This window comes from Teleopsis dalmanni, chromosome X (assembly GCF_002237135.1).
Source record: "Teleopsis dalmanni isolate 2A chromosome X, ASM223713v2, whole genome shotgun sequence".
Lineage (NCBI taxonomy): Eukaryota > Metazoa > Arthropoda > Insecta > Diptera > Diopsidae > Teleopsis > Teleopsis dalmanni.
The window spans coordinates 48,229,824-48,374,002 of NC_051848.1; the positions used below are offsets into that span (position 1 = coordinate 48,229,824).

The 144,179-nt window shown below is 29.2% G+C and overlaps 4 protein-coding genes across 8 annotated transcripts; 2 read left to right on the plus strand and 2 right to left on the minus strand.

Moving 5' to 3' along the window:
* Window positions 1–24,461: 24,461 nt before the first annotated feature.
* LOC119689044 (DNA fragmentation factor subunit beta) lies at window positions 24,462–30,506 on the minus strand. 2 transcript variants are annotated; one of them, XM_038103777.1, is made up of 4 exons: window positions 30,112–30,506; window positions 26,972–27,095; window positions 24,876–25,877; window positions 24,462–24,817 (listed from the first exon to the last, which is right to left on the minus strand). In XM_038103777.1, exons 1-3 carry the CDS (start codon window positions 30,268–30,270, stop codon window positions 24,883–24,885), a joined length of 1,278 nt encoding a protein of 425 aa, XP_037959705.1. In that variant the 5' UTR covers window positions 30,271–30,506; the 3' UTR covers window positions 24,462–24,817; window positions 24,876–24,882. The 2 variants fall into 2 exon arrangements, with proteins under 2 accessions (XP_037959705.1, XP_037959707.1); XM_038103779.1 differs by lacking the exon at window positions 30,112–30,506 and adding an exon at window positions 28,525–28,577.
* Window positions 30,507–35,618: 5,112 nt separating this feature from the next.
* LOC119689045 (probable phospholipid-transporting ATPase IIB) lies at window positions 35,619–95,384 on the plus strand. 4 transcript variants are annotated; one of them, XM_038103781.1, is made up of 11 exons: window positions 35,619–35,710; window positions 40,286–40,957; window positions 88,565–89,073; window positions 89,137–89,279; window positions 90,640–90,825; window positions 91,420–92,014; window positions 92,089–92,271; window positions 92,380–92,754; window positions 92,828–93,812; window positions 93,882–93,955; window positions 95,194–95,384. In XM_038103781.1, exons 1-11 carry the CDS (start codon window positions 35,706–35,708, stop codon window positions 95,325–95,327), a joined length of 3,861 nt encoding a protein of 1,286 aa, XP_037959709.1. In that variant the 5' UTR covers window positions 35,619–35,705; the 3' UTR covers window positions 95,328–95,384. The 4 variants fall into 4 exon arrangements, with proteins under 4 accessions (XP_037959709.1, XP_037959708.1, XP_037959710.1 ...); XM_038103780.1 differs by lacking the exon at window positions 35,619–35,710 and having other exon boundaries at window positions 39,725–40,957; XM_038103782.1 differs by lacking the exons at window positions 35,619–35,710; window positions 40,286–40,957 and adding an exon at window positions 77,054–77,495.
* An 18,893-nt stretch (window positions 95,385–114,277) lies between these two features.
* On the minus strand, window positions 114,278–120,729 carry LOC119690053 (protein rolling stone). Its single transcript, XM_038105037.1, has 4 exons — window positions 120,110–120,729; window positions 119,674–120,037; window positions 115,753–115,933; window positions 114,278–115,058 (listed from the first exon to the last, which is right to left on the minus strand). Exons 1-4 carry the CDS (start codon window positions 120,191–120,193, stop codon window positions 114,440–114,442), a joined length of 1,248 nt encoding a protein of 415 aa, XP_037960965.1. The 5' UTR covers window positions 120,194–120,729; the 3' UTR covers window positions 114,278–114,439.
* A 17,220-nt stretch (window positions 120,730–137,949) lies between these two features.
* Window positions 137,950–139,969, plus strand: LOC119689506 (proteasome subunit alpha type-3-like). Its single transcript, XM_038104338.1, has 3 exons — window positions 137,950–138,115; window positions 138,674–139,248; window positions 139,405–139,969. Exons 1-3 carry the CDS (start codon window positions 138,059–138,061, stop codon window positions 139,916–139,918), a joined length of 1,146 nt encoding a protein of 381 aa, XP_037960266.1. The 5' UTR covers window positions 137,950–138,058; the 3' UTR covers window positions 139,919–139,969.
* The last annotated feature ends 4,210 nt before the right edge of the window (window positions 139,970–144,179 follow it).

Genomic DNA, 144,179 nt, shown 5'->3' on the forward strand with positions numbered 1-144,179 from the left:
GATACATTAAGATCTTTAAATGAAAGGATAAAAAGATAATATCATGTATAATGAAAACCGAGAAATAAATATTAAGCTCTAAAAAGATATAGCCGAAGAAATTATCGGCAATATAATAAATGAAAATTATTGAATCAATTATAATATTGTCCTGTATGTGAAGAATGAGGCTCCTTAGTAGCTTTATGTAAAAATAAAGAGGAAAAGGGGATACTTTTAGTATGAGCCGCATCATTACAAAACAATACAATTGTTAAAACTCCTACACGAAGTAAACAATAACATAATTCTAATATAACAAAATAATTGTTGAAACTCCTATATGGAGCAAACAATAATATCATTCCATTATAACTATATTATAAAAAAAAAACCAAGACAAATCATATTTCGTTTCAGTATTTGAAAAAAAAAAAACTAATAAACAAAATAAAAAAAACATTGTTTTTTCTCTTCTTTTGAAGATACTTATTTTTGCAATTTGAAATTGCTAAAATTGTAATCGTTACAATATATTTTATTATATGTTCTTTTTTTATGAATAGTTTATTATAATTATATTTGCAAAAAGGTTTCCCATCAAAAACCATAGATACCGGAAGCAGTTGCTTGGTATAATAAGTTCAAAAGAAATGTGTGTGTGAAGAGGGTGTAATAATTTTGTCAGATTCTGTATTTTTGAGATTGTTTTTTCTTGGTTTAAATACCAAAAAGGAATATAATTGGTAACTGGGCAAGCTTGAGTGCCAATAAAATTTGTTTATTATATTTTTCATAATTTATTTGTCTTTTATTTCTGAAAGACAATGCTTTATGCATTTTCAATTTTGTTTTACAATTTTCTATATTGTAAAAGATAACTATTCATTTTTCTTAAATTGAATAACTTACGAGAGTCTGATGAATTACTTTGATTCTTGTAATATTTTTTATGATTAACTGAATTTAGTATTTCTGTAGCAGTTTCTTATTTATTGTACATTTAGAAATTATTTTGATTTTAAGACTTCATTCAAGCGCAATTGTTTTGACTAAATATTATAAATGTTTATATTTATTAAAAATATACTTAAAGGATTGTTCATTCTTTATCTCTCCTTTTTCATATAAAGATGTTTTCTTCCTTTATTTCTTAAGTAGTTTACTCTTTTTTTATATATGTTTATAATTAAATGTAAATATCTACATTTTTTTCATATGCAAATAAAACATTTTTATACTAGAATGATAATTATTTTTTTATTTAAAATATTTTCTTTACTGTATTCATTATACAATTATTTTTATTTTTGTAAATATTTTTTATTTTTTCTTGTTATTTGCGGTCATTTGTCCTACAGAGCAGGAGAAAATTTAAATTTTTTATTAAAGTGTTATATATAATATAGTTCGAACTATATTAATTAAAATAAATTCAAATTAATTTTCGCGAATTCCACTGCCGCCATCAACCGAATTTTTACAATTGGCAAACTGAAATTGCAATAAAGTAAAAAAGAAATTAAAGTTGTGTATACTAATATATTGGAAGAATGCTCTACTGCCCTTTTTGAATATTAGTTGGATCGAACTTTATGAATTAATTAAATTAATTTAAAGAAATTTTTGTAAATTGCACTAAAACACATTTTATAAAAAAGAAAGATCAAAACAAAATTATAATAAAGAAACGAGCTGTCAAATTAAAAAAGCTTTTGAGCAAAGATGTGGAACTGAAACAAAGCTTAGTCCAGAAACAACTCATAACTTCCACATGAATTCGCCTTGAGGCGGGATTTTCATTGGTGCATTGCAGTGGGATTAGTTAACAAGCTTCGATCAACGGTCGTTGAACTTTAACGTAGTTACAGCTGATACCGTTGATCGTTAACGATATAAAAGTGCGTGCATCAGAAAGAAGAGCTCTCTTGGTTTTTGATTTTCTTGGACGCAGTGCGGTGAAGTGTCGAACAACATAGATAAATTTTTTTTAAAAAGGCTCGGAAGTGTGTTTTTTTTTCTTTGTGTTGATAAAAGTAAAAAGTGAAACTAATAGATACTAATAGATTTATAAATCTATTAGTATGATGCATAGTTAAATTAAAATAAAGAAGTTTGAAGCTTAGAAATTTTAATTAAAACAGTAAAATAGCTCGTGATTGTTTTTGAACGCAACGTATAGTACCCGCGACACGGCGCGAAGCGGTAAAAATATTTGTGGTGGTCTTAACAGTATAAATCGGAAAATTTATTCGAGTTACTTTGTAAAAAAAAAAAAATTTTAAAGAACAACAGTACAAAAAGAAATAATCGACGGGTTTAACAGTGGTCGATTAAAAGATTCTGTACAAGTACAAGTTCTTTACAAATTACGTACATCCTAACGAAAGTGTTGGCACCGCAGGCAACGGGCGCGGCGCGGCTTGGGTGTCCTCTCGACACGCTAATGAACACAAGGAGGTAATTGCCATCTTAAGTGCTGCTGGATTTTTTTTTTCTTTTCACCCTGAATTGGATATTACATCATTACGAATCCGAAATGTTAAGGTAATGTTCGATCTATTGAATAGTTCTTTTGCTGAAATAATATGCGTATAAAAATTGTCAAATAGAAAAACATAAAAAAAAAAAATTAATGTACAATTAAATATAATTTAATTTTGTTTTAATATTATTTTAAAATTCATAATTGTTTTGAAATTTAATTATTTATTTATTTCATATAATTAAAAAAGTGTTATACAATTTTCGATCTCTTGAATAATTCTTTTGCTGAAATAAAATGCGTATAAAAATTGTCAAATAGAAAAACATACAAAAAAAAACATTAATGTACAATTAAATGTAATTTAATTTTGGTTTAATATTATTTTAAAATTCATAATTGTTTTGAAATTTAATTATTTATTTATTTCATATAATTAAAAAAGTGTTATATAATTTTCGATCTCTTGAATAATTCTTTTGCTGAAATAAAATGCGTATAAAAATTATCAAATAGAAAAACATACAAAAAAAAAACATTAATGTACAATTAAATGTAATTTAATTTTGGTTTAATATTATTTTAAAATTCATAATTGTTTTTTTTTTTGAAATTTAATTATTTATTTATTCTCTATAATTAAAATTTACGAAAACCATACGCGTACAATATTATAATATAATTTTCTTTTGTAACATTATTTAAAAAAATTTATAATTGTTAAATTGAATTACTTATTTATTCTCTATAATTAAAATTTACGAAAACCATACGTACAATATTATAATTTAATTTTCTTTTATAACATTATTTAAAAAAATTTATAATTGTTAAATTGAATTACTTATTTATTCTCTATAATTAAAATTTACGAAAACCATACGTACAATATTATAATATAATTTTCTTTTATAACATTATTTAAAAAAAATTATAATTGTTAAAAGTGAACGGGACTGCGGTCACAACGTTAAAAGTGTTCACGGAGATTTTAACACATAAGTCGGAAGAGAAGAAATTTTTGATCCAACCGTCAGAAAATTCAGCTTCCATAAATCAACCTCTAACAACTGTATGAAACTTATTCCCACACCGCGATGTTCATAGGGCAACGTAGATATCTCCCAATCAATCAACACGAAACTAGATTGATCACTTCTTGATGAACGCAAGGCACGCCTCAAGTGTGTTGGACGTACGTTCATTCCGTGATCCAAGTAACGACTCAGACCACTATCTTGTCGCATCCAAGGCACGCATGCAGCTTAATACCGCCAACAACGTACGGTTCCGTGCACAGATAAAACTTGACGTCGATAAGCTGCGACGTTCTTATCGTTTAGAGTGAAACAGTCTAAATATTATAGCCGCCAATCAAGGAAAAAGTGAGCCGAAGCTATCAGAAATATTTTACTAATATGTGGGACAACTTTAATATTTTAAATGTAGGTGAATACTAGAATAGATAAAGGCCAATGTATAAATTATCGTAAAGACCAACTTTTACAGCATATGCATGACGAAAATATGAAAAATCCGGGAAAACTTGATGAGGGTCTATACAATGGAACAGTGCGTCGCGCCATAACGCAGAACAAACACTTATTAAGACTTTTTAGTAGAAATTTATTACATTTTGCCGCAAATATTGTAAAGTATTTCTTGCTCAGTACTATGTTCTTTCTGCAGCTTACTGTTATAATGTTATGGTCTTTCATGAGTCATAAACTGTGCTGTGTTACAAGAACGGACCTACCAGAGTGTGATTTAGGGCGATTACATTGTTTTAAATTTTAAAAATTACATAGGTATAACAATTTGAATCTTCATTTCAAGCAGAAGGGTTGGGATTCCGCTTATACAAGGATACCCAAAATTTTAAAGTAGTTTAGAGTGTCATTTGATAAGATATACAAATAAATTTGCGCTATTTAAAGCAGCAGCCGCGGTTTAAATTTCATTACCATAATAACTCAAAGCACAAAGCAAATACTGTTAGGATGTGGGATCTTAGAAACCCAATAAAAATTGTATATTTTATTATCAAATCTTCGAAATCAAGTTTTTTCTAAAATAAAGTGATAAAAAAAAAAGTGAGTCAAAACCAACGAAAAACTCAGAGATCACTTAAAACTTAAATACTGCAAGTGAATTTGATACCAACCAATAATGACCTGAAAAAGTTGGTAAACTACATAAAAAAAAGGCTGTAATATATCAAAGATAATACAAAGGACTATATTCAATACTTAAAAACATTATACGACAACATTTCCATTTTCCATTGAATTAAGTTTATAATAAAGAATTTTATATTATTTGTGTAAACAATTACTGGACAGTTATACATTGTGACCGAAAAGTTTCCTTTGCGTTTTAAATAAAACGCAAAATTCTTAATCTTCATCAATATTTATTTTATCTCCTTCAAAATATGCTCCATTAGAAGCGATACACAAATGCCAACGTTTCTTCCAATCATCAAAACATTTTTTATAGGCGCTTTCCGGTATGGCTTTGAGTTCCCTCTGCGAATTCTGTTTTACGTCTTCTATGGATTCAAAACGCGTTCCTCTGAGTGGTAATTTGAGGTTGGGAAACAGGAAAAAGTCACACGGTGCAAGATCAGGTGAATACGGTGGCTGTTCGATGGTATTTATTGAATGTTTGGCCTTAAAATCGTTGATAATGTTGAACAAATTGAGGTGAATCGGAACAAGCCGGGCGTTGACACGTCGCATACACAAATTGTCCACCAAAATCAAACGAGCCATCTCACGACCGATGCCTAGCTCTCGTGCTATCTCTCTAACACTCACATGAGGATTTTTGAACACGATTTCCTTTGCCTTTTCAATGTTTTCGTCGGTGGTAGAGGTCGAAGGTCGTCCAGAACGCGGCATGTCTTCGACGGTCGTACGACAGTCCTGAAAGGCTTTGTACCACTCATAAACTTGAGTTTTCGATAAAACTGATTCCCCATAAGCCTTTTGTAGCATTCGCAACGATTCTGCACACGAAATTTCGTTCGAAAAACAAAATTTGATGCAAACTCTTTGTTCAATATTTTTTTCCATTGTTTTTTTCGCAACGCACTACTGAGGTGAACTGGTTTCAACAGCTGCCGTAAACGAACTGTCTGACAGATCGCGCTCATTTTTGGCATAGTAATTAAGGACAGTGCTGCCAAACTACATAAACTTAAAATATCGAAAAATATACAGCGCGCGAATTTTAAATGAGAATTTCCGAAAACTTTTCGGTCACAATGTAAAATGATATAAGATTTGTTTTTGTTGTATATGTCGTTTATTTTACAACAAACTTCTGATATTCAGAGTTGTGGTAAACAAGAAAGACGGAACTTCTGGAATTTGTGGATTTTCGCACGCTAAACAGCATGGTATTAAAAGATAGTTTTTCTATGTCTTTAATAGATAATGCACTTGAGAAGTTACAAAACGCGAAATATTTTACATCGCTTGACTTAGAAAATGGATTTTTTCCTATATCAATTGATGAGAACAGTAAAAAGTATACTACTTTTGTAACGAAAGACGGTTTGTTCGAATTTAATAAAAACCGCCTTTTCGAATTTTGTAATTCGTCTACTGCATTTATGCGTTTCGCAAATAATATATTTCAAGATCTAATAAATAAAGATATTTAAGAATTGTACGTCGGCAGCTATCGGCCGTAGGCCATGATGTAGCTAAGCCATGACTAGTAAATCAAACTGCGCTGCTAGCGTCAGCCAATCACAAACCAATCGTCGTCGTCGTCAATATGTGTTATTATCTTTACCAATGCAAATTCAAATCTTAAGCGTTGATTTTTAAATTTCAAGTATTAAATTAATATTAATTATTTATTTACAATAATAATGTAAAGAAAAATGTACGTAATATTTTAGTATAAAAGTTGTAAAAATTTTATAGAATTGTTAAATGTCATTTAATTGTGAAGAAGACGATAGTAATTCTACAACATCAAGTGTTTGCAGTTATACATATTCACCGGAACATGTCGAAAAAAACATTGTTAAGAGAACCATTGATTTTGGACGATGCAACTCCGAATCATACAGGAAGCGAAAACGAGGAAGAGATCACTTGTGGACAACCTTTTCTGACGGAGACACAAGTTCTTCCGAACACACAAGAAGTGAAAACAACTATAATGAAGAAGACCAAGAAGAGGAAACGGGAAGAAGAGGAAACGGGAAGAAAAAGAAGAAAAATCCTTGAAGAAAATAAAAGTGAATGCGGAAGAGGCGATCAAGAAAGCTCAAGTCTTATCAACGAATTGCAGTCATATCTCGATTCTCTCAATGATTTTGGCGATGTGGACACCGGATTACCTACTTCATTGTGTGACAACATTGGAAATGATGATCCCTTTGGCACTGAAGGCGAAACAATACGAAGCGAAAAGAATTATTTATACATTGATGGGTTACATTCAATCAATTCAGAAAATAATGATGGGCCAAAAGAAAGAATTAGGAAAGTGCTCTTTAACGTATTTAGTACAAAGTCTCTTAGGTCTCGAATCGTCCACGACGTTTACCGAAGCGACCATAACTATAGAAACATCGGATTGGATCCTGAACAGTTATGCAGAATATTTTCAGGGACCATCTTGCTCATCTCGCACCATGGAGACCATATCCACGTTGTCCACGACTGCAGTTATTCCAACAATTCCTGCAGATGTTCATTCACCAAATATCTCGAACGACAACAAATCAATAGAAGATTTGCTGGACCAGTCTTTTTCAGTTGGAAGTTTTCGATCGAGCATTGGTTCTATCTCGCAGTCTATTTGCAAAAAGATGAAAGGGTATACTTGTACGTCAACTTCGCCGGGAGAACGTGGTTTCCAGATAGTGAAGCTGTTTCCAAGATTTGCAAGAAGCCGAAAACGGAATGGTGGAAGGAAGCCAACTACAGATCGACGTTCATTCTGCAATCTCCGTTGGATCCCAATATATGATATATTATATATATTATATATATGATATATTATATATATTATATATATCATATATCATATATATCATAATATACCCACAATTCTTTGCATTGCAATTTCAGGAAATAATATAATATATATATATAAAATAATATATAATAATATAATATATATAATATAATATATAATATTATAATAATATATAATATAATATATAATATTATAATAATATATAATATAATATATAATATTATAATAATATATAATATAATATATAATATTATAATAATATATAATATAATATATAATATTATAATAATATATAATATAATATATAATATTATAATAATATATAATATAATATATAATATTATAATAATATATAATATAATATATAATATTATAATAATATATAATATAATATATAATATTATAATAATATATAATATAATATATAATATTATAATAATATATAATATAATATATAATATTATAATAATATATAATATAATATATAATATTATAATAATATATAATATAATATATAATATTATAATAATATATAATATAATATATATATTATAATAATATATAATATAATATATAATATTATAATAATAATATAATAATTAATTATAATATATAATAATTATAATATATAATAATTATAATATATAATAATTATAATATATAATAATTATAATATATAATAATTATAATATATTATAATATAATATAATTTTCTTTAAATGCATTTTCACGACTCTTGCCATTCTGCTAACTCTTTACGCTTAATTTCTCTTCGCAATTTTCTCACGTTTTAAGAACAGCTGATTGGTGTATTTGGCAGTCAGCAAAACTAAGCATATGTTGATGGAAATATAAAAAGTGAATGATTGTGCGGTATTTATGGATATAATTGGGTATTTATCAATTATTTTTATTAGTAATTATTACGTATTTTATTTTACTGATGACGTGGTGAAATTGTAGCAAAAAATAAATTGAAATGTAAATGAGACACTGAACAAAATTTATGATTATTACACATTGCCCAATATTGTCTTAATTTAATTTAATTTTAATTTAAATTAAAATTCCAACTGAAATTTGTTTATAATTATTGTTTGTATTTTCACATTTCAATGCGAATAGACTGTATTAGCAGAATCGCATAATTACTAATTCTTCTACAATAAACGAATCGCTTATTTAACAGTTTTAGCGAAGAGAAAGCCGACTTACAAAGTTCAGGACGGTAAGCTGGAATCAAATCAAAGGCTTCGGTGGAGTTCTGTTTGATGAGGTTGAGGAGGCACTGCCGAACATTAACGAAATTCTAAAGGCTTACGCTAAATATATCATCATTGTAACTCGTCCCGTGGATAAGAAGAAATTTCTTTAATTTATATATTCGCGTAACTTTAAAAAGTTTGCGGAAGTATTCAGAAGTTGTGGCGTTCGATGAATGTAGACACAGCGGGAAAGACTTAAAAAATGATAATCACTTAAAATGGCGGAGGAACGCTGACATATGAGTTACCACACGCATCTTCTCAAATCCGGCCCTGCGCTTGGTTTCATTAACGGAATAATCATGCGATATGTAGTCGTTTTTAATATGTGCTCAAACCTTCAGATCTAGCAAACAAAACCAGAGGTTTATCACTGTCATGCTCAACAACTGGATATATAATCATGTCCTCAGTATAATGTTCAACAACAAGATACCGAAACACAATGATGGCTAGTCACCAGAAATAGCACCAACCTACACTAGCTCTAAGTCAAACTAATCACTATCGATGGCATAGCCTACCCTTACATAGCATAGTACTATAGAATAAGAATATATATAATTAATGGATGATAACATAAATTTAACCAATAACACACACAATGTACTCTGTGCGGTAATTAGCATGACCCACTTACCCAAAACACTTAAGTTTCCATCTAAATATAATTAATGACATAGAAACCCAAAACGGCATTTTTAAATATTTTACGAGTTAAGTAAATCGACTCGTCTTTTTGTCATTTCTTTATGGCAAATATTCTGAAGCATAATTTATTACTTTAATATGCGCTTGGCTATTTTGATTTCCATATTTAGAGTACATGGAAGTGAACTGTTTTCCGCAGACATATTGCATGAAATGCATATGCAATATGATCGGTCCTAAAATACATATAGTGATTAGCCAATGGAATGAGTAAGTAAAAATTAGATTATATATTATATAGCCAATAGATTTTAAGTAAATAAAAAAATATGCTTAAGAACTGTAAAAGCATACTAGTAAATAAAAAAGCGAACCTAAGCCGGGAAGACTCAGTATCAGTTGGGAGTCTTCAATTAAGACGATACTACTAATGTCAAAGAAAAATGGAGACATATGCTGCATTTCTTTTTGCAAACGTGATCGTCGTTTTGATGAAGATGTGAAATTTTTTTCTTTTCCGGCGTACGATACCGCATTGAGTCAAATTTGACAAGAAAGAAAGAATAATAAAAGACCAGCTGTTACAGAAAAAAGCAACACTGAGGTGAATAAATACATTAAATAATAACAAATTATTTGTGAATTAATATGAATAGTAAATAAAGTGTCAATTGAATATAGTATTCAATATAGACCGGGTTAAATGAAGACGACGACTATGACTTTTCACAAGCTCAAATAATTTCTAATTACAACGAAAGTGTTGAGAGGATCGAATCCTGCTGCAATTGTGCAAAAAGTAAATGCGCCGAATTTTACAGGAAGAAATTCAACAAAAGCGCTAGTGAAAATGCAAATTTAAAAAAGAAATTAAAGATATTGCAACAAAGAATTAAAAATAAATGTCCACTTGCTGATGCAATTGAAGCTAATAACAGTATTAGTGGCGAGTCGAAAACGTTGTCCAAGATGCTTGAAGGATCTCGAAATAGGGAGTACGATGACGCGTCAAAATGTAACTTAGTGACACTTTTGAAATATATATACTTTGAATAGTTATAAATTAAACTTAAAACACTAAGGAGTTGAATGTAAGTAATATTTGAATTGTTTTATAATTATAAGTGGACAGAATCGCATATTACTTTAAACATGACTAAGAATGTATATATTTTTCAATCCACTCTGATGAGTCTGGGAAGTTCCCAGACGAAACACGTCAGTGGTAACTGTTAGAGGACTGAGATTTTTAGCTCCCGAAAAGGAGTTCGTAGGTTTCAAATCCATTTTGTACGGACGTTTGTATGGACAGATAAGACTTTTAGTATTTAATATTTAATTTTTAATTTAATTCTGTTTTAATTTTATTTTAATATTTAATTTTTTAGTATGTTGTAGTATTATTATATTTGCATACTTATTTAATATAATATATATTATAGTGACTATATATATTTTTTGAGGTATGCCTAGAATATCTTAGTTACCATCAACAATTCTTAAGGTTTAGGGAATAGGGTTATTGACCTTAGCGTCACTCACGGATGTTTTGCCAGTTGGTAGAACTCCTAAGGTTGAACACTAATACCAGGATTTTATTGGTGTTAGCGTTGAGCAGGAAACAAAGCTCAGGCCAGACTATGTGCGGCTTTAGGTTTGTTTCTGAAATATGGTACTTGACCATTTTGTCGTTCACTGTGAGCGACGAAGAGGTTAATGTGCTGTATAAGCATTACAATTGTAAAACTTTAATATAAGATTTGTATATAAAATAAAAGCATTAGTCGGGGTAGAAACTGGTTTGTAGTTTTTAGCCAAAATTTAAATTTCAATAATTTTGGTTTTTGAATTTTTTTGGTAGTGTTAGCTGGCAGTTTGAATTTGAACCATTTATAATGTCTTATCTAATTTTTTGTAATACTATGTTGACTTTTGATTGTTTTAGTATACGTATATGCATGCAAAGTGTTATGTTTTGACAAATAGCAAAAATAAATACTGCAAGCAAATTACATTTTATATAAAAATAAATAATTAATATAGATTGAAAATTAAAAATGAATACAAAATTAAGAGGAATGGGAAAAATGTTGAAAATTTCAAAATAATTTCAAAACACTGAAAATGTTTTCAATGTTTCAAATTTATGAAATTTTTGAATTCTATTTGAATTTTTGTTTACATATAATTTTTGACAATTGTTTGCAATATTCGTTGGAATTTCCAATGAAGGTACACAATAGTTCTTAAATAATACACAATGGGTCTTAATTTGTATCTAAAGTCTCGCTCAGCATATTTATTCATGAGGAACAGACTTAATTTTGCGTCACCCCATGAAAACTCTATTAGAAATTGGACATCCATCAAGAATTTACAACCTAGTTTTAAAAGTGAAGGTTTACACATGGTTTCCAGAAAATGAGCATGCTTAGGCAGTTTGACCGAGAGAATGCGATACTTGTTGTTGATGAAATAAAATTAACGCCAGAGCTACGGTATAACTCGGTATTGGATCAAATTGATGGTTTCGAAGATGTGGACTTTTTCAGAACTGATAAAATTGGTAAAAGCATATGCCTGTTCATTGTGAAGGGAATGTTTTCAAATTGGTCATTTATTTTAAATTATTTTATTACTGAAAATGGCATTGATGGAGACTGCTTAAGTAATATAATATTGGAAAATTTGCGGCTCCTCATAGATGAACTTGGTACTGCTGTAAGAGTTATTTCTTACGATCAAGGTTCAGCAAATAGCAAAACATTCTCTACGTTTAAAATTGTACCAGAAAAGCCATTCTTTAATTTCGAAGATAACAAAGTATTTTGTATATATGATTTTCCGCACTTAATTAAATGCCTCCGTAATGGGCTTATGATATGATTTGAATAACAGTTTTATGAAAGCTGCTTTAAAATTGGAATGGCAAAAAATATCAGTGGAATATACTCAAAAATTAGTTATTTCAATGCGTTCAAGGTTGGAGGCAGTAATTAAACAAAAGGACTATCCCACTAAATACTAAAATTCACTTTTTTATGCCAAAAATTACTAATTTTCCAAAAGAAAAATATATTGCACGAAATAAGCTGTGAGGCCAGAATTTGGTGTATGTTTGTTTTTGTTCACTTAACTTCCTGAATATTGATATTTTTGCTAAATTGTTTTTTTGTTTTATAATAAAAACTAAACATTCTTTAAAGTTGCATATTTAAAATTTTTTATTTTGAACAAAATTTTGCATTTTCACGACTAAATCTACAAAAATATTGCTTGCACGAAACAAGCTGTGAGCCACTGTATATACTAAATAAAATTATAATTTTTTAAAAATAATAACTCACATTTAATTAAATTAATTTGCATGGCAGAGGGGAACATAATACGAACTTCGATCAACGGTCGTTGAACTCTAACGCCTGCACAGATGGCACCGTTGATCGTTGACGGTATAAAAGTGCATGTTTCAGAAGGAACTTTTTCTTCAGCTTCGACTACGTTTGGCTTTGGTTCCTGGACTTAGTGAAAATTCTCAGAGTACAACTACTGTGTTAAAGACTAACTTACAAAAATCTAAGTTTGATATCAAAGTATAAGTTAACCAGTGTTGACCATGCGTCAGCATTAATATGTAACTACGATGTCAGCGACCCACTCCATGCGCACAATTAAAATTGTCACATTAACCCACCACTGACAAAAAAATTAGCTGCTGTATTTTTATGTAGCTTCATAAAACTTTGTACTAAAATCATTCCATTGAGTTTTATTCAGTTTATGGTCAGCGGTTTTGAATAACAGGTGTTTTTTGTTTTGTTGGGTGCTTTTTGACCCCACGCGACTGTTTATGTTACAAAATATTTTTGCAAAGAAATGAATCCAATTCAAGAAACTCGTATTTTGAGATGGCTAAATGAGGACTGTGACATTGAAATAATAGACAACTCTGATAGAAGTAGCGGTAAAAAGAATTTTTATTCTAATTTTGATAAAGTGATTTGCTAGACATATATATTTTTTTTTTAGAAAGTGAAATTGAAATTGATTAGGTTGAAATTTGTGAACATAATTCCGAATCAGAACAAGAATGTGATTCTAATGCAACAGAAAATATAATACCAAGTAGTGATGATGATATTCCTCTTTCACAGTTGTATAACTCTAGAATTAAATACTACAGATCAAACAAAGTAGTAAAATAAATCATTTGTTTATAAATGAAAGAAAGATCTCCCACGTAAAGCTGTTCGAACACGTCAATGCAACATTATATCTCTTCTCCCAGGGCCTAAAGCAACATGTAATGACGCTAAAACTATCTTTGAAACATGGAATCTCATATTTTCTAATCATTGCATACACAATATTGTCAATTAAACGAATCAAAAAATTAAAATGGTCTCACATGGCTATAAGAGGAGTCGTGATGCGAATGAAACTAACACTATCGAAATGAAAGCTTTAATTGGCGTACACTATATTGCTGGACTACATAAATCTTCACACAATATAGAAAATACACAAAAATATGTGTTGGGTGCAAAAAAGCTTGGGCAGACCCAAGACACAGCGAAACAATTTGTAAAGATTGCGCAAATTAAAAACATGCAATTTCGAGCTGTAAAATTTTTTATTTAACTATCGAACATCTTACTTGTTTCTTTTAATACAGTTTTTTCACTTATTATTAATTAAAAATTCATTAAAATAAAAAAGAAAATTATTTTCGTTTTGTATTTAATGTTAAGTATACTAAAAGACTCCACAAAAACAAGAAAATTTAATACAATTTTTATGAAAAAGTTAATTTAATTACAACCCAAAAAAATATATAATTGAAGTACCCATGGAAGCTACATAAAGTTCAAGGTATGTTAACGTCATTAATATTCACGTTGTTTTATTAACTCTTCGTTTACCCCTACCCAGGCCTACATGACAACTTATGATATTAAAAATTATATAATTGAAATAAATACATGTTTTTTTATTTGTTGACGTACGAAACTAAATATTACCATCAAAAAGTATATATTTTTTTCAAAAACTTTTGTTGATAAATAAACTTTTACAATGGGGTTCTAAACAACCCCACGCGACGGACTGTGTTACTAAAACGTTACGCGCCGGACGGCGGGTTAATGCAGCAACGGTTTACGCGATAGCGAATTCCATTGCGGTGCAAAGAACCCAAAGCAAGCGCGGGTTATGTCATTGGCTCCGCCAACACTTCACAATATTCCAATTAATTGGTCTACGTGATCAAATTTGTATCAATTGCAAAATTCGACAGTACATGTCTCATAAGTGTCGCAAATAATTATCTATCCCACGGTACACTTCCCATATTACCAAATTTGTTTAATAGTGGCTTCAATCGACACTTTCCAAACATTAATTACAAAACGTAATTCTTTGTAACTATTCTAGTTGCAGAACAATTAAAGTATCGAAATAATATTTTATCCCACGATACTTTAACTTCCTCTTAATAAGCAAAACAAAATTTCCTAATTTCACTGCTCCAAATTGAAATTTCTAAACCATTAAAATATTAAAACAATATTTTAATTTATAGTAATTTCCATTACAAAATCTATTGCATTTGAGCATTTCTCAAACTGCATCAGCATTTCACATAAACAATGTAATGACCCTCATTTGTCAACAGGTTACCAAATTTTTTTATTGTTACCTCTCATCCACTTTCGCCAATTATGATTTGTAAGTAGTATATAAGATATTGATTTTGTATTTAGAATTTAGAATTTAGTCTTAAGATATCTTTAACCGAAGTTAAAGTTGATAACCAATATCTTGTAAAATAAAGATTTTTTTTTGATACAACAATAAATAAATGCTTTGTAAAATAAATATTAACCAAAGTATATAATAAGTCTTAAGATTCCACCTAAGTGAACAAATATACAATTGTTAAATAATTTTCATTTATAATAAAATTTGTTTTTTTAAACCAAATAAAGTAAAATAAAAATTTTAATAAAAATTAAGATTTGTGTGTGTTTTATTTTTTTTTATTTACCGAAGTGAATAAAAATATAAGTCGCGTGTTGACATTGTTATTGTACTTAATCAATAACTAGAAATCAAATTATAGAATAAGCAAAATAATTTGTAAAGGCAGCTGACATTACTATTATATTAAAATAATAAATAAAATTATATTAATTTAAAATTTTGTAAAATAATGAAATTACTTTGTAAGTGCAGCGCACTAGCAAATATTAATAAAGAATACAAAATACAATACAAAAAAAAAAAAAATATTTTAAGTGAATAAAAAAACTAAATAGAAATTTAGCGCGACGTGAAATGCAATAAAATAAAAAAAAATTAAAACATTAAGTAAATTTAAAACAAATAGCTAAAACTAATTAATAAAAACTAATTAACAAAAACTAATTAATAACTAAATAAGAATTTAGTGCAACATTAAGTGAAAGAAGACTGCACACACGCCGACGCCGACGCCGAGCGTAGCCATCGTGGGATCAACTTACTTACTGTGAAAAACAACAAATTAAATTGAGATGAGCAAGGCAAAAGGTTTTGGACTAATGTAAGCTTATTTGTATTTCTGATAAGTGCTAATGCTAAGAAAAATAAATTATAAAAATATGGATAGGAATCAAGTGATGAGTTTGGTAGAGGCCGCGCTAGAGATATCTAGGGAAGAGTTTTCTAGGCAGATTAGCGACCTGACAAATGCAATTCGGTCACTTCAACCCGCAGCAATAGAGCCGAGCCGCTAACGCCGGCTACAATTACAGAAGGTGTAGCAAATTCACACACAAATTTAGACTTAGTAAAGTCTTTGCAAATCTTTAAGGGTAATCCAGCAGAATATCCTGCATGGAGAGAAGCAGCACATTTCGCCATGCAATTATTACACTGAAGGATCAGAATCCTATTATGTGGCTATAGGGATTCATAGAAACAAAATCGCAGGTATGAGTTCAAACGGCAAATACGGCCCTCAGTGCCTTTAATACGATACTAAATGTCGAGGCAATAATAGCAAGACTCGATCAAACATATTCAGACAAGCGTACACTGCATGTCCTAGAAAATGAGCTGAGTGTCCTTCGACAAGGACGCATGACGATTAACGAATATTATGATGTGGTGGATAAGCAATTAACTTTAATAATAAATAATAATATAATGACAAACAATAGCAATAGTGACTTGATTAGTGAACCTAATGATCGAGCAAGAGAAAATGCACTTCGTGTCTTCATTTCGGGCCTTCAACGCCCAATTTGTGACATTTTGTTTTCGTCATACCCTCCAGACCTTCCAACAGCACTTGCAACCGCACAGGAGTTAGAACAAAGTCATCAAATGTAGGATTTTGCAATTGCGTTTGCTGTTGCGAAAAATGTTAGAGTTAGAAATTTTCGGGAAGTGGCTCAGCGTAGCCCCCACCCCAACTATCAAAAAAATTATTGGCCTAACAGACAAATTAATTCCCGATATAATGAATCTCAGGCAGCACAACAAAATACACTAAATTACCAACGTAACATACCAACACCTATGGAGGTGGACCCTGAAACTTCCTATTTTAGACGGCCAAATATGATACAACCACAGAATTACTCAGGCAATCACATACAGAAACGGCAATATTAGGGTAATAACTCAAATCGTTCACCAGTCCAAAAATTACAGAAAATTAATGCTATGGCACATCAGCAGAATTCTGCTTATGTAGATTACCACCCTTATGGTGAAATTCCAGATGATGTTAATTTTTTAGGGTAAACTCGCTCCTGCCATTTATCGCGCGACGAAATCCAGATGGCAAAGAGCTTCGCATATTGATTGACACGGAAACTTCGAAAAATTATTTTAAAAACCACAATTTCCTAGTATTAGGCTTCTTGATGTTCCGTTCCTTGTTAAATCTATCAATGGAACAAATAAGATTACTAAATTTTGCGAGATAAATATTTTTGGCAAAACTACAATTTTTTACATATTACCAGCCCTAAATCGTTTTGACGGAATCATTGGCTATGATTTTCTCAAAGCAATAAAAGGAAAAATCGACACAAAAAATGGTGTTCTTTTCCACAAAAAAGGAAAAGATATACTTAACCATTTAACGTGCGAACAAGTAAATTCAACTAAAGATACACAAAATTCCTTTCCCAATCAATTGATATCCGCATTATATGAAATAATCGCAAATAATAAAAATGCTTTTGCAGACCCTAATCGGGCTTTTCCCTATAATACAAATGTTAAAGCAACAATTAAATTGCTTACTGATGATCCTATTTATACCAGGGGTTATCCATACCCCATGTCAGTCGCTGAATTAATAAAAAAAAGGAAATTAAATCCTTATTAGAAGATGGCATAATTCAGAAGTCATGTTCTCCATATAACTCACCTAATCATGTTAGCAAAAAAGATCTCAATAATCATGGCAAGCAAAAACAAAGAATGGTGATTGAATTTAGAAAACTTAATAAAAAAAACTGTTTCGGAAAGATATCCGATATCGGACACCTAAGTTATACTCGCGAACTTAGGGAAATCAAAGATATTTACATTAGATTTAAAATCTGGCTTTTACCAGATTATCCTTGCGGAAAAAGGTAGGCAAAAGACAGCATTTAGTGTTAATAATGGCAAATATGTATTTTGTTGCTTGCCATTTGGACTAAAGAATGCTCCTAGCATATTCCAAAGAGCAATAGATGATATCCTGCGGGAAGATATAGGGAACAGGTGGCACGTCTACATGGATGACATATTAATTTATTCACCTAATGAAAAACTTCATATTGAACATTTGGACAGGATATTAAAAAAACTCAAACGAGGGGAATACCGATTTTCTTCAGAAAAATTAAAATTCTTTAATAAAACCGTAAAGTTTCTGAGTTTTGTTGTTACTGAAGAGGAGATAAAAACATGTTCAGAAAAAGTTAAGAGCATTCTTAACTATAAAATGTCTACGACATTGAGAGCGCTACGCTCGTTCTTGGGTTTGTCTGGATATTATAGAAAATTTACTAGGGACTATGCCAGACTAGCTAAACCCCTAAGAAAATACCTTCGTGGTGAAAATAGCCACATAGGTACGAGATATTTAAAACAAACTAAGATAATATAAGATTGTGAACCTAGGGATGCATTCGAAAAATTAAAAAACATTGTAGCATCCCTTCAACATCCCGATTATATAGCAATGCTTTTGAGTTAACAACTAATGCTTCTTCTGTTGCTTTGTTTTAATTAAAACAATATATTTTGTAATATTTAAATTGCTTATATTATGTATTACGCTCTCATTTTGTAGGGTTAAGTATAAAATAGAAAATGATCTGTAAGAGAAAATAATAGAGAATAATTGAAAAATTCCGCTTTCTCTCGCGTTTTAAACCTTATGGATTAAGCATAAACTAAATTAGCAGATATTGTGATAGAGAATATCTTAGACAAAATGATGGACGAAGTAGCTATGAAAACTAGACTACTTACCAAATACGTAGACGATATATTTGGTGTTATAAAAATCGACAACATAGAGAGTACATTACACACATTAAATAATTTATATATATATATCATGTTTACTAAAGAAGAAGAAGAATCTAATAAACTTGCCTATCTTGACGCAATAGTTATAAGACACAACAATAAACTTAAAATTAATTGGTATCAAAAACCTACAAATACTGGACGATATATTAATTACAACTCGCAACACCCTCACCATATAATTCGGTACACAGCTCTGAATTTGATTAGACGTATACTGACTGAATATCAGCGATCCAATTTTTCATAAAAGATCTTTCAGGTCGCAGTGCATGCTCAGTCCATTCATAATAATAAAAAATGACAAAACGGTATCAGAAACCAACAGCCTCTGGACGAATTATAATCTTCAATTTTAAACATCCCTACAATGTAATAATGAGAACTGCTTATATTATGACTACAATAGCGCTAGAGTTAAACGACACACTTTTCCATAAGGAGGTGAGGAATAACATCAAAAGGGTTTCATATGAAAATGACTTTCCTAACTCATGATCCCTAAAATCTTTGAACTCAAAAGAATTGAACAACATAGTCAGAATAACCAAATTTACAAAAGTGTTGCACACATCCCCGAAATTTCAGTACAAAATTCAAAATTGATATAATTGGCAAATATATCGTTGTTTATCAAATCAAATGTAAAGGTGATGGATCCAATATATGCAACCAAATATATGTGCGAACAACAAAAAACAAATTGAAGACACAGAATTTAAAGCAGAATTAGTTGTTGATGACACACTTATTAATAGAAGATGACGATTCTTCAAGCAAACATGCATCGAAGTAAACGGCAGATTGTCTTCTATCGCAATTAGTACTTGAGAAAAATACAAAGTTGCGGCTATCAGTGAGCAATATAGAAAAATATCCCCAGGAAACTGGCTTGAAAATATCACTGATACAGCAGCTATCTGGTTACCGCCGAACGGTTCCATTATTACAACAAACAGTGGCGCCGCATATAGTTATGTGTGGATTAAAACTTAAGACAGCAAAATAATGAGTTGCTACTTGTTGCCAAACGACCTCATAGACGAATTCCGATTAAAACTCAATAATATTGAGGGCACAGCCAAAGAGTTTCAAGGACCAGTAATTGTTGCAGGTGACTTCAACGCATACACAATAGAATGGGGTTCATCTTCGACAAACTCTCGAGGTAGACGCATTTTGGATATGGTAGCTAGATTAGGAATGACAATAGCAAACACTAGCAATACCGCAACTTTCAGAAGACCCGGATGTGAAGGCACAATTTCCGATATTACTTTAGTTTCAGACAGATTTGCAGGTGCAATCAAGAACTATAAAGTACTTGAAAATTACATCGGTATCGACCAACTATATAAGTTAACGAACAAAATATAAAAAAAATGTGTTATTTCTCTGAGAGTGAGGTTCGCTCTATCTTCTTTGCTTTGCACCTCATTTTGTAATGCAGGTGCATATGCAAAAAGTGAGTAGAGATGTTGATTGAAAAGTTAGTCTTAAGTAAGGATTGTAAGTGTTAAGTTAGTGTCAAGGGTGTTGAGTTAGTATTAAATAAATAAAGTCGAATTGAGCTCGCTTAAGTAGAGCTACAAATAAAAATATAATAAACAAAAGATATTTTATTTAATTTATATAAAATACGATTTTGAGATTAGTAATTCGCAAGTATCAAGTAATACACGACGAGGAACACAAAAATGGAAGCTTGAGCAGCTAAATATCACAAATTTGCTCACCACTCTTAACAGAAGTACCTTAGAAATTCACTTCGCACATGACGCGAGAACACGAGTAAAGCAAACTATGCAAATCATAAAACTTGCAATGCATCAATGCCAAGAATTGGAACGAGAACTCACAGAAAAGGTACCTATTGGTGGACTGAGCACATTGTTCAGTTAAGAAGAAATTGCCTTCAATGCAGGCGAATATTTTCCAGGGCCCTAAGAAGAAACTTAGCGGAAGCAAAAACGGCTGAATATAAACTTGCCAGGAAGACATTAAAGTTTGAGATAGCGAAAAGCAAGAAGTGAAAGTGGAAAGAGCTGGGGTACCAAATCGTGTTGAAAAAGCTAAGGTCTAGACAACCGCCTCCTACTTTTTGACCACATAAAATGGAAAAAATAGTTGATTCACTCTTTCCGACGCATGTTCCACTACAGAACAACGAACAATATTGTTGGACATGTACAACATATGTCAAGTTAACGGAATCTTCTCAGAACCATGGAAGAAATTGGAATACATATTTGCAACAAAATCATAAATACGAAAAGGGCGATCAAATACTTGGGGGTGAAACTAGACTCTAAGTTGACCTGTTGGGCTCAAATAAAACAAGCAGCGGCAAAAGCAAGCAAAGTTGTTGCGATGCTAGGAAGACTGATGTCTAACATGAGAGGTCCTATCCAGAGTAAAATAAAATTACTTATGGCAACTACAAATCAAATATTACTTTACGAGTGTAAATTTGGGCAAACGTCTTAAAGGTTAAATGTAGAAGGAAAGTTTACGCAGCTGTACAACGGACTGCTGCACTTCGGGTAGCTTCTGCATACCTAACTGTATCCGAGCCAACAGTTCTAGTGATTAGTGGAATCATCCCTATCGACCTCCAGGCGCATGAACGGAAAAAACGCTGGAAACAGAGATCGACAAACAATTTGTTGGACCACGGTGCTTTGGTAGATCTAGCAAGTTGAGTTTGTAAGCATTTTAACATGTGTACGAATAATGTAGAGCAAGATCAATACCAGTTTTGAGTCATTTCTTTTACTCATTTGAGCTTTCAGCTCTTGACATTCGCACTCAATTATTCGTACGCATGTTAATTTGCAACTTGAATTCTATTGTAATATAAAAAGCCTTTTTTGTTCTCTTTGAAAAGTGTGTAAAGAAAGACAGTCTGTGCGCTAAAATTAAACAGTAATGTTTTATAAATAGTTAAAAAAATAAAATATATATTATATGAATTGTTACGTGTGTAATTAAGTAAATAAATCGTAAACTACAATAATTTGAACAAAATTTGTATTAATTTTTTAAAGCAATTTATTTAAGTGAATAAATTAGCATCACCTCGTAAAAGACATTGTTAGTATTTGATAAAATATAAGTAATAATTATTGTAAAGAAAAAGACTAATACTCAAAACATCATAAAAAAGCTTATGATTAGACACAATTCAACAGGTCCTCAAGATATAAGAGAACAAACTTTTCAGATTTGGCAACAATGATGGAACTCTGATTTAAGAGGAAGATGAACGGCAAAACTCATTCCAAATACTTTACATTTGGACTGAAAGAAATTTCGGCGAGATTGACTATTATGTCACACATAATTATGTGTGACATATTATGTCTAGTCATGGATATTTTCAAAAATATCTATACAGAATGCAAAAAGCAGAGCAGCTCAACTGTATGTACTGCGGATCCGTCGAGGACAATGCTGAGCATACTTTATTCAACTGCGAAAGATGGCATGGAGAAAGAACACTACTTGCAAAATATATAGGTCACTTCACAGTCGAAAATATCGTAGAAAAAATGATAGAACGAGCAGAAAATTGGAACAAAATCACAAAATTTATCGGAAATGTTCTAAGGGAAAAGAAGAAAGATTTGGACGCAAACTAATCTAAAAGAAAGAGCAATCTGACGACATTCCAATTCGGATTAGGAGTGAGAACCAGAACACACATTTTGAGAATGAAAACAAATAGACTACAACGGTATCACACCCTGATGAAGGGAAAGGTAAATCATCTGAAATAGTACCAGAGTCACACCGATGGAAGTCTTAAAAGACTAATAGGGACCCTACCTCGAAGTAATACCAACTTAGTCCCGGAGTAGACAAAAGTCTCTCGGAATTAGGGGGAGTGGTTTAGGCAGTGCTAGTCAGGCACTCACCTTCCGGGGCTCCGGATTGTGGTCAGTGCTCCTTACCGAAAAAAAACAGAAAAAAACAGAAAAAAACATCATAATAGTTTCTAGAAGATGACTATGCAAAAGATAGTCGTAATATTAGAATATCCCTATATATTTTACTATAACTATATTACTGTATATATAAATTATAGTTTTTAATTATATAACCAATTAGCCCGTTCATTAATTATTATGTAAATAAAAAAGTTAATTTTTAAAGTGTATTATTGTTATTGTTAAATAACAAATAAAGTGACAACAATTAAAGTATTATTAAAATTAAATAAAATTTGATTTAAAAGAATGGCCAATCCACCAAGCATTATCCATCAAACCCCTGTGTTAGAACCAATTCAACAACCAACCCCATCTCAAGTCCAAAATTCGTTCGAATGAATATAGGGAAATCTTTTGATACTAATCCATTCTCAGTATTAGAAGAGAAAACTGAGAACAATTAGCAATAATTAAGTTGAAGAAATTATACACCTTCATTTAGGTGACAGAAAGAAGAAATTATTCTTCTCGAACATTTAAATAACAATACTGAATTCAGTTCTTGGCTTAAAATTGTTGAAAAAATTTCTAAAATGTATACTAACAGAGCCACACCAAAATATATTGGAATGTTACCTTTTTAATCTGACAAATCAGACTATAATATAATAATAGATAATATATATATATATATATATATATATATATATATATATATTATATATATATATATATATATATTATATATATATATATATATATATATATATATATATATATATATATATATACATCTATAATAATATATCTTAAAAATCTTAACCACAAACACATCTACAATATATATAGGATGAAATAAAATCAATCGAATATATTGGATATGGATTGACGTCAAATTTTTAAATTAAGTTCTACTTAAAAATATCATATATATCGTTAATAATTCATTATTCCATTAAAAAATATATATTTGTAATGAGGTAACTATTGGCAATTACATGCGTTGGTATGTTAGGTTATTTACTGGTATACTCTCAAAATATTTTTAAAGCAATAAAAGCAGAGTTATTACGTTTTGTAGAGTTCGTCATAGATTGACCACGGTTATCTGTCACATTGCTTACAATCTGTTCTATATGCGCTGACTTCTTTACTTTGTTCATGACCTACTTTTGACATTTTAGACAATACAGTTGACGATAGAAACAGTTCCAATAAAATTGTTGACTATATATTATGATATATATAAATATATAAGTGTGGAATTACTAAAAGAAATTAACAATTATTGCACTTCTGCATAATAATAGCAATATCAGTATCAGCATCGGTTCCAAACCGAGCTACGTTATATCAGTATCTTACAACTACTCAATAGCTATGATTATTTAACGCAAACTTCAAAATATTACAGGCATTTAATATCAATGTAACAATACTCAAATGATGATTAGTCTGTATTTAGAAAATAGTTTCAACGAAAAACATTCATTAACATATCGATATATTTAAAAGTGCTATATAAATGCTATATGTAAATGTATTCCTTATAAAAAATAGATATTGAATATAGTTTATATATTTAAATTTTGAAAGCGTATGTTCTCTTCAATTCTAGTAACTTTAAAAGTGAATAAATATATAGTGGAACCATATAACTGTTTAGGCGTTACAATTTTTCAAAATATAAAATATCTACATTAAGCAACATCGCTATAATTTTAACTATTTATAGATTCACGTTCTATTATATAAAGTTTTAGTTTTCATTATGTAATAATTCTTGATATTCCAATATCCGTAAGACTTACCGACAAATGTCGCACATTAGTGTTTGGTGGAATTATTATCATGTGTATCCATGTTTTCTCCTTTGTAGTTTAAAATAGTTTATAGTGTACAATACGAATGCAGCAATTCTGTAAATAATAAAAAAAAGACTATTAAAATTAATGCAAAGTAAATTTAAGAACTTACTTTATACTTAAAATGCATTGAGTTCCTCTTCAGAACAACGTACAGACATTAATTCCTGCACAATTTTGTACTCATGGCACTCTTCGCATATTAGTGTACCGTTAGATTTATTTGCACGTTGGCATTTTTCATGGCACACAATATGTACCAATTTAAGATTCTTCAAGGAAAATATTTCCAGAAAGTACTCCAGAACAGATATATCTACAACACGTTTTTTGTGTAGTGCGCACTTTCGCTGCGGATGCTCAACAAGTTCACGCACATTTTCAATTAATGCGGGTAGTATTGTACGTGATAGCTCGATTTGATGATCTAAGTTCCAAACCTGGAAGAGTATTAAGTTTTCGCGGGAAGCATACGGATTTATGTTGTGTTGTAAACTACAACAGTTGCCATTATCTGAGTAAGCGCCTTGACAATAAAACTCTCCTAAATCACTGCATAACGAAACCGACCATTCATCCAGTATTTGATTTTTTGCTGTGTACTCCTTTATGATCTGCTTCAGTCGTTTGTTAGGTACAATGCGACTAGCATCAGTTTCGTCCAGTCTTTGCTGTAAAAATGCATGTTTTCTGTCGCACTTACGATCGAAAATCATAGAAAAGTAATCACAACCAATAAGTAAGTAACGAAACTTTTCCATTATAGAATCAAATACATGACGCGCTTTTAAATTCTGACGATATAACTTATTACGCGTTAGTTCATCTTTTGTTTTATAGTAATATCCACGAACACGGTCTTGTGCGCGTCTGGCCATAGCCTCTTCTTTTGAATGGCAGCGTTCTTCTTGCCCTTCAAACCATTCATGATGTTCACTTTTAAGACTGAGATGTGTTTTTGTGTTATCCAGCTTTTGACGCAATCTACGATCCTCATAAGCAGTGATCATACGACGGAATTTGTCTGGATTCTGCTCGATAAATTCATAGATTATATCTGCAATTTTAAGTAATGGGGAGTGTTGGCGAAGTTTTTCAAACTCATAATCACCATCTGTAATAAAACATATATACGACTTTATTAGTTAAATCATCATATATGGTAATTTATAATAGACAAGTCTAGTTCACTTGTAAAAATGACGAAAATTATTTTTTAAAATTGTGATTTAATCTACAAAAAAAATGTAACAAATAGAGAAAAAGTTCGTGAGCAAAAATAATAAAACTATTTCGGAAAAATCAAATTTATTCACTAAGCTTATCTTGTTGATGGGTTGTATGGTGATCTCAAAGCAAAGAAGGCTCTTTCCTCATAGAGAAGGAAACTAAAGGACAACAAAATGAATATATTGGTTAGGATAGGGTGTGTGGTAATGGAAGAAGAGATGAAAAAGTAGAAAGTTTAATGTGAAACTTTAACAACAAACAAAAAGAATAAGTCGGTTTCTAGGAATATCTGGCACAACAAATTCTCAGACATTGAAATACAATACAAAATCATGTAACCAGAATTAATTAAAAATAAAATAAAATTTAGTAGTTTCAACAATGAAAAATATGTTACATAATTAAGAAAAGTAAGAAGTAACAACACAAACAACCAAATTCGTCGTTTGGTACACTATGATATACACCAGAGAATAGAATTAACAATTATCTGATAAAAGTAAACGAAGATCATTTACGGACATCATTAAATTTGAACTAAAACGTCTTTAGTGAAGTATTAATCCTTTAAATGTTGTTTCTTGAATTAAATGTGGATCTGATAATAATCTACAGTATTTACACAAAATTAAATAAGTAAACAAAAGTATTATATGATTGCCGTTAATTCCACAGATCACTTTAGACAAACTAGTTGGTCTAACTGCTATCTACACTTGCCACCAAAATTAGAATAGCTTGTATACATCAGCAGCAACACAGCAATGGTGCTCAAATATATGTATAGCCGACAAAGTTTTGTGATTTAAATATTATTAATATAACCTATTTGCAACCTTTATTAGATGCAATATAAACCGCGTTATAAAATCTCACAAAAAATAACTGCAACTTTAGTCTACAAGAATGGTCGGTTCTACAAACCGGAGAAAGTCATCGAGTTCGACAATACATAAACTATTATATAAATAATTTTACCTGTTGTAATTATTTCATCCGGACCTGCAATTATAAACAGTGTTTGTGGTTCCAATGTAGAAAAATAATCTTCGTCAACGACTTCAAAACCATCAGATGACAGATAAACGCGCAAATCTTTTATCTGGAAAAATTAATTTATTAATATAATATAAAACTATAGTAAAATTTAGACGCTTAATTGTTAAAAAGCGATTCGTGCTTGCTATACTCAGAACGCGTTTATTGAGGTTAAGATCGCTTGGTATTTAGAGCAATTAGAGTTGTACAGAGGTAAAAAAAAAGTAGATTGATTTTACTCAAAAAATTTTAAAATAAAATAACAAAAAAAAACAATAATATTGCGAAACACTAAAAATAAAACATAAAAAGTGCTGTTAAAAAGCACTATTTTAAGGCAATTGACTGCTTAGTTCATTTAAAAATGAAAAAGGGACTTTTTATATTGCACATTTACCTTGCAAATCTATAATAGTTTTGAATGCGTTCAAAATTATAGCACCAAAAAAAGAATTGCACTTAATATTAAGTTTTCGTTCCACAAATAATTAAAATTTTAGTTGCAAATAAAGTGTAAGTAATAGTTAATGTTATAAAAATGATAATATAAGAAATTTGAATTTTTTAGTTATATTAAATTAGCAGAAATGGGTAAAGGCACACATTATACGCCTGAAACACGTAAAACTATTCAGTATAACAGTAAAACCTACGCCAAAATCAAAAAAATTGTTTGATATTAAATTAAAATGATAAGGAACACAAAAATCTATAGTTCGAAAATCGAAACACGTCGCTGAAATCAGTTATAACTGGTAGAAAGATTCAGAAACTGATACGGGCTAGGAAGAACCCATAAAATATGGTGGCTCATCTATTATGATTTGGGCTTCTTTATCCATTACGGAGTAGGACCCATGTACTGGATCGAAACTATAATGAATCCGCATATTTCCGTAGCAATATTGGAGAAAATTATGCTACCATAAGCGAAACAATGGTTGGAAATTAATTTAATTAAAGTAATGGAGTGGACACCTCAATCTTCCAGATTGAAAATTTGTGGACTGAAGTTTAAAGGAATGGAGTCGAAAGCAATTAAAAAAATTGTAATGAGCTTTGAGCCGTTTGACAGCATTTTTGAAACCAAATTGGAAAAATGTCATGGAAAAATGTCAAAAACTCATTGATTCTATGCCGTCACATGAAATAAAATATAATATTTTAAATATTTTTATTGTTAATGTAGTAATTTTTTTTAAATATAAGTAACCCGATGATGCTATTACTTGGACCAAGTGAAAATATGTATGCCAAAATTTTTCTTCGCTGATATTAATTAATGCTCAATAATGAATAGAGAATAAAAAGGATGAATGGTCTGCTAAAATCACATAAAACAAATCACAATATTTTTCTAATTTTGTAAATGTGGCAATGCCAATGGAGAAATCTGCTTTGATGCTATTATTTTGAGCGCAACTGTACATATACTGCACATGCAAAATTTCGTAGAGGTCCAAATAGTTTTTGATGACATTGTCAAAACTAACCATGATTATCGAAGATTCCCCAACAACACCACTAAACAATTACATAAATTTAGTATACGAAGTAAAAAAAAAAATTTAATATAATTTTTCACAGATGCTATGAAAATATGGAGTAATCCAGTCCATACACATTAGAAAATATCCTCAAAAGACGCCATAAAATGAAATCGTTCCATTTCAAACGGAATTATTTCTTCGTTACTTCTTCGTTGCGTAGTTTTTTTTAAATAAAAAAAAAAAAAACTTGTCACAATTATTTAGCAACACTTATTTTGCTTATATTTGAAAACCACACATTTCACACAAAATATGTAATTACATACATACATATAAAAAACGGGATCACATACATATGAATATGTAGGCGCAACTTTGCATTTTACTTGCACTTTTCATTAATGTTCATAATTATGATTATAATTATAAAATACTCAGTCATTTAGAGACTAAACTGTACTTAAATTTATGTATATGTAAACGTACAAAATTATTTTTTACTTCTATTTAATTTCGAAATAAAACAAAGATTTCACAACCGATAAAGCGTCACCTCACTAATGAATTAAGAATTATACTAAGCGGCCATATTGTAAATGCGTTTAGCGTCATTTTTGGGTATTTCCCCAAAATGTGCATACATACATATATAAAACGGAATCACATATGTATATGTAGGCGCAACTTTGCATTTTACTTGCACTTTTCATTAATGTTCATAATTATGATTACAATTATAAAATACTCAGTCATTTAGAGACTAAACTGTACTCTTATATATGTATATATACAAAATTATTTTTTACTTCTATTTAATTTCGAAATAAAACAAAGACTTCACAACCGATAAAGCGTCACCACACTTATGAATTAAGCCGTAAAAGAAAAGAGTGCGTTTCACATAAACAACTCTACAGTAGAAAAACACACGGAAGAACCGTTAGAATTATACTAAGCGGCCATATTGTAAATGCGTTTAGCGTCTTTTTTGGGTATTTCCCCAAAGGAAATTAAAAATTCCTGACGTTTTCACTACACAAAAGTATTCAATTATTTACTTTTTAAATTAATTTAAAAATACTCATTGATTTCTTATCTTACTTAGTATACGCCTTATAAGAAATGCATTAGAGAAGTTTACTTTGAAGGGATTCTATATTGTATATAAATTGAGTCATTTAACCTTGCAGTTTCATTGAATGCAAGGTTATGCCAAAGTCCTGACCGACTTTTTTATTATTTTAAATCTTGAATGGTAAAAAGTTTATTGTCCTTCAACATTGGCTCAACAGGTGTATACTACATAAATATATATATATGTACAATGGAATAACCTACGCAGTGTGCATGCGCATTTCCCTGACATTGAATTTATATCAAAAAGGCGAAAACGTAATCAAAACAGTGCAACATTACGCTGTATTGCTGCCAGGGAATTTAATTGGAAATGGGGAACATTGGCCTTGATTTGTTTTTGTTTTCAATAGAATCACACAAGCTACTTTAATGCAAATAACCAACAATTTGTTTACACATATTTCTTGTTAGAAAATATATTATTTAAATTTAAATCATGTTGCTAATACTCACAGGAAACTTCAGCATAGCCTTATTCGTAAGCATTTGCAATGAGTTTGCACCAATACCGTATTTTTTGGTACGATCATTATCAGTTATTTTATAACCTTTTATAGTCATTATATTCCTGTTACTCGTGGACATTATAGAATCTTTTATATAATTTAACATACTTTTTAGTAAATGGTTATTTTATTTTGTGCTTTTGATGACTGTTCCAAACTTATTATTATGATTTGTTTGTTTTGTTATTATTTTTAATTATTTAATTTTTCAAGCACCACATAAGCACAAACAACTACGTCCATTAGCGTCAACTACAAAAAGCAAACTGAACTTCGCAACTTTTATTACACACACACATAACGGAGATTTACATTCGCTTTTGTATATTTTCTTCATTACGAAAAATTCGCGTTGCCAACCAATTAAATTTTTTTCAATTTTTTTTTTTTAAATGGCGCTTAATTTCAGACTTGAAATTTTACGATGAAATATCTATAGTAAATAGTAATAAAAATATTCTTTGAATATTAAAACATATTTAAAACTAGACATGTGATTTACCACAAGGTGGACCGAAATGGGTTAATAATCCATATAATCTACAATAAGGTTATCTTATAGTTTTAGCTACATACATGTAAATATTTTCTTATAACATTCAAAACATATATAAAAATACCTACTAACGATTGGAAACAACTTAGAAATATTATTTTTTATAATAATTTGGAAAGTGAGGAACTTAAAGAAAATGTCATTCTAACAAAATGATAACCATTAATATGTACATATGTTTATATTTTATTATGGGGTATATGTTACACAATTCATCTTAACAACAAGTAGACTTGCCTTCTATTTTGTTTAATTGAAGAAACATGAAACTTTTGCAAAATAAGAACCAAATAAATAAAAACTTATTGAGAAAATTAATTTTTAAAACACAATGTCATATAATATATTATATCAACTGAATACTGAACACAAACATTGACAAATGACTGACTTGAACTCGAAAATAAGATCGATGTTTTGAATAGTCATATAGACCGTTTAAATAAAATTGTTTGTGTATCAAACTGATAAGATACAACAGAAGATATAGCCAAGTCTTAATTTGCAGTTGGTGTGAATAGGATTTCATTTTGTGTAAACGCTAAGCATGCAAAAATGCAGCTTCTATGAAAAGTGGTGTTCACGACAAACTTAAAATGAATGCGATTGGTTTGTGTATTTAATGCAAAAATGAAAATAAGAGAGCAGAGTTTGGTTTCACTGTATGTGATGCTGTGTGGAGTGCATATCTCAGAATTTTAAAAGCAACCTTGTGTTGTTTGTTTTCTGCCTCAAATATAATTTGGATTAAAACAACATTAAATTTTTAACCCAACTTACAATAAGATAAAGCGTTTACTTAAAAAAAATCAAATAACAAATGACACCCCCACATGTTAAAAATATATTGAAAGTTGTGAAAAGATCATTAGTAAATTCGTAATAGGTACATTTACAATTTAAAACACTTTATGCATATTAATACGCAAATTTTAATTAAACCCATTTAACTTCATAATAATTAAAATACACATAACATACTAATATATATCCATGAGTATTAAGATATCTAATATATAATAACTTGTTCAGAAATAATAGTTAAGAAATATTTACACAGCAGCAATAAAAAAGTTCAAACGCGACATTAGTATGCTTTAGTTACACCTGCTTATTTTAAATTCTGTGCTTATTCTACAAAAAAGTCTTCATTTTTATAAGATTTTGTCTATTTTAGACTGTCGTACTTAACTCGTTTTAAAATTTATCTCCATAAGCGTGTACGGTTTAGTTAAATTTGTCACACAAAATCTGTGCTGAAATTTATAAGAACCACTTTCTCTGGCAATGGCAGTTGCAAGTTTTGATTAACAAAAAATAAAATAAAGGCGCAAACCAAAACAAACTTAAAAAATTGTCAAACTTGAAACTACTTTTATTGTATGCGTATAATAATAGCTATAATTTTTTCTTTCAGAGTAGCAAAAATTATTCGTAACTTTTAGGGCCATGTTATGCAAAGTGTCTCGGGTACGGTATGAGTACAATTGTTGTTATTTTCAATGCAAATTTTAAATTTAAGAATAAGAGAAAAAACAATATAGCAGTTCAAACTCCGACATGAGATCCGGCGTATAAGGCAAAACAGTGTTGTTTAGTAATAAATTTCAAAATTTGCGCCTTTTAGGAGCAAATTACTACAATTCTAATACGTTTTGGAGAAAAAATGGCAGCAAGCTTTTGCAACACAGCTTTTGTTTATAAATCGCTAATAATATAATTATTACACTTTCCGATTTTAAAGAAACGTGTATGTACTGTTAAGTATTGTTAACAATTATTGTAAGATAATGTAATAATAATTTAACATTATTACAGCCTTTATGAGTTTTTTCTCGCTAGTTATTTTTGGTGGCAAATTGAAAGTGAGCATATCTAAATTTCCTTTTAAATTAAGACACAACCAAGATATAGTAAAAATACAAAATTGGCAATACTGATGGGACACTCTTCATAACATGCATTTGCGGCATATCTCGAAAGAGCTAAATTTACAGTGCCCGAGACACTGCATAACATAGCCCTTACGAAAGAAAACATGTGAAACAACAACAATGCTCTTAAAATCTTCATAGTTAGGTTTTACTCGCAAAAAAATTTAAGCCATAAGTTTCAATGTAGTCAAATTCAAAAATCAGTTTATTGTGAATGTTCACTGGATAGATGTTATAAAATACCAGTCATACGGTTTACTAAATTCAAATACATAAATAAATAAAATGGTTTTTAGAACAGTAGTGAACTATAACAACAAAAATTCATTTCATGTTATTTTAATCAATTCATAAATAAATAAATTAATTTTAATATATAAGATAAAAATGATTACCATTGTCCTTTTGATATTCATTTTGTTTTGTTTTATTCAAATTAATTAATTTTTAGTGCTTATAATTTTCATATTGTACACAACCCAACAAAAAACATAAGTCAGAAAAAAACATTTAATATATTGTGAAAGTGATGCTAATTAAGGCCTTTTCGGTGGCTCGCAAGTACGGCAAAAAACAGCAAGTTGCTGGTCTATGCAGGCCTATACTGGCCGCAATGTACGCAAAACAACAACACTATTTTCTCTACCTCGGCCAGCATAGTTATGCTGGCCAACCACATCGGCCAGTAAAAAAAAAATGTTACCAACGCAATAAGCGAACTATTGTGAACCTTCATTGAAAATTCCAACGAATAGTGCAATCTAATGTCAAAAATTGAGGAAATAAAAATTCAAACCGAATTCAAAAATTTTAAAAATCTTGAAAAGTAATAAGATCTTAGTGTTATCTTTTATCTTAGTGTTTTATATTTAAATTTCCAATATTCTTACCATTCCTTTTAATTCCGTGTTCATTTTAATTTTATAATATTTTTATAAAAATATATTTGATTTATATGCACATATACAACATTTGCTGTTTGTCAAAACAAAACATTTGACAGATTGCAACAGTGATGCCACTGACTCGCGTGGCCGACATAGGCCGAAATGAATTTTTTGCCGCACTTGCGAGCCACCAAAAAGGCCTTTTGTTTCACCGAGACTTTATATTGTTTTTTTTACAACTCTAAAAGAAAAAACTGCGTTGATACGACAGGCTGATGACATATATGGTATTAGGTGTTTTCGTTAGCTTTTATGTTTGGCAAAGACAGTAAGTTGGTTGCCTAAATGCACGCAAAACAACATTACTTTCGCTGTCTAAGAACCAACTTGTGAAGTGGCATAATAATTTGACAACTATAGATAAATGCAATAAATGCAATGCAGTGTTACTAATGCAATAAGCGAACTATTGTGAACCTTCATTGGCAATTTCATCCAACTTTTCAGTCATATGTTAAAATAATATAAAAAAAAAATCAGGCTAATTGGAAAATTTTGGAAATTAAATAATTTAAAAATATGCAAAATTGTGAAAAATAAATGCTTTCTAGTCTGAAAATTTAACTTAGACTTATGTTATGTAAAGTATCACAGGCACGTTAAATTTGGCTCTCTCAGGCTAGTATAAACATGCATTTACGCAGAGTGTCACATCAGTTTGTGAATTTCGTGTTTTTACTATTATTTTTGCACTTTTTGTTTGTGCCTAAATTTTAAAGGAAATATATGCATACATATATACAACGAGGCTTTGTCGAATTTAGGCCGACATTTGTTTTCTTCTCTCACTCTTAGTTTTTTAATTTGCATTGAAAGCAACAACAATTTTGATTTTAAATTTCTTTTAGGCACAATAACTAACTCCTATAAGATAAACTCGAGTCTAAACATGCAGTTTTACTGAATTATTTTCTTACATCAATAGGTGTATTCTTTTGATATAAATGCTCAAATCGAACAACTTCTGGTTGCTTAATAATAACTTGGCATCAGTACCTAAACCAGTAAAGAAATGGCAAGTAAAAAAATTTTAATCAAATTTGTGGTTGCTAAAAACATGTAAATACAAAAATACTTGCAGGTAGTTTCATAGAAAAGTTATTTTAATAATGTGTTTTTATATATTTTATATCCGGCCACATGTCTTTTTTTTTAAATTAAGCGTTTGTTTAAAATTTTTAATATATTTTATGTGTCCATTTATTTTTAATCTTTATTGATTAGTTTTTATTCTGATGATGATTCCAATGGAGTTATGTTGTTGTTATGAGTTCAGTGAAATTCCATATAATCTCTTTTACGTTTTCGGAGTTCGTTAGATACTGAAAATGGAATATATATAAGTTATATGTATATTTTTATTTCGCGCAGACCATTTTTAATTCTTTTTGCTAATTTTAAACATTTGTTTTTAAATAAAATCAGCTGTAAATGTTAGTGATGCCAACTTAAAAGTTACAATTTGTCGCGCCATTCAGTGAAATTAATATTTTTTGTGATGCCATTTGCTTAAATTTTATATTATTTTTAAATACTACAAATAATTACATTACCATATGGTTTGTAAACTTGGGTAGAGGTCACGCAAAGTTGGTTACTTTTATTCAATGCATTTTGCTGTTGCATTCAAAAGCACTTAACCAAATAACCCGATATCCAGTGCCTCGTAAACACGCTTAATATAAAATGCTCACTAATAACTTGTTTGTGTCATTCATTTTATATATGTTGTTTAAAATCCTTTTACTTGTTATATCTTTACTGATTTTCGCAATGGTGCCAAGTTGTTATTAAGCAACCAGAAGTTGTACTACTGGAACATTCATATCAAAAGAATGTACTTATTGTAAATATTAACGAACAATGATTGCAAAAGTTATTCCATTGTTTATTGTGAATTATGACATGTTGTAGAAGCAGCATTGCGAACAGCTGTGAAAATTGACAGTATTTCTGGCCAAATAAAAAATACATAAAGTTATTTGACATTAGGTTTTAAACAAATTCCAAGTGAAGTAAAAAGTGCGTGAATTGAATTATATTGAATTGGTTTTAATTGATAAATAAATAGCAATATAAAGACTTGTATTTCGAAGTTAATAATATGTCGTAAGTAAATACAGCAGACACGACACTCTAAATAATAAGCGAACGTAAGAATCGCAATATTTGCATATGTAAAACTGTTCAACGTTTGTTTAAACCTTTTTCTGCATAAAACACATAAGAAAATGTTAAAAATTGTGCTATAATAAAAGTAAAGAACACATTAATATTTGTAGTTGCAAATCAGAGACAACGTGTCGAAATATGTGAAATATTTGTGCAAAATATTTTATTGTATGTGTTCTTAATGAAGATGAAAAGAAATTAAACTTTGTTTATAAATACATGCAATACAGTAAAATCTCAATAAACTTAAGTGAATTAATATTCTGTACAGCTTCACGGTAATAGTATGAACAACATGTGGGTTGCTGAAATTCTTATATATCTAACACAAAGGCAGCGGTATTGCGGTATGCTAAATTATTTCCATTATTGATACAACACACAAATGTTTGTGTGCGTATGTCACTTAACCATAAACGATATATTTGTTAAACAATCTAAATAAACATCTCATTGGCTTTCCTATTGTTTACACCCTAAACCCAATTTTACGGCTGGCAGTAAATGCATAAACCAACAACAGTTGCGAGAACTGTTCTGTGTGCTTGCTGTGAATGCCTTCATATTCTAATTGGAATTCAATGAAATTCTTACTTGAATTTGTTGTTGTGGAAACACAATTTGTTTAACATTTACTAATTAGGCTATATGCGGCGCTAGATTGCTTATCAAAATAAATTTTTATTGATATATGGTATATAAAATATGAAGTAGCTCCACAGTGGGCTTAGCATTGTAAAATTGATTTACAATACCGTAGACAATATAGGCAAATTTCCAGGCAATGTGTGAAATGAATAGCGAGTCGATTGTAGTGCTTGAGATCCTGGAGTTGAGATGTATAATTAATATACTTTCATAAATAGGTTAAGGAAAAAGTGTAGGTAATCGATTTAGTTAATACTACAAATTACTGCAGATAAATTGATCACATTCACCTATTAAGAGAGACACAGGGTAGGTTAGGTTATACCGACGATCCTAAGGATCCATTTTGGCCCATTGGCCAGTTGTGTTAGAGATACAGTTAAAGCAATAATGGACGTTCTGCTTGAGTGATACCTTAATCTGAAATGGTAGGAACTAGTAGCATACATACAGGGCAAATCTACTCCTCTAAGTACATAAATTATTCCTGTGTTGAGTGTCACTTAACATTTAATTAATTATTTTGTAATTTTCTTAGCTGTGTCTTCATTACATTACAAACAATCGGATGTAATAAAAAAAATGAACAATGAAGTCTACATTTTCATCCAAATATAACGACAATCATAAACACAAGGACGCTAAGATAGACAGTCTAGTTATAAAAGCTGATAAAAATTATACTCCAAACCACATTATGTGTAGGCAGTGTCCTGAACATCAAAGTAGTGGTCCTACAAAATCATATAAGGATTAACCAGAGTGCAGACATGAAGTAAATAAATTTCATTTTAATTTCAGTAATAATAGTAATAGTTAAAGTTTACTCCTTTTATCATTTTGCTAAACACCCAGAAATGACCTTTATTAGATTTATGAAACTATTTGCAATTTCTTTATATATGTATATAAAAAATATATTTTTTATAACAAAATAAATGTAATTTAAAATAAAAATGATTTCTTATTTGTATTTACACAATTGTTTGAAGTCAAGTTCTTATCATTTCCAAAATCTACCTTAATATCAGAACTAATAATCTTTTAAGAATGCATTGATTTAATTATTCTTTGCGATAACGATAGATTAAATATTGACTCTATTAAGTGACAACAACCTGTCTTAAATTGAAACAGACTAAGGCTCTAACACTACAAAAATTATTAATCTCTTTTATTTTTGTTATTGCCAAACGGGTCTCAGGGTTATGTGAGTGCCAATATAATTTTATACTTCATTTGTCTTTCAAAAATTATTTTACTTAATGACACATTATACAAGCAGTCAATTTTAAAAAAAAGTTCAGAATAACAATTCCACTTCATACATGTTATCCATCTGTGATATATAACATAGGTTTGTCTGGAGAATTTATGTTGTTTCTTTGAGATGAGTATATCTGTTTAAAATGATTATGAAAAATTTATCAGCTCTATTCTAAATTTCCGGGGAAAAAGTTAAGCTTGAGATTGACTACACAATCAAGTTTTGTATTAATACTTTATTCAGGTCTTAAAGCGCTTCTGATAAGTCCTAAAGCTTACATAGTTGTTTGTGCTCTCAGCATTGCAATTCAATTTCTGTTAGTATTTAGGATGTATCCAAAACTTGTATATCAATACAGAACGTGACATACTTTTGTTTACCCTATTTAGTTATTAAAACAAATTTATCCCAGTTTAATATTTTTAAACAATAAATAATTTATTTCTGCTAATTATTTTGTAGATGATATCGTAGTCAAATGTTTCTTAAAAAAGATTCACAACTATAATACCAAAAAGTTGAATGAATTCTTTCAACATTACGGGGTGTCAAACGAAACTATCTTAATTATATCTCAAAAATTTAAACAGTTTAAATCGTACATGTACCAGGTTTTACTCTATTTCTAAATTGACTCTAAATTGACGCTGAATGTTTATGTATTTGAAGGAATGCGAAAAGTAATAAGTTTTTATAGACTTTTACAATAGTTTTAGTAAAAAACTTTTTTTTAACAATTTTTTTTCCTTTTTCGTATATCAATACTTGGTTATCTTACAAAAATGTATCTTCCATCATACACCGTTTTATTTTAATTGCTCTCTTTAGCGAAATATATATATGTATATATATTTTTCTTTTTATACAAATAAAGATAACATTCTTGTAAAAAAATTTTATCAATCGAATTAATTTTAATATAAACATACAAACTTGCGCTTTGGATGAGATGTCGATAGTTAATCTAAAATAGGTTTCTAGTTATTGACATATACCTGACAACTGTAGGTTTTACAAATTGAACAAAACTGACATGACTTCATATAATGTAAATATGAATTAATGTATCATTTTAACTTTAATTAACTTTAACTTTTATGTATTATACTACGCGTAAGATATAACCCATTTACAAGTAGAAAGAAACAGAACAACTAACTCGTCTTGCTTATCCATTTATTACAACTGACAATCTGATATGGTACTATATTTTGGACAGTTAACCGGTGTAGGGTTGAATGGATTACTACTTTAGTTGTTTTTTTAAAGGCATATATCTATTACTCTATGGAAGAGCACATATATTAAACTACACGTATGACTACACTATTTATATTTAGAAAGAAACAGAGCAACTAGTTCGTCTTGCTCGCCCATTACTGTTCAGTACAATTGCAAATATTAACGTCGCACTTTATTTTAGACAGCTAGACCGATCGGTTAGAGGTTCCTTTTAACAATTACTATTATATTTGTTTATTGAAAGTATAAATTACTTTATGGTCTCCCTTAAGTGTTGCTGCGCTATTATTGGTATGGGCACTAAAGTCATTGCCTATTTCTTAGGCCGCTAAGATACAGTTACCTTCAGATACAGTTAATGTTTTTTTTTTTAAATTGCGAATGTGCTTTTAAACTGTCTTATCACATATTACTCATTTCCTTCAGCGTAACCGAGATGTACTGCCACTGATATCTACAATCTATAAATTTGCATTTCTAATCCAAAAGTTTCAGTGAATTTTAATTACCTCTATGTGGCGCATAAACCATAGATAATTTTTTGCTTGTGCCGGCATAGTTTGTTTTATTGGGTTTTACTGTATTGCACATAGAATTATAAATACTTTGTCAATTTGAATGTGAGATATACATTTTGAAATATTATTTTACAGTGCCATTTAAAAAAAAAACATTTCTATTGAAATACTTCGTCAAATTTATAGCTCTTAGTCTTCCAAATCTATATACATATATATATATATATACATATACATACATAAATATGTATACGTATAAATACACAGTAAATAAAACGTGAAAGTGTTGATTATGTATAAAAAGTCATGAAACTGCAACGAACTGTTTACGCAATTTTAAAATAAAAAACTACAAAAATAAAATTGAAAATATTTATTTATTCCGACTGAAAGCAACAAAACAGAAGCATTTAGTCAAATGTACGGAAATGTTTGGTATAAATAAGCGAAAACCGAAGCAACGTCCAAGGTAGTTCCCAATAAACTGACTCCACAGCAAACATCAACAAAAATAATCCCAACGAACCACAGACGCTAAAGAACTTAGTCACAAAAAATAAAATAGACCGAGTAAAAAGTAAAAAAAAAAAAAACAGAAAAAAATACTAAGCAGCTCTCTCGCGTGGTCTAAACAATTCGTGCCACAAACCTAGCGGCATACGGCCCAACACACCAACGGCAAATATACAAAGCAAAAAATATTTCCATTCATTGCATGCTTCCCTGGCTTTTTGCTTTTTATACCATCATTTTTTCCCGTAATTTGTTCTCTACAATAACAACACCAACAACAACAACAACGACTACAGCCATACTAACAAATAAAAAAAATTTTAGTTCTGCTGTGCGCTCATATATTTCAACTATGTTAGCCGATAATGAATTACGTTTGCGAGATTTTGAAGAAGAGACCGATGATACCGACTCTGAGACTGAATTACTCATACGCCATAGTAGTTATTTACCTCGTCAGCAAGCAGCTCACGCAACAAGAGCACCATCGTCAAATCGTCGTTACAGTCGTCTCACGAGCGAACACCATAACAGCAACAGCAACAGCAACAGCAATAATCATAATCGGCGCACAACAGCCGCACAAGCAGCTACAACCGCAACAAGCTTTTTCAGTAATCTTTTTAGCGGCAAAGCGAATAGACTTGACCGGTCTGTAACCGGACAAGTACGTCTCAGAAATGAACGTAGTCGTGAGCGTGCAAGATACAATAGTAATACGTCGACGGAAAAAAAGAACGCTAACATTAAACTGGCGCAAACAGCAAACACGTATCGGAGTACCGTGGGATCGGGTGACTATATCGGTTCAATGGATGGTGATGTAATAAGTGCAACGAGCAGTGCTGTTGCCTCCGCGAACAGTGAAAACAGTAATGTCGGGTTACAAACAATAAGCGATCCTGAAAATGGTGCAACAACAGTGTTCTATCAAAAAAATCGACGTCGCAGCAAACAGAGATCGCTGGGAAATATATGCAAATTCTGCCTATGCAGGTAAGTTTATAAAAATATTTAATAATATTGTATATAGGATACTATATATCCATTCCATATTGAAAAAATAAGTCGAAACAAATTGAATGATTGTAGTTTGGAATTGATGAGAGTGCTAAACTATTGGTTCCAGCTCAGCTGTGAGTAATTGCAAGTGTGAGAAAATCAAATATTCCATAAAGACTGTATTCTTTGTTTTGTGAAATATATTTTTAATATATTATATTATATTATTATTATATATATTATTATATTATAATATAGTATATATGGTATAATATTATAATATTATATATATGTTAGTATATTTTTGATATATTATATTATATTATTTTTATATATATTATTATATTATAATATAGTATATATGTTATTATATTATAATATTAATGGGATTCTAAACTCTTTATTTAAGTGTTATTTTTTGTATATATTTAGATTACATTAACAACTTTCAGATATTTCTTAATATTATTAATTGCCATTTAATTAACTTCATAGTCAGAACAATAGTCTAGTTAAAGTATTTACTAGAATTTTAAAGAATTTAGTCTAGAGGCGTTTAACGGATATATATATATAATTACATTAAAGTTAAAAGTAAGGAAGCATTTAAGTTATTTAATAAAACCATAGTAAAAACTTTCATGTGGATTACAAACAAGTTATAATTCTGAGTCTAGAACTTAAATTATAATTGAAACAATAGTAACGAAAAAGTATTAAAGTCCCTGACTACTATTAGTGATGTGCGTGTGGGTTCTAGAGAGGTCAATTTGTAGTTAAAGATATATTTATCATAAGAATAAAATAAAACAAATATTTAAGATATATATTAAAGACGACATGTGTTTAAAATATATATTGAAAAAAGTTCTGTAATTGGATATATAGTTTAAATTATATAGTTGCAGTAGTAGTAACAGAGAATTATTAAAATCATTGACTACTATTAATGCCTCTAGAAGATTGTAGAAACGTATCCATACAAGAAATCAATTTGTTATTAAAAATATTGTTATCACAAAAATTAATAAAGGAAAGTATTTAAGATTTATAGTGAAGTTACAGTAAGAACTATTGCGGGACTCCAAAAAAGTCATATATTTAGATATAACTTTTATATTATAGTTGCGATAATAGTAATAAAGAAGTATTAAAATTATTTAGTAATATTAACGATTTTAATATGGATTCTAAAAAAGTATAGAAAATCAATTTATTATTAAAATTATATTTATAACATGAGTATTTAAATTAAAAAATGCTAGTGAAAATATATTTTTTATTTCATTAAAAAAGTATATTTTATTATCAACAACATTTGGACTAAGGTCTATAGTTAACATCAGAGTACTGATATAATACCAAAGTCTATAGTACTGTAATACTTCAATACATACTGCAAAAAAATCGAATTATTGCTGTATTATATTATAAATATTGGTATTACCTATATCATTTCTCTGAAGATGGCTATCGACTATAGTCGAAATATTGGTAACAATAAAATATATTTTTTAAGAATAATTTAAAACGTTGTATTATTTAAACAATTGTCTAATTAGCCCGTTCTAAAATATATAAACAAAATGATTAATCCATATTAATCCGTTCTCTTTTTTCAATTATGCATATTCGTCCATCTGTTTGGTTCGGTAGTAAGTTCTGTTCTATTCCAGATGCTCGAGTTTCAATAATCTATTGGAAAACTACATGAAAAATTAAAAACTTAACAGTAACGGCAATGCTGTGTTATCTGATAACTCAACCTGAACCTGTGCTTCCTTTTGGTGATTACTGTAGTGTATTTTATACACTGAAAAAAAAAATTTAGGAGAAATATTGGAATATTTTGTTATAGTTGAGCGTTTAATTATATTATATATATATAATATTTTATCATATGTCTTAAAACAGTATAAATTTTTATGTGTAATGTTGGTACGAATGTTGATTAATCTGAAATGAACATCAGACCATGGAGATATCTCCAACAACTGCAATTTGTTAAAATAGTTAACAAAGATAACTAATTTTTTCTTTCATTCTTTGATATTCGAAAACCCTCTAAACTTTTGATAATACTAAAATGAAAATTTAATGCTTTAGTATCTGTTCTAACACTATAAGAATTTATTATGATCTCTCAAAAGATATATGGTATATGGTCCTTATTTATTTAACAATTTTGTTGTCACATAAAGAAGACAATATACGAATTTAATAATAATAAAATATTAGTTGTAGACTGTGGCCTTAACTCCTCGTTTGCCACAGCTTAAACATTCTGCATACTAAATGAAAACTTATTATTAATAATGATTGTTATCAAAAAACTACCGGTTATGGACGTGACTGAAAGTTTTTGCAGCAATATTCACCTCCTAATTTATAGCAAAATATATCATCTACTTTCAGAAAGGTGTTGTGCTCTATGACATCAGTCGAATGCATTATGTTAAAATGGTAGTGCAGGTCTAACTGACACATGAAGTAGTCTATTAATAATTTCCGCTATGTCTCACTGAAATAATCGGGGATAGTATTCTGCAATTTTTCGCCACTAATAACTTTTACGATTATTATATCTATAATTTTGTCAATTAGTCTTAAGTGTAGTGTGTTAATCCAAATGTAATTGTTTTTAAATGAATGCACTGTTTCAAATTGGAAGATTATTGTAGTAGATTAGTATCTAGTACTAAACTGAGCCCTAACTTCAGAACCGGGTAATGAACTTATTTTTAAACGTTCGTTATTTTGTTATTCTGGATTTATTCTTGTAGCTGCTCTTTTCTCTTTATTTTAATTAATTAATTATAATTTTTTATTTTATTTTGTTATAAGAAATAATAACTTTTGTATTTCTTATGGTAATTTGATGAAACCAGTCTTGCTTGTTTTATTTTAAAAATTAAAATTAATTTTTATACGAAGGTCATTAACGCATATCGCAAACACTTAAAATTCAAATTTGAAAAAAAGTTTACAGTTCAGTTATCAGATTCATTATGAAAAATAAATAAATATATAAAATTAAAAAAAAAATAAAAATAAATATTTTAATTTTGATTATACATGCACTTTTAAGATTTGGTAAACCTAATTGAAACACGTTTTATTAGGAATTTTTTTTACATTTACGGTATATTTTATTTATCAATTTTTTTTTAATCGTATAAATGTTTCATATTTTATTGTTTATAATTTTTATTAAGTCTTTTATATCTTGTAACGTAACGTATGTATGCATATATTTTGAAATATAATAATATTTCTTTAGATTCTATTTTATTGCCAGTATTTTTTAATAAGTCATCAGTCGCATTTGACCTTAGTAATCTATGGGCCTTATTATGTCTTTAGATTCTATTTTAATGTCAGTTACAACAACTAACTGGTATGATGTTGTAGTACTTTTTAATAAATCATCTATCTCATTTGATCCCATTGATCTATGGGCCTTAATAGGATCTAACATTTGTACTTTTTAGTGATACCATCATTTTCATATAACCCCATTGATCTTATGGGTCTTATCAACATCTTTGTTTTTTTTGTTTTTACTTTATTTAGTTTATTACAATCTGTCAAGTATGAATGACAATAATACTTAAAATGGAAATGTGTGTATACATACATATGTAATACATATTTAAGACGTCTTTCGTTTATCAACATCTAAAGTTTATACTTTTTAATGATACTAATAGTTTTCTATGAACCTAATGATCTCTGGATCTTATGAGCATTTAACATTTGTATTTTTTAGTGATATTAACAGTCTCATATGATAGTAACAGGCTCGTATCAGTGTCATATGAATCCTGGCTGATTTAGTTATATTAATCTTATTTGCTTTATAAGTTTTGTTACCGCTTTTGATTTTGTCAAAAATGTCACAGTTCTTTATTATCTCATCTAAAGCGATTAACATTTTTAAATTTTTCTACATTTTCAAATTTTCAAATTCCGATTAGGAGAGGCAATAGTCGTCTATGCAGACAATTGGTTCTGGAAAGTAGGTCCGGAATAGTTTTCATGGACAATAAATTGTTTTTCTGAAAGCCTTAAGTGTTATTAGCTACTTACATATATATATATATATATATATATTATATATATATTATATAAATATATTATAAATATATATATAATACATATATATAATATATATATACATATATATATATATTTATATATATAATATATTTATATATGTACTTATATATATATTTATATAAATATATAACCACTGTAATAAATATTTTAAGGATTACTGATTCACTGCCAACGACCATTTCACGCTGAATATATCAGTTATTGTCCCACTACCAAAATTAAGTAGCGTCGAAAGGGTTTAATATTGTGATAAGATAACTATTTTTATTTTATATATATAAGCTAAAAAATTTGTAGATATTAACATCATAAATGATTGAAAATTGAAAATCTGTATATTTTGTCTAATGGGTTTGGGTCAAAAAAGCTAGAACTGAAATGGGCTGCTGTAATATATTTGGTGAGGTTGAGAGTATGGTAGATGTGGTAATACATATTTAAACTGTACAAGCTTTTGGCGAGTTATTAACTTTTTTGAAGTATTTCATTATTTTGGTGAAACCTTATACTTTTTCTATTGGTTAATTCTTTGCTATTGGTGAATTCAGGAGTTTTATGTTTGAGATGAATAATTCGGTTTGTCCTGTTAATGACAAAAGAAATCATAACTTAAGATGGTACTGTCCGTTAGAAGCTGGATACCACAAACCTTAAAATGATCGATCTCTTTATGTTATTTGAATAAACAATTTATATATTCATATGTTAAGTTCATAAACTGTTGATCTCTAGTTTAATTGTTGTTGGAAGTAAACTATCTAATTCATGTGTTAATTAAATAGACAATTCATGTTTGTTTTAGCAAAACATATGTATTTCACATATAAAATTTAAAAAAGTCTGTTTTAATCGTGATGTTAACTGATTGTTTTTTCTTATTCCATTTTAAAATATGTTTTTTTTAAATATAGTAAAGAAAAGACCACTTTGCCTTGTACAGTATAAGCTCCGCTAACGGACACCTTTCTAGGGTGGACAAATTTTTTTTATGATTAACTTAAACAAAAAAAATTGCTTTTGCTTGGACAGATAACAGAAGCTTCTTCAATGACGATAAATGTCTGTTCTAGAACAGTTTTATTGTACGGTTTTATTATACGGTTTTATTGTATGTATAGTGAGTCAAAGGCTTGTTTATAGGTGAGGAAATGCAGACACTTCAGAATCACATTTTACTATAAAAACTTAACATTAATTTTTTGATTTCTACTTATTGGTTTCTTATGTAAATATAAATAAATAAATGTTTTCTTTAGATAATAATTCTTATTAATATTAGCAATACATGTTCTTTTTTTTTATATTTACAGTTTTTTTTTTTTTTTTTTTTTTTTTTTTATTATTAACGATTCTTCAAATAAAGACAAAAATCGTTTTAATATTGCACCTAGTACAAATAACAAAAAAAAAGGTACTAATAAGCAATTTTATTTGAATATTTAATGTAAAAAAAAAATGAAGCTATTTTGCTACTCGTTGTCCATTAAGTCTGCGACTGTTTTCCTTTTTAGCCGTCTAGATATTGCAACCACCTGGAGAAGACTGGATGCTGTAACGTTGACATGTGTTTTCAATCGCTGTTTGTGAGCAATGGCACACCTTTTTGCCACGACGTCGACTGTTGGTATGTCAAGGTCACGGTGGAGATCACTGTTTCTAATGTAATATGGAGCATTTACGATGTATCGTAGTACTTTATTTTGAAAGCGCTAGATAGTTGCAATGTATTTCTTGCTGGCACAGCCCCAGAATTGTATGCCATAACTCCAAGCCGGCTTTAGTATTTGATTGTAGACCATTAGTTTGTTGTGGATTGCCAGTTTAGAGCGCCTGCCTATGAGGTGGTAAAATTTCTTTAGTTTTAGGTCAAGCTCTTCTCGTTTTTTCTTAACATGCGCTTTCCAGCGCAGCTTGGCGTCAAGCGTAATGCCCAGATATTTGGCTTCGTTGGCGTGTGGAATTTTTGTGGCATCGATATGAATTGGAATATGGTTATAATTTTTCAATGAGAAGACTATATGTACTGATTTTTCCTTATTGAGCTTGATACTCCATTTTTTTGCCCATGATGCAATTTGATTGACTGTGTGTTGCAGATTAGCCGTCGCGTCTTCTATATTGTTTTCGATTGCTAGAACCGCAGTATCATCTGCAAATGTTGCTGTAACTAGTTGGTTTGCAGAGGGTAAGTCGTGTGTATACAGGAGATATAGAATGGGCCCAAGAATGCTCCCCTGCGGGACGCCTGCGCTAATCTTCTTTAGTGCTGAATGTGCATCTTCATATTTAACACTGAAGTACCTGTCGTTTAGATACGATGATAGCAGCTTACAGTATTGTATAGGCAATAATGATTTAAGTTTATGGAGTAATCCTTCATGCCAAACCTTATCGAAGGCTTGTGATACATCTAAGAACACGGCACAACACACTTTCTTCTCTTGCATCGCCGATTCAATGGCATTTACGACTACATGTATTTGGTCGATGGTTGAATGGTTTTTTCTGAAGCCGAATTGATGATCCGGAATTAAGCGTCTTCTCTCGATTATTGGTGATAAACGCGCTAGTAGTAGTTTTTCAAAAAGCTTCGATAAGGTTGGCAATAGAGATATTGGCCTATATGAGGATACATCATTGGGAGACTTCCCTGGTTTAGGTATCATAATTACCTCAGCGAATTTCCAAAAAATGGGTACATGTTTCAAACGGAGGCACGAATTAATTAAATCGCATAGGTAGATGATGCAGTTATTGGGTAAGTTCCGAAGAACTTCAGCCGTTATTAAGTCAAAACCAGGAGATTTTTTGAGTTTCATTGTCAAAATTTGTTTTCTCACTTCTTCCGTAGTGACTGGAACAATTGCAGCGTCGCCTTCGGGCCATTTACAGTTGGTATGAAAAAAGTTTTCCTAACTCTGTTCCCAAGAAAACATTTACTTTAATACAGATTTAATATCAAATCGGTATTTCAGGTATATTACAAATATTGTTGAAGTTCGTCAAAGCTCAGAGCCCCCTCCCCCTTTTAGTTATTACATATGTCGATAAGATTGGTCCTTCACTGACGTACTGTTGAAATTCTATAACTTTTAAGCGAACAGAAGCGGATTTATTGCATCTTTCGTTTATTTTAGGCTTCACCTTATATTTCTATTGCATTAAATATTTTTTCTGTGTTTGCATTTAAATATTGTATTGCATTGCATTGCATATTATATTGTATATATAGTTGCTCACAGTTTATTTGATGGAGACCAACATTTTTTTTGGTTTTATTTTTTTCAAAATATTTTGCAAAATTAAAAAACAAACAGAGTACACAGAGTTATCTTCTTCCATGTGGATTCCACTTGAGTGCAGCATGAACACTTTCAGTGAAGAGTTTGCCCCAGACTTCCGTATTTTCTCTGAATTATTTCTTTATCAATTAGCTGTTGGTTAATTCATGTTATGAGGCATTCATTGCTAATAATTCGTGTCCACCATATTCTTAAAATCTGACGCAGATATCTATTTAAAAACGTTTGCAACTTATGAATGATAGCTGTAGTCACATACCAAGTCTCAGATCCATACAGCAAAACAGACGTTAAGCAGGTGAAAGCCCCATTCGCTTTACGAAGCCGTGTATAAACATTAATTGAAGCTCTACCATCCGTTGTGACCATACTACCAAGGTATTCAAATTGAGTGATATCTTCAATGTTTATACCATTTGTATCAATTTGAACGTTATTATTAGAGTTGATGCGCTTAGATTTGTTCTTGGAGATATGGATTTGTACGCCCACTTTGGCACATTCTTGCTATACCGACTTTATTTGCTCTTGTATACGTGAATAACGGTTTGATATATATATATAGAGTATTTAAAAATTTTTCCATCAATTTTCTTAGAAACTATTAATTCATGTCTAGTCATTGCGAAATCTCTGTTAAATTAAACTACTTTTAGTGCAATATAAAAAATCTGCGTACAAAACAATTGAATTAATTTTATTTTGAAAATTTTAAAAAAAATTGTTATTTGCTAATCAAACTCTATAATCTTTCAGCTTCAAATATTTTAAACTTTAGTTAGTTTTTTAGTCATCTAGTCAAAAAACAAAAAAAAAAAAATGCTTAAAATACATAAAACAGCAAAAACAACTTCAAAAAGTAACGCAATAAATAAAATTGTTGTCGCTACTTTGTGGAGATTTCAATGTCATCAACAATTGCTAAAAAAAACAGCATCGGCAACATAAAATTCAGCGGCACCTAAGTATGCAGCAGCAACGCACGAGACCTTCCTCTCGAGTGTTTGAAAATACATTGTAAAAAAAAATAACTTATAGTTAGCTCAAGTGACCTATATACATATGTATATCATGAATTTTAAATCAACATAAAATTTTTTAAGACATTTTTAGATCTTATTTAGTTCTTATTTAGTAGTTTAAAAAGTTACTGGTAAATGGAAGATATTTTTAAATATATTTTTCAAAATAAACCTCCATGGGTTCTATATATAGTATTTCAATTTTTTTTTTTGCTTTTAGAGATTTCTTCGAGATTCTGTATATATGCATTAATAGTAGATAATCACTACTACGTCTACAATTGATATTTTGATTTTTTAATAAATTTATAACAAATAAAAATTTAGTGCTTTATAATATGATGAAATTTTTCAATTGACTTAATTGATAAACTTTCATTTCTTCTGGAAATGAGGTTTATTTTTCTCTGTTTTTCTTTATTTCCTATCTAAGCGATCCCTTGACTTCCGTTTATCGATTGGTTTTATGTCTTGATAAGTATGGCATGTGCATTCCAAATTAGAATCAATATCCTATTGTACTAATGTAACTCTCCGAAGTTTACACTCTTAATTGCATTTTTATATTCAGTATGTAGTGATATATACATGTCCCATCAATAGTTATAAAGCGATATAAACACATTCGGATTGTTCTAAAAACATATAAAGACACTAGTTGAACGTTATGGTACGACTACATTTTTGATTATTAATTAGATGATGTATGCAAATGTAATATATATCTTGCTGACAACTTTCTCGTATACAAATCCTCTTATTATCATAATTTTTTTTAAGCCTTGCTTGGCGTCTCATGATTCCAAGCTGCCTCTATACTGGACATAGGTTATCTACAAATTGTCTCCATCCTTGCAATCTTATTGCCACTTCTCTAAGCTCAACAATGTTTATATTTGATCTGTCAAGGAGTGTGGATTAGCTGTTAATTTCGTTTAGTGTAGATATGCGTCATGTAGTCTTAGGCCTTTCACTTCTTGTAGTACCTTGCGGATTATAAGGTAAGGATTATAAATATATAAGGTATAAGGATTATAAAGTAAGGTGTGACCAATCCAGCCAAACTTTCTTTTGCAGATATTTATGTTGATGTCGTTTGTGTTCGTTCTATCTGTTGTTGGTTGTTTTGAAATTCGGTTTGGGCAAAATAATGCGTTAATGTGATATCTTTACTTTTGTACATGGATTTTATTCACCATATACGGCGTTATGGATCTAATTTAGGCTTTCTGCCCGTTTACCTTGGTACTTATATGATTATATCAAAACTTGATAAATCAGTTTTGAATCAGAATTCTATACTGGTCGTGGTGGGTTGAAAAAGCTAATATTATTATAGTGTTAGTTCGAAAAGAAATAACCTCTGCCACCATTAAAGAAAAATCAACGAAGAAACAGCTGTGTAAACAAGTTTGTTTATTGAAGAAATAATCTAAATTTCAATTTTCAAATATTGCCAGAATATGAAAATTACAAAATTATTTTAAAACTTACATATGTACATTGTAGTTGGCAGCAACTTATTAAACAGCCCTCGTAATAATATATTACTTTACAGTTAGTAACTTTTATTCAGCTTTATTTATAAAATCTTCATCAAAAAAATATCTTGATTAAACAGTATAAACCTTTTAGTTTTATTTAGTATTTATTTCTAAATTCTAATACTACTTGGGGTTTCAGTGGCTTTTCATATAATTATATGAAGAAATTTTAATTATATAGAGGTGAAAAACTGATAATTGATTTTCTTACAATTATATTCGTATATAACAAATCAGTTCGAATTACTCGCAATGGATTTAATTGTTCTCCTTCTATAGCAGTGGTTCCCAAACTTTTTTTGACCAATGATCCCAATGATGTTTTTGCTTTTAAAAATAATAAACTTTATGATTATTTTAATATGCTTTATGCATTTCTGGTATAATGTATAATAAAATGTTTAAGTGCATAAGTACATTATATAAAGACGATAAAATGGGTATATTTTTAATTGGAAATTTTTTGTGCTTATGTTCTAATAAGTGAGGTCTTAGTGAACGAACTACAAGCTATGTATCTATGTCAATGCCCGGCTTAAGCGTTCAGAAGATATAGGTTCTTAGGAAAATACTTCATTGATAGTCTATCAGACTGCTCAGCGGTAAAGATGAAAGACCTATTAAATTACCTAAATTCGGCGGGATGGATTTAGTCTCCACTCTTACACACTAGGGTTCTTGCGAGGAATGTGGTAGCAAAACGGTGAAAAATCGCTAATTAAGGTACATGGAAGTTATCTAATGGCCTGCCACTACAACCAACCAACCAATCAACCATCCCTGTTTAATTTTAGTCACAGACTATTTTTAACCATCTCGCGGACCACCGGTTGGAAACCACTGTTCTAGAGAATGCAATTTCAGCTGTTATAATCAGTTTACTAATTTGCAACATTACGTTTCTAATTCTCTTTACAATTCATCTAAACATTATTTATACTTTTCAAAAATACATCTCTTATTTTTATGATGATTTTCTCTATTGATAGTATAGTTTTGTGTTATTAATTATCGTCTTTGTAATCCCAGATCTGTTTTTGTTACCAGAACTGCTTCATTCGTTTCATGCATTTCCTCCTACGAGTTTGTCTCTTTCTGCTTTTTCGTCTCGCTTGTGTAAATATATTTATATATTTTTTCGAATTTACTTACTGAGCTTTAAAAATATCTCAAATAAGCACAATTCAATTAAAAAATTTTGCTTTTAAGCATCAAGTTTGTTTCTTGGTATTCGGGAATGTAGCCTTGAATTGAAAAAACAAAAATAAAAAATAACTTGTAATACACAATAAATTTTGCACACATAAAAAAATTATACTTCAAACTGATTTTGTTAAAAATAAAAGAAAATCACAATTGCTGTAAATATTATACCAAAGTTCAAAAAGCTTATAAAATTTCAAAGATGAAAAAGTCAATCTCACTTGGTGTTTTATTTATTCAAAAATTGTTAATATTTATAACATCATTATTACTATATTCTATAAAATTTTAGATATGTTTTTCTTAACCTTAGTTCCATCCACTATACCTCTTCTGAAAATACAAACAGTAGACTATCGAGAATAGTTGCTTCATCCATCGTTTCCATTTTCCTGGTCATCCTGTACTTTTTTCTTAAATTATGTGCCTTCTCAATACCTTTCCGAAATTTTCTCGTTTGAGAATCTTTCTCTCTCTAATCACTAAAAACACTGTAAAAGAAAAAGTTAAAAAAAATTTTTACTGTAAGTCAGCTTTTCTAGTACTTCATTGTATTATATTCGATAATATCCATACTTCTTAAATATTGAATCGATGTTTTAACACACATCGAGCGTCTACACTCTATACCCTTGTGTTACAACCAAAATTAAAAAGATTTTGTTTATATGTAAATAATTGAGGTCGCTTCAGAAGTAAAAGCTTCATGTCCGTCAAATAGCCTCTATTTGCTGCCTGTATATGATTCTATATCAGACAGCTCGTCTTACAGTTCACCTTAATTAATTTCGAGTAAATTGAGGTAAAGTAAATTGAAATTTCCTAGGAATTTTTTGCAATCGAGAAGCCTGTAACCATTCTGAGATTCGATAACGCGGTGTTGGTAAGTCTGTCAGTTTTCGCAAATAATTCGATATGATCGATATGATATAATCGATATGATTATGAACAGATTTATTTGTTTTAAAGTAAATTTTTACAATTTGGAATCATTGTTCTACCAATAAACGATTCATGATGAATTGCCAAACCTAACTCAACACAAATGTCAACACAGTTTGACATTCTCAGCTGTCAAACCATAGTTATTGATATCGATAGTTCTCATGTAGATAAAAAAAAGACCCTATATATTTGTAATGTTAAAAGTTTTTATTAACTTTAGTTATATGTATACTAAAATTAGTAGTTTCGTTGTTATTAAACAATATTTTAAAAATTTATACAATCCATTATAATGAAAGATATTAAGCAGTATGTAATATTATCAATTTAAATGTTCATTAAGGACATAGTCATAGAGATAGTAGGAACATTTGCACAAAGTAGCTGACCCTACTAAAATCCATTGTAAAATGGTGTGTGTGGGAAATTGCAATAACGTATCTTTTTTATTGAACTTCTGGAAGTACTATTGGATTCGTACAAAATTTTTGAAAATATTTTCTAAGTAATCGACCATTGCTAATAAAAAAATATACTAATAAAAATTTTCAAGACAAAATAAAATTTAATTTTTTAATTAATACATTATTGTATAATTGATAAAACCATATCAAAGAATCATTTCAAATAAGTAATAAAATTATAGATTCAATATGTTTATGAGTTAATTATTCTGAACACTCAGCTAGTCTTCATACCACAATTTGATATCCTTATACTATATTCAGACAATTAATCTCTTTAATTTCGTAAAAATAAAATTAAGTTAATTTCGAAAGTGTTCATACTTCCCCAAATTAACGCAATTATATATTTTTTGTTCCAAACACCATTTGTTCCAGCGAAATTTTAAAAGTAGATTATTATAGCTATAAAGGATGGCATTCAGTAGTTTTATAAGCTTTAGTGGATTTCAGGTATGTGAATTATTATTTTTCACTCTATTTTAAATTAATAACAGTTACAGTTTTTTCTCTATATTCAAATTTAAAAATTTGCACTACTTTCAAAATATTTTCCCGGTTTTATTAAAGTTTACTGTCATTGACATTCATTTAAAAAACATGTCACTTTTTCGTTATCTCAACTTTATCTGTTGGTTAAAATTTATCTTACGCATAGTTGCATTTCAAATGTCCCTTAATTTAAGCCTTCGTTTCAACGAAATTAAGGCGATTTTCCTTAATTTCGTTCTAACCTTAAAACTGAATTTTGTATAAAAAAAACAGCTTAATTTCGCTGAAATGAAGATGAAATTAAGATTTTTGTGAAATTAAGGTGTGTATGAGTATAGTATTATTGAGAAGTGCACCACCCTTCCTCTATTAAATTAGGGACCCTTTTCTAAAAGAAACACTATATAAAAACAAACAATTATACAACTAATGACCAGCTATTTGCTGAACATATTTATAAAGTATATGTTTCGATATAAAATATGTATTTGTATTAATAGACATTTAACTAAAACGAGTGAATTAAAATTAATTTATATAATAAAAAAGTATTAAGGCAATAAATTAAGTCGTCACACAATTGAATTGCTAATGAACATTAATTTTAATTGCAAAAGTATTACTTAAGCTTACTTCAATTAGTCATTCATTGTATTATGGGTGCCTCTGAAATACGGGTAAACTAAGCAATTTCTAAAAATTTTTCAAAACTCTTTGTTATATTTAATACAAAATGTAATGTAAAAAGATTTTCAGGATATTAAAAGATATAAGCCTTTTCTTGCACACTCAGTATCAATATATTAAAATGGATTGTGATTTTTGATTCGTTTTTTGGACCAAGGAATGGCCACTCGAAGCTAATGAACTTCAAAACCAAATATCCTAGACTAATTAGTTATTATGTATAACTAGAAGTTTTCATGATTAAAAGAGATTTATATTTACTTTAACTGTAAGACTTTATATTAGCACATTATGAGCGGCTAGCTCAGGAGACACGTGGCTGCGAGGAATATTATTGGTTAAAATATAGATCGATGGAATTTTTTCTATCTCATTTTACGATCTCTAAGACGTAGTCATATATTTGATACAACATTATTTTTCCCTTGTGTCACTTCAAATTATTTATTTTAAACAGGTATTAGTACCTGTCTTGCTTACAAGTGGCAACCCCGTAACGGGTACAAATACCTGCCCCGCTCATAATGTGTTAGGTTATATTTAAGCAACTATAACACAACTTAGCTTATATACTTAAATACAATATAAGTGTAGGTTCAACAATTTCAGACATCCGCAAATAGCAAAGATATTGATTAGTGTTAAATTTATTTTTAATTTTTTTTTCTGCCCCAAAGCAATACATTTTTTCATACTCCTACACTCAGAATATATTAAATAAATGAATAAACTTTGCTGTGAGTTGTAAATAGTGGTCTTTATTAATTATAATAGATACATTTTTATAAATAATAATAATGGTATGTGTTGTTGTGTAGCGGCAAAATGCAAATTTGTATCGATCGTTAAATTTGTTGATTTATTTGAATAGCAGAACATCATTTCCTAATAATTTCGAGGAAAGGATATTTTCATCTTTCGTTCTAATTATATATATATATATATATATATATATATATATATATATAGAAGTCCTAAAATAATTATTTATATATTCTATTCCAAAATACCGTCTTCTTTAAAATTGTTTTACCAATTCCAGAAACAAACAAAACGACAGAGAAACTATTATTACCATTTTTTTAAATTATTTTATTCGAAATTAATTATTAATACTAAAAATTAATAATTTTTCGCTTAATAAACTAAAATAAATCATATATAATTATTATAACAATAACTGTAAACCACTCATAACTTTTAAACTATTGTCAAGATTAACCTATATAAAGTATTAAAAAGAATATATGCGTCTCCTTTTAAAACTGTATAAATCAATGCTGTCCAAAGCACGGCCCACGGGTTTCATGCGGCCCGCGGCTAACATTTTTGCGACCTTTGACGTGTCTTTAATCTACCATAATTAATCAAATTTTTGGTTGACGTTACAAAAGAATCGAGTGTTGCCATATACCCTTAATATACATATATGGCAATACTATGTATGTTTTTAGATTTTGGCACTGATATTTGCGTAGATTTGATTTTATGATTTGTAACATTAAAATGGGTATGCATATATATATATATATATATATATATATATATATATTATATATATATATATATATGTACATAATATATAGGTTTTTTAAGTGGATTGCGGCTATAAAGAAAAGAAAATTGAAATTTGATATTAAATCGCTAAAGGAACTGCAGATCATATTTTAATAAATCTGTGTAATATATAAAGAGGATTGAGTAAAACAAATTGCTCTTCAACACACTCGGCGATATCTCTAGCATTAGCATTTGCCAGATTCTTGCCTTTATAAATGCCTCTGGCTGGTTCTAGCTTGACCTTCCCTCTACTACTCACTATTACGGACTCGTTCCTCCCTTCACCACAACTAGTTATGGTGGGACGTTGGGACAGCGCACCGTCCAACAAGTGACCCCACTGAAGTGAAGGATTAGCTGAAGTAGACCACGAAACTACTTGGGCCCTTTTTCGTCCTTTTAATCTCGGATGTCGTTATTGAGTTAAATCTGAAGTGGCTTCCGTTCGCATAACTACATCTCCTGTTAATGCAAGCAGCTCATTTAGCTTGAGGTCATCACCAATCCAATGGTGTCCCAAGACAGTTTTCCTCCTACTTGCCAGTGCTGGACATTGGTACAATATATGCACCGCTGTCTCCTTTTCTTCTAGGCATAGTCTGAAAGTATCTTCCTCAGCAAGAGTTATCTTAGCGGATAGCTAAGCACTTTTATCGCTTCCCTGACCCACGTTTCGGCAACGTGAGTTTGGTCTTTCTACAAGTGCTCAACGCTCTCCATCTATTGAGATGAAGTGAGGTTATCCATTTATAGACGTAGGCTGTCATCATGTTGTAACCCAATGGTATTCTGGGTTCTGGGCCGCAGAAGTTATGGCTTGATTCTTGCTTTGCAAGTTCATCTACTTTCTCGTTTTGCTCAATACCGATGTATCCCGATTATTTATTTTGAAGGCGAGAAACAATTTTGAACAATTGATAACTTTATCTTTTATCTTTAATAATTTTGGTTATTTTTTACACAGAATGTATTTACTCCAGATTTATTGTAAATTAATAGGTCTGTTCCACGAGTTACTCATAGTAACTTTGAGTAAACACTGTGTATACACAAGCGCGTTTCACCAGCAAATTTTCAAGTATTTTTGTGTAAATTTTACTTCTGTTTTACTCATGTTTTACTATGAGTAGCTCGTGAAACAGACCTAATATCTGTTTTTGTACTGTACATACATTGCTACTAATAAAAGAGCCGATCGCCTCAAATTTGCGTGTATTAATCTTACAAAGTCTCATGTTTGCATGTATTATGGATTATAAAAAACACATTATTTCAAAACTTCAGAATCAAATATCATTGAAATCCTTTTTAGTCCTGATAATGAAATTTTCTTATAATTACTGATGGAAGTAAATGTCGTCATAAATAATCTATTTTTTTTCTGTGACAGTAACCAACTTTGCAGGCTTGTTTGTTTTGATTTGCTTTCAGCTTCAGGTAAATTGTTATTAACCTTAGATCTTTATATAGATATTGTTTGTCGCTTTGTTCGTTACCTTTTTTTTTTTATCCTTTTGTTTTTAAAAGGATTTGACAATTAAGAAACCCTTTGACTTCGTTGTTGGCGAACTGCATTCAAGCATTTGGCATACTTCTCCAATTTTTTATATATGCAAATGTCTATGATGTTGTAGCTGTCATGTATTTTCTGTAACCGACCAGTAAATACAAATATTAATTGTATTCAATTATTTTGTACATCTATTCCGAAGTCTATTTATAGTTCATATGTCAGTATATTGGTTGTACTTGAACTATATTTTGAAGTGTATTTTCTGTGAATTCGATAAAGTACTTTGTTCATTTATCTAAAAACGAATTTAAAGAAGAAATAAAAATATATAAATATATATTTTTGCTGCTATGATTGAATTGGTAGAATAAGTCAGTCCGGATCGTTCAGTTTTATTAGCAGTTATAAGATATAGTAATTGCATTTTGATATTCCATTCACAAAATGTATATTTGAAAAATTTCATTTGCTTGTTCTTAATACAGTTAGACGATTTGTCTCGTTCAGCTGAAGAATATACCATATTATTTAAAGATGAAAGTCTTCTTTAAAATGAAAGTATTTTTATACGCGATTTAAGTACACTAGTTTACAAATAATTATAAGCTTTGTACACAAGAAAAAAAATCGTATATAGGTCTCGTCTAGAAATTAATTAATTCAAAAAATAATGCTAAAAATTTCTTAGGTTTAATAACAAAGCTAACGATTAAAATGTTTTTTTTTTGTTTGTTTTTTGTTTGTTTTTTTTTTGTTTTTTTTTTTTGTTTTTTACATTGAATATTTTGCCTAACCCCAGATACTTCAATTGATTCACAACGTCACAATCATTGGTTTAATAGGCATACAACGTTACACCAGATACCATGTTGACTACACTTGTCAGTATTTTGGATTATAACGCTTCAGCTCCAAATCTCAAGTTGATATCTTCAGAATATTGCAACAAATTCTTTATACTTTACCGTAATTAACGTAATACTTCATCGTAAGTTTATCCATCTGTACATCTCTAAAGTAAATTATTGTTTAGTATGTAGAACACTATGTTGAACCATATTTTCTCAGTATTTGGAATTGAAACGATTCACCATCATATCTCAAGCTCATATCTGCAGAATATTGCGATAACTTCTTTATTCTTTAAATTAACGTAGTACTAACGTAGTATATTCTCAGATTTTGGTTTGTAATGCTTTAGCTCCATATGTCAAGCTCATATCTTTGTAGAACTTATAGATGAATAACTTGTTTGCAAAAGATGGACTAAAGTTCGAACCAAACAACCAGTATAATTGTGCAAATAAGTTTACTTGCTGGCGCTGCTTATCATTGATAAAGAAGCACTTCGGTTACTCTAGATACAAAAGTAATAGTTACTTCTAAGGCATGGTTTATTTATATATTCCCCTTTCCAGTAGCATAGCCACTGGGGAAAATATGCTGGAAAATACTTCTTTGGCAAAATTTTTGCAGTATATTATATTTTGATCATATTGTCAAAACAGATATATCCCCTCCCTCTCTCCCCATTATATTATGTAAATAATTATAATAAATACTATGTTGTCACCTTAATCACATTTCATACAATCGTTTGTAAATATTCAAATATTTAAATATTTATATGTCGCAATCTTTTGGGCGCACTCGAAAGAGATTGTTTACAAAAACTAACCAGAAAATTTTACCGGCATTAATTTTGGCCTTTATTTCGTTTGGTATTTATAGCGCCTCCATTCTCCATTCTCCATTCCTTACCTTTCAGTCTGCCTTCAACTTTAACCTTAAAAAAAAATTAACATAAACCAAAAATGTTTGTTTGTAAAACTCAATTAGACAAACGTGTTAGAATTTATTTTCTCGGGAAATAAATTGTTTATTTAATAGTTTTTCTTTGCAATTAATTTGAATAGTTCTTTTTTTTGTTTTTGTTAATTGTTGTCATTGTTTGCATTTTCAGAAAAAATTAGTTCACATTTAAAAAATATGAGAACTACGAAAACAGATTAAATCACATGTTCCCTGGTTATTTTATTGATTTATTTCTTATCCGATTTTGTTTACCTTTGTTTCTGACCTTATATATTACATACATATATTAATACATATACGTATAAACATATATTATTCCATTCAACATTTTTGCAAAATGTTATACATACATATACGCAAAGACAATACATTGTTGTTTTATATATCATATTATCACTTAAGTGTTGTCTCTTCTTTCAAAAAATGCAATAACCTTCTCTCATTTCATATATCCAATACTCTTAGAACCTTCATCCATTCTTGCAAAGTGCAAGGAAGCTTAGTAATGATAGAAAATTCTTGAGATATTTTACTGATTCAAAAATTGATGACTGCATTATAATTGATTAAAACCGATTTACGTCTGCTTACATAAGCTATTCATAGAGTGTTTATTTTTCCTGATATTCCCTAAAAATTACGGAACATTGTGCATTATTCAGTAATGTAATACATTTTTTAGGCCCGTAAGCAAATTCTAACTAAGGGCCTCCTACTAACATCTTTTTATACCCTTTACACGAAAAAGCGTGGTATATTAGACTTGTCAAGATTTCCGTAACGCATGAAAGGAAACGTCGAAAATATATATCAGTATATGTATATATATACTTTTGCAGTTCAAACTACTCTCTCAGCTTTTGAACTCTTCGAATGAAACTTTACACACATACTTTTCGGAAGCGGACCCAGTTCACCATTTGATTTGATTGAAATTAGCCTACTAATTCTTATAGATGTATGTATTTTTATTTTTCCTGACAAATTTTTCCAATACCGAAATCCAGAACACTGTTAATTTCTTTGATTAGAAAACAACCAGGACGGCTTACAATATATGATTTCAATAACTTTAAATAGTATAACCAAAGTCGTGGCACTGTTCCATATTTTGTTTTTAAATTATAGTATGAAGCATTGAAACTTCTATTTGCTTGAATAGGATCTTTCGGAAATGACCCTTGTAATCTCTCGTGGTCGGAAGAATTAGTCTCTTCAGAAGTATGTTTCAGTATTTGAACAATGTGTCAATTTATTCTGTGTATCACAATTAGCAAACACACCATGTTAACTTCTTCACTTTTGTTTTAATTTGTTTTTAGAAAATTGTCTGATTTTGGTAATTTCTTTAATGTTTCATGTCGTTCGTTTTGCGCCTTTCTTTTCTTGGCTCCACTTAAATGTTAACACAAAGAAATTTTAAAGATTTTCTTGAAATTACATTGCAACCTTGTTCAAAAACCAAAATTTATATTATTCCAACAAAAAATGTTTCGTCCCACTTTTGAGAATTTATTAAAAATAAATATAATGAATACATAAATTTATAATGGGGCTCCTAAATTCGGAGGCCCGAAAGCGTTGCTTCCAGTCGCTTTCCTGTAGTTACGCCACTGGCATTATTATTTATGCTCACGGTTGCCACTTGAAAATTTTTTTCTGTACCAAAATTGGTTTAAAAAAGTACCATTTCTGTAAAAAAAGGTCCAAAATTTTTTTGGACCTTTTTGTTTTCTCGTTCTGTGTTTTTTATAGTGTTATAAATGAACAAAATATAAAATATTGCAAAGTTGCATTTATAAAAAAAATTAATTGGAAATATCCACAATAAAGTTGGGTCGTCAAAAATGTACCATTTTTTGAATGTGAGTACCAAACGAAAAAAAAAAAAGAAAAAGTACCAATTTTGGTACTAAAGTACCATAAGTGGCAACCGTGTTTATGCTCAAACCTCCAGTTCTCTCACCAAACTGGAGTTTTGTCAGCGTTATGCCCTCACAATCAAAACATGGTTATAAGGTCATGCGTCAGCATATTGTTTAATAACAATGAGTAAAAAAGTATGTGCTAACTTTTATTATATTTTGTATAAGTTTTTACATTTTATTTCATATGAAGTTTCTGTCACCAGAACAGATTAAGAGCTGTTCTTTAGATTTAGTTCTGGACTTTGTTCACAAAGCTTTAAAGGACTTTGTGTAATTAATAGTAAAATGGGTACAATAGGACTCTTCTGGCTGTAGCACTGGCAGCTGGGTCATTTCATGTCAAAATTTTAATAAGTAAAAAATAAAAACATTTTATTTGAAAAATTTGCCATAAAAATGTTACCAAAAAAAGTAAACACATAAAGATCTGGAATTATTTTTCCTTATAATTGCATTTATAATTATTTGTTATTGTCTATTTTTATTATAAGTTCTCGGAGAAAAAAATTGTTTTATATCATCTATTTTGTTCTAAGTTTTCCGAATATAGATTTTCTGTTTATAATTAATCCAGATATTGTCCTCGATTTTGTGGAAATTTCATGCCAATGTCTCGTATGTTTCCATTGCTGCTTGTTCATGGTATACAAAATATTAGATTGCCATTTGGTTTGAAATCGAAATAAAATAAAAAAAAAAAATTGAAGCGAATTCTACCAGACAATTTTTACTTCGCAGATACTTTATCTATTTGTTGCCATAAAATACTACACATATAACAAGGTGTGTTGTTATTTAAAATGAATGAATAAAGAAAAAAAAAAAGAAATAATAATAAAATTAAATAAATATAGCAAGAAATTCTGTGTTATGTTTTGTTTATTGGTTTCTGTTTCTATTCCATTTTCTAAAGCCATTTTCAGGCTTTATTATCTCATGAATGTGCGTTTAACTAAAAAAAACACAAAACTATATAATTTTTCCTTTAGAATAATTGACAGTTTCCATGCAAACGAAGAGATAAGTACTTAAATAGTTACGGGTGTGTAAGTCATTTCCCGACGCAGTACACCTATTCCGCGCCCTTCAGCTTTCCACGTGAGCACTTAATTTTATTACAACGGACAAGAGTATTTTTGTCACATTTGCCACATTCCCCCATTGCTTTTCTCACAATTATTAGTTTTGCACTTTACTACTACTTTTACTTTTCAATTTATACTTACCTACATATTTTCTATTTTCTATTTTTTATTTTCTTTATTTATTCATTTATTTATTTATTTATTTATTTATTTATTTATTAGCTTATTTTTATTAATTTTATATTTTCACCCAAAATAAACAACAAAATAATGTTTTTTTTTTCGATTGTTTTTTGTGTTTGGTTTTGCGCCACTGTGTCGGTTCATAACTAGGCTAATGACAAGCCGTGGTGCGCTTACATATGGTGCAACTAGTAGTACAGAGCAGGCTGACATCATAGCGATTGTTTGCCGGAGAAGCCCCCCGACTGCGTAATTATTTTACCACTTTCTCACTTCTACTATTTAGAGTGACTCTATTCTATACAAAGCACCTCTTTAACGAGTGGCTTACCTTGCTTTACCCTGACTTCCATGGCTCATCATCTCATCGTATTATTTTCACTGCTCTTAAACATATTGTACCTATTGTATTTTCGCAACATTTCCAGCGTTTGGTTGGCTACACCTCCCACATTTTTCAAGTGTTTTTCGCTAAAAATACAACACCTTTTGTACATTCTATTTATGTATACAATAATATTTTTCTTTCGTTTTTGTTATGCCTTAATATTTTAGGGTTACGTATATTCCAGAAAACCCTTTTCCTTTGAAAGTTTCCATGAACGGAACTTAATAAGCTCATTTAAATAACAGTACGACTAGCAAAAAGATATGAGTTGGCCACTTAAACCGACTGCTACATTCACCTAATCTAATGTAACCGAAAGACGCGGTTCACTTAGGCACTGAAATTGGATTCATTCAGATCAAAAAATATGTTTTGGTTGTAATTTCAGAAGTACTTCTGTCAAACATCTTATGGGTGTTACTAGGCTGAAAATAGATAAGTTCGGGTTTAAGTCTCGTTAATACAATATTTGTTTTTTTGAAAATTCATATATTTTTTTTTATTGTTTTTTTCAAGATATTATGTATTTTGTGATCCTGAACAAATCTCATTCACCCATTTACTTTACGTTCGTTTGAAAGTTACGGATAGACTGACAAATTGATGTCCTAGAATTTTTTTTCCTAACAGGGTTGTTTCGTATATAATTCGCAGAAACCCTTATTTTTATCGAAAATAAAAATCCGTCGTTTTAATGTTAAAACTATTATTCCATCATTGCTCATTATAGTAAATCTTTCGGAGACTCAGTTCAAAGAGTTATGTTTAACCTTCTGTCAGGACAGTTATTTCTTTTTATCCCAAACGAATATGATTTGGCAGTAATGCTTTTATGGAAATATGAGCGCTGCGGTTGTGCTTTATATTTTCCGTCACCATCTCTTTATACAAAACCCTAATATATTGCAGCTGTTTTTGTAGGTCTCTCTTTCGCGCGAATATACCAGTGTTTATAATAGGTATATAAGTATTAGGTGTTTATTACAATAAGAAGACCTAATGGACGTTACTATATTACTATTTACCAGATATCAAATTATATATCTTTATTCCGTTGCTCATAGTACGCCACATGGAGATAGATATAGAATTTGTACTCTGGGGTTTTATCGTTGAAGAATTGACGCATTCACATTTAACATTTGTTCTTTAAAGACAATTTCAACTCATGTAGAAAGTATTTCAGAGATCGAAACGAGAAATAAATGGCACTGATACAATGTGATAACTATACGCTGGTCATATTAGATAGTTTGATAGTTCACATATGTGTTTGTCTTAGTAGTAGAATGTTAACAGGTAACAATTTTTCTTTTCAATAATTTCGATATATTTCTTTCCTTTGATTTTAACATCAATATGACAGTAGTGACTATTTTTACTTTAATAAAAACTGTGATATTTAATAGAGAGATTTCAAAAAGTTGTAAACTACAACAACAAAAATTGTTTTTTATATTATTTTATTTAATTGAATTTTTGGCTGACCATACAGCTATTTCGAGTATTGTCAAATATCCATCATTAGTGGTCTTCGAATTTATTTTTGTATTTAATTATTCGTAAATAATTTTTTGAGACTTCAAGTGTCAGGAATCGAACTCGTGCCCTGCCTAATTTGAAGCTCATAGTCAGTGTTCATTAGCCTACTAATTCAAAGCCGTATTTGACTTTTATGTTTGAATATTTTTCTGGAGTTTTGTTAATTTGCTGTGAAACTTTTTTTAAAAAAATCAGTTGCTGTGTTTTATATTATAACGAAATTATAAACCAGCTGTAGAATAATTGAATTAGTTAATTATTTTTTTAATTTTTGAACTATTAAATTTTAGTACTATTCTTTTGTAGAATAGTCTTATATTATATGTAGTATTTATTGATAATACCTCATTAATTTTATTACCATTCTTTTCGCACCAAACATATCATTATCTTTCTCAATGTCACTCCCAGCTTTATCACTGTTTGTGACATTTTTTTGATCAAGTCCATTTATTCTTCCATATGATTGTGTTCTTTCAGAAGTTGAAATGGAAAACATAAGCATTTATTTCAAAGTTTTGATTTTAGTATTTATAATTAGATTATATATTCTTACTAAAAATAGAAGCGATCGGTTTAAATTTATTTGTAGCTGCTACACAAGTAGGTTCATGTTTTTAGAGTAAAAAAAATATAATTTTCAAATATTATTTCACGGGATTTGGCTATCGAGCAACTAAAATTAAATGAAAAATCATTGCCAAAAATTTTATCAATCGAATTTAGTTTAATACAGACGCATAATCTTACGTTTCTGATCTGAAAAAGTTCTGTAATTAATTTTTCACCAGTTCTATGTGAAGGCAAAACAAAAACGATTTGATTTTTTCTTCGATGATGTAAGTCTTCAAGAAAGACAAATGAGCTATATCATTAGTTGTCCACTTCAATTAACATGAGCTGTTGATTGTCATGTTAAAGACATGCTTAAAGACATGTGCAGCTTCACTGCACCTCTATAATGCTCACTGTAGTTAGAAAGATATTTTTGTGGGAGTGCGTTAGTCCTCGGTCTGGTAAACTTATATTTCTAAAAAAATATTGTTTTATATTTATGAATCTATACTTTACTCTGCAATCTTTTTAAACTATGTTATATATTAAACATCTACTGTGTAATTGCCCGGCTCTCTCGAGAACTCGACAAAAATACTTGGGGGCTGTCAGTTTTACAGGACTGAAGCACATTTCTGAGGTTTCTGTTGGAATCCTAATAAAATTTGCTAACGAAACGCGCATCCTAAGTGATGCACATAATCGCTATTTTAATACAGAGTGTATCATATAGATTGCCAGTCCTCGGTCTGGCAATATCATGTCTTATATTTATGAATCTACTTTACTCTGCAATTTTTTTAAATCATTTTAATACATAGTGTATCATATAGATGAAGTTGAAAAACTGTATCCACCTTTACTTGAAACTTAATTTAGTTAGGAAGTGAGTAACTATCATCTAATATATGCAGTATCTCACTTAACCTACAATAAATAGATATAACATAGACAGTCTGATATATTGACATATTGATTCTGTTAAAGAATAATCTATATGAGTCGAACATTTAATCGAAAAACCAATTTTGACCTATAATTTGAGTACAAAAATATATCGGACATTAATAGATTTTCGGAATTAAAGTCGTTATGGCATCTATGAAAATATGAAGACTGTGCGAAATTTAACTTTTTGGATTAGTTGAAGTGGCGTAATTCTATAGATGTATTTCAATACAATTTGTTTACATGTTTAATAATATGAAAATGAAATTTACAATAGTAAATGACGCATACTAAATGCAAATATTACACATTACGTTTCGATTGTTCGAAAGTGTGATTAAAATTTGCTTGTTGTTCTGTTCATGCATTTCAGAAAGAAATTCCTGTTTATATTATCTCTCACAGCTGCTACTTGTGACGCCGTACTTTTTACCTTAGAAGGTCTGTAAAAAAATATGTATATATACCAATATATATATGTACACAAAAATAAATGCATATGCGAACTAAGCCACCATTGTATTCATTTTTAGATATTTAAATAATGCAAAAGGTTATTTATTTAACAGTTTGTCATAATTCTCTGAATTTAATTATTGTTTTACACGTACATACGTCAAAAGTTGTAAGATTTGTTTCATTCCCTTCGTACTCTAACACAACTGTTTGACGTCTTAGATCAGTAGTTAGATATGCATGTGGTTCGAGTAGAGCCCAATTAGGAGATATTGCATTTTCTTCATTTCGTGGAAATAGAAGATTGCAGTTTGACACTGCCCACGTGCCTGGGAATAAAGTAGTTTTTTTGGAAAAGTACTCGTATCCACTAAAGTATATATTGATTGACTGCATTTGAGTATAAAGTTTTAAGAAAAAATATTTGCATACATATAGAAACGATGAAATTTTTCGCATTAAACACAATCATCACCTCGAGCAGATGATGGACATAGAACAGTGATCCGATTTGTTAAGGATCGCCAGAGTATGGGATGCTATTATCATTAAAATAATATCGTAACAAGCTTACGGTGCAGGAGCGGAAAAAAAACCGCAAAAAGTGACGGTTAAAAACGAGCTTAGAGAGCTAAATGTGCGAAACTGTGAACGAATATTCGATAATCGGGATGGGATGTTTTTAAAAAAATATCAAAGAAAGCTTTAAATAACATTGACCTGTGATGCAAACGATATAAAATTTTAGAATTTAATTTACATTTTGATAGATAGATTTTCAAATATGTGTCAATTTTGACCAATAAAGTCATTAATGTGTACTAAATGTGTAAAGTTTGTTTTTTACTAAAACACAGTAAAGTTTGTAGTTGTAGAATGTTACTTCTCCAATTATGTGGAAAATTGTAAATGGTACAAAATCAGACTTCTTAATAAAAATTCCTGTTAGTTAATCAATATTTTTAACGTTGAGCTTAAAGAGCGAATTGTCTGAAATTTAAAATAAAAACAGTGCCCCTAAATAATGTTTTATTTGCATTTAGAGTAGATTGCCCGAGACCATTTATAAACCTGTTAGGTCACTGGCAATGTCTGATAAGAGTCGTTGAAAGTAATTAATGAAAGTAGTATATATTACTTGGAATGTGTCAGTTGAAAATTTTAGGAGATAGTACAGTTCCATAGCACGCTGAACGAAAAACCTGTTATAAAACTAGATTAATAGGGTTTTAGTCCATTTTTTAAAAGACCCACACGGAAACAGAGTTTTATTTATTACTCTTGTAATTCTTGTGTCTTTTCTAAATATGATGTCTTCATCTGCTTTATTTCCTTTTTTTTTATTAACTTTATTCTATTGGTATCTTTTAACATTTTATATTATATTTTTATTCAAATTCTTCTCGATACTCTAGTGTTTTCTTATTTTTAATATGTTTGTTTTCTTTCTTTTCCGAATTTTAATCGAAAAAAACAGATAGTAAGAAAAATGATCAATATAAAATTTTAATTTCTAATTAAGTTAATTTTTTGGCTAACAATTTTTATTGAATTCATTACTGATACTGGATATGTATCAGTGACCATTGATTATTGGAATTATTACTTAGTTTTAATTGTTCGTATGTTGTTTTTAAAGTGCAAGTACTTAATACTGAACTTAAGCCCTGTCAAATTTCAAATACAGACTCATCTCTTAAACATCAGACCGTTCAGTTAGAATTTTGCCAAATTGTTATTCTTTATTTAATAATAAATACACTTGCTGTGTATTTATCCTAAGCAACACCTAAACCTAGCTCGCTACCCTGTGGCATCTCCTACAATGCGTATCCACCAGCTATCGAAGAAAGGACACCAGAATTAGGCTTAAATTTCTAGGGGCCTCCTTCTTCAATACACTCGGCGATATTTCTAGCCTTAGCATTGGCCAGATTTTTGCCTTTATAAATGCCTCTAACTGGTTCTAGCTAGTTCTTTTCTTTATTACTTATTATTACGATGGTTTGTGAATTCAAAACGGATTTCTTAGCTAATTGAGGAGGGTTCGATCCTCCCTCCACCACTACTAACTAGCTAATACCTAGATCACATCAATATAAACGCACTCTGTGATTAAAGTATGTATTTCTCTACTTTTTCAACTTTTTCTTTTATATTTTTGTGACGTTACGGTTATATTTTTTGTGACGTTAAGGTTGTATGCTTGCTTTATAGCGTTGTTACAGCCATAAGCAGACTTCATATAAATATTTAACTCCACTCTTATAACCTCAAAATATTTATTTTTCTATTAACCTTAATGTTCGTGAGAAGTCTGTATTCATGACTGGTATTGTATTTACCAACAGATTCATTTTCATATGAGATAATAGTGCGTTGCAAAGTGTTAGTAACTAGAGTTTAAATTATTTATGTCCCAAAACTGATTTTGATGAAAACAACCGTTTTATGCTTGTAAGGGTTAAGAATGCAAACTTCAAAGTCTGTGAATGGTTGTGCCGAAACCATGGATTATGCAAAGTTTTCTGACTCACAACTTTTATGAGGTTATCAATTAAACCATAAAGCAGTCAGCTCAGTTTGGTTTGTTGATTCATGAAAATGTGTTTTATTGATGTTTAGTGCCATTTATATATTGTAAATACGTTTTATATATGAATATAAGTATATGCATACATAAAGACATATTTACACAAAATTCACAGATACAGTTCATTTTTTTGTTTCCATGTACTTCTTTCAACAAAATTTTCGTATGCGAAGTATCTCAAAAATTTTTGCTAAACGAAAAGGTAAATAAATAAAATCACAAAGATGTCATTTACCTTTTTTGGCGGTTACTCACACTCGAGATATACATACAGACAAACAAACAAACATAAATTGCTTCATTTTTAGAAACTCAACTCAACTCAACTCAACTGACATTGTTTAAAAAAAAAAAAAAAAAAAAAAATGTTTACGTTTCTATGGGCACAGTAAGTTCAAAATTTTATTAGTAACGAAAATAACGATTGGTTTTAACGTTCGTGACTAGAAATGTGATAAAATCGTTTCGAATTACGACTTAAACCCAGCCCTTTGCATATGTTCCGAATGGGCATGAGTTGTAGACGTTGAAGTCGTAAAAGCGAGAGAAATAATTTTCAGATTATCGTAATTAGAAATTAGAATTATGTATTTTAATACTTTGTTGCTAGTTTTTAACTTTTTAATTTAAAATAATTGTGTGTATTTTTTTCTATACCTTCTCCAGCGAGAGATTTAACAATTTTCAAATCTCAAAATAATCGAAAGTCTTTGTAACCAGATATTTTTAAGACTAACGTAAGTTAAAGTAAAGATATATTACAAAATTTGAATATTTTTCTAAAAGTAAAAAAGTTTTAAAAGGGTTGTATCTGTATCCAAGAGTTATCGGGACTACATCCCAGAACCGTTTATTATCGACGAACAAATGTCGTTTACAACTTCATTTAAAGTTACATTACTAACAAAAATAGGTTAACTACCACGGCTATAACAACTACAATAAATGTCGAAATCTCTTCTAGAAAGATCTCTTTCGAATTTTAATATATTATGATCTTCCCATCAGTTTTTAAAAAACGATACCAATCTTTTCGATGAGAGAGTACCCGCCTGTCCAGTCATAAATAGGCCACCGTTCAGACTTCTATGATCATTGGCTGCTTTTAACAAATTTCATTCGCAAATCTGATGTGGGACTTGGTTTTGTCAATTGGTATTACCGAGTAATCGCAGAATATTGGCCACCCCATGCTTCTAACGATGATGAAGAACATTCCTTTACCGAGCTTTGCATCAGCGGGTGTTGAATCAAACACTTTTAGAAGTGAAGCATTTTCATCCATTTGCTGGCACCAAAGTCATGGAAGTTAATGACATGCTATGTTAATCCGATACTCGTTATCAAATTGTACACTATCATAGATCTTTCAAAGAATATTCATTTCGGAGGATCCTAATAATTTTTCATTGCTATTGCATGTTTTCCAAGCCTCTGTGACATTATAAAAGAATTTATATAAAAGAATTTATAGTTTCTCAATATAGAGTTTTATTTTTCAATTATCTACTGAGGTCAAAGTAGCAAGTCTTGGCAATACTAATTTTCCGTTGGATCTGTAGTAATTAATTTTGATCAAATTACTAAATAAGTTTGCAAAATTTCAATGCTAAATGACTGACACGCATAAATAAAACTTCGAAGAAAACGATTGATAAGAAATTAAAAAGTCCACATTGTTCTTTATATGACATTGGTCAATAAGGGGATAACAGAGTTTGATATAAAAGGATAGTAAAAATATTCCAGTTTGAGAATACTAGAGATACTAACTAGAGAATTCAATAGACCTCAAGATGTATTTTATCTATGTAAGCGATTGTTCAGAGTGAGTGTACTGTTCATATCAGTAGTTGTCTAAGTAGGTGACATCTTTTTTTATTTTTGTAAATTAGTCTTTGGATAGGTGATATGTTATAGTTGACTTAAAGTATTAAATTTGAAATTTGTGTTGCGATTTGGTTTTTTAATAATGTTTTTTGTATATTTTATATCCGGCTACATGTCACAAACGTTTAATTTTAATTTAAAAAAAAAGAGGTCCTGCTGCTGGATTTAAAATATATAAAAATCATTATTGGCTTAAAATATTTTCCATATATGGAAATGAATGCCTATTTATATATGTATAGTATGTAACATTATCTACTGAAGATGTCCTTTTTATATAGAATCAATATCTGCATTAGTAACATTATTTGCTTAAGGTATCTTATATTTGTCATATAAAATCTAAAACCAGGGTAGATAACATTGTCCGCTGAAGTTATATTCTATCTTTGCAAATGAATGCCAAAGTACATAACATTACTTAAGGTACCTTTAATCGATATACATAAATAAATGTCTAAATAGATAACATTATTCGCTTATGGTTTCGAAATGAAATTTAGTGCAACCATTGGGAAAATATTTTAATGAAGATAACAAATAGTAAAGAGGTTTTTCGAAGAGTAATGAACTACAACAACAAAAAATCATTTTATATTATTTTAATTAATTGAATTTTTGGATAACCATACCAAATACTAATCAATCGTGGTCTTGGAAATAATTCTTGTATTTAATTATTCGTAAATAATTTTTATGAGACTGCAAGTATCAGAAATCGAACTCGTGTCCTGTCAAATTTGAAACTCAGAGTCAACGCTCCTTGATCAACTGACCCAAAGCCGTATTTGACTTTTATGTTCGCACATATTTTTCTGGTGTTTTTTGTTAATTTGCTAATTTGTTAATTTGTTAACAAATAATGAATTTAGTTTTATTTAAAAACATTCAAAGCACTTATTATTTGAGAAAATAAAAGAATATTTTCATTTATATGAGTTTATAAAACTTATTGCTATATGCAATTTTTTTCTTTTCACGTGAATTCGTACGAAAAATTTATATTTAAAAAATAAATAGTATTTATTAAAAATTTCTTTTTTATTTAAACACACATATGTATATAATGTTAATAACAATAAGTTTAGTTTTCTATACCTTTTTATAGTTTTTTATTCTTCACTTAACATGAAGGTGTGGAATTACGTAAAAATTTCAGTTTAAATTAGCATTGCATTACCAATTTAAAAAAGCTATTATTTATTGCATATATAATAAATACATGTTTGCATATTTGCATATATATTTGTATAAATAGAGCACTTTTTTTATTACAGTAAAGTTTATTTTAAAGCTAATTTTACTCGTTCTGACTCAACTTAAAGCAATTTGAAGTCACTCATTAGTAAAAAATTATGAATTGCTTGCATATGAAATTTCGCATAACTTTTGAAATTGGTCATATTTTACACTCTTGCTTGAATAAACTATAAGTTGTTATAAAAAATATATTTTGTGCCAGCATATAAGGCCATGTTCCCACTACAGCCAAATCAATTTTGTTAATCAAATTAAAATTTGGGTGTTTCCATTGTAATAAGTTGATTTATGCATGTAAATAAGATTTAATGTGTCAAAAAGTGCTATAAAAGTATTAGGAGAGTTTTTGACATTTCAGTTGATATTCAACTGTGCTAGTTCAAGATTTTTCACTCTACATAAATTATATGAAAAGTTGATTGAACCGGTATTTTATAGCCGGTGTTGCATCTGATATATTTATGTACAAGTTTCTTTGAAGCTTATTGTAATTATTATAAAATAAATAAAGACTGTCTGAGTTTTGTAATTAATCCACGATCTTCTGGGAGGAGCACAAAATCAAAGATAGTTTTAAATACTTAAATTCTTCTTCTTTTTTATTAAAGTATTAAACTCTGTTTTGTTAGAACAATTGAATGTGAAATTACGATATATCAAATTAGAATCAGACGTCCAGCATTCACGCCATCTATTCGGCGGTTGATCAGGTCATTATTCATTGCCGGGCCGTCATCAGTATTGTTATTTTTATCCGAGACAATTGTTGTTTTTTTTTTATGTTGAAACTATTAAGTTGAGGTATATTTAAAACCCCTCTTTATGCCTTGACTGGATTAATGTTTATCACTTTATCAGACTAAACAATAATTGACCTTAGATCTGTTTAACCTTCTCGAGGAGCCTGTAACCATTCTGAAATTTGATATCGCGGTGTTGGTAAGTCTGTCAGTTTTCGCAAATAATTTCAGGACCCTATCCTTTATGTATTTTTTGATCGCATCAATCTTAAGGTCCCTAAGGATGTTATTCATCCTAATGCACCATGATACCTTGAAAAGTCTTCTCAGAGCCTGGCTTTGTGTAATTTCCAGCTGGCACAATTGTTGTTTTTCGAGTATACATTTAATTTCAGATGGATAGATTGCTGATCTCGTCCACCACGATTATTTATCGACCTTCTTTGGTCTAGATCCACTATGTTCAGCTTGACAGGATCACCTCGTGTAAGATATGGCTCTTCACCACGCATAGCGGTCTTACACAGAAGAAAGCTCGGCGCCAAAAGCACTATTTTGCGCGACATCTTCATATGGATTTTACCCTTTTCCTAAATACTTAAATTTGTAAATAAATTATTCTACAGTGATATGTTACTTTGGTACAATCCAAATAAATTTAAACCAATGAATATTTTAATTATTATAGAAGCGGAGATATTACTGCATAAAATTTGTAAAAGATTTATGCTTGTCTTCCACTAAATTCATTATTTACTTTTTACAAGTTGTAGAAATATGTTGTGAAAATTATTATCATTTCACTTAATTGCCATGATCTCTAATTTCATATACGTTCGACTTATATACTCACCATACCACGCTTCGTTCTTTTTAAATTATTTACCACTTGAAGTCATAAAACAGCTGCTTTCCTAAAACCCATTTATTGAAAATTCACAATAGCAAAATAAAATTTAAAAACGAAAGTGGTTCATTTACAATGACTTAATGAACAACAACTTCAGAAATGTTTTATATACAATATATATAATTTTTTTTCAAGTTTTTAAAAGTTTTTGTTATATTAAACAAATACTGTTATTTGGTTTTTTTTATTTTATATAGTTATTTTCTATAGTTCTTCCTCAGTTGTAATAATGCTTCGACCTTCGACTTTAAAACGTCGGCGACCATCATATGGAAAATAGTTATATAAAATAAACAACTAACGGTTTTTTTATTTAACTTCACACAAGCTATTAACAAAATAAATTTCTTAAATATATTTACCAACAATATTTTGGTGCTGTCATATAATTTGATGTTTGTGAATACCAGCCAAAATGCTGGACAGACCGAGATTTTGTCGAAAGTTCAATTTGTGGTACAATTTTATCGCATGATAAAAATGTCTAATTTTGCTTAATACATAAAAGAGTTATATAAAAAATATTATATATTAATTATATATATTTATAAAATTCGCTATATTTCACACTCTACTAAATTTAATAATTTTTATTAAATTCGGTTTTGAAATTATTATAACTTAAGTTTTCTTAAGTAACTTAAATTTCCTGATTTGTAAAAAATTCAAGTACTAATTGCACTTGGATTTGCTATATATCATAATTATAATTCGTATACGTATATGAAGCTTTAATGATTAATGGTTCAAGTGTTTGCGCATTACGATTATCGAGCAGTGAGAGTATGTATGGCCTATGTAATATAGAGTGTCATAGGCACGTCAAAACTGGCTCTTTCGGACTATGACGAAAATGCATGTTATGCAGAGAGTGTTATATCAGTATATATCAGCGAGTGTATATTCAAGCAAGTAGCGAGTATGTTCAAGTCGCGAAAGTATATTCGAGCAGCAAGAGTATATTCCAGCAGCGAGAATATATTCGAGCAGCAAGAGTATATTCCAGCAGCGAGAATATATTCGAGCAGCAAGACTATATTCCAGCAGCGAGTATATATTCGAGCAGCAAGAGTATGTTCGAGCAGCGAGAGTATATTCGAGCAACAAAAGTATGTTTGAGCAGCCAAAGCATGTTTGATGTGAAATCATGGTCATGTCATATTATTAATGACAATAAGCGTGGTTCTATATTCATTTAACACACAATTCATTTTAACGATTTATGCTGATCTCTACTTATTATATATTGCTCAAAATCATAACATGATTGCTCAAAATCATGGTCATGTCATATTATTAATGACAATAAGCGTGGTTCTATATTCATTTAACACACAATTCATTTTAACAATTTATGCTGATCTCTATTATATATTATTAAGTAATATGAAATAAAATTACAATAATTAAGATAAATTTACAAATCTGATAAAGATCTACATGAAAGAACTTTTTTGCAATGTCGCCTCAAAATATTATTTACATGACGTTTCGAATTTCAAAAATAATGTTAAAGTGTGACAGCTCTACTAAATAGTTTTATAGACAATAAATGAAAATGAGTCAAAATAAAAACAAAAATTTAATAAAAAAAATCCAGTGGAGTAAAAATCATTGTTTGGAAGAAAACCTACAACTAGTTGAACAAGTTGAAGTCTATAGTAACATTTCTATATTAACAAACTACACAGGACTAATCTTGTACCAATTTTTTGTACCAGCTACCTTTAATTTATATAAACTTATTCCAAATTACATAAAAACTTTTACAAAGCAGATGAACTTCTCTGTAAGGTTTTAATTTGATAATAGCATATTAAACATTGCGTCGAAATATGGCAAAAAACAACAAGTTTCTTACTAAAGTATCTTGTTCTTACAGAAGTCTTTCTGAACTCTTTAACCCTTTGATAAACTTTAGAAAAAATTATTACCAAAGCCATAAGTGATCTGTTGTGAACCTCCATTGGAAATTTCAACGAATATTCCTATCATCTGTCAAAGTTTGTAAATAAAAATTCAAACAAAATAGCAAAACTTTACCAAATTTAAAAATTGGAGAAATGTTATATTAGCCGTAATTTTTTCTTTCAGAGTTGTAAAATAACAGCATGAACTCTGCTTGAAAGAAATTGGCATCACTTTTAAAATATTTCAAATGCTTGTTTTTGACATATGTTTTATGTTGTGTTGCATACAATATAAAATATAAAAATTGTGAATACTAAAAATTAATTAATTTAAATAAAAGAAAGCAAAATGAATATTAGAAGGGCAATGGTTAGCATTTTTATCTAATGTATTTAAATTAATTAATTAATTTATTATTTTTCTGTTAAGTTTTCAAATTTATTTATTTATTTATTAAACATCTTATAAAATTTTCACAATAATTGTACCTATTTTTTTTTTAATTTACCCTACTCGAAACTCCGGTAAACATTCGCTGCCATACTGGCATTTCTCTTAATTTACTCGAACTCGCTTACGACTAAGTGCAATAAATAAATGTAAGTAAGTGCAGTGTAGAAAATCCGTAGGAAATTTCAATTTATTTACCTACACGGCCATAATCTAAAAATTCTATGCTCTATCAATGGTCTCAAAGAAAAAATTTTTTTTTAATTATAATTGATAATAGACGTTTGACTATATTAGAGATACGTGAAAAATAACAGTTAAACTTATTCACTGTAGTATATCTTTATTAACATATGTATAACTTACTATTTAAATAAATTCGTTGTCAAATGTCAAATACAAATATTATTTGTAATTACTTTTGTTAACTGGCAGCTCTACTCATTTAAATGTCATATGTTACGAAGAATATACTTTATTCACTCAAACTCATGCAACCGAACGTAAGCAAAGTTATCGATTTCTTTACGCTGAATACTGCTGATTTTTTGCCATCTCTTATTTTTAGTCAGACTTAAAAATTTTTTTGGATGGTTGAAGGCATTAATAGCTTATGCGAAGAATCCAACTTAGTTTTACAGTAAACAAAGATTTCACATTTTTCTAATGCTAACAAAATAATAGAGTTTCCTTTTGACAATGTAGTGATATACAAATATATAAATAATTTATTTTAAGTAAAGAAACAATTTTGAAGCCTTTTGCGTACAAACAAAGTGAAATATAAAATAAAAACAAATAAGTGTCTGATGCTGCAAAACAAGTTTTTGTTGCTGTTAGAACACAGTGCATGTGATATAATAACAATAAACGGAAATTAATAGAAATAATAAATTTAATATAAAGTGTATGTATTAGAAATTTGCAACATGGACGATGTAACTTCACAGAGTTCGGCGACAACGCCAATTGTACGCGAAAATGTCCCACTCATTAATCGGCCACGACGGCGCTGGTATATTTTTAGGTGAATCATTTATAACTAATATTTAATTTTTGCTTTCTATAAAGTATAAAGCATTGATATCATTGATAACGATAATGAATTTTGTGAATTTTTTTTGTTACTAAATTTCCCAGTGAAAACGTATCTCTTAATTGTTTTTGTGTTTGCTTGTGCGTATTTTATTTCACAAATTGCATTCAACAGAGCAACAATAAGAAAAACAACAACAAATGCAAAAGCAACAATAACAATGACAGTAAAAACAAAGTGGGAAATTTGTATCGCTGGGAGGAGAAAGCGGCGTTTTGATTATTAATCCCCATTTTTCGATAAATAATAAAGTAATTTTTTGCATAACCAATTACAGAGAAATTCCTACTAAAATAAGAATAGATTCTCTTGATAATTAATTTATGTACGTAATTCCATAAATTTTGACCATCGAACTAAATGCTATCTTCATATTAATTGGCCTTGAACTGAGCCCATTTCGTGTTTTTTTTTACATGGTCTGGCGATGAAATTAAGCCACTACTGTCGGTCATACGATATGAGAATAAATGTTATTTGACATAAAAAATTGTAAATAATTGATAATTATTATAGTTATGGTAATAATGTATTGAAATATATACATATATACACATATATATGTATATTTATTTATCAGAATTGAAGTGTTTATACTAAATTTTTTTTTGTGCAAGAATGGTCAAGTGTTCGTGTTTCGTAAGAATAATAAAAGCAATAGGATTTTGGTAAATCTTATATGTTCTAAATTCTAATTTATATATATATGTATAAAGTAGTTTTTATATAATTGCATTGTATGTTCTATTAAACCACATATGCTAAAGTAGAAATTCCATTAGAGAAGTATGCATAGTCTTCTAGTTTATGCATAGTCTTCTAGTTTATGCATAGTCTTCTAGTTTAGCGAAAAGGATGAAAGTAACATACATTTACGATACCCTAACCTGATAATTATCGAGCTTGAATAGAAAGTGGATCTAAATCCAGAAGCCCCTGGCCAACTTAGACAAGTAATGTCGGATGCCCAATTGTGCGACAAATGGTACTTCACATATAATATATGTTGCTCAATGTTGTTGTTGTGAGATTTTTTAAAAATTTATTTAAAAAAATATATCTGACATATTATTCAAGTTATCTGACATTGAAGAGATTTGGTAGAAAACATGTAATGCATGGCATTATTATTTTAATATAGTAAAGATCACCGTGATGTATTGTTTTGGTTCGAAGAGCGCCCAGATCTACTTCCTGGAGCTACTCGTCGATTTCGACAATCAAGCCACATTCAACAGTTTCAAAAGGGAATATGTCAGCGCCCAGAACTTCACGGATTATCATAACAACAACGTATAACACGATTGGTGTGTTGAAATAAGTGTTACTCCACATTGACCAGCAGAACTTCATTAATGAACAGGAGTCGAACCAAGCAGGTTTCTTAAAGACTGCTGCTGAATTTATGGTAAAGACCATGTTAAGACAACATTCTTTTTACTATTTAAACTATCTTATTAGTTAACTATTTTTAGAATACTTCGTAGTTTGTTGAATTGCATTCTACTTAGATTCTTTATACATTAAAGATATATTGCCATTTCATAAGAATTGTACGCATATCAGCGATTTTTCAGCAGTAAAGACCACACCATCGCAGTCTTATAGTCTTATTTTTAATCACGTCTTGAGTCATACACAACTCTTAATATAATTGATCACAATGCTGTTTTCAATTTTTTTGCTGTAAGAGCCTATCTCTGATAGTGCACTTCTCAAATAATTGTTAAAATAGAAATTTATTGTACATTAATCTAACCTAATTAATCTGAAATTTGTTTCCAAATCCTAGCTAAATAGAGAGTTCAACTTATTAGTATTAAATTTATTTTAACAAATTTTAAATTTTTATAAAGTTTAAAAAAATCACTTCTTCATATGATGATTTTATATATACTATATAAAAAAATCCCATTGAATTCAGTATTGTAGCATTCATTAAATCTCGACATTTTTTCTTACTGAAATTGAGTTTTTTTTGCATCAATATAATTTCCTTAACGGCAAGACAATTATTCAAACGGTTATGTAGCATCATTTATAATGGTCATAATTTATCTTAAGTCTCAAAGAACAACTTCATTGTTGGACTTAAATCTATTTCTTTGAAACATGCTTTCGGCGAAGTTATGGTGTTATGGTATGCGTATAGTTATTTCGAAAGTCATAGGCTCAATCGATTGTAATAAAGATTATTCCGATAAACTTCTGAAAAATCGGCCAAAAGAACCTATTTAAAACGCATCATAGGCCTTGTTCCATTCAAACAGATTACTCCACCTAATATTTTATTATTTTAGCGCTTGCCAGAATACACATCGATTTTTCAGGTGCATGTTCTTCTAAAGTATCTATTCTTATTAAAGCAAATAATTGGAGAGGTTAAATCGGAAATGGCGTAGTGGTCATATTTTCGAAGAGAAGTTAAAGAAGAAAACTAAATGAAAAAATATTGGTTAATATTTTACTATAAAACAGGTGAAACAAATTTTTTGTAGCTTTATGTCTATATAGTATAGTAAAATATAAAATATTAAGATTAGTTAATAATGACCTGTCGATTGGTAAGGATACATCTAAAAGGTTAGAAAGGGTACTTTTCTCTACATGAACTGTTTTAATTAATTTAGTGGCTTAAACCAGTAAGTTTATGTTATGTTAATGGGTATATTAGTTCTTATACTATCACAATGAATCTAACAAATAAGGTCGACAGTTGTATTTTTATAATCCAATTTTATTATAGAAGATAGTTTTATTATATTTTTCTGTTTTTTTAAGCGTGTTCTTGAAATCAAACATCAATGATTTTCGGTGTAACGACCTATCTTCATTATCTCCAGTAGATGATCTGTTTCGCTTCTTGGATTTCCGCGTGTAGTAAGATTTAAAACTAGTCTTTGCTTCTTTCAAATAATCTTAACCATGATTAATCCCACATTTTTTAAAGTTTGTTTTTTTTTATATAAAACCTTATTTTAAATAAAAATCAATATTGTGCAAAAATATTAAAAGTAAAAGTATAAAGTTTTTAAAGTCATGACAGCTATTAAATTTAAAATATACACGCAATCCAGTAAAGAAAGGTCAGGCAGGCTTTTACCTGCTTGGCATGTGAAATTGAGGCGCCTGTAAAATAATAAAAACTAAACACCAGCTGTGTTTATTTAGTATTTTTCCAGAAATATTATTTTAACTTGGTGTATTTGTGCTACATTATTCAAATCTCTTCATGTTCCCTGCTCCTTCCACTGTCCATGTTATTCTGACATCGTTTGCTGTGTTGTGTTCTATAAATTTTAGTAGTTGATGTCACTCTGCGTGTTCATTTATCAATTGATTACATTTCCTATTTTGCATAAATAAGTAATCTATATTTTTATTTTTTATTTTATTACAACTAGAACGCCTATAAGAAATTCATACGTCATCGTTTATTAATTTGATTATTAAGTTTAAACAATATTAATTATGAATTTGAAAGTAAATCCTATATACAAAATAATATAATTGTTTTCGGTTGATAAGGGCCTCTCTTTAAAAAATCCATTCATATCCATTTGAAGGATATGAAAAGCGAGCTTAGTAGACCACAAAAACAGCATTAATAGATTCATCCGATGTAAGGCTGTAAATGAAGAGACAACCCTAGAGATATCACACAAAAGAGTCAGAACGAAATAACCTATGGCTAGAAAGAATGTGAAAGAGGAAGATGTTTTTATTATTTCTTGTTAAATTTATCACGTATATTATTTTTTTTTCTATGGACAAATATAGTTTGTCTCTGACTTTATTTTAAGAAGCTGATAGCTGACAAAAGCATGTCCTGTTTGGAAGCCAGTTAATAATCTGAGTCCACATTTTTGCAAATAGTTTGTATTTGATCTTTTTGAGTACTGCTTGTCTGTCAGTCTGATGACTTTTTGGTTTTGCATAAAGAATTTTGGTACCCAACTTTTTGAAGTTGATCAGCTGTTTCCCTCACGCAGAATTCGTCGTATTCAGGATTTCAAATGAGTGTTACTTTGCTAATAGCAAATTCAGTTATGGGATTTGTGCAGTTCAGAATCAAACTATATATATCGATTTAATACAGAAGATATTTGGTATTAATTCCTTTAAAGATATTTATTATTCTATAAATATGTTTTTGGGCTAATACCAACTCCTGTAATTCAACTTACCAATATTGATTATTTTTTTTAAGATATCATCTACATTCTTGTTGACAGAATCTAGTCACGCCATCATTTTAAAATTACTGGTTACTTAGTAAACTTTAAATAACCTTTAATTGTAGTTTCAGTTGACGATAAAAAAAATTATTTTAATTTTTGTATATTATATTTAATTTAAATAAAATGCTACGTAAGTAGCACTGAGTCATCAAGTTGAAGTAATTTAGCATATAAAATTTTCCAAATAAGCTTAAAGTTATAAAATAAAAACCTATTTTAAACTGAATGTTTTTCTTTTGAATTGAATTCGTATTAAATTGAGAGTAGTACCAAAGCGTTAAAATAGTACTACAATTTAATCAGCTCCACTATAATCATTTTTATGTTTCACTATATTGTGATTCGACGAATAATCGCTGTTTCTTTTATAGAGCAGAGAATATTTTCAATTGCTTGGACTTTATCTACTTTAAAACATTTACAAACGATACAGAAGTTCTTTCCGGTTTACTAATTAGAAAAATTTAATAAGTCATCATTGATAGCACTTTGTGTACTGTATATATATACATACATATGTAGAGTCTTCAGTTCATCATACATCTAGACCTGTCGTAATAACAATGTATATTATGGATGAACAGCCAAGCGTCTTTGAATTTTATGTTATTGATATGTATTTAGTAGATCATTTACTGATCTATACTATTAAAATCTATATCTATATAGATTAATTGTCTAAAATATGCTTTTGTATTTAACACCGTTAGGTATTAATACCACCAGTCGATATATAATATATGTACTAGAAGGATTTATAATTACCTGAGTTCGCAACAGGTATCAACGTCAGAACAAAATCAATTATATTTTGTATATCTAGCAATTTTTATGACAGCTATAAAAGGTTCGACTTCATCAGATGTTTGGTTAAGTTTTTGCAAATAATTGAAATAATTTTTATAAAATGAAAAAAAAATGAATGTCGTTTAGTAATAAAATAAATACCTCCATTTGAGAGAAAGAAACAATGATGCAATCAAATTGGAAATGAATTCTATTTACAGCAACCTTGCACCACCATTAAGAACAATGAAATACTGGAAAGCTGAATTAAAACGTCATAAGAGTGTTTTTGATGAATAGCGTCCAGGTCATCTAAAAGAGGTCACAACTGAAGAAAACACTGAAAAAATCCATGATATTGTGTTGAATGATTCAAAAATTCAATTGCGTGACATAGCAGAGATGACAAACATATCATGAACGTTTATTGAATATTTCACATGAATATTTGGGTATAAACAAATTTTCGGCAAGATGAGTATAGGTGTCGCGTTTGCTCACAATTGACACAAAAACGAAAGACTCTTCAGATAATCTTATAAATTGTTTTTTCATCTTTAACACCAAATAATGCAGCTACTTTGCGTATAGCCCCTTTGCGATGATCCCAAACGATATAAAATAATAGCAAGTTAAATATCGAGCGGGAATTGCTGTATTGAATGTAAATTATTAACAGAAAATTCGTTTCTATTTACTCTAAGCATCTGACAAAGACGTCCTTCATCGAATTCTTGAAGAATTGTTGATCACCATTCAATAGATTTTGGAACGCGTTGAAAATTTCCGCGATGGTTCACTAAAGTAAACAAAAGATCTTCATTTATTTAATTCGTCCATCACCTCCCAATTATTGGCAACACCTAACAAATAGTAGCTATATAAATACCTACAGTCAGAATATTAAAGCACTATTTTCAATTAAAACATCTATAAATGTTTGTATTTCAGTGTGTTTTGCAGTTTTTGTACAGCATTCTTGCATTTCATCCACCTTGCAATGGGTTTGGAAGAGAGAGTGATTATTCCTATTGTTTCTCACTAAAATTTCTAATAAAATTTTGTATTTAAATATTATCATCATCATTTTGGCATCACAGTCCAGGATGGACCATTGCCTCCTCTACAATACGCCTCCATTCTTCTCTGCATTTCGCTTTCTTTCTGTGTTGTGCTATTCTCATCGTTCGTATGTCGTCTTCTACATCTTGTAACCATCTTCGTTGTGGTCGTCCTCTTTTTCTACTCTCCTCTGGCTTTGTCTCGAAATTTAAATATTATTAGTAGTATCTTATGTTAAGGTTCTACCGAGTTAGTGCAACTGGGCACTTTTACGCTTTGTTAGTTGATGGGTTTCTACAGAGTCCCTTCCTTCTCTTTGACTTATGTATGTATTCATCATAAGCTTCGCTGATTATTCGATGACTGATCTAAGATGAGCATATCGCCCCGTACGGCTAGTGACTGCTCAGAGATTAGATAGTGATATATAGCGTAGCTTGTTACTTTTCGGTTATAGCTTCAGGGCTCTATCCCTTTTACATTTATCCTAGTTTTATTTGAGAATTTTCAATTTTATTACAGCAATTACACTTACTTTATTTATTATTAAATTACTAAATATAAATTATATCATTCTGCTGCTATTTCACTTCTGTTTCTATCGCTATAAATAGCAGTAGTAAATAATACAAGTACACATTCATTTCAAATAAAATTAAGAAAAGAAATATTTTTCCATGTGAGCAAACTGGGTCACTTAGTGAAATGGCGTTAGGAGGTTGGGTGAAATGTATAGAGCATATTTGCTATAAAAATTTTTTATGTAGTTTTTTTGTTTAGTACAGACATGCAAATTGTAAATTAAATGTCAGTATCTTAACACATACAGTAAATAGTCACATCAGTTGTTATGAAATCCTCTCTTGAAAAACATTTTCATATAAGAGAAGTATATAAAAAGAATAAAAATAACACAATTCGTTTTTTGCATTCCCATTTACTTTCAAATCTAAGATTGTTGATAAACATAGTAAAATCGTTTGGGTCAAGACTTCAAAACTTATTCAAATCAATGAAACCCAGATAATGCGTTTATCCAAAATCGTTGGACATGAGCGGTTTTATTCATTTGTATTGTGTTGAAAATTTCGGTTTACATTTCACAGAATCTGCAAGTGTTAAGATCTTTTTATTCCATCTTTGAAGGGTTTTATAGACAGAAATATCACATTTTTATTGTCGACCAGAATATATGTATTTTTAGTAAAATGTTATGATTTTATATACAGTGTACTCTCAATATTTCTAAGTATGTATGTATGTTGATCCTTTTTTCGAGTCAGCGCAACTGGGCACTTTTACTCTTTGATAGCTGGGGGTACTACAAGGCCCACCCATCTCATTGACTAATTTATGTATTACCTATAAGCTTTATGATTATTCAGTGATTGATCTAAGATCTGCGTACCTCTCCGTGCGGAGAGTGAATACTCTAAGATTAGATATTATTTTAAGCGATAATACTATACAAAGATATGGATTCTAATTCTACAAAGGGTGTTAGGGTACCCTTTCCTTCTCTGTAAGTTTATGTGCTTTATGATTGTCGAATGACTTGTGTTAAGGTACTAAGACAAGTGATGCTTTTGTGCAAGTGCTAATCAATTAACTCTTAGAGTTTTATAATTCCAGACCATATTTCTTTTGAACTTATGTCTAGGTATCAAGACAAGTGATCCTTTTGTGCAAATACTAGTTAATTCTTAGAGTTTTATAATTCCAGACTATATTTCTTTTAGTAGTATAATATCGGAGAAATTTTATAGTTGTCTGTCTAGCTATGTGAATGTATGATAATGCTAGCGTTTTTTATCTCAATTAGATTAGAGTGACATACGAATACAGTCTAAGAAAATATGGCAACACTAGACATGAGAGTGATTTAATCGAATCTGGGCCCATAAATGCCAGTACTACTAGCTATATAAGCTATACAAATATGGATTCATTTTTATGGTATAAGCAGTCGAATTGTGAGAAATAATTGATTTTTGGAATGAGAGAAAAATTGAATCTATGATCTTGATCAAAGTATAGAAACTTTGGGTATAAATATTTCTAATTAGTGTAAAAGAAAAAAAATTTGGTTGTATTATATTTAGCATATATTTAGCATATATTCAGCATATATTTAGTATATATTTAGCCTCGTTTATTTATTACTAAAATTACTCGTAGCTTGTATTTTATTTATTCTATAATAATAATGTTAAGTTACTATTATAGAGTGTATATAATTCATATTTTCTTCTACTTCTCCATAATAGATAATATTTTTGTATTATATTTTCTGAAATAAAGCATTTTTCATGGTTGTTGATCTCGTTGTTGTATTCTATTTTTGTTATTTTTTTTTTTAATTGACCTTTGCTATTATTTTTCATACTCCACAATTGTTGCAGAAAGATTCATTTTAGCGATATCTACGGTTCGCTTAGCCGACCAAAAATCAACTAGAAATTTTTTCATTAAAATGAAAAACTACATATGGAGACAGCGAAGTCAAGCGCAAATACTTTTCTTTATAATCAGCATCAAACAAAGCTGCATAATTATGTTGTTCTGTTTTGATAAGAAAATTAATAAAAATTGAAAGAAAAATATGTGTTTTATGACTTTACACAGAAATATTTATTTAGATGTAACATTTCATTAATTAATTCCGACACAAACTATTAGAGAATATAATTTTCGAATGACACTCCTCAAAATTTGATGAAAAATGTTCTTTTACCACGATAATGTACCATGTCAGAAGTCGTTATTGTAATAACCAAATTTTATCAATAATATTTTGAATGACTTACACATCCAACATAAGATTTGGTCTCCAACGATTACTATATGTTTGGAACTTGAAATGATGTTTCCGGCAAAAAGCCATTTTACTCCAATAGTAAAGTTGTGTTCGGAACAAATGTTAATTTAAAATTATTAAGAAATCTTTCTACAAGAAAGTCAATGAAATGTTAGGAAACTGATATACTATTGTTGGAGATTCTATATAGACTATTTATATATATTGGATTAGCTGACAAAACATCATTTCTTGAAGTATTTAGTCTTGGAACTTGCTGAGTAATGTGTACTATATTGTATATGACATTACATTTGTGTAAAAGTTAATTTTTTTCTGGATTCGTTTTTAATAACATTCTCTGGTTCCACAAAAGTCTCGATAATAAACTCGATCATTTTTGCTCCACAATTTTAAAAGTTGTTAATTTCCATTTATTGTGGATAACTCTGAATAAAACAGTTAATCCGATTCGATTTCTGATACGTGAAGTCCATTTATTTTAAAATTGTAAAATTCCACATTTGCAAATTTATATCTTAAATATAGCCATTTTACCAGTCGATGTTTGCTATCAAATGAAAAATTGAAATATTTATTTATTTAATTTTTTTTCTAGAATTATCTGAGGTTATTGGAATGTTTATAGTACATAATAAGCTTTTATCATGAAAATTTAATAAGCTTAACAAATTGTTTACATTATATTGTTTACCTCATAAAATGGAAGTTGAGAAACAATATAATATCGGTTTTTTTTACTCTAGTGTTGGTCAGCAAAATAGATATATTGTATAGTGTATCAACTAAAGGACTTAAAATAATAAATAAACTAAATGAATATTTTGAAACAGTAAGTTTTGAAATGTGTTACGTTTAAATAATTCATAATAAAAATAGGTATGTTAAGCACATATGTCAAAGAACACATATAATTAATGTGGTCATTAATATTACTAATAGTACAATATCTAATAGAATAAATGCTCTAATAGGACAAATAGGATAATTGGTTTATAAGGATTTTGGCTGTTCAGTAGAAAAATTGAACAAATTGAGACTTTATACAATGGATATTGTTGTTGTTGTGAGTTACAGAGGAAGAGAGAAAAAAGCTACTCCTCTAGTATTTATAAGAAGACGATTATCATCCATGAGACTTACTTTTTTAAAGTGTGTTTTAAATATCAGTTGGCATTAAGACAGTTAACCGATTTTCTGTTCCTAAATAGAAGAATTCATTAACAACAATTCATAATAAATAGTAAGAAGTGAGCATGCTATCAAACCTCCGTGATATCACAATGCCTTATTTGAAAAGCAGTGAATAAGACAATCATCTGTCTTTTACATCTCTAGTTCATAAGAATTAAATGTTATAAACATTGGTGTGTACTAATGAGAATATATTAAATGGAATGATTGCATACTTTATCATAAGAAACTTTTATGTCTATTATTTTCATCAAATTTATATATTAATACAGTAGATGTTCTGTCAGCATTTGTAATATTGAAAATTTAAATATTTAGGATTCAATTGGTTCAAATTGATATTGAGTTCTTCCTGTACGCAACGTTTTAATAAAAGATGGGTAAACTCTACGATATGCAGGCATCTATATGCGATTTGGCTACACACAAATAGAAAAAAATCGAATTCTCTCATAGAGATGTCCCGATATCAATCTTGCAGTAGGTTTACTTACAGAATATTGTATTCTAGGTAACCATGCTAGGAGACTACATTTCCCTTTCAACCATATCTGCCACAGTTGTGGTGAGGATGATTAAAGCGCCTCTCACCTGTTTTGCTTCTGTCCGGCACACGCACGGCGCCGCCTTAACATTTTAGCGGCTTTTTTTTTTTTGAGGATCTTGGCGAACTTTAAGCTTTGCTAAAGTTTATAAATGGTTTTCACTCTTGGATTTTTGAATAATACGGTAGTACAATGGGCCTATAGGCATAAGAATCGCCGGTATCAACTAACCTAATCTAGGGTTCAGTTAATAAAGAAATCTTGATAAAATCTAAAATAAGAAAATACGTATTTTGTACTCATATGTATCTATATAAAAAAAAAAATCTAAATTTTTTTTGATCTTTTTTGCAGCTGCTGGCGAAAATGGTTTGCACCACGAGAATTACGAGCTCGCACTGTTAATCTGGGACGTGGATCACCAGAGAAATTTCCACCGAATGAAATACGAAATCAGAAATATAATTTTTTAACGTTCCTGCCGCTCGTACTATTCGAGCAGTTTCGTTTTTTTTTAAATTTATACTTTTTGCTTATGGCATTATCACAGTTTATACCGGACATACGTATAGGTTATCCATATACGTATTGGGGACCATTGAGTTTTGTATTAATGGTTACCATTTGTCGTGAAGCTGTCGATGATTTGCGAAGACATCAACGTGATCGTGAAGTGAATTCACAAAAGTACAAGAGGCTAACGTCATCAGAGTCGCAAAGTTTTGAATTGGTACCCTCGTCAAAACTAAAAGTAGGTGATGTTATTATTGTAGAGAAGAATGAACGTGTACCGGCTGATTTAATCTTGTTGCGGACTAGTGATAAAAGTGGTTCAGTATTTGTACGCACAGATCAATTGGATGGTTAGTAAAATAATAACATAATAAATAATAATTTCAATTAATTAATATTTATTTGCTTTTAAGGTGAAACTGATTGGAAACTACGTTTGGCTGTGCCACTTACACAGAAGCTTAATCGGGACTCAGATCTATTTCATATTAGTGCTAGTGTTTACATTGAGAAACCACAAAACGATATACACTCCTTCATCGGAACATTTTCTATGGTATAAAGTTAATCATTTCTATATGAAATTTTAAAGACTTATGATTTATTTAACGCTTTTTGTACTCGATGTAAATAAATTTAATAGAAACGCCTCATAGCATTTAAGCTAAGTATTGAATAGGTATATAACCAAATAACTGTGCATTCAACGTTTGATATTTGTTATGCAGTGATGGTCCATTATGATGAATGATACAATGCTTGGGTGATACGTTATTTTGAATTTCTATTTTGAAACTCATTTTACTGTATACTGTATATATTTTATTCCATTTACTTATCTTTATGAGTAATATTTATGACTAAGTACAATAGCTTAAGCATATTCACTAGATTTTACGTATTATCGTACAGTTGTACTTTGGGTTCTAATATATAATTACTTTACTTTTTATTAATAAGGTTCCCAATATGTATTCGTTGCAGTCAACAGCTTTTTTTTTGCAATGTTTTTATTGTAAATACATTGTAAAGTCTGACTCCATTTCTTACAGTCAAGTTATTGCACATCATAAGAGCATTAATTGTCGGTTAATTACTTAATGTCAGATAGTTCATTGGACATATTATCATGATACATATTGGCTTCTTTAACTAAAACACGATCCACATTGTTCCAATGTACTTCTAAGTCTTGTATACTGAAGTAGAGTCTGATAAATGCAAACATATTGGTATTAAATTATTTATATAGAGAATGCTAATCGAAATTAGCTTTGTAAAAATGAAATTTACCATATATATAAAGTCAAACTGTATCTTAAGTGTGAAGAAGTCGGTTGTCTATAATGGTTCCATTCCGAAAAATTTGTTACAAGGTCAATATATATCCAATGTTATTTCGTTTATCAATTTTCAAATTAAATTTCTTTATGATTCCTGTTATAACCAAAGAAATATTCTTATAGTGTTAATAGGGTTATGTGATTTTAATATTTTATTCATAAACTCCACTATCTGGCATTACATTAAGTTTGATATAGTTGGCAACCATAGATACATTAATACCTGTTATATAAAAAAATAAATATATAATTTTATAATTAACATAGTCGAAATATATATAATATAATTTATATTATACATATAATATAATATAATTTAAAATTACAGCGTGATAATTTTTTTTTTGTTGACATTAGATCTGGTTATATTAACAAAATTAAATAAACGTGAAATTGAAAACCGCAAAACATTAGAGAAATATATAAATATATATATATATATTTATATATTAATGCTATAACTACTATAAGTAGTCACTAAATAATCAAAATTAAGTGAACTTAAAAAGAAACTAACTTAAAATAAATTTTTTTTGTACTTCAGTTTTGTTAATATTCTTGCATTCATTACAGCGAAATGGAAGTGAAGAAACTGGTCTCAACGTCGAGAACACACTTTGGGCTAATACAGTTGTGGCTGCAGGAACAGCTACTGGCATTGTTATATACACAGGTTGTGAGACTCGTAGTGTTATGAATAATTCCCAACCTAGATCCAAAGTTGGCCTCCTCGACATGGAAATAAATGGCTTGACTAAGGTATTCAATATAAATATTTATCATTTAAGATTTTATAAATGCTTACTTTAATTTATTATTAACTGAAATGCGTTAAATACTTTATTAATGCAATAAAATATTTAATAGAACTACTTAAGTAGCATATTCATTAATAGTTGTTAATATGAGTTAAATTGAAGTTATTCAGCTCATTTTTGTTAATGCAACTAAACTACTCGTAATTCTAGATTTCATACGTATGTCTAGCGAAACTTAAGTAAATTTTAAGAGAAATATAACTAAAATAAAAAAAATAAATAAATATGTTTGTAACAAAATTTTAAATACATAACGCATAAAACAAATTATAATTCTCATATACTTTTATTTTTGTTTCTCATTGATTTGTTCCTTTTTACAAATTTAAGTTCTATTAAAGTTAAATTAATTGTTTAGTTAGTAAAGAATTTAAAAATGCATAAAAAATAAAAATAATTTTTAATTATTAAATTAAATGACTAAAAAATAAATAATTATTTATTAACAACATTTTTTTTAATAACATAATTAATAATATTTTACCAACACAATGTTTTCTTGTGATAATATATGATTTAATTACGTTTTTTTAAGGTACTATTTTGCGCTGTACTTGGGTTGTCGCTAGTTATGATGATGTTGAAAGGTTTTAATGGGCCCTGGTATCGTTATATGTTCCGTTTTGTTTTACTCTTCTCCTACATTATTCCAATCAGTTTACGTGTAAATTTGGATATGGGTAAAGCATTTTATTCATGGCAAATGCAAAATGACCCGGAAATACAGGGAACTGTTGTCCGCTCAACAACAATACCAGAAGAATTGGGACGCATTTCATATGTGCTTACAGATAAAACAGGAACGTTAACACAAAATGAAATGGTTTTTAAAAAAATACATTTGGGCATTGTTTCTCATGATAATGATACATTTCATGACGTTGGTAAATTAATACAATCCATCGCACCCACAATATTGAATACAAATGCCAACAGCGCGTTAACTGATCAACAATTGCAAAATTCATCAAAGCAGGGCTTTTATTCGGGAAATCGCATGCGAAGGCCGGAAGGATGGCGTGAATGGGAAGCAGTTAAAGCACTGGCACTCTGTCATAATGTCACACCAATTACTGATGAAGATGATAACAAATCCGTGTCGACTGCATCTACATTTGCTTCCTCAGCCGGTTAGTTGGTTGTTATATATTTATATTTTTATTTTACCTTTTATTGTATCTTTCATTTTTGTATTACATTTTAGGAAGCGTTTCACCAACGAAATCTGTGATAACTATTGAATCAAATTCAGCAGAACACCAGTACCAAGCATCTTCTCCTGATGAAATTGCTTTAGTGAAATGGACTGAGCAAGTTGGTTTAACACTTATTGCTCGCGACATTAATTCGATGACCCTGCAATTAAAATTGAATAAAAATAATGGTTGTAAGTCGAATTTACAATTTTACGTCTTTTTTTAAATAATACATCTTTGTGTTTTATTGTATTCACTAAATTAATTTTGTAATTTTTTTTTTTAATTTTATATTGTAGCGGGACAAAATTTACAGGATGGTGTCATTCAGTTCCAAATCTTGCAATTATTTCCCTTTACCAGCGAAAGTAAACGTATGGGCATTATTGTGAGAGATGTCCAGTCAGGCGAAATTACTTTTTATTTAAAAGGCGCTGATGTAGTCATGACGTCAATTGTGCAATATAATGATTGGCTTAGTGAAGAATCGGGGAATATGGCACGTGAAGGCTTACGTACTTTAGTTGTAGCGAAAAAAATATTAACTAACGACCAATATAATGATTTTGAAACTCGATACAATGCAGCAAGACTAAGTGTTACAGATCGTGTTGCCAAAGTAGCGTCTGTTATTGAATCTTTGGAAAGAGAAATGGAACTGCTGTGTTTGACTGGTAAGTTAGTTGTGAGTTAAACACATACAGCGTTTTGTTTACTTTTATTTATTTACTTTCTTTCGCTGTATAGGTGTTGAGGATCGCTTACAAGATGGTGTGCGACCGACCTTGGAATTACTTCGAAATGCAGGTGTAAGAGTTTGGATGTTAACTGGAGATAAATTAGAGACAGCATGTTGCATTGCAAAATCTTCGCAACTAATTGGACGTAATCAAGGTTTACATGTACTTCGTTCTGTTAAAACACGCACTGATGCTCATTTGGAACTCAATCAATTTCGCCGTAAACAAGGACATGCACTTGTAGTTTCTGGTGAATCTTTGGAAGTTTGTTTACAATATTATCGACCAGAATTTCTCGAATTAGCCACAGCTTGCCCTGCAGTTGTGTGCTGTCGTTGTAGTCCCACTCAAAAGGCTCAAGTAGTACAACTCATACAAAAACATACCGGCAAGCGTACTTGCGCAGTTGGTGATGGCGGCAATGATGTTAGTATGATACAACAAGCTGATGCTGGTGTTGGTATTGAAGGACGCGAAGGTCGACAAGCTTCACTGGCTGGTGATTTCAGTATACCACAATTTTCACATATTGCCAAACTACTATTAGTACACGGACGTCGTTCGTATAAACGTTCAGCAGCATTGTCACAATTCGTTATACATCGTGGTTTAATTATTACTACATTACAGGCAGTATTCTCTGCTGTTTTCTATCTTAGTTCAGTTGCATTGTATCAAGGCTTTCTGATGGTTGGTTACTCTACTTTATATACTATGTTCCCAGTATTTTCGTTGGTGCTAGATCAAGATATAACATCAAGTACAGCTGTCACTTATCCGGAGTTATACAAAGATTTGGCCAAAGGACGTAGTTTAAGTTATAAGACCTTCTTTATATGGGTATTAATAAGTATATATCAAGGCGGTGTGATTATGTATGGCGCGTTAATATTATTTGAGGATGAATTTATACACATTGTAGCCATCAGTTTTTCAGCGTTAATATTAACAGAATTGATTATGGTGGCTTTAACAGTGCGTACATGGCACAGGTAAAAAATGTTTACATCACTTAATACCGATCATTTATAAATCTATATATTGTACGTTTTTGTTTTTAGGTTAATGGTACTGGCAGAATTATTCAGTTTAGCGCTGTATTTAATATCGCTGGCGGTTTTACATGAGTATTTTGGTAAGAATTTAAACTGTTTAAAATTGTATCATAATGATATTATTATATTTATTTTTTATTCTTTGTTATTTTTTGTTTTTTTTTTTTTTACTATATTTATTATGTTTTAATTTTTTTTATTTTATTTTGATTTTATTTTATTTTGTTTTTATTGGTGTTTTTTTAAATTTTTTTTATTTTGTTTTTATTGGGGTTTTTTTAAATTTTTTTTATTTTGTTTTTATTGGATTTTTTTTATTTCGTTTTTATTTGGTTTTTTTATTTGTTTTTTATTTTGTTTTTTATTTTGTTTTAATTTTGTTTTTTTTTTGTATTTTCTTTTTATTTTATTTTTTTATTTTGTTTTTATTTGGTTTTTTATTTTGTTTTTGTTTGGTTTTTTATATTGTTTATATTTGGTTTTTATGTTTTTTTTATTTTGCTTTTATTTTTATTCATAAGTATGTATTTCATGTATTTTTGTGTGAATATATCATATACTTATAAAAACAAAACGAATTCATTCATTGTCATATTTAATATATTCTATATTTTGTTCTGTATAATTTTAATTAATAATTCTAAATGCAAATACTTCTAATTTAAAATATATAAGGATCAGTACTATTACTACTACTACTGCTATTTCTACAACAATTACTTCTACTACTACTACTATTTTTACAACTACTACTACTACTATTATTATAATACCTACTACTACTATTTATTATTTACTTGTATTTTTACAACAACTACTACTACTATTTTTACAACTACTACTACTACTTCTATTTTTAAAACGACTACTACTTCTATTTCTACAACTAATTTTAGAAAATCTTTTATAATCTTTTATAAAATAGATGTATTGAATATATAATAGTGGTGTAAGTTCTCCAGTAATAAGCTTAGTAATCATTTTAGATAGTAACACTTTAAAGCGGCATCAATAATATCAAATTGGGGACAGAAATCCTTGACATAAAAAATAAGAGAATATCAAGGCCTTTCGTTATTTGGAATTTTTTTGATTATATCAAATACTTTATATATATGTTACTGTTGCCGCTTTGCAACGTTATTTCGTTACTCTGTTACTGAGATTGTTACACGAGAAAATGATCTAAATGAAATGATCTAAAAGGCTCCGCCAAGTATATTTTTTGGCTACGAGCCTGCATGTCACTAATATTTTTAAATGCTTTTAAACATTTTTTTTAAGATTTTTGATTAAAATTTTTTATTAAAATTTTCAGATTGGGAATTCATATGGTCAGAGGATTTTCTTTGGAAAGTATCAATTATCACCCTGGTATCCTGCTTACCATTATACATAATCAAGTTCTTACGAAAGAAATGTTCGCCACCTTCTTATCTGAAACTTTCATAAAGCAGTTATATACATCATTTTTTTTTTCACATTGGTAGTTTAAATTTAATTTTTAAAGTTTATTGAATGATTATTTGTATAGTTTCATAATAATTATTATTATAATTTGTTTCTTTTTAAATTGAGTTAATATTTAAATTGTATATATATGCCAAATTAAAACTTAATTAAAGCTAGAAGGTAAAGGTTACTAAATTTAAATTATAAAAAGCAACAATAAGAGCTTAACATAAAAAAAGCTTAGTTGTGTAGTATTTTAAATGTTTAATTTATTATTTTTTAATTAATCTCATTTTATATTTTATATTATAAATTTTATTAAAAATGTTAACTTATAATTAAACATAATACGCTTTTTTACGATAAATGAGTATTTCAATATATATATATGTATATTCAATAATTTATACATAAATCTAACAAATGCTAATTGTCAATGCTGTCTGCAATCTGTTGTTAATATTAAATACTGTGTGAAAACTTTTTGAAAATTTTTTTTTACTGACTATATATTTTATAAGGAATCTTTTAGATAAATTTTTTAATATTTCTAAATGTATATATACTTCTGTATATAATTTGAAATATAGTAAACTATTTGACTCTAAATTTATATTGCATATAAACAGTGATGCTAAATTATATGTTTGCTGATTTTTGAAATGTACACTGCGCTCACTTCAATCAATGAAAAATTTATAAAAATTTAACTGTTTTAGAACATTTTAAATATCTTACAAACCTCAAAAGTCATCTGTAGTACTTACAGTGGCAGTTGTGAATATGCGTTCGCTTGGTATTCTTGGCTGAGGTGACATCTTACGATAACATAGTTGACTAGCAAATAAGCTCTATCCGCCGTTTATATTTAATGTCTCGCATTGAGTTGCGTAGTGATGTAATGTGAGGATTTTGTTGTTTAAAAGTTTTTTTTAGAGCAGTTCAATTAATAAAAAACGAAGTTTTTTATACAAGTCTTTTAGATCTGAAAAGGCATTTAGTCTAACATTCTAAAGTTTTAAACAATTTTATGTTAGGAATTATTTGATTTATGTACACCAAAAGTTAAGAGTGATATAATAAATTACATTATGTTGTTTTTCGAAGATCGAAGTTGTCATTTAAATTACATGACTCCTTGTTAATATTAGATTTATTACGTTAAACGGGTTAACATTTATTTAGGCTTATTCAATATAATGTTCTCATATGCTTTAAAAGAAAGATAAGAAATGATTTTGCTTCTGTAAGTGTTTTCAGCTGGACTTTCAGTTATGAGCCATCTTCACGTATTGAGTTTTTTGCATTAGTTTAATGATTTCTTTTATGGAATTTTCGAAATTAGTCAGGGTTAGTACAACTGTTCGTGCAATCGATTTTGTGAAATGTTTTGTTCGAATATGCTTATATGGCACATGTTAGAGTTATAATAATTTGAGGGGCTTATAGAAATGTATAATGATTATGAAATATCTAATTATTATTATTTTCTTTTTTTACACTGTTCTTTTTTTTTTTTTTTAATAATAGAATAATTAACTTATAACAGTTTTATAATATTTTTTTTTTATGTACATTTTAATCGTGATACTATATTATGAGTTACTGCTATAATAAATTTCATTTTGTAATTGCTTAAAATGTATACATTTAAAAAATCGAAACTTCCCTAATATGATTAATTGATAATTTTTTCATAATATATGTTTAATTTATTGTATTAATAGTATATAAAATTATAATTGTAGAATGAGAATCAGTAAAACTGATTGATTGTGTTAGTCTATGAATAAATGTTAAATATATGTTTATAAATTCTATGGTGTCTTACTGTAATACAAAATTTTATTCCAATAAAACAAAATATTTAATTTGCATTATTTAACATACTAGAAAAGAGTTATTATTGGCCGAAAATGTATAAAAATTGCCATATAACTAATTTAATGAAAAATGAAAAGCTTAGGGAGATTTACACACAAAATTCCTTAAAATGAAAAATTGTAAATAATATCAAACTTTATATGCAAACCTAAGTTGCACATAATTGTGCAAATAAACAAAAAAAAAAATAAAATTAAAATAATTATTAAATCATTTTTGATAAATTAGTTAGAAAGTAAACAAATATACTATATACATACTGTTTTTATTATTTATTTACTAATTTGTTTTTGTACAAAACTTAAAAATAAAAAACTTACACAATATAAAATAAATTCATTTCTACGTTTAAATGAATAAATTGAGTGAAGTAATAATCTTAATTAAAGATTATGTTAATTTTATTAAAATTTAGAGAAATGTAATATAAAAACCATAAATAAATATTTAACATTGAAGTGATAAATTTCTGTTGAATAACATAATACTTTCTATAATTAATTATATAATTTATTAAATAAAAAGGAAAATAAATAATATTATATATAAAGTTATTAAAATATAATAAAAATATATTTTATAATCGAAAACCAAATCTACAAATATCATTAAAATAAACATTTTAATAAAAAAAAATTATATATATATAACATAATTGTTTATAATTGTTAAACTAAAAAAGATTACCAAGCATATAAAAAAAAAATGTATAAGTATTGGAAACTTACTCCTGTCTATAGTTTTTGTAAAAAAAAGAAAAAATGAACAGGCAGAAATTAAATTATGAATATATAAATATATAAATTATATGAAATATGTGTATATATATTATTTTCTTTAATAAAATTAGATAATAACACTAAATATACGTTGTTTTTAATAATTTATCTCACCATAATTGGTGGTGGTGATGTTTTGATGTTGTTTATCTGCATGGAAGCCAAAAATGGTGCTTCATCACTGTAGTCCAGGTGGAATATATAGAATATATTTTAATAAATAAGTGGTAAGCATTTATTCTCTAAAGGTACTCGTAATAAAACTAAATGTTGCGGTATATACACTAGATCTTTAGTCTGCTACCTAAAGATCTACTGTATAAGACTTACTCTAAGCCCAAAAGAGGGCGCAATAGACCCGATGGTCGCAGTGCCACATCCCCTAACAATAATAATAATGATAATAATAATCTATTGTGTCTCTTGCATAGAAGTAGTTATATTTTTCTGTGTCCTATTTTTTCGATAAATTACAGTATTGATAAAAAATGTCGTAAACGTTCCTTTTGTGTAGGAATCAGAGACGGGTAATCTCCTATCATTTGTTTAGTGTGTTGTTTCTTATAAGATTTACAATTTCGACAGGAATAAATTCACAATTTTTGTCGTTTTAAGTAAAAAGTACCTATTAGTGAGTACATGTACCTATTCTTTTTAAATTATTGACAGAAAATTAAATCCTCCTAAGTCACAAAAAAGGCTGTTTTTTTCCTGGTACTTTTCTTTACTATATCCTTATCCGAAATTTCAACATAACTCGGAATTCACAAGATTCATACCTTATTATTTTGGCTACGATATTCAGTTTTTCAATATACGTTATCACTAAACTTGATGACACTAAATTAGATTTTAACGCTTCTATTATCATTAGTTATTAGGATTGGTCTTTTACGGTTTCGGGAGTCACGTTTACAAAAAGAAGCTTCATTTATTTATGTGATACAAATTGTGGTCTTTATAAAAAAAAAATGATAAAATAAATAATAAATTAAAGCAAACTTTTTTTAATACAAACTGTTCCCACACATCTGCAATTTTCATGCAAGTACTTTAAATATGAAGTAAATAATCAGAATATATATTACACACGATAAACCTCCAAAGTCTGTAATGAAAGTAATATAAATTATCATTTCAAAATAGTGCTATTTACAAGCATAAGAAACAAAGTATATAAGAATTATAAATATTAATGTATGTGCCAAATAAATTTATTATAATTCTCATGGACTTGAAATATAAATATAAGTATAAACAATACGGTTCAGTCAACTTATCGAGTTCAAATTTAATATAATTGGTGGAGTTGAAAAAGTGTTTCTGTATTAGCGTACTATGATGTTGAAAGTTTCCGAAGAAGCTGCTGTGAACAAATGACATCTTTAAATTTATAAAATTTCATTTAGACATTTTGTAAACATATTAAACAAATAAATAAATATATATATATATATATATACAAAAGAAATCGCTGATACACTTAGAAAATTTAAGGCATTACGTTTCAATGTTTAAACTTATTTTTTTTTAATTTTTGTTTGAATTTTCTTTAATTCATGGTATAAAAGGTTCAAACGACATAAACGAATTGTTCATGTAATGTTCATTCATTCAATCCATCTGTGTACCAAACTAAAATTTTGGGTAAACCTATAGGCACGGTTGCCATTTGAAAATTTTTTCTGTACCAAAATTTGTTTAAAAAGGTGCCATTTCTGTAAAAAAAGGTCCAAAATTTTTCTATTGTCTTTTTATAAGAAAATACAATTTATATAAAAGTAACAAAAAGTATAAAACAATACAATATCCACAATAAAGTTGGGTCGCCGAAAATGTACCATTTTTTGAACATGAGTACCAAAGTACCAAACGGAAAAAGAAGTACCAATTTTGGTACTAAAGTACCATAAGTGGCAACCGTGCCTATAGGTTTCTTTTTCCCACGTTGAGCATGATAGTAGGTGTACCTCAAATTTTCTACCAAAGCGATAGAGTTTTGTTATACCTATGTTATAGTCTCCATCGCATTGAGGTATTTTGTGTGCTCCAGATGTTTTTAATATTGTTCCATGACCATAGTCAAGACAAACCTTGCTTATGAGGAGTTTTAATTGGAACGCACTAAGCGCAGCCATAGATTGAATGTGTATGTGCAGAGGTGTCAACCCAAGTATATGTTAGCCTCAAGGCTTTATTGATACTTTGTATTGAGGTAATGTCAGCATATAAAATACAATTTTTACAGATGATGACACCACAGAAATGTTCCTTGTTAAAAAAAACTTGAAAATATGAATTTAATAAATATTTATAATAAATTATTTGTTTAAAAGTAAAACAACATTAGTTTTTAAAGTTCAATAATTCTTATTATGCTTTATTTTTATATAATAATATTTAGATACATATGTACTTGTACAAATATACAAATATATATACATATATATATACACAATCATATGCATATAGCATATTTATATATATATATATATATATACATATATATATATAAATACCACATTTTGTTTCACAAAACTTATATAAGTATGTATTTATAAATAGTACATTGCAGTGTATTTATGTATACATATATTAAATTTTTAATTTTTAATTTTTTTTAATTTCTTGATAGATTTAGGGTTCATGTAACGTACACAATACACTTATATAGTTTATATATATAATTGATATTGATGAATACATAATCGTGTTCTTTATAATTCTATTATATTGAAATACATATATATATTTATTATTGTATATATATATATATATATATATATTTTTGTCTTTTAATTTTAGTAGAACTATATTTTTTATATAATTTTTAAGAAATTGAACAATTATGTATCAATATATTAAATTTATTTAGTTTTTATTTGGTTTAAATAATAACAATAAGGTTTATATATATAAAAAAATTAAGTTTGTTTTTTGTTTTTGTTTAATAAAATCAAGAAAAACAACTGTATTTTATTTAAATGCGAAATTGTGTAAATCAAATTTTTAAAAAAACTTTTATTTGCAAACTTTTTTGTTTTTGTTTTTGTTTTTTTTTTCATCTGGTTTTTGTTTTCCTTTCTATTGTTATATTATTTATATTATTTATAATTTGTATAGATTATTCAGATCAAAATATTTTGATAGACTTTTTAATTATATTGTTTACATATATATGTATGTATATATGAAGTTCTTTTTCATGCTATATATGAGTTCAGTTTTTTTTTGATTTTTGAGTTTTAGAATTATATTTCACTGAGACCTTTTACGTATTTTTGTTTTTTGCATAAAGCATTAATTATGTATGATTTTTTAACTAATAATCTTTAAATTGAATTGATTTATTATTTACTTCAATATTTTTAAATAAATTGTGCTTATGAGTTTTTTTTACGAGCAAAAATAACATTCAATTTTTTTATTATTAATAATAAATTTTTTTTTTCATCATAGGTTAATGACTCAAAATAAGTGAAATTATTGCCTCCCATATATCACATGCATATATCATATAAGCATATAATATGTCGGGAAAATGCTTGCTTTATTTACATAAAATTTGTTTGAAGAAAATAAAAAAAATAAATATTTTAAATACATATTTATCCTTTATACTTCAATTATACTTCAATTAATTTATAAAGAGGTTCTTCGAACAGCAATGAAGTACAACAACAAATTAATCTTAATTAATAGAATTTTTGACTGAACATACAGCTGTTTCGAGTATTGCCAAATACCCTTCATCAGTGGTCTTAGAAATAATTTTTGTTTTTAATTATTCGTAAGTAATTTATTGAGTCTACAAGAATCGAACTCGTGTCCTGCCAAATTTGAAACTCAGAGTCAACGCTCCTTGACCAACTGACCCAAAACCAAAGTACTTGATTTTTATGCTCGCACATTTTTTTGAAGTTTTTTTGTTAATTTGCCGTGAAAATTTAATAAACAAATTCTCTATATATAGATATATATATTATATATTTTATTTATATTGAATATATATTATTTATAACTTTCTCTGTTCATATATTTGCTAGTAGTATAAAAAAATTATACATAATAATAATAAAATTAAAAAAAGTTAGGTTAGGTTAGGTTAGGTTATGCTGGTAGACCAAAAAACCCACGCGTAGACTATTACGATACCAGATCAGAGTCTTAATTTTTCGCAACAGTCTGCAACACTTAGGCTGCGTGTGTTATTAGCGAATTTTATTAGGATTTCAACAGAAACCTCAGGTATGTCATAGGTTTGTTTATTCTGGCAGACCAAAAAGGTCACGCGTAGACCATTAAGATCCATTACAATACCAGATTAGAGTCTTAATTAGCGAATTTTATTAGGATTTCAATAGAGACCACAGATAGGTGCTGCAGTCCTGTAAAACTAACAGCCCCCAAGTATTTTTGTCGTGTTCGCGAGGGCGCCAAGCAGTTACACAACACATGCTCCAGATTTTCCTTTGCAGATTAGATTTAGTTTGTGCGCATCTGATGCTATCGGACAATGACCTGTCAATACACCAATTAATGTTCTACAGTTCCTATGTAGAAATAGTAGTACGAAATATTTTATTCTAAATAATTAAAAGATTATAATGAAATACTTAATTTTAAATAATTAAAATAGTTTTTAATAAATAATAATTGTCGTTTGCAAGCATTTTTTGAAATCTTATAGTTTATAAAATATAGGAACAATAATTTACCATTGTGCTGCCTTGTGATCAAGGCAATTTTTTAATTTAAATATTATAAAATTTTAAAGTGAAACTTATTTTATTGAGTCATTGAATCCACGAACGATTTTTTCTTTTAAATAACTATTGATCAATAACATATTTGTATGATTCGTTTTTAAAAATGTACTCACTGTGCACTTCGTTACACTTAATCAACTACTTACTTAAGGATTCATATATTTCATATATATATCTTTTGGTAATTAAAGCTTTCAATTATACTCTTCATTTATTTTCTAAAACTATAAACGCACTTATTTCATTTAGCAATGTTACACAAAAAGTCCTGTCCTTTTGCCAACTTCTCGTCAAGGTTTCAATGGATTTATAAAATTCAATGTGATTTATTTATTTATATGTATGTATATATATAATATAAATTTTTGTATAAATTATTTCTCTGTTTTATGTTAAATAAATTTTCATTTTTCTGTTCTTTCTGTTCTTTTTTAAATAAAACAATTTTCTTATTTTTTTAATTCAAATACATATATTCAATATATATATTATATATTATATATTTCTACAAAATATTGAGTTTACTTGATTTGATTTTCCTTCGGTACTGCATTTGATGAGGTAAATTTTTGTTTTAGAATATGAATTTGACTTTAAATGATTAGTGATTAGTAATATATTTTATATACTCATTATACAATATGTATAATTTAAAAAAGTTTTTATATAAATATTTATCATTTCCTTATTGTTTTTATTGTTTTTATAGTTTTTATAGTTTTTATAGTTTTTATAGTTTTTTCTTTATATTTTTTGTTAAAGTGATTATTTTTTGAATATAATTTTCTGCATATAAAATTTATTTAATATATATATATATTAGTTTGTTTTATTATTTTCAATATATTATTTTAATTCAATTTAATTTAATTTAATACTGTTTATTTTGAATACTTGTGACACATCTCTTACACTTTTCATGCATATATTTATTTAATATTATTCAAAAATTGATATGTTAATGAATGTTGTTAAGCCGATTTTTATAAATTGTATGTTGAGTTAATATTCTTTTATCGAATCATATACTATTATTGACTCTATATAAATAACATAATAATTTACAGTTTCATATTAATATTTCTTAATTCATTAACTAAAAATTATTCATAAAAAATAAAAAAAAAACTCTATTTAACATATAAGAAAATTAATAACTGCAATTATGAGAGCAGAAAAATTAATAAATTAGTCAATAAATAATTAATATACTATTGACTCTATATAAATAAAATAATAATAATTAACAGTTTTATATTAATATTTCTAAATTTATTAACTAAAAATTATTCATAATAAAAGATTAAAAAAAAAAAACTATTTAACATATAATAAAAATTAGTAACTGCAATTATGAGAGCAGAAACATTAAACAATTAGTCAATAAATAATTAATATACTATTGACTCTATATAAATAAAATAATAATAATTAACAGTTTCATATTAATACTTCCAAATTCATTTACTAAAAATTATTAATAATAAAAAATTAAAAAAAAAATCTATTTAACATATAATAAAAATTAATAACTGCAATTATGATAGCAGAAAAACGAATTAATTAGTCATTGAATAATTCAAATTAATAATGGAGAATTTCAAAAATTTTTACATATGTTATACTTAATAATATTAATTTAAATTATAATTAAACTCGTTTATTAATGAAATTGAAAAGTTGGTTTTTTAACGCACTTCATTTAAATTCTGATAAAAAAGAAACAAATTCTTAAATTCTATATATTTAACTCTAAGAGAAAGGAGAGACCATTCATTCGGTAACCATTCATGTTTAATTCACAATAAATTTTTTACTAATGAAGATATTTATATGTTATATATCAGAGAACTGCAACGAGTCAGCATTTTAACACTCCGAGTGCACTCTTAAAAAACCAAATCTAAATGTATATAAATGGTTTTCTTATACACTACTTATATGTCATCACATTCGCCACAGAAATGATTTATAAGCACTCATAAGCTTCACAAGTACTCATGAATAATATATGAATCATAGCATACACTCAGGTGAGTATAAATGTACTCATCGAAAATAAATGACTCGATCACTTAGAGCGCTGTTGTTTGTTAAGCAAAAAATTTATGCTTTTGCTTTTGGTGTGTGTGGTTGTTGTTAGCAGAGTAAATAATACTCATGAATGATTTATAAATAATTGCATCACTTTTGTGTCGAAGATCGGTATTTGGGAGTATTATGTGAGAAGAGTATAAATCATTATAAGTACTGTCAGCTGTATGTATGAATCAGATGGAATCAAATCAACGAAAAAGAGAGTCAGAATGCATATAAATGAAATACTGTCAATGATTCTAGTATGACTCGAGTGTTGAGTAATCATTGCAGTTCACAGAAACATATCACACACCCTCTTCAAAAGAGGCAAAACTCGAAATTTGTCAATTTTGAGTTAATGTATGGAATTTGCTTGTAATTTACCTGTCTACCAACATGTAAAATTCCACTTTCTTTTTATTATTGCATATTATCGAAAAAAAAACAGTTTTTTTTTTTTTAGGAATGACACTACACTGCAAAACATTTCTTGCGTTTTTTTAAAATTGACGAATTTCGAGTTGTGCCTATTTTGAAGAGGGTGTGCGATATGTTCAAATATATCTTATATATATATATCATTTATATACATATGAAAATATATAAAATTGTTGCCATAAAAGAGCAGAAAAAGAAAGAATTTTTTATCTTAGAGATAAATAATCTGTAGAGATTTTTTATAGTTTTTTAATATAAAATATTATTGAAATATACAACATATGTAGGTATACAAAAAGATACGAAGAGAAATAAAAATTTTATTTATTATTTTATTTATTTTAAAAATTATATATATGATTTTAGTATTAAATTGGATCTAAAATTTTTAAAAAATAAAAATGAACATATACATATATATATAAAATATAAATAATATAAATATAAAGAATTTATATAATTATATAATTATATTATTATATATAAATATATATATATAATTTATTTATATATTTTATAATGATTTAATAATGATTTTTATACTAATTATATATTTATTATTATATATATATATTATTATATTTATTAATAAATTTATCTAAATTATTTCAAGTTTAATTTAAGAATCTTTTTTTATAGTCTAAAAACTATCAGTTTTTAACTATATAAAAAATAAGAATAAACCACATTTTAATACAAGAAATATTTTACATTAAAAAAAAAATTAATCTCTGTAACTTATTATAAAATAATCATTCAATATTATTAACAATGGTAGAAATTATAGTATTTAGTTATTCTTTCTGATATAATTACCATTGCTAATAGTTTATATATAATCAGTATTTCATATATATTATGGTAAGCATTCCTAATACATTGTTCTTACAAATTTATATATTATATTCATTGACATACGTGTTGAATTGTATGTATTTAATTATTATGCTTTTTTATTATAAACACATTTTTATTAATTCATATTTTAGACGGACCACAAATTTATTTTATAATATTGTATATTTTGTTGTTATATAAATTAAAGGTTGTTAAATATGTGTTTCTATCATAGTTATTAAATGTATTTTATTTTATATATTTTAATTTATATTCTAATGGAATCGAAATTAATTTATTTTTCATAAAATACTTATACGACAGATATACAGACCAGCAGACTGATATGGCTAGAGCGATTCATTATATTGATTAGGGATATATATGGTTCACCTGGTATTCGATGTCTATTCTCATGCATTACAAACAGCTTGACAAAAACAAAATAATATATGATATACTCATATATTATTATATGTTATATGTTTAATAAAGCATATTAAAATGAAAATATAAAAGTACTGAAAAATAAAATCATAGTTATTAATTTGTACATTAATAAATTTTTAAAAATTTGATTTTTAATTTAATTATTTTTATAAAAAAGCTTCTAACAAATTTTTAAATAAAAATTGAAACTTTAAAATAAGGAATTTAATTTTTAAATTGTTTAATTTAATGTTAAGAACTAAATTCTAAAATAATTAATGAAATTAGAAGTTAAAAAATTATGAGAGAAATTAAAATTTCCAGGGACCGTAACAGTTATTAATAAAAAAATTGAAATCACCTTATAACTGTTATCATTTGCATTTTAATATAAAACTCAAAAAATAATAATTAAATTTGCTTTATATTATATTCATCAAAAATAATTATTACCATAAGCTTTTTATTTTTTCACGCAAAAATAACTCTTAAACTGGTTTTTTTTTTCAAAACGCACAAATAACTGTTATTTTTGTCTTATAAATATAAAAATCAAGAATAACTTTTATTTTTGGATACAAAATATGATATTTTTAAAAACGAAAATATTAAATGAATTTTGCGTGTAAGGTAGTTGTATTTTGTAATTTCATACAAACAAAACAATACAAAAACAAAAACAGAAAGTTATTCTATAATAAGTGTTATTCTTGCTTTTTATATTTATAAGGCAAAAATAACAGTTATTTGTGCGTTTTAAAATAAAAAGCAAACGGCAAGAGTTATTTGTGAGTGAAAAAATAAAAGGCACATGATAATAATTATTTTTGATGATTTAATTATTTTTTTCTGAATTTTTTTCAGTATGAAGGTTAATAAAATGATAACTATATACTCAAATATTAGTTTAGATAACTTTTTGTTGCTGCTTTTTTTCTTAACAACATTTGAAAAATCTATTACTTTCGGTACCTGAAAATTTCAAATAAGAAATAAGAATTTAAATTCTCAAATATAAATTTAAATTGAAAAAGTTAAATAAATATTCAAAAAAAATTTGCATTAAGAAATTAAGTTAGAAAAATCTGGTATTTATAAACAATTCAAATTGTATGCACGATTATATAGCATACAATCTATATACTCGTACAATTCTTTGGTCTGAAAAATTCTGTTTTATTAATACTTGTATATGATATCCACAATCTATGCATTTTTCTCGATAAAAGCTAACTCGAGGATATCTCATTTGAATGGACAATTGCAGCTAAAGTGTATATATATGACTGGATATATCTGTAATAACCATATTATGTTCTATAACTTAAGCTAATCAAATGACTCTGTTTGATATATTGAGAGTTTTTGTGGCTGAATTTTTTTTGTGTATGTTTTTCTTTAATATCTTGGAACTATATTGACTGGATATATCTGTAATATCCCCATTATGTTCTATAACTTAAGCTAATCAAATGACTCTGTTTGATATATTGAGAGTTTTTGTGGCTGAACTTTTTTTGTGTTTGTTTTTCTTTAATATCTTGGAACTATATTGACTGGATATATCTGTAATATTCACTTTGTGTTCTGAATCACTTCGTCAAAGCAGTCGCGTACGGAAATCGTCGATACATTAATATCAGGCAGATGATTTTTGTAATTAGAAAGTAAGGTGTTGTCAGATATGTAAATGCAGTTTACAATAAACTACATTTTATATGAATATGAATAACTTAGGTGGATTTGGTCTGTACAAATCAGTAACGCAGAGAAGTTTTACATAATTAGTTCAATTTCAGATATAGATTTTCCTTAAATTGAATTATGAATGCAAAAAAAATTATTTATATATGCAATATATATATCCATTATATTTAATGATACCATAGGTAGACATTTCACACTAAGTGCAACTGTGAATCAAACTCAATATGTTCAAAATATATTTGTAGTGATTAATTGGAATTATATATATTAATATTATTAAGACAGATATACATAATATTATTAATATTAATATTATTAATAATAATATTTTTTATATTAATATTATTAATATTATTAATATTAATATAATATTTAAGACAATTTATAAAATAATAAAATAGTTTTTTCATGATTGCAAATGGATCAGAATAAAATATACTCGCTTAAGAGTTTTATTGAATACAATTTTATTGTTTTATAAAAATATAGTCTGCTTATACCATATATGTAATTAATTTATTTAGAAATAATTTTATTTTTAATTTTTGTTTTTATAAAATTTTAACATCTGAATTTAGATGTGCGATGGATGTGTTTTGTGCGATGGATGAAAAGGAGGTAAAATCAAAAATTAATATTTATTTATTTATTTTTTTTTTGAATTTCTATGCTTAGAGAATTATTTTTTTTATATTTTAATTAAATACTGATTTTCAAAATTCTTAATAAATCTCTTATTTTGTTGGAAAAAAGTTCTTGTTTCACTCATTTGCAAAATTTGCATAAAGAAAACCTAGTAATAGGAAAACTTAAATACCTTAAATAATATAATTAATTGTTATAGGGTAATTTCTTAAGTTTACATTTTGAATGGTAAATTATTTTAGATTTTAAAAGTCATAACAGTTTTCAGTTTTTTTAAATAAATTTTCATTTGCTTTTAGTCAATTTGTTTAGTTTTCTATTCATAAAATACAATTTACAATGAAAATCTAGTTATATTTAACAATTAAATCTTATTAAAATAACCTTTTTTTTTTTATTTATATTGTGAAAGTTCAAACATATACCTAGAGTTACATATATTTCTTAATACTTTTTTTCACACATGCATTTTTGGTAATTTTTTCATTACTATTTTTACAACAACATTTCTGCTCAAAAAGAACATAGATTATATATGAAAATTTATCTTTGAGCAAATTTTTTTATTTTTATTTTGAATTTTAATTTTTTAGTTTTAGTTAAAACTCAGGTTTATTATTTCTTCACTTTAGTCTTCATACATTTTGTTTTTTTTTTTCGTGTTATGAAATATAAATAATTATTTTCGCCTTGATTTAATACTTATAAATGCAACACTTCGAAACTAACCGCCAATGCTACTCTTTTTCGGTAGTCCGAAATATTATTCTACAGATTCACTTACACTTACGCTCTAGCCACCACACATAATATCTCATATCATATATGCATTATATATGTTCATTGATAAATATATATGTTTTTTAACTTAAATGGTCTTGTAGACCGTTTCTAAATTTTCCATTTCAAAATGACAAAATGTTTACAAATTCTACTACGTTTATACGTAAAAAGGCATTCTACTAATTATTTGTAACATATATATGTATATATATTATATTTACTTTAAATTGTATTATTTTAATGTTAATTATTATATATCAAATTCCTGCACCGATATTTAAATTTGTGTTGCAAAATAAAAAAACAAACCCTTAAAATTATATGATATACTAAAAAAACAAAAAAAAAAAATAAAAAAAAAGTGTTGTAAAGTGCCTTAACAGTACTAGTTTAAAAAAAAAGGTATGCAAAAGCTTTGGCTAAATAAATTCGTAAGTTGGTATGAGTTACTTAACAATGTGTATTGATTAAAAAGTCTGTAAATATGTACTTTTTGTTCCATACAAATCTATTAAAAGTATATATACGATTCATTTCTGGCAGCGCATTACTAAATATGGGCTTCAATAAAATACCACATTTCAAATAGAACTAGAAATTGGTTTCCTCTCTCATTGATCACTTTATTTTCATATTATTGATATCGTAGTGCTAATAATAGCTATAGCTAGAGACATAATTTTTGATTTGAAATATCGACACCACACCGATATTTACCAACTAAGCCACAATTCGGTGACATATCAATCATTAACTTAACAAGTCGTTGGCTACTGCATTCACACGTATTACACGTATTAGTACAAGGCGTTAATCAACGCCCCATTGGAATTTTAAAAGAAATTAAGTTCGGTATCAATGAACATTCGACCTACTTCCTCTGTGGATATTTGTGTGACAGCACCTGGTGGCGAATACGCAATTCTATACTGAATGCATGATAAACAAATACCTGAACATTCCTCCCGCGTAAGTTTGCGTATAAACCACAGTCACTACGAGTTCAATCTTAACTGGTTAGTACAGCCGAAGCTGCGGTCCGCAGATCCCCGTCCTTTGGGGACCTCTGGTCAAATGTCACAGACTGGGTCAACACCTACATTTTTGTACACTTTTTGTACAAGTGTCTGTGTGGCACCGGAATTTTGGTCGCCTCTTACGTTAGGCATGCCTTACCTTGGGAATATTCTAATCCCTTCACCGCAGGGGGTGTAGAGCCCGATTGTAGTGTAATCGTCCGTGGGGCGTACCGTACAAATTTCACAATCAAATCTTCAACACAATAAATTAATGCATAATAAAGCATTTTCAAAAGTTGGCTAAAAATTCCTTTTTTGATTGATAATTTTTTTTTGTAACAAAATAATGGCTTGATATTCTTCTGGACTGTATTCTAGATTCAAACATACTTGTACCTAGACCAATGATGCTGAACGCTTTTATCTCTCAAATGAGGTCATTACACTAGAACACATATTGGCTTTTTATTAAATTGTTTTCCCAACCCCATAGACGGAAGGCAGGGCATAGTGTAGAGGAAGTGGGAGATATTTCTCAGTTCAAGTTTTTTAGCAAAATTTTATCTAGGTAGATCGCTGTGGCAGCTTTATTACTCTATACCATAGGCTTTTGGCAGCTATTACTCATGAGTCACAAAAGAATGCCCTGTTGGATGAGATTCAATTTGAATAAAGAAGACTTACTGGACAAGAACTTTTTTGAAGTTCTGGAGATTGAAGATTATCATTCTTTTTTTTAAAACATCCTTCGTTTTATATGAATAGTACAATTTTAACTATTTGGTAATTTATTACTATTGCTGAATTGCACTAAATAGATATTAAGTATATAATCTCGATAGTTGCTTCCAAAATAAATGTCTGCGTACAAAGGTAAAATATTAGAATGATTAAAGTGAAGGACTAGCTGAAGGACTATATTTGGATGAAAAAATTTGAATCATGCGCACAAACATCATGTTTATATGTCAAAATAATCTTTTCTTCTGAACTTGAGAAGAATGACTTAAATGATTCTACAATGCTTCATTAAAATTCTTTCAACAATAGAAGTAAATATCTTGTTAGTCTCTTGAATCGGAACAAGAACTATAAAAAATATTAAAAATTCTGTTTCTAATTTGAAATCCTTTAAATCTACACATAAGATTTTTTTTCTTTTTGAGAGTACTATTTGCGATTTTATTTAACATATGCCCGCTTGGGTTACTACATGATGACAGCCTGTGTCTATAAATGGATAACCTCACTTCATCTCAACAGATGCAGAGAGTTGAGTACTTTTAGATAGACCAAACTCATGTTGCCGAAACCGTGGGTTAGGGAAGCGATAAAAGTGCTTAGTTATCCGCGGATCATCCTAAGCTGGCTGACCTCACTAATTACTGGACATGACAATTTCAAGTATTACTCCAAAAAAATAACTCTTGCTGAGGAAGACACTTGCAGAATATGTGTAAAAGAAAAAGAGACAGCGGTGCGTATATTGTGCCAATGTCCAGCACTGTCAAGTAGGAAGAAGACTGTCTTGGGACACCATTGGGTTGGTGATGACTTGGCAGGCAACCTCAAGCTAAATGAGCTGCTTGCATTAACAAGAGATGTAGTTATGGGAACGGAAGCCACTCCATGTTTAACTCAATAACGACATCCGAAAATAGAAGGACGAAATAGGATCCAAGAAGTTTTGTGGTCTACTTCGGCTAATCCTTCACTTAAATGGGGCCACTTGTTGGATGGTGCGCTGTCCCAACGTCCCACCATAAGTATATAGTCTTTAATTTTAGTCAGATTCATAGTAAGATTCTTTATAATTAAACTTTTACCTTCAGATTGAATATATTAACTCTACGCTTTTGTAAATGCTGTAACGATAAAGAAAGTATATAATATTAACTAAATCACTGATTCCCTTTTCCATCTAGGGAATTGAGAAAACTGGAATAATTTAATTGCAGTCAGCTATTTACCTTAACCTTGTAGTTCACTATATTATTTGGTACTAACACATCAATGGTTTTTTGCAATAAGGAGCAAAGGAGCAAAAAGAAAGAAAGACAGTGAATGGTTCTGGAATGGCTCAATACATGGTTAAACCATTAAAGTATATTGCTGAATAGCCAATCTAACTATTTTTAATTTATAATAAACTTTTCAAGAGAATCGTAGGTATTATTATATTTTGAAGGAATATATGTAGCAAGTCGACATTAATGAAGTGTATAGAATTTTAAAAATAATTACTGAAATAGTTACATTAAAGCAGATCGTTTGCTCATACAATCAGCTTAAGCAATATCACTTTTAATGACATCATATGAGAATAACGTGAAAAGAACTTAAAATTGATATATTTCTTCTACTACTAATGTAGTAGAAAAGAATTTAATTCACTAAAATTAATAGTTCTAGTTATCAAATGGGATAGCAGACAATTTTAGGAAACCCATTATTTGTATCTGAGTAACTTGTTATAAATAAACACTATTTGACGATTATGGGCAGTTCATTGAAGCCCATATCATAATAATTTCAAATTCAAATCGTATATACCATACTATTAAAAGTAATAAAAAATTTGGGGAATGGGAACTTATTATAACTAAAGATTCATATTAAATGCAATAAACATGCAAAATCCCAAAACAAACTAACTTATCTACTATGCAACTTTCAGTTTAATAATTACTCGAAGTTTAATTGAGTTAGAAACTCAATTCAGAACACCATGTCCATAAAATAAATAAGATAAATATTAGAAACTATCAACTATTAATACTTTTGGCAAAGAATTTCAACTTAAGTCTAAGAAAGTTTGGAGAAACTGTTGAGCTAATATAGTATTTGGTATGGAGGCCAAAAACTATAAAAACTACTTAATCCGATATTTACCGAAAAAAGCAGGAAAATGTAATTGTAGCATATACTATAGGATAGGAAACTAAGTTTGACTATCAAATAAATAGGCTTGATATATCTAGAATTAATTTAAACATTTTGTGGAACGTAAAACAAATTTTGTGGAAGTAGCATTTGGCATTATTTGCATTAGATACATAATTTGACAATACGATTTCCTAATATTTAATATAAAAGTTTATAAAACTAATGTTAGTATTTTTTATAACTATACATTTCACCTGCTAGGTTTTGAATTTTTTTTACATAGATACGTTCCTCAAAACTTTCATAATATACTGCCTTAGTATGGTAGTATCGCATTAATCTCTTTGTACCTTGAGTTAAATGCATTTCAAAGTTACTTTTAAAATTAGCTAGCATATCTTAAAAAACTATAAAAATTGTGTTCCACAATTACTATCCACAAATAATCACTAAAAGCATGCTACCACTTAAATTCGCACTAAACCTAACCAGTACTAGAAAGTTACATATGGATTGTTTTAGCCTAAAATTAACATATGTTTGTATTAGTTTCAGTAAAAGTGGAATTATGTCTACTAAAATATTAGCCCACAAAAAATAAAAATAAATAACTTACCGTCAGTGTCAAGTGTTTTCCCCCATAAATCTTTAGATTAACATAATCCCAATATTCAATCCCAATGCTAATTACAAATCAATCTATAAGACCTACTTCAACAACATTGTTCTTGTTGTTGCTGTTCTAGTTTTTCCCTCTCCGCCATTGCTTGTTCCTTCGCCGCTTGACACTGCGCACAATATTTTTCCAAAAATTTCATGGACAAGTGGAACGTATACCGGTGCCGGGTACAACGCCTTTACATTTTATACTCCACAATTTTATTCGGATTTAGGAATTGTTCACGTTGTGCTGCATCCAAATGTGCTACTGTTCGACTCAGAGCCGATGTCGATGTAACCGATGTGTGACCCTTCAACTTATTATTGTTATCGTGATGATAAATGCCGCTCGCACTAATGACACCCACATTAACACCAGCCACAACTGGCTGTTGTTGATAGCCGGAATATTGCGGATGGTATTGTGGTGAGGTGTGTGAAGGCGTTGGCAACATGCCAGCACCATGGTGTTGTACTGTCTGCGTAGGTGGTGTTGTTGTGGGCATCTGCTGATGGTGGGAATGGTGTGGCTGTTCAGAGTGTAAAATTGGATATTGTTGTTGGTGTGCATAGTCCTGACTACTGCCTCCACCCATACGTGAACCGGAATCATCATTAAGACCTTCGCCCATATCACCATCGCGATTATGTGATCCACGTATGCAAAGCTTAGTAAACAGCCAAACACGTCCACGGTACAGAAGATAACAACAGAAATGCACTACAAATACAAATATAATAGCACATGCAGTAACGATAATAGCTTTGCCAGGTTTGGTCCAATCCAGCATAGGATATATTGCAGTATTATTTTTTCTATAAACAAGAGAAAATAAGAAACCAATTATATTATTTATTTGTATCGAAAAGCAAATCAATTACTTGCTTTGACATAAGAAATACAAAGAAAGTGAAAAAGATATTGAAAAGACAAATCGGTTTCTAGTATTGCTAAAAGACAACAAGCTGTTTATTATGACTTCACCAATATATTCTGGGATTCCACAAAGTACTTGATGTCCCATTAATCTATCTTAATGTATATATATATAATACATATAATATTGAAGATCATACGTTTTATCTCAAATTACACTCCTACCATATTATTGTGATCAACTTGTGTATTGAAGTTAGCCTTTGATCATGTCACAAACATGATTTGTGACATGAATACATTTCGAATATTTTGGGTCGCTTCTAATAGCATATTATGGCTGTTATATTGTAGAAATTTGTGTAACTATTAATTGTTTTCCTCCGATTGACTTGCAATCTATCGCCAAAAGTGTAATTTTGATTCAGTACCAAGTTTAAGGTTGAAGCACGATCCTTCAAAAAAGGTGAGATATTACAAAGATCTGAAACGTTACGCAGTGACCTTGTAATAATTAAAGAAACAAGTAACATTGTCGTCGTACATCTTGCAGACTTTCAACAAACTTCAATGTCAATTTTAATTGTAGTGTGTTTACGATATCAATCATTCAATTCATTAATAGATACTTACCTATCAGTTCCGCCAGCCAAAAAGTAGATGCCTGTAAATATTGCATATGTGAGACCAATACCAGTGGTAAAATAAGCATGACTCATTTTGATAGGATGTCCTACAATCGCTAGATCGATAAGCATAATAACCGAATTCAAGACGTGTACCATTATGTTTAATGCATCTATTTTGTGAGTATCTGTAATAGAACAATTACATATAAATATTGTCATTAACATAATTATATCATTATATACTCCTATATACTCTTATATACTTTCGTGAACACTAAAGCAACAGTTTCTGTTTTCTGTTTTCTGGCTTGAAATCAGTATAGTAAGAAATTGGTTTGATGATATGCAAAGGCCAATTTGTTTATTGTTACCTTAATTGGAATGTCACTCGAAGTGACATTATTTTACAAATGAAATGCACAATTGTGACATATTCTAATTATCTAATACACTTGCATTGGATGAAGTTCTGTGTAAATGATGACACAATCCATGCGTAGTCATTAGCATCTTCTTTTAACATGTATATATATAGATGTATAGAGGATAAGTTCCAGGAAATATTTTGCAGTAAATGTGGAAATGAAGTTAATGAAGTTAAACTTCATATTATTGGCATTGATTCACATTTTGATTTACAAATAAAAATTAGTAAATGACACAATCTATTGTTTTCGTAGCTTGCTTGATAGCATGTTGAAGCAACAAGGACATCATTATTGGCTCGATGTAAAGCAGAATGTGCAAAATAACAATGTCCTTTGGACTATCCTTATCGCATTGTTTTTAGAATAATTCGTAGAATTGAGATGCGGTTGATATAAATGAAGGGTAGCATTACATGTGCTTCTCTAATAAACAAACTGATAATTGAATGACATTCACAATGTCATACTTGTAATAAAAGACCAATACTAAGGACTCTGTTATCAATAACTTTATATTTGCTCATCCCAAAGCAATTGCAGTGAAGCAACGATGGATACGAAAGGCTGGAAGCAACGATGGAGCATCAAAAGTTTGATAGTAAAGTGCTAATTTTCACAAGGAATATACATAACAAGGTAAAATATTTGATATGCAATGAAAACGTCATTCCAATTCATTTCAAACGGAGCTGATATACATATTTATACTCCAATGAAGCAAGGAATGATAATTATTGGCAATTTGCCAGGTGGGCTTCATTATAGATGTATTTCACGAGTAATACAATTAGCCAAGTATGGCATAAATTTATAGAATAACCGAAGGACTTTTTTTTATAAATGCTATTAAAAATTAAGTTTTTCCATAATGCATATTGTTAAATTAATGTTAGTAATATGCATAAAAACGTTTCTTACTTCTAATTAAAATAATACACATTTAAAATGCTTATTTATATTATTTATAAACATTTTAAAATATTTCTAGTAAAATTGAGAATTATACTTTATGAAGAAAATCTGAAGTTTTGCTTAATTCACAACAACTTATATTTTAACGACAGGAACTGTACCGGAATATGGGCAATTATAAACATTGAAACTACATCTCAGATATGTTTTGAGAATAGTATGCATATGTGGCTATCCTACTTAGCACTATCTAATCTTAGAGTAATCACTCTCCGCACGGGGAGGTATGCAGATTTTAGATCAATCACTGAATAATCATAAAGCTTATAAGAAATACATAAATTAGTCAATGAGATGGGTGGGACCCCGTAGTACCACTAACTATCAAAGAGTAAAAGTGCCGAAAAAAAGATCAACATACGTACATACTAATTAACGATAAAACTTTCAGAGCATAAAAACTTAACTTTTTAGATGGAGTAACTTTTAGAGGTTATTGCAATGATTATAGTGAGCTATACATGGTCATCAATGTCAGTCAAAAGCGGTTTGAAGAAAAACTTAAGTGCAAATAAGCAAAATAATGCTGAATAATTCTGTTAAAAATTGTTTTAAAAAATAAAATCGTAAGCAATCTAACAATTGAATACCGCTTTTAGCTAAATTCCGAATAAAGCTCAAAGATAAGAACCCAAAACATATGCAGAGTTTCTTCTTAAGTAAAATAGGTAACTGCTCATTACTACCATAACTACACATTTTGGTTGCAATTAAATAACATTTTTTAAAACATTACCCAAAGATATTACAAAGAAATGACTTAAAGTTCATTAACTCCACGAAAATTAGCTCAGAACGCACATAGAAATTATTTTTATTCTCTATATACGTTTCCTAATTATACTACCTTTAAGATTTGAGAAAGGTAAATTAATATTGTGCACATAAAATTCAGGTATAATAGGAAAATATGGTCATAGGGAACAAAACGACAGAGGAGAAAGATTAATTAAATTTTTTTAGAAAACAACCTATCCATCATGAACACAATGTATGGACAGCACCCAAGAAGACTTTCTACATGAATAAGTCCTTGCAAAGAATACCGAAATCAAAAAGATTACATACTTACTCAGAAATGATGGAGAACATGTGTGAGAAATGTGAACGGTAAACCAGAAGCAGATTGTGATACTGATCATAAGATTCTAGTATGTCTGATGATTATTAAACTACACACAGTAAAAAGAAATTAAAAGAGCAATACCAAGAGCCTTGCGAATAAATAACAAAAATATAGACAATTCGCAAGTGGAACTATTAAGAATAACTCACACAGGAGTTTAAGCTTCAAACGCAAATAATCGTAGATAATCAAAAATGTCAAAGAACCCACCCAGGGAGCATCGCAGAAGTGTGACGGCAATACAGCCTCAAAAAATCGAGAGTAGTAACTCAACCGGTTTTATAAATAATTCTGCAATTATCAATTTCGAAAATTGAAAAAGCAATTACCATCTTAAAACCCCGACATGCGACAGACATGGATGGAGTAACAGCGGAAACAATAAAGCAAATGGGTGAAATACTGAGCCTATTTCACCCATTTAGTAATTTGGAAGCTGTTTGAAAGCATATTGTAGAAGAAAAAACATGGCGAATAGATTGGTGTCAATCCATATTTCTTCTAATATAAAAAAAAATATCTGACTGTATGTACGAATTACAGACGCAAGTAAAGTGCTCCTTCATATAATACAGCAGAAACTTCAACCATTTCTACTACCCCAAATAGCGGAAGAGCAAAGTGGATTTGTCCCCGGAAAAGGCACCAAAGAGAAAATTCTGAACGTCCGACAAATAATAGAAAAGGCAAGAGAATTTAACATCCCAGTGTATCTTTCTTTTGTGGACTACATCAGAGCGTTTGATTTCATTAAGTGGAATCATTTAAGATCAATTTTAGGGGAGCTTAGTATACAAATCACCTGATCACCTGAATATAATTAAAAGCGTTTATTCTTTCGTTAATATTGTTAAACGTATATGCTGAGTACATTTTAAAACTTTTAGTTGAAAATTGGAACGGCGATATATACATAGGAGGAAGAAAAATTAATAAGTTGTGGACGACGCACTCATTTTGGTATCCAATGAAAGTGAGCTTATCCTACTAATGGAAATATTTACGTCCATAAATATTAAAAATTTCATGGTCTGCTCACATGTTATATTGACTACATCGCAATCCAGAAAATTGGAAATAGATGCAGTTAATACAATAACTTCTGAAATTATAACAACTTCAAGGTACAAATCTAGATCACTTATCACTTATTATTAAAGCTACCAAATAATTGAATGCAGACAACACAGTCAATTTTTGTTACGTGTTATTTATATCTTCCGTTTTTTTTCTTTTTCACTTTTATATTATCTGTTCATTGTTATGTATAATCTGGAATATTTCAAGAAGTGCAATCCTATAATTAGTAACTGATAAAAACTGGAACATCAGAAAACAAAATTTCTGTGGCATAGAATATTACAAGAAAGTGATGGTTCTTTGTCTTTTAAGAACTTACCTGGATTATGTACTAATAGCCAGTAACACATGGTGATAATAAAGGAGTAAACAGTTGCACAAGTATACAATACCCAATATAGATGATGAAGGCGGCTTTTCTTTGCCTGTCGCACAATTTCGAAATCTTCACGTTCCACCATCATTCCTTGTGTAACTATCCAAGCTCCCAGCCATGCTTGTATGGTGCAAAATAATAGACCCCAATGAGTTAGATATATCCACCATTTGGCATAGTGATTCTCAAAGTGTTCATCAGTGCGACCGATATCGAGTAGTGAGCAAACTAATGCCGCTAAGCATGTTATAGCGGTTATCCACCGATAAAAAAGGTAGACAATTCGCACTTGTGTATTGCGTTGCCACTATAGAGAAGAAGAGAAGAGAAGAGGGAAAAAAGTTTTATTAGTGAAATATTACTTAAAGATGTGTTATACCTGACACAAATAGAAGTTGTGTCTATGCACGTGTTCAGGCATAAATTCTGGAAAACAGCTATTCCACAATTTGCTGACCATCATTCTTTTCTTCCCGAAACAGTTTGTTTCGTTTGCGATGTTATTGAATTCTTCGCAACTGTCGTCGTGTTGAGGCAGTTGTGTATCCTGTTGCTGTTGATGGTGTTGTTGTTCCTGGTGTTGCTGTTGTTGTTGCTGTTGCTGATATGTGTGATGTTGTTGATGTGTTTGGTGTGATTGTTGGTGTTGATGTTGATGTGCTTGCAATTGGGGAGGCGTTTTGTCGGTGTGTGCGGTATTTGCCGCAGTAGTCGTTTCAAAATCCGTCGGCGTATAATTGCGACCAATAGAAGTGGCAACACCGCTTATACTACCACTGCCACCACCACCACCACTCGTACCAATTAAAGCGTATACGTTCGGATTGGCGCTATATAGACTATAATGTGTGGGTGTGGATGTTGATGTTATACGTGATGTTGTGATACTATATTGCGGCGGCTGCGTTGGATGTTGCTGCTGCTGCGGTGTGAGGCCACTAATTGGCGCTGGACAAAGATAAAGCTGCGCGTAATCCAATGTGATGGTGTCTGTGTAAGGTAGTTAAGCGTAAGGTTCGATGTCAGCTGACCCACTCGTCTCTCACTAATTGTTTTTGAAACGTCCTATATTCGAGAAGCTAAAAAATAAATTTGAAATTTATTATTTTCAATATTGATATTTACAAATTTAATTTTATTGAAAGCAATTTTCTATGAAACTTTTCATTTTTAAACGTTTTTTAAAAAGCCAATTTTCTTCAAGACAATAAATTTAATTATTTATAACAAAAAGTTCAAGTTACTTAAACATTAGGAGAGAAAAACTTTTTTCCACGAAGTATATAAAAGGAAAAAACAGCCTCGAAGTGCTAAACTGGCAGAAAAATAAAAGCTATTAGCAAAATTACTTGTCGCTTCTTTGTCGTCCTTAGCAGCTGCATTCAATAATTCAATTTGACGTTTAAAAAAAAGTTTTAAAAAAACTTAAGGCCCAACCACTTTACCCTAGAGCGAGTTGTCTAAAATTTGATATTAATCTATCCGTATTTTGTGCTATGTTCTATCATCTTCACTCTGCCGTTATACTACCATATTTCTGATTATCCAAGGACATTGTCCTTGTATCTATGTACTTTGATGCAATGGACTGACTTGCAGGCATCATTGTTTTATTTTTTCTTTTCTCTTTTGTAATATAAATACAGCTGCATACAAACTGAAGCAATTGTTTATTCAAAAGTTTGAAGTTATTTTTAAGTTTCAAGTCCAAAATCAATCAGAAACTTCTACTCCAACAAGCGCGTATATAACAAATAGAAAATCATTTTCATATAATATAGAAAACTTCAATTCTGTTATATGATTATAATGACTTATTGTCTAAGTCATATAAGAAATGACTACTTCATATTTTAAATATATAAACCAACACCTTCATCAACTTTAAAACTCAATGTGTTTAAATAAAATTTAATAAGAAATTCCTATAGTGAAAGCAAATCAAAGACTGAAATTAATAAGAGGAAAAATAATTTGCTTTGGTTTCGTTAAAAATTCAATAAAAAACACAGAAATCGAAAATTGATTCAAATCGAAAATGAATTCAAATCGAAATTGGCTTCTTTGTATCCGGTACTAGATATGATTAAAACTTGATGAGAGTTTCCAATTTATTTAAAAGAAGTTAATTTGATTTTCAATATTTATTTCTTTTTCTTTGAAGTAGTAGTCTTTCCTTAATATTATAAATTTATGCCACAGAATTGCACAGTTTGGACAACGTGTATTTAGATATGCTTCCTCCGCATATCTTATATAACGTTATTTTTTAAAACATAACGTCATCTTCAATATCTTCTCGATTTGCCTCAAAACAATTCTATCATAAACTCTTCTTGTGACGAATCATTAATGAGCTCGAAACAAAACATCAATTTACTGGTTCGGTCTTCTAAAGTGAGCAGAAGCCGACAAAAGTAGTTCGCAGACGGATCAAATCCAATCAATTGGTCGGTTGTATTTGTAGTAAAACCGGTCATATCGCAACTATACCACTTGAACAATACGGAAAGATCAATTCCGTTGTGTGGTACACAACGATTTGCTTGCAGAAAATCTTCGCAGAATTGAAAATAAAGAAAAACAACCGACAAAGGAAGATTATTCTCCACCATAACATGACGAGCTCTTATATATCAATTCAAACAAAAGATATTTTGAGCATTTAATACGTCGAATTGATGGGTCATCCGTTTTACAGGATAACCCAATAACATGTTCTTGTTACCAAATATCAAGAAAGAAGTGCGCCTTTCTATGTCCAAATAAACCGTTAAGACATTAAAAATCTTAGGTTTGGAGACATCAATCTTAGAGTGGCAAAACTGTTTCGAAAAGTGATTCAGTAGAATTAAAAAATGTATTGATCTTCATGGAGAATACTTCGAAAAACAATAAAACCATTTTTCTACTAAGCCAGACTTAGAATGAATCTGTCGTTATAATTGCAGGAGAATTTGTGTAAAAGCAAGGAAAAATTAATTCCTTAAGGAATTCCTTAATTCCTTAATTAATTAATTTCAATATTTGCAAACTATCACCTTTTAAAGATAAGGTTATAGAACATTGACATAAGCAGTCTCTGATAAATGCAGATTAAAGCTTACACCCAATTTTTCTACTCGTATCCTTTGATTGCTCGGAAATAAGTTCAGATCCTTTTTGAAAATTTCTTTAAACTAAATTATGTGAACCATTATATCATAAGCTCTGTCAATTCCCATATATTGCACAGGTTAACTTAGGAGATTTCTTACTAAACAACCTTTAAAATCATTACAGATTTTATAGGTTTCTATGTTACATTGTCACTTCTATTAATTGCAATAATAATAATATCTTTAGAACAAAACCATTGACATAGTGTTGAATTCATTAATCTAAAAATGATTAAATTATTGGAGTATACTTATATATGGTAGTCCCATACAAGTATATAAATAGTAACATCATTACATCCTTTTTCTAGTTTCCATTAAATATTTATAGTACCAAAAGGTACAGGAATTTAATGTGTTATTAAATAAAATCAGCACATCAAACTTTGGATATTGGCAACTAAATATGCTATCTTTCCCAATTATACTTGATTGCAACGAAGAACTTAAGCTAGTGATAAGACTAAACTAGGAAAACTATATTAACTTATACAGATATAATCACTAAATAATGCATTCCTATATATAGCTTCTTATATACGGTCAAAAAAATGCTTTATTGCAGCACTTTCTTTACAAATATGATGAAATGAAGTACTTTTATGTATTTCAGTAAATAAATTCAACAAAAACACATTGCGTGGAGACTATTTTATGCATATTAATTGCTGTAATATTTTATATACTTTAAATATATTTTATATATTACATATAAAATATATATTATATATTTTAAATATATATATTATACCTTTTAAATAATAATTATAGAAAAATGTTTGTCTTACATTATTTGTAATGGTTTAATCAGTAAATAATAAATATATATATATATATAAATTTATTTCAAAGTGTAGTTATAATATATATATAGCAAATAGCCCTTAGCTACAGCATCTTTCTTGGCAAGAAAAAAATGCTAGATTTTGTCAGTGGAGTACGAAAAGCCAGTCTTGTATTACGAATGTCCGGCTTTAATTCTATAGTGAAATGAGTTGATCAAGCTATTTATGTGTAAATTTTACTTTCAAAGAAAAGTTCAAGATTCTAAATCGAAATTAAACATAAAGAAAATCTCAAAAATAACTTACGATTCTAAATCAAAATAAATGTTTTAGATAGTCTAAAGCAATATCATGCATGATTTCATCATTATAGGCCTGAGTGTATCATTATGATCCTGATTAAAATCAAGCGGCTAAAGATAAGTGGGAAGCTGGCACTTTGGCTAAAAAACGAACTTGTGCCTAGAAATTGATCAAAAAAGTAATAGCGACGGTTGTTACTTGATTATAACAAAAATTAGTAAAACAATAAACGCAGATTGGATGCAGAAGGGCAATGCAAGCTTAAGACAATGCACAGCTTAAAGAAACAATGCTAACATAATATCAGTAAGTTAAAGGAGCAATAGTATTCTTTCAAGTGCAACTGCATTTCAATTTTAATTTCAAATTCCCTTCAATGCATTTCAAAGTTCCATTTATAAAATATCTGTAGATTGTAAATAAAATGTAGAGGGACAAAGCTTTCATATACTAATATTATTCTAATACACCCCACTGACAAATCATACTCTAATGAAGTTCACACGGGGAGGGTGTCATTAAAATCGTAACGCAAGAGATGAGATGTTGCAATCAACCTGCATCATACGTACGCTTACGTTTATTCACGTATGTTACGTACATAGTCCGTAATGCAACGTTTCAATAAAGCCTAGTTTCAATAAATTTTCGATTATTCCTGTTTGAAATATAACTGCATTTCGTATGTTATCCTTTTGGGAACACTTTGGTGAAATTTATTTGACTTCCTACCGCTCTCGGTTGTTTCCATGTTTATTTGCCTCTCTAATGATTTATCAATGGGAAATTTTAGATTTATTGCAGCTGATACTTTATGGCCTGTGGTTATTTAAGTTTTGCGTAGATACTCGCTAAATAATGTTTGCTTCTATCTCATATTCTCGTTTGTTCTGTTCTTGGTAAATATGGACTACCAAACAAATTTCAAAATTAATAACACAAATTGACAGTGAAACATATTTGAATAATATACATTTATGAAATTTTACTGATTTATTGAATTTTCTGAAGTAGTGAAGAAAACGTTTGAAATGTGGTTTCCCAATACATAAGAAAAACATTAAATTATATTATTTAATGGTGAGAAGCCATTACTGTCGCGACATTCCAGATAACCGTCAGGCTAAATAGCTGGTTCATCCCTACAGTTATGGTAAGGTATCCTGCTCCAGTAGAACAGGATTGAGGTTGCTGGTGAAATATTTAACAGGACACCACGGACTGCGTTATGACCTTAATGAAATGGGTCTATCTAAAGGAATAGATTGTTCTTCTTCTCTGTGACATTCTCTGTGACTGTCCAGCCTTGATCTGGGTCGAAAACTACTCTCCTCTTCTGACATTAGGAAGTCCTCAACGGCCGACAATCTGTCTTTCATTCGGTAGGCGGAATGTCTTCTGTTCGATTAGGGTTTGCGGCAGCACAAAAGATCAACCATGGTCGCAGTGCTCTGCTCCATTGGGAGTTGGTACCCCGTTTATTCCTATTGCTTATGGTTTTATGCTTAATTTATTTTAAAATTTTAATTCAGTATAAGGATATCAAATTTGCACACAAATCTTATATCTTGAATAGAAAAAATTGGAAATTATTAAATGTAGTAAATGAGATGTTGGCCTACCAATTTGATTCTAAATTAAGATAATAGACTAATTCAGCTTTAACTAAAGGAATTTGTAGATCTCGGTAGATACTTTCATTCCTAATATATCATGGGACACCAATGATTGTTCTCAGTAATTTTGACTGAGCTCTTTTGATAATTTCATTACTTGAAGCACTAGCATTACCAAAAACCTGAATACCATAAGTCTATATTGGTTTTATGATACTGTTATAGAAGATTATTTTATACGCTAGCCAATGCAACTTAGATGCTTGGAGCTTCATTTATATTATTTTGGACAGTGGTACTAGAATATTCCAGAGCACCAGAATATCGCTTTAAAATTTAAATCTACTTTGCGTTATCTATGAAAATCTAGATTGTTAATAAATGACAATCTACTGAATCAAGAACTTTAATTATAAACTAAATGTTTTTTATTAACTTTATAACGTAATACATCACAGAAATACCACTTTCATCCCTTCTAGGTTACTAGACCATGAAGAAATTAAATTGTAGGGCTTAAAGCATCATGAACAATAAACATTTCACACTTTTGAGATAAAAAACTTGCAGTAAAAGTGATAAAAATGGGATAGATGAAAAAAAAACAATTTCTTTTTGTTTTTATTTAATTTTCCATTTTCCAGCCATTTGCCCTCAAGTGATTACTTATATACTTCAAAAAGAATTGCTGTAAAAAGCAAATTTCTGGCATTTTTACAAATTTTTACTTTGTACAAGAAAATGTCAAATAAACAAAAAAAAAATTAAATAAAAGCATTTCACTATATGCATAAATTAACAGTACCCGATAAGCTGCAAAAGATAGAGCTAGACATAGCTTGGAACTACAGTAAATATCAATCTGAAGGTGTGCACATACTTAGCTTTGAGCAATGTAAATTACATCTTTAAGTAAATGGGAAGTGTTAGTCTTATATTCACAAAACTTTAAGGTTTTAAATAACACAAAAAAATTAAAGAAGACATTAGGGTGGCATTGAAGAACATGCATTCACACATGTATATAAACAACGTCATAAAACGGGTATAATTTTACCCAGAGAAAAGAAATTTAACTTCTAACGATCAAAGTTTATTCAAATGTCTACCGCTAACAACCTCCGGAAGGTGCTCCAAAAACATTAGCATTTTTATAACAGGTAGAGAGTAAATTATGTTAGGTTGAACTAGCGGTCGTTGAATCTCTAGGTCACTAGAAGACCGAAGTAGTTAGAGTAGGGACAACGACTTTTCTGTTTAAGTAGACGAAAAGAAAGAATCTGATAAGTTTATAATAGCTATATCTGTAAAATTATAAAGCATAATTTCTTCCTTCTCCGCAAAGCTATAACAATGAGAATATAGTAGATAGTAAGTGAAGCAACGATAGATAAAGGTTCCTGTCAAATTACAAAATAAACTTGATCTAAATTACAGAAGAAACATACAGTAGTAGTGGAGTGTTTCCAATTCGGAACATTAAGCATCTATTAGGTGCAAATTAGGTTATCTGACAAGAATTTTTATTTACTCTGGATTTTGATTTATTTTTATTTATTCTGGATTTCTGAATATTACGAATTTCACATCTGAAATCGTATTGCTCACGACCCGTTTCATTGCATGCGGAATTGGCATTACTTTGCCTGAAAGACGGTCAAGCGTTTCTGTGATCTAAAAGCAATAACAAAAATTAACACAATATTGATGTGTTTAAAAAATGTTTTCGAATTGAATATACAAGGATCCATAAGATTTTATGCAGCTTTCAATTCTTCGATTTAGACTTTCAGTATGCGTTAAAGGTAATCATAGCAAAAAGTTAATAAAAATTTAAAAATAATTTGAGATATTTCAACATTTTTCCTATTGGATCCATAAATTTAATTCTAAAGTTATATAAAGTTACAGTCATATTTAGACACACCATATTTTTTATGGTAAAACTAATAAACAAACTACTGAACTTCATTCAAAACTTTTAAAAATGTATAATGATTTGATTCCCATTTGATTTATAATGTATTTTTTCTGGTTGGTTGGTGGCAGTGGCAGGTCATTAGATAACTTCCATGTACCTCAATTAGCAATTTTTCGCCATTTTGCTACCACATTCTTCGCAAGAACCCTAGTATAGAAGAGTTGAGACTAAATCCATCCCACTGAACTTAGGTAATTTAATAGATCTTTCATCTTCACCAGTGAGCAGTCTAATAAACTATCAAAGAAGTATTTTCCTAAGAACCTAATTCTTCTGCACGCCAAAGCCGGCCATTCACAGAGAAAATGTATTATGATTTTATTTTCCTGCGGGTTTCCATAACTTCTGCAGTGAGAATTATGAGGAATGCGCAGTTTCTCTACGTGGGTTCCTATACACCAATGACCAGAAAGAAAGTGTTCACGCGGTTCCTTTTGATGAGTTCCGAGGATCTTTTTTTATTATAGGTGGGCTATGTTAACTTGGAAGTTACATATAACTTAAGTGCTTTCCATCTGTTATTGGCAAGTTGTGAAAAGTAGAGATAGGTACTTCACTTAATGGTATCTAGTGTAATATAAACCGGTACCGCCAGTGATACAAACAGGGAAGCACCAAAGCAGGCTAAACTGTTAACTTATTTTTTCTATTATTCAAAATTTTCAAAATAGTTCATAACATGAAATTTGAAATGTTAGTAAAATGTTATAGCTAGGTTGACTTGGTCTGATTTAGAGAAGAAACGTGCTAGTATCTGTGCTATGAGACTGGTTGGTTTACCTTCACCTAATGGGGGAGTCGTTGTCTTTTTCTGCGTTGATTGTATACAGATTTCAATCTATGTATGTATCAATCATATTCCTGTGGTACCACAATGGGTCATTATTTTAACTCAAGTGGATTATTTGGAAACAAGGTTAGAGTGGCGCCAACCTACCTACTTACCTAGTAAAAATCATAAAATTGTTTTTGATATTATCAAATGATTTTACTTATATTGAATATTAAAGTATCTTCTATACTTTAGTGCTGTTTTGCTTACTTTTGTTTGTGGTTTCCATGGTCAGTATTGTTAAATTGTGAAGTATATTATCTCATCGCAAGCAAAGGAAAAAGCAAGTTAGTCTTGTAAATCATAATTCTGAACTATATAAAATGTTATACTACAGAGCAAAAGTAGCAAAAAGCAGACTAAGTGTAAAAAGCGCAAAAATTATAAGTACAATTTACAGAATAGAAGGACTCTTATCCTAACATTGTCCTTACACTGTGTGCATTGGAGTAAGTAGTTCATTTAATTGTATATTCGTCAAAAACCGAACCAACACAACAGCAACGATTAATGCAAGGAGTTGAACGACGAGGAAGGCAGTTAACATGGTGCAGCAGTGCATTTCCAGTGCAACTGAAGAAACGGAAACAGTTTATGCGCTTCCTGGCATGTTTTTTAGATTAATTATTATTTTTTTATCTGCTGACAAATTATATAATAGATTTTCATTGTACTTCCGTTTAGTTTTATTATCCTTCATTCCGAACACACGAAGAGTTTGATGCTCATACATAAGTACACAATATGTATATACGTATATATGTGTATAGACATACCCGTATTGTTGAAACAATTTCAGATGAATTTTTCAGCAATAAAATTTTCAAATCCTTTATCCTTTTCGTTTGTTCGCAACTCGTTAAACGTCTCGTTCTTATTGTGCTTTTGAGCGCGCCTCTTTAAGATGTTAGTTGGCAAGCAAAAATTGCTCCATAGGTATATGTGAGTACCAACCAACGTTCCATTGTGAGTGTCCTTAGGCGCTTGATTCTTTGTTCCTCGTGCTTTCATGTTTCCATTAAATTCTCTGAAATTTCAGCTCCTGCTGCAGTTAACAAAGTCAAGATAATGAAGAAAATATCCAGAAAGCAGAAAACAAAAGATGTGCAGTGCAGAAATTAGAACGAAAATAATTAAAAAAATAAAAAAGAAAATAAAGAGAATAAAGAGAATTTTCCGAAAATTAAATTAATGCGGAAAAAGCTTAAGTTAATTTACTGAAGTCAGCCAGTAAGACTGTTCGATATATCACTTTTGATGCTTAATGTAATCTGATAAATACTGCATTAGCACCCAAACAAACAAGAAAACAAACAAATATTTTAAGGACATATAGAATATAATAAAATTATGCCATTTTCGCTGTAGGGCAAATACGAACATTAAGCAATGAATAATGTGTCCTTTATGTAGCTTTTGGATTGAACATTTGCCTTCAATGCCTCACTGTAATGGAGCTATAAATAAATTTCTTTTACTGTCATAGTTCCTGAATCTTGGAAAATTTATTATAAAATAGTCCTTTTTTACAAATACGAGACTGTGTCGAGAAATAAACTGACATTCTGTGTTAGGAATATAATTTGAAAAACGTGCATAAAAGATACCGCCATAATTTCTCTACTCTACTCTTGATAAATAATATTCAACAATCCAGAATTTAGTCTACTACTTATAATGAGATATAGATATAAAATGTTATGTATAATCAGTCTTACTCTATGGAGTAGAAACTGACTTTTAAAACAATCGCAATGAAGTAATTGGAGGCTTTCGAAATGTAGTGTTATCGCCGTCTATTGAAAATACCTTGGACTGATAGAGTTACCAATGAAAAAGTGTTCAGAAGAATGCAGCAAGAAAGCGAATTGCTGAGTACCAAGAAAGAAGATAAATTGCATACTTGGGATACGTGCAAAATACGAATACTTGAAGGCTATATAGAAGTATTGTGCGGAAACAACTCTCATAGTTAAGGAATATCAGCACTTGGATAGGACTTCGAACTATTGGCAAATTAATACACTCTGCGCGATCGAGAGATCTTTACACAGCGATAATAAATAACATATGATGAAGGTCAAGACGAAGTAGTAGTCTTAACATGTTCTGATTAGCTTTTAATGGCTAAGAATGCTGACAACACCGACAGAATAACGAATTTTCTTTTATGGATTTAAGTGACTTGAAACGACCTCGAAGAGGTAGTTACAGCTTTAGGAGCAGATAAAGGGTTATATCAGATAAGTATTCTTTTTTATCGAACCTATTTTGTGAGTGTTTAACAACAAACTCTTGCTCAAACTGATAGAAAAATTATAAATTTCGTTTACTTTTTACATAAAATGTAAAAGGTGAAAAGAAAACTGGCTGAACAAAGACATAATATTCTAACAATGTAGCGAATGACTCCAAAAATGTTGCAAACGAGAACTGTCGAAGACTTGTATAGAACCAAAAACTAAACTAAAAATAATCATTTAGCCACAAAATAAATGTTTGACTCATATCAAAATATGTTATTCCTTTAAACGAGATATTGTTGAATTTTTTTTATTAACTTAAAATGGGCTCCAGTACATAAGGATAATGCGATGAATGAGCCAAAAGTGATACACATCTTTTTATTGCGTCAATCATTAGCTTCATTCGAATTGATTATAATTATGATTGACAGAATATTTTAAACTAGCAAATCAACAAACACGTCGCCTAACTTCATATATGGCATGACCTTCCCAAAGAGCACAGCAATTGTTTGGATTGGCTTGACACTCTTTGTCTAAAACATCTGTTGTGCGCCTAAGGGTCCAACAACAATAATTCTAGACTTTTTATAAATCTCGTAATTGTTGTGGGTTTAATTTTACCTATTTGATTTTGGACAAAGATCCCGTTTTCAAGGTAGTCAAAGTCTACGTCTTGCCGCCGCTGAGCAGTTGCATAGAATATGTTCTGATGTTTCCCTCTCCTCATGACAGAGTCGACAGGAATTACTTTCCACCGCACCTAAATTTTTCATGTGATAATTGAGTCTTGAGTGCCCTGTAAGAAGTTTAGTGTAGATTTTAATATGTCTTCTGCTAAGGTTAACGATGGCGTCAATTTTGATGTATTCAGGTTCAATGAATCTTCTTGACTACCATATGGCTCTACAGTGTTCAAGTAGATTTTGTTTCTTCCGTTTGCATATTACGTTATTTGTGAAGCTATTTGTTACCCCGCAAAAGGGCTTTGAAACAATGAAAGAAGTACATGCACCCTTCTTTATTAGGGAGTCTGCTATTTTATTGCCCTCATGCCTTCATGTTCGGGTACGCACATAAAAGTAACATATGTTAGCTTCTCGATGCTAGGGTATTGAGCAGTTGAAAGTATACCCAAACCAATTTTGATTGGAATGAGGAGTTTGCTAAAGATTCTAGAGCTACTTAGCTATCTGAAAGAATGCATATTTTGATAACTCGGTTGCCCTTGTGTAGGATCTCTCTTGCACATAGCTCGAAGGTATGGACGTCTAGCTGAAAAATGGAATCGGTTTTCCCATTGCCGTTGTTTTGCGGAATTTCGGTCTTATAATTTCTGCTCCTGCACTCTCAGTTTCCATTTTGGTCCCACAAGTACACCATATTGTAGCTTAAATTTAGTTTGTCACAATTTTTTTTCTACAAAGTGCAAAATTCCACATTTACTGAAGACATGTTAAATGCAGCTATTTCAGTAAATGTTATAATCTACGTTGGTTCCTAAATCTCTTTTCATTCTCTTTTCAAGTGAATTTAATATAGTTTTGTAATATTTCTCCAACACTTTTTAATTTGTTTCTGAATATTCTGAATATACTGATGAAGAGAAGGATATGTGCTTTGATTTTGTTAGTAACACGAAACAAAGTTACACAAATGCAATTACCATAATTATCAACGGAACTCCTAACAGATGATTATTATGCAGAAAGAGTAATGGATTAAAATCTCTAGGCTCATTTCATATTCGCTTCTTTCAAGCTTTTCTTTCATGGTCTTGTGGTTTTTAATAGAAGATCTGAGAACATGAAATCACAATTGAAAATTCACAATTTTGCAAATTTGCAATTTTCGAAAACTTTTATTGTGAAAATTGCAATTCAAAACTCAAATGTTCAACAGTGCGTATGATTGACTTCAATAATTATTTTTCAGTTAAATAATTAAAAAGCACGCAAAGGACTGATTCTGCACGTACGAGGGAACACACAAGTGTTGTACTAATAAACTTTTTAATTATGAAACCAATTAAAATGATGACAACAAAAAGAGAAACCAACAACAATTGCAACAACAACAAATAGTAGTGAATTTAAGTTAATTAAAATAATATGGGACCGAATGAGTCAGTAAACTGAGTTCGTATAAATCCAGATATACTCGTATGGGTTCTAAGGCAATGTTATAACACACTGAATATGAATACTATTTATGTACACAAAATTATCATTTAAATAAATTGTTAAGAATTATTTTAGAATTATTTAAAATTTTATTATATGAATGAGGATGTAACGCTTAAAATGGTTTTTACTGCGAAAATAATTTTAAAATATAAATGATTTCATTCTATTTGAAGGTGCATCAAATTTAATGTTAAAGGTACAAAAAATTTAAAAAGGCTTATTAAAGCCGATATAATAGCATTTTGTGATGCCAACCACAGAGATAAAATTGATGGAATTCAATCCATCAGAAAAGAGATGGTGCATTGCGATCTAAAAGATCTGTTGTGCCCCTTAGTTGGATTAGAGTGTTCTTCCAAGTCCGATTGCTTCCATGAAAGACAGTATGGAGCCTAACCTTCCAAGCTTTAAATCCCTATATTCCATAAAATACCCTTCTAGGTGTTTCTCTCGCTTGTGCATCAGTGTCATACAGTTTTATGAGCGGAGAATCATTCTACAGCTAGAAAGCTGATATTATAGTGTAATGGAACTTATTATAAATTATTTTTAATTTAAAAAAAAAAAAACAAAAAATCTACTTTCCAAACAACGCAACAATGTCATCCAATTCATTCAGTAAACTTACTGAAATTGGATTAAAGTGATTACTCAGTATTTAATAGAAGTTTTTGAAGCATTTTCTAACTTCTTCGAAAACTATCTTGGAGAAATATTAATACTTCCATTTTGGTTTTGATGTTTCACAAACATTAGCGTATGTAGTAGTCTCCGACAACTAGCTCAAACGGTAGCTTGCTGTCACCAGTTGGTAGTACTGAGCGCCCCCAAATCGTTGGTCACTTGGTCCTTCCACCGAAGATGTGGACGTTCTCTATTGCGTTTTCCACCTGCGGGTACTGAATAAAATACCTTTTTAGCCGGAGCACTTTCTTCTATTCACACGATGTAACCAAGCTAGCGAAGTCAATGAATTTTTATGCGCTTAACTATGCCAATATCGCACTATAGCTAATAAATGTCATTGTTCCATATAATTCAATACTTTTTGTCAAAATGTAAGGAACCATAGATATTCCTAAAAATATTTGTTTTGAATGATCGTAATGCCTTCTCATCACTGTTGGTTATTGTTCATGATTCTGTATCATACAATAGGAGTGTCATGAATCAAGAGAGAGCTTTATTTCTCAGTGGCCTACATAGCTCAGAGGCACATCTGTTGGTAAGACTGATTCAGAATTGATATCTTTCAATATTTGAAAGACTTGTTGTACCCAATACTTCAACGTTATTATTTACAAATTGTAACAAATATATATTCTTTAATACATTATTTATTTATACATTAATTTTAAATTGTATTTTAAATGATAACTGTTGACATTTATTTGGATCAGTTTGCAAGTTAGAGCCCACTTGTTTCCAAAGAGCCCACTTGCGTTCAAATTATGGCCCATTGTGGTATCACAGGAATGGCATTGATACGTACATAGATTGAAATCAGTACACGATCAACGCCAAAAAGGGTAACAACTCCCCTATTAGGTAAAGGAAAACTCATCTGTCAGTTCTATAAATTAGGTAAAGTTTCTAAATTTACAGGATGACAGCTCGGTTAGGTCGGTAAGAAAAGGGGCCCCGAAAATGTTTGATCTTCTCCTAGCTCTATGGTCACCTTTTCAACTTCAGTGCCACAGCCTCTACAAAAGTCATCGTAGGGCAGATAATTGAAGTGAATTGAAGTTGTGAATTATTTCAATACATCTAAAGTTTTAGCTGAAGTACCGAACTATGAAGTCCAAATGGTTAAACAAGGTTAACATCCGGAGTTATTATACAAGTAATACTTAATGTAGCTCATCTTTTAGTGGCGACTATAGTTTGTTAATAAGAACTAACTTAAAAAACTATATGCTTTATAAGAACCTAAAACAGTTTTTCTGGTATGTGTACGAAAAAGAAGTGTAGTCGAATAAGAGATATAAGAAATTTACCACAAAAAACATTGTGATTGTTTTAATGACAGCGTATTTTTCAAAAATTTAAAACAAAAATAATTTTAATGGCATCTGCAACATTTGTCAGTAACATTAACATTTTGTGGCATAATTCAGAACAACTTTGCATATATTTATGAAGCCAGTCTGCAATTTAATGGCTCATAAGTACTTCAAAAGCAAGCAGGAAAAAAAAGATTTTAGAAGAGGAATCGCCAACAAATAGGCACAAGTCGAGCACTAGAAATTTTTTATTATTGCCTTTTGGTTGGCATTTAAAGTTCCCAACAAGGAAAATGGCTCACTGCCCACAACTTTTGGATACAAAAATAATTGAAACGTTTTGGATGCAGCAGGCAAGCGATATGAATCACTTCTCAAATTTTATTCAACTTGAATATTATATTAAAAAGTTGTAAATATTTAATTACGGAACACAAATCACTGTGATATAGAGCAGTTGAGAGACTTTTTTAGGTTATAAGGGAGAGAAAGCCAGGAAAATATTACTAATTACTTTCACGAACGTTTACTAAATGCCGTGAAATTAAAATTTTTAAATTCTTTCAATGTATTTAAGTAATAAACACAAATTATTCAAATTATTTTAAAATTAAATTATTTTAGTAAAATTAAAAACAGATGGCTAGATATAAATTAACATTTAAATAATGACTGTGTAGTACTTTTATCTTTTTTGATGAAAACTAAATATGCTATACAATCTTGTAAATGAAATTATTGTTTATAATATTATTTAGTACTATAAAAAAGACTGAAATCTTCATTAAATACTAAAGTGAACACTTTGATAATTACCACAGAAAGGATTAAATTAAACCATATGGTATTAAGTGTCACGACATTTGCGACACTCGACCAGTGGTATAAACTGGTACTACGGGGGTCAGTGGCCCGCAGCTTTGGCTGTGCTGATCAGTTGATGTTGGACTCGTGATGGCTCTGGTTAATACCCAAACTTACATGGGTAGAATGATTATAGACATTTGTTTATCATTCATTCGGCGTGGAGTTGCTTATACATCACCGGGTACTGTGACCGAGGTAAAAGTTATGTCATGAACACATAGCTTCATTGGGGCGTTTATCGGCGCATTATCTTGATACATGTGTTTGTAGACTAAACAACACTGATACTGGTACAGCCTACACAACTTTTAAACTAAAAATATTTTCTAGAAAACAAAAGATATTGCACTATATATGACACTATATTTATATGTATTTTAGTTGATAGAACAATGTCAAATCAGATCCAATTTTAAGTAATGGGCATGTTTAATTATGAAGAATATAGTCAATTTTTGTAAATGACTTCACTCTTTTGATTATATATATTATGTTTTCTAAACGTTACTACGTCCTTTTTTAAACCAATTTTTAGCACCTCAGAATTGCATTATTATTTAATTCTGTTGACATTTTCTAGAAATGAGAAACGTATCTCTAATTGTGTGAGTCGTAGTATTAAAAATTGTATTAAGAAAGATATATATTAAAAAAAAAGATATACTAAAAATTGTATTAAGGAAGATATATACTAAAAAAAAAGATATACTAAAAATTGTATTAAGGAAGATATATTAGACTCCAGTTCTATTCCCAATTTTTGGGTACTAATTATGTATGACGGGAATACCTGTATAATTCAACTCAACGTATAATTGTATAAATCCTCCGCAATGTAAATGCAATTCAAATGCTAAATAGTTGAAGTATCTCAATGTTATAATATTAATTAAAATAAGATTACTATATGAACTTTTTTAATAGCAATTTTCTTGATTCACTACTTAATTGCAATAGTTTAAGCAAATCAAATCCCAGGTCCATTTAGGTGCAATTTATAAATTTGTAATATACATTTTGCTGAATAGATGGTACAAGTATAATCATGAATTATCCTGGAGTGCCTGGTATCATATTGAAAGATCTTTAAAACTTTCCTTTATATTATTTGCATAGACGGAGTTTGGTATATTAATGATTTTATAACTGCTTTCTTTTTTTCAGTAGAAAAAAATTCTCTGTGTCTGCCTTTATTTCGGTAAATGTGCACCTTCTCTCATACAAATTCTTTAGTTTCTTGGAGTAAGCAAACATTTTCCGGAAATATGTTCAATAAATTCTCTGAATAACAAAGACACCTCACAAATAAGGAACTGCAGGTCTCTATTATAAATCAAAGAAGTATTTTCATAAGAACCTATATTTTCTGGACGCTAAAGCCGGGCATTCACAGAAAAAATGTACCATGGTTTCTTTCTCGTGCGAGTTTCCACTACATCTGCCGTGAGAGTTATGAGTTCGGTTTTTTTTTTGGAAAATTTTCAACAAAAATGAGCTTTATTTATAATAGTGTACAGTCCAAGGGATCTAAACGCTGTAAATACATAATCTATTAATCTATTAAATCTGATATAATCTAAGCTAAACTATTCAAATTAGCTGTTTAGTAAAAGAAAACTTCGGCTTTGTTGGAATTTTGTGCAATCCAACATGGCAGAGTTAACATCCGTTAAATATTTTATTAACAATTAAATATTGTTAAAAATACTATGTATTTGTGCAATAACATAGTATATTTTTTATTTGTTTTTCATGTTCAATTTGAAATATAAACAATCTTAATTGTTTAAGTTATTTCTTAAAAGTTCAATTAATTATTTTTAAAATGCAATAAATTTTAAGTTTTTATTATATACGAATCGTGAGATATGGCCATTAAAAATGTGTCAACAATGCTAATTATCTAAGCCCCATAAGTCCATATCTCCTTGGAAAAAAATTGAAAACTTTTTCTCAAGGCACGAAAGCAATTCATAAATATAACTTCAGACAAATCGGATGTGATGAGATCAAAAAGGTGTCCGATTTGTAAAAGAATGAATGTAAAAGGATTTCTATAAGCTTGTTTTGATTTTCTTAAAAAAAGTATGCTTTGAACAAAATAATTTCAAAATAACTTTGAAAGATAAAAATTAATCAGGATTGAAATTTTGAATAAGTTGAAATAGTTGCTACAATTTAAAGCAGTAAAAATTCTGTCATAAAAACAAAAGCTTTATAAAAAGACTTTTACTTAATTTAAAATAAACAAAATCTAAGATTTAGTCGAAATAAAAAAATTACGAAAAAGTTGAAATATAATATAAGAATTCAACTTTTGTGGCGTCTGTTTCCAAAAAACTCGCTTAATAATGAATTTAATCAAGGAAAATGTGAAGGAATGTAAAAAGCCAGTTGAGAAAGAAGAAGTAAGTATAGAAATTAAAACTCCATAGCTTACATCAGTATACATTAGATCAGTTTCATTGAATATAAATGAGGAATAAGTGCAGATAATCAGATCCCTTAACAGGGCTCTACCAGAAATCAATGGGTTCGAAAGGTGCTTCTCTCATATAATAAGAACTATCTTAACTTGACTGAGTTTAGGATGTGGCCACTTAGGTCCTTAAATGCATTATGCATTGAGAATGGACGAAAGGTAAGAGGGAAGAAGACAACTCAAGTGTGATTACTAACGGATGAGGATGTGTGTGTTGTTATTTAAAATTAGCTTATGAAACGTGATACAGACTTAACACTTCAGTGAGATTAAACCATATATCAATAAGACTCCAATCAATAGGTGCATTGCAACAAAAAAAAATCACTATGCATCCCGTAACGCATCCCATTTTTCAGTCCATACATTTTTCATGCTCGCCAAATTTCCTTCGGTTCACACTAACATTATAAAAATATTAAAAAGTTTAACATTTTAAATATTTACATATAAAATATATTTTATTTCTTATTTTTAACTTAAGGTGGTTCCCTGCATTCCTGCACAGTTTAATGCGGAAGGAAACTTGGAACAACTGTCGTTTGCAGAGAAAGCCCTTGAGAAAGGTGAAAACATTATAGCATTGCGCGGAAAACGCAGTGTTGTGTTAATTACAGAAAAAGAAAAAAATAAATTGTATGTGCGAAAAAGTCTTCGGCGTTTAAAATCAATTAATGACACTATTTGTTGTGGATATTTTGGTTTTAAGCCAGATGCCGGACATTTGATGAGGAGAATGCTACTTGACTGTACACGTCATTGGAGGGAATATAACAGACCTATGCCATTACTTCCGCTAGTAGAGATCACATCTAGATATGTACACCTCTTTACCCAAGATACTCGTAAACGTCCCCTGGGTTGTTCCCTTGTTTTAGCAACACATACAGAAAAGGATGGACCACAACTATTCGAAATTGGTCCATCCGGTAAATTTTATGAATATTTCGCTTGTGCTGGCGGGCGTGATATGATACGCCTCAAGAATGAATTAAACAAGTACAAGCATTTACTTCCAAATATGTCAGCGAAGTGTTTAGTTGGAGTTGGAAAAAATATGTAAGAACTTTATTCGGCTATAAATATTATAACTTGAATCTATTAGCTTTAAATATGTACCTATTAGAAATTACAGTATTTTACAGTATTTTCCATTTAACATACTGTTATCTTTTCTTATAAATTATTTTGTTATCTACACTTTCATCACAAAAGCCTTGCGAAAATACGAAAGAAAAGCGAAGCTCGAAAATATTGGATGGATATTGGTGTGATCGGTGAGGAAACCAAAAGTAAACTGGAAATAAACACGAAACGTTGGAAAAAACTACTCACCGGAAAGGATAATTGTAGTAGTTCTAGTATTGAGGAGACCACTTGTGTGGAGCTGGTTCCAAGTGAAGATGATGACGACGATGATGATTATAATGCTGAAGATGATGACGATGACGATGATGACGACACTGAGGATGATGATGACATTGACGATGACGATGACGATGACATTGACGATAACGATGACATTGACGACGACGATGATCATGGTAACGATAACAAAAATGATAAGGGTAATGATAATGATGATAAGGGTGATGATAATAATGCTGAAGATGATGATGATGATACCGAGCGTAACGATAAGGAGAGTACAGAATATAAAGAGTGCGGGGAGGAGGAAACAGAACACGAATGTGCTGAATTACGCCCATTAATCGAATTAATATTTTAATTAATCGAAGAATATTTTTATGAAACTATATATTTTAATCTGAGAACTTTACCTGAATTGTTATTGTTATGTTGGAGTTATTATAATTAAATTAACGAAATAAAATTAACTGTGATTATTTAATCACATGTTATAAATTGTTTTCTTGAGATGTTATAATAACAGATGGGTAAGTCCCATATGTGAAACTGATTAAATTTTTTTCATCAGGTATGTAAAAATATTTAATATATATTGGTAATCATATTGAGACATATATTTTAATATAATTTGTAAAAAACAAATTGTTACAAACTAACAATCACATTTTTTAATGTCGGAGTTTATTTTTGCTCTTTGTTTTTAAGAACGCAAATACAAATAATTTATCAAAACTGAAAGCGATAAGTCAGCGAATTTCAACGAAGAAGTGAACTCTGTATAAGTGGGGCTGTATGTACCACACCATCAATTGCCACCATCCTTACAGCCACTAGATATTAATATTACACAAATAGCAGCTTCATCTGCTCTTAGACTCAAAGCTATCTCACAATGGGGAGTCAGTGAATATGGACTCGCCTACATTATTAATCTATTTAATTTTGCTCCTAAAAACATTGAGAATAGGAATACACCTCATTCCTATTCTCAATTTCGACAGTCGAATTTCCATCTAGAGATTTATGAACGTTATGTGATCCTTCTTTAAGTGAGGGTTTCACTATTTTTGCTGACGGATTCAAAACAAGTTGTGGTATAGGCAGTAGTAAACTGAATAATTCTCTCTACTTTATACTTTAGCTTGACATTGAAGTGTCAAGCTATAGCTTAATTGAATGTTGATAATATATTTAGCAGGAATATATACATACTATCAGACAGTCAAGTTGCTTCAAAGTCCTTGAGTTCAGTCCAATTTACATCTAGGTCTATTTTTGACTGGGTTTGGACAATTAGCATTACAGGCACATCTTTAATGACCATATCTCAGGTTTCGTATATAATAAAAACTTAAAATTTATTGCACTTTAAAAATAATTAATTGAACTCTTAAGAAATAATTTAAACAATTAAGATTGCTTATATTCAAGTACTATTATTAACATTTAATTATACATTTTTCAAATGCATCCCGAAAGTCTTTATGTTCTATAGTTTATTTAAATTCAGTTTTAATTGAGATGGCATTATTTTTTATATTGTTAATATTTTTTTTAATATTTTTTTTAATATTTTTAAGATGGCATTGAATGAATTTTAAAAAAATATTCTACAAAAATTATTGTATATTTTTGGTTTTAATTTTTAATAAAATTCCTCATAAAACCCAATAAATTTAGGATAGTGTTGTGCTTACAAGTACTTTTTAAAAATTAATTTATTCTTCACCTCACACCAAATATATACATAAGATTTTTCATTAAAAAAAAAAAAGTAGTATATTAAAAATTTTTTAATTTTTATATTTAATTCGGATTAAGCAAAAATTTCTACTTAAAAAATAAATATTTGCAGCGTGATGCTGTTTTCAGAAGTATCCAAAAAAATTAATATATTCGGCGCCTTACACGTCACTCATACGCACCATAACACCATCAAATCAATTTTATACAAAAAATGACAAAAACTTTTACTTTTTATTTCAGAATTAAATTTATCATTAAATTCTACATAAAAACGAAGCCATTTAGAACGTTTTTGTTGTCAGAAGTATTTTTATTAAATAAAATATTTTCGCGTCATCTCTATTTTTAAACCCACATTCCTTTTACTAGGTACTACTTTCGAAAAGGTACTACTTTCGAAATATAAAATACGTGTTCTGTCAAATTATTTTACTTTAATGGATTTAAATAGTTTTTTTTTTATCATAATGTCCTTAACCATTATAGTTAGTTAGTTGTGGTGGAGAGAGGACGAATCCTCTTCAAATAGCTAAGGATGAAAGCCGTTTTGAATCCACAAAAACCTCGTAATAGTGGGTAGTAGATAGAGGGTCAAACTAGAACCAACCAGAGGCATTCACAAAGACAAGAATCTGGTTAATGCTGATGCTGGAGATATCGCTAAGTGAGTTGAAGAAAGGGGCCCCTAGAAACTTAAACCTAGTTCTGGCCAGACCTGGACAAAAATACATCAGGTGTTCTGGTGTCATTTCTTCAAATATTGGTAGACACGCACTACATGAGGTACCACAGGAAAGGCCAAGTCTAGCTCCATGCCGTCCTATGGACCAGTAACCCGTAAAGATATTACCTTAGAAACCTCAGATTTGTTTCTACAGATTAAGTCAGAGGTTCTATATTTGGAATAGATGGGCCAAGTAGCCCTTGACCTGGCTGCTGAGACAGTAAGGGTCCACTCACTATTTGCCTGTCGCAAAAAATGGTCACAAATCAGACTACGCCCGTAGCTGACAGGGGCAGGGATCGAAATAGGGGTATCCGTGGAAGAGGCGCCTAGCCTAGCAAGCTCGTCAGCGCGCTCATTTCCCACAATATTAGAATACCTGGGAACCCATACTAGAGTAGCCTTGGACCTCTCACTTAGTTCACTGATAATTTCCTTACATTCTTCTACTAATCTCGATGACAGACAGACTGCTGATAAAGCTTTAATAGCTGCCTAACTGTCAGTTAGAATGCAGACCTCTTTTCCGTGAAGGCGCATATTTAAAGCAAGAACACTTGCCCTAAGGATGGCAAAAACTTCAGCCTGAAATATAACCATTATACTGTCAAAGAAAAATAAGCATAAATTCTAATAATTAGAGGAAAATAAAACATAATGGTTCTGTTCGTTACAGTTTTATCTCTTAATACTGTGAGAAATTGCTGTCTCTCAATCATTATAATTGAAGGAAAATGAGATTCCTTATATTTAAATTTTATAAACGTTGGTTTATAATATACTAGTTTATATGTTTACCTAGTTTATGAGTAGTATATAGTTTATACTATAACTTTTATGGTATATGAATATATACCTATATATGAGTAAATTACTTATAGTAAATTATTTAATGAAGAGGTTTTTCGAAAAGTAGTAAATCACAACAATAAGAATTCATTTTATATTATTTTAATTAATTGAATTTTTGACTGATCATACAACTGTTCCGAGTATTGCCAAATATCCATCATCAGTGATCTTGGAAATAATCCTTGTATTTAATTATTCGTAAATAATTTTTTTGAGAATGCAAGTACCAAGACTTAAACTCGTGCCCTGCCAAATTTGAAGCTCAGAGTTAGTGTTTATTAGCCGTACTTGACTTTTATGTTCCTATATTTTTCTGAAGTTTTATGCTAATTTGCTATGAAAGTTTTATTAACAAATTCACTTGCTGTGTTTTATATTAGAACGAAATCATAAACCAACTGTAGAATAATTGAATTAATTAATTATATTTTTATTTTTAATTGCAAAATTTCAATACTATCCTATTTCAATACCATTCTGTATATTTATTTAATATAAATTTTATTTGCAAAATTTTTACTTAATGAATCATTATATAACATACTTTTGATTTTATTTATTAATTTTTGTTTTGTATTTATAATGAATAATATCACATTTCATTTAAATCATTTGCCTTATGAATTAAAAGTATTCAGAATCGGTTGCATTGGTATGTTGTTGAATTGAATAATTCATTATCGTTGAGAAATCATATATTTAATATGATTGTGTGCGTATTATTGAGAAATATTTTATAGTGAATAAAATTAAATCGAATAAAATAAATAATAAATAAAGAATTTATTAAAGTATAAACTGTATCTTACACAAGCAGTAATTAAATAATTTCAATACTTTTAAAATATTTGATTACGCTTTTTATGTAGAATTAATTAATTGTCATAACGATTCCATGAATTGTAAATTAGGAATTATAATTTACACAGTTCATATAACTCATGTAAAACTTTTAAATTAAATTGCATAAAAATAGAGTTCATCAATTCATTTACTTAAGAGTAATGCAATTTAATTACAAGCGTTTTTTCATATTCAATCAGTTGCGTTTTAAATGCAGATATAGGTTGGCATGTAGATATAATAAAATAAACTTTTAAATAATATCAAATAAACTGAAGTAAAATAAAAAAATAAAATAAAGTAAAATAAAATAAAATAAAATAAAGTTTAAAAAATAATACCATAAAACAAAATTGATAAATTGAGGACATTAAAAAAGCAAATACGTACACCACACACATATCTATATCCGCATACATATGTAATTATATATAATGTGTATACATATGATGCG

Excerpts from the sequence above, each read along its gene's own strand:
- LOC119689506 (XM_038104338.1), top strand. The coding sequence starts at position 138,059 with ATGAATTTAATCAAGGAAAATGTGAAGGAATGTAAAAAGCCAGTTGAG. Across the intron at positions 138,116-138,673 it reads AGCCAGTTGAGAAAGAAGAA|GTGGTTCCCTGCATTCCTGC; the intron begins GTAAGTATAGAA and ends TTTTAACTTAAG. Across the intron at positions 139,249-139,404 it reads GTTGGAGTTGGAAAAAATAT|CCTTGCGAAAATACGAAAGA; the intron begins GTAAGAACTTTA and ends TCATCACAAAAG.
- LOC119689044 (XM_038103777.1), bottom strand. The coding sequence starts at position 30,270 with ATGTTAAATTATATAAAAGATTCTATAATGTCCACGAGTAACAGGAAT. Across the intron at positions 27,096-30,111 it reads AGGCTATGCTGAAGTTTCCT|ATAAAAGATTTGCGCGTTTA; the intron begins GTGAGTATTAGC and ends TAATTTTTCCAG. Across the intron at positions 25,878-26,971 it reads GGATGAAATAATTACAACAG|ATGGTGATTATGAGTTTGAA; the intron begins GTAAAATTATTT and ends GTTTTATTACAG.
- LOC119689045 (XM_038103780.1), top strand. The coding sequence starts at position 40,164 with ATGCTTCCCTGGCTTTTTGCTTTTTATACCATCATTTTTTCCCGTAAT. Across the intron at positions 92,015-92,088 it reads TACATTTGCTTCCTCAGCCG|GAAGCGTTTCACCAACGAAA; the intron begins GTTAGTTGGTTG and ends ATTACATTTTAG. Across the intron at positions 93,956-95,193 it reads GGTTTTACATGAGTATTTTG|ATTGGGAATTCATATGGTCA; the intron begins GTAAGAATTTAA and ends TAAAATTTTCAG.
- LOC119690053 (XM_038105037.1), bottom strand. The coding sequence starts at position 120,193 with ATGATGGTCAGCAAATTGTGGAATAGCTGTTTTCCAGAATTTATGCCT. Across the intron at positions 120,038-120,109 it reads ACAACTTCTATTTGTGTCAG|TGGCAACGCAATACACAAGT; the intron begins GTATAACACATC and ends TCTTCTCTATAG. Across the intron at positions 115,059-115,752 it reads TTGGCTGGCGGAACTGATAG|AAAAAATAATACTGCAATAT; the intron begins GTAAGTATCTAT and ends TCTTGTTTATAG.